General features: G+C 44.2%; 2 protein-coding genes across 2 annotated transcripts; both read right to left on the bottom strand.

Moving 5' to 3' along the window:
* Window positions 1-3,772: 3,772 nt before the first annotated feature.
* On the bottom strand, window positions 3,773-26,548 carry LOC124622744. Its single transcript, XM_047148534.1, has 2 exons — window positions 26,412-26,548; window positions 3,773-4,115 (listed from the first exon to the last, which is right to left on the bottom strand). The coding sequence occupies exons 1-2, from the start codon at window positions 26,546-26,548 to the stop codon at window positions 3,773-3,775; spliced, it is 480 nt and encodes a 159-aa protein (XP_047004490.1).
* A 1-nt stretch (window position 26,549) lies between these two features.
* On the bottom strand, window positions 26,550-121,072 carry LOC124622514. The gene is made up of 3 exons (XM_047148237.1): window positions 119,390-121,072; window positions 44,329-44,536; window positions 26,550-26,644 (listed from the first exon to the last, which is right to left on the bottom strand). The coding sequence occupies exons 1-3, from the start codon at window positions 119,708-119,710 to the stop codon at window positions 26,586-26,588; spliced, it is 588 nt and encodes a 195-aa protein (XP_047004193.1). The 5' UTR covers window positions 119,711-121,072; the 3' UTR covers window positions 26,550-26,585.
* Window positions 121,073-144,179: the final 23,107 nt, after the last annotated feature.

Consider the following 144,179-nt stretch of genomic DNA (forward strand, 5'->3'; position numbering starts at 1 on the left):
AATTCCATTCTGTACGTTTGAAGTCCCGGCTTACCTTCACAGAGCCGGTACATACATGTATGAGCAAAGTTAATTATTTTAGAGAAAATGTCCAAAGTAACTATCTTTCATTTGCAAACACTTCGCCTCTCGCTGGATCATGCTTTGCTGGACCCTACGCATCGCACCTGCATCCACCATCGTTGAAGAGTCATACACGCGAGCTGTTAGATCGTGTACATTCGTTGGTGGAATTTTATAAAACTAGTCCTTTAAGTGTCCCCACAAATAAAAATATAGTCCTAAGGCCCGGAGGGGGAGGGGGCCACAACATTGGACTTCCGCGACCAACCCCTTTTCCCTGGAAGCGCTACATATAAATAGTTACGCATATTTATTCCGAAGTGTGGCGGTGCACCATCAAGTTGACACGATAGCTGTCGCCGAACACCAAGTGGAGCGTTTGTAATGTATGAGGCAATGTATTGCAAAGAAACATACGATACGGGGCGCAATAAACTTTTCTGGCAAAAGATAAGGCCCCAAAAGCACTCCTCCCATAGGTTTATGCCAAAGCCTGCCTGAAAGCCACGTTCACGGGTCACATATGGTTTGTTCCGAACAACAATGGCTGCTGTGGAGATTGAAAATACCTTCACGTGTGAAGCTAGGTTCGTCATCCATATCACGTTATTTATAAAATGTTCGTTATCTTCCACTTGGTGCCAAAGTCGCTCACAAAACTGTACTCGTCGAATGTGTGTATGGTTAACGTATAATGATATGGATGCCGTTCTTCATCATGCATACTTCAAGAACCAGTCTCTGATATATCTGGAACTGCCTAGAAACATCACAGATACTTCGCCGAGGTGACTGGCGAATGGTTTCAAGAATCGCGTCCTCTGTTTGTGGAGTACGTCTAGTCCTTGGACGACCTCTGTCCGTTACTTGTGAACGAAGACTGCCAGTCTAGCGAAGGCTTTGCTCCAGGCGACGAAAAGCATTCTTATCAGGATGGCGTCTGAGGGTAGAGTCCGCGCAGGGTAAGGTGGCCGATGGGCAGTGAGCAGTTTCCGTCGAAAGCACTGGGCGAGTTCATTCGTTTGTTTAGAAGGGGGGGGGCCGACACAGTCTGACAGCTTCCGGCCGTTCCACGATGACCAAATCGAGGCGCACGCCCTGCAGTCTTTCTCAAACGATTTTAGGGAGATTATTGGGCAAAAAATCTCATTTTTGCTTTGCTTTCAACTTTATATGTCAGGTTCATTAAGATAATATTTTCGTTAATAGTCGTAGTTATTACGATATTTACGTGCAAGTATGACGCGAAATTGGAAAAAGTTTGCAACGAAAAATAGTGGCCGCTGTAATTTTGCGTTTGATGCATGTTACATAATATGTTGCAGTGTATGAAATTTAGCTAACATATTGAATTTATCTTTAGATTTGGGTCTCTACCTGTCACCAATCTCGAGAAAACTGATCTGATGTAGCACAATCATTTGAGATCTCGCCACGCCAGCGATAAGGCCAGAGTAAACAACATTTCTCATATGTCATAAACGGTTTTAGATATCTAAATGAAATTCCGGAAAATTATAGCATAGGAGAGTACTTTTCTGTAGGGCTATTATACAAAACTTCATTATCTATCGTGTTATTCCAATAACTATAGACTTTTTTGATGAGAAAATATAATTTCTAGAAACGAGTATTGCTTTGGGTTTTGGAACAACGTAAGTGAAGACATTACACGCTTATTTTCTGTTGAGGATGTGCTCTTTTCATAAGATGCTGAACTTACTTTTCCTCAGTTCCTCTCTTAATAAACTTAATAAACGTAATAAACTAGTGTCTGAGAATTTCCTCGCAACTGCATCTGCACAACATATTAGTGAAATGAGTCTTTGTTAACTCCGCTGTGTTTTGGCAAAAGAAGCAAATTTTCACATGGCAACAAGAGAAATATGTAGGTCTTACTCAAAATTCGCCACTCGTGACACTTCTCTGAAAGTTACAAATGATTAACAAGCCATCCGAAAATAAATCGATGCATTTTCGGCGGAATTCTTTTTAGAGACTAACCAAAGCAGAGGTCTTTTTGAATGGTCACCATGCAAGTGTGCGGGAGTGGAGGGGCCCCGCTTAATCTTTCTTCTTCTTCTTCTTCTTCTTCTTCTTCTTTATCGTCGCCTTGTCCCACGTCACGTCACGAGAAGGCGCTGCTCTTCTGGATCCTTCTCCTCCATAGTACTCTATCCATTGCCTCTTCCTTCTTCCGTCCTTTCTCCCTTAGGTCCCTGGATATCTTATCCTTCCACCTCATCTTCGGCCTTCCTCTCCTTCTCGCTCCTTCAATCTTTATATCTTCAACTCTGTTTCCGATATACTCTTCCCCTTTTCTCTGTAAGTGTCTGTACCACCTTAGTCTGCTCTCTTGTATCTTTTTCCCCATGGGTCCCACTTTCACAGCTCCTCTAACAAATTAATTTCTAATCTTGTCCTTCTTTGTTATCCCACACATCACCCTCAGCATCCTCATTTCCGCCACTTCCATCTTCCTTTCCTGGGCTACTGTGATTGGCCATGTCCCTGCCCCGTATATCACAGCAGGCTTTATCACCGACTTGTACACTTTCGCTTTCAACCCAACGCTCACCTTCTTGTCACACAACACTCTACTCATCTTCCTTCAGTTGTTCCAACCGCAATTTATTCGGTGTTGTATCTTGCTCTCCAGTCCTCCGTCCCTCTGTATGTACGACCCCAGGTATTTAAATTTGCAGACCGATTTCAGCTCATCATCCCGGATCTTGCAAGACCTCTTCTGCGCATCCTTCAGTGCTAAATATTCTAACTTTGTCCTGCTAATTTTCATCCCTATTTCTTCTAGTGCCTTCCTCCAATCCTCCAGCTTTTCCTCAAGTCAGTCGATGCTCTGCTCACAAAGAATCACATCATCCGCAAACATCATATTCCAAGGCGCTTCCTTCTTCACATCTTTCACCAGCACATCCATAATCAGGTCAAAGAGGTAGGGACTAATCGCAGACCCTTGATGTAACCCTACTTTTACCGGAAACTCCTTTGTCATGCCCACACCACTTCTCACCTGTGTCATTGCTTTTCTGTACATTTCCTTCACTAACCTCACATACTTCTCTGACACGCACTGCTCTCTCATGCTTCTCCATATTTCGTCCCTTGGGACTCTATCATATGCTTTCTCCAAATCAATGAGAGCCATATGTAGATCGGCTTGTAGCTCCCCGTGTCTCTCCACTATCCGCCTTAAAGCATGTATTGCATCAATCGTTCCTCTTCCAGGCCTGAACCCAAATTGTTCTTCACACACCACAGTCTCCTTGCGTAATCTTGCTTCTATAACTCTTTCCCAAATTTTCATTGTGTGTGCCATCTGTTTAATACCTCTATTGTTACTGCGGTCCTGCACATCACCTTTCCCCTCAAATACTGGGATCAGTACACTAGTTCTCCACTCGTCTGGCATCTTCTGCTGTCGCCAAATCTTCTTCATTAAATCCCAAAGGACCTCAATTCTCTTTTTACCGAGACACTTCCAGACCTCAACGGGGATCTGGTCTGGGCCAACTGCCTTCCCATTTTTCATCTTTTCAACTGCCCATTCGACTTCATCTCCACTTATATCCATCGTTAATCCTTCGTTTGCCCCTCCTTCCTCAGTTTTCACTCTTACATTTTTTTTCATTCAGCAATTTCTCAAAATAATTCAACCACCTTTGGATTATTTTTCTATGGTCATGCAGAATTATTCCTGTTTCATCTTTCGTTTTATTGCTGTTAGATTCTTAGAAGCTTTATCTCTTGATTTGCCTATCCGTATCAGTTGTCTCATATCCTGACTTTTCTGTGGTTGTTCGTATGCCTCTCTAACTGATTCAGCTTTAGCTTTAGCCACGGCTCGTTTTGCCTCCTTCTTTGCACTTTTGTATGCTTGCCCATCCTCAGCACTTCCAGACATATCCCACTTCCTCTTAGCATCTTTCTTTTCTTTCACAAACTTCTGCACCTCTTCGTTCCACCACCATGTTTCCTTATCTTTTGGCACCCCTATCCCAGATGTTAACCGAAACACTTCCTCCCCTGTCTTCCTTATAACAGCACTATTTATTTTCCACCACACCTGCACACTCTCTGCCAATTTTACCTTTCCCAGTACTTTTTCACTAAAATCCTCCCTCAAATTTTTATCCTGTAATCTCCAGAACTTAATTTTCCTTTCACGTTGATTTATGTGCCCCTGTCTTTTTCATACTTTCAGCTCACAATCCGCTACAATCAACTTATGTTGTGTTGCTATTCCATCACCGTATATGACCTTAGTATTTCGCACCTCCCTACTATTTTTCCTTCTACATAATATGTAATCGATTTGGCTTTTATTTTCGCCACTCCTGTATGTTATTAGTTTTTCTCTTTTTCTTTGGAAGTAGGTATTTGTAATCACTACATCAAAAGCCACTGCAAACTCCACTATCTTTTTTCCTTCCTCATTTCTCTCGCCATACCCCCATCCTCCATGCCACCTCTCTTCCCCACCTTTCCTTCCGCCAACATGACCACTGCTCCGCCAAACATTATCTTAACATACATGATCCTATCATTTACTCTGCTGACTTCACATACCTCTTCTTGTAGCTCTCTGTGCAAAATAACTCCATTTCTTGATTCCGTGCTTGCACTACTAGAAAGAGCTTATAGCCTTCAGCTAAGATCTTTGCCTTATTGCCCTTCCACCTTGTCTCTTGCACACACAAAGCCTTTATCTTCCTCCTCTGCATCATGTCTACTATCTCTCTTCCCTTTCCCGTCATCGTTCCCACGTTTAGAGTTCCCTCTCTGATCTTGAACACCTTTGGATCCTTCGCAAAACGCCTCCCCCGGAGATCCGAATGGGAGGCTATTAATCCGGAACATTTATCTTGAGAAGCATCCATCACTGTTATTGTTTCTAAGAAAGGGAAAACACTCACAGATGAGCTATAAAAACCAAAGAGTATATATCACAGCCTTATACATGTATTCCGTGCAAGTTTGCTTCAAAGTAATCCACGGAATCTTTGTTCACAGAGCTAGTATTGAAGCGGTGCCGGCTATTGTGGGAGTCAGCACCGATTTATCATGAACTAGTTCTTGTTTTGCGTTGAGCTAATGACGGAGATTTACGCAAGTGTACTATGCCAAGGCTGTCAGACAGAACATACCCAGTGTGACCTCAAAAGTGTAGTATGGGGTACATATTTCAACCTGATATCAACAGGTGATTCCATTCATCATCTCACCGTATTAAACGGTATAAATATCTACAGTCTCGGATTGATAATAACCCCTACATTCACAAGGAGAGGCTTACAAATTGTATGCTGGATGTTTTCAGGCCCTCTGACATGTTTCTGGTGAATCCTGAACTTATAAAAAAGCGTGTTCATGGCAAAATGCAGAATAAAAATGAGTCTCTAAATACACTCACATGGAAACGATGTCCAAAACTACAGTCGTCAGAAGCGCAGCTTACGATGGAGTTCTTGTGTTTAATGATGGGAATGAGGGCTGATCAACGGCCTTGCCGCAGTGGTAACACCGATGTTAAGCGCTGTCGGGCTGGGCTAGCACTTGGATGGGTGACCATGCGGTCTGCCGAGCGCTGTTGGCTAGCGGGGTGCACTCAGCCCTCGTGAGGCAAACTGAGGAGCTACTCGATTGAGAAGTAGCGGCTCCGGTCTCGTAAACTGACATACGGCCGGGAGAGCGGTGTGCTGACCACATGCCCCTCCGTATCCGCATCCAGTGACGCCTGTGGGCTAAGGGTGACACGGAGGCCGGTCGGTACCGTTGGGCATTCCAAGGCCTGTTCGTATGGAGATTAGTTTAGTTTTGATGTAGGGAGGATGAAAGTATCAGAGATAATCAGGTTTAAGATAGGAAATTTCACTCAAGACATCTTGCGAAGCCGGCCGCGGTGGTCTCGCGGTTCTAGGCGCGCAGTCCGGAACCGCGCGACTGCTACGGTCGCAGGTTCGAATCCGCCCTCGGGCATGGATGAGTGTGATGTCCTTAGGTTAGTTAGGTTTAAGTAGTTCTAAGTTCTAGGGGACTGATGACCACAGCTGTTAAGTCCCATAGTGCTCAGAGCCATTTGAACCATTTGAACCATCTTGAGAAAAATAGATTTACAGCGGCTGTCGGAACTTGAAAAGTCAGCTGAAGATCTGGTAACGGAAAAAAAGGCAGAAAACAAGAAACCAGATGCCTTGAAGGGAAAGAGAACCATGACTATAAATGTGGGGCCTTCTGAATATATGACACATGAGAAATCGTTAAATTGAACTTTGAAACGTCTCTGTGGAATCGTATCATAAGACGCTTGTCTCACTCGATTCTGTGCATCCTATTCTGTCCAACGCCTGTTGCGCTTTAATTTATTAACTCTCCCAGAAAGACTGAGCAATCAATCTAAAGCTTATTACATGATATTATGTTTGATTATTTTATGTTCCATAGGAAATCATGACCTGTACTTATTACGTTTTCCATTCACCATACCCTATGTGTGTGTGTGAATGTGACTGAATGAGTGTTTTTCGTGTGATTTCGGGTTTCTTTTGTGGGGGACGCTGAGTTAGTTGTCGTCTGCTAGGAACAGATGAGGTTTGCTTCTTGTTTGGAAGGTAGCACAGGATGACCAGCTTAGGATCCCAGTACCTGGACAGAGAGGTTTATCCCTTTTAGTCTGAGGTTGGTTGTCTGTCAGGTTGGTGGCGGAAGCCTACCCCTCTGGAAGCTGCCGTTATACCGGTAGTTAGGAGAAGTCCGGTGGAGAAAGGACACTCTGCAGCTAGCGGTTGGTCAGTACAGTTCCGCTGATAAGAAGTGGGTCGAATTAGAACTTCCCTATGTTAAACTCATGGAATATTTAAGTACTTCAGCTTAACTGAAGCGTGTGTAGTTAAGTATTTTCGGAATGTGGCATAATTATTTTGTTAAAAAATTGGTGAAGGTGGTGGCTGAAATTAAAAGTGCGGAAGTTGCTTTGTTCCTTTCGGACATCATGATGTGGAATTTCTAGCAGTGAATCTGTTTAGGAAAAGCTGGTCAGTATAACTTCCAAACAGTATAAAAATCTGAACGTGAGAATAATAATGTTTTCGAGCGAGTGTGATTTATGATGTTCTTATTTTCTATGTTTTCGTAGAGGATGCTATTGTCTCTTTGTGCTCCTCTAGTAAGTCGTGTTTGGTAACCGATGATCCTTCTGGTATACTACTGCACTGCAATAGGTTTTCATATTACCAGTTTCATGTGTTATAATTTCAGTATAATATCAGTTTTTCGTGCGCATAGAGGAAATGTTTGTAACGGTTTGTTTCTGAACGGACCACGTGTAAGTTGAAACGGTAAGGGGGGGGGGGAGGGGTTGTGCCTTGCGAGTTAATTTTATTTCGCGGTCATCCTGGTATTGCACCATTAACATTTCTTGCATTTGTGCTTGGTTTAATGTCTAATTTCTGAACAGTTAACTCGTAATCAAGTTTACCACTTGCTGAAGTTCGACCATTCGTAAGCGGCAGGCGCGGTTTCCATGTCGTATATCTGATCTACAAAATCTTGCGTAATCGGATAGGCCTCTTTCCAAGCCAGTGCATGAGCATAATGGTGATAGGTATCTCTCTGAACTATTTCTGTCGTGGGTGTGTAGATGTAATGATTGAATTATTGTGTTCCACTTTCCTTTTGTGTGTTTTTCCCCTTTTAATTGCGCTATCCTACCATTTTTTGGCGAATTATTTGGTTAATTTTTTTCGTCAGGCACCAGTCGTGTGTATTCATAGCATGTGAATCAGATTCGGTCATGAAATAAATGTCCTACGAGAAAGATAAATTCTGCTTTCTTTACCTTTCTCATTGATGCCACTTTTCAAAGTAGTATTCTATTCCCTGATTTTTTTTAAAGTTAATCTGCTTGCTTGTGATGAAGCAAAACGGTAGGAAAAATCAAAGTGAGCGGGTGTACTGTCTAAAATTAAGGAATTCACATTTAATTAAACAAGCTGACAGATGTACGACATACAATGCTTTTCATCTTGTTAGTTTCTTTGAAAAATTTGCAATCTTATAATTAAATTCTTAATTTAATTAAACTGACAATTTCCAGTTCGGTCTCTTCTTCATTGTTAGGAAGGGCTTGGGCTGGTGGCGACCCTGTAATTTTTAAATTTATAACTGTCCTTGTGAGGTGGCTAAACCAGAAATTGCGCACAAGGGTTACATCTCCATTATTCTTCGTATGTAATGTATGTCGAGCCTTGGCTGGGACCCGTTTACAGTTCTAGATGCACACATTACAACTTAAAATCGCATTTCCTGGGGCTAGGCTTATGAAATTTTGTACATTTCTTTCTATAAAACCAATAAATGTCAAGAGCAAATTTTTAAATTCTGAGTGTAAGCCGAGATATAGGTCAAATTGCTTGGAATTTTGCGTGAATTTTATATTGTACTTAGATAGCTTCAGTAAAAAAATTATTGAAATTCTCCTACTCTAATTATTCATAAAACCTCATGAAAGAAGCTTAGTATATATTGTAACAACTATAACGGCTTCTGACATCAAATGTAACAGTTGTGTTACTAAATGTGACACTTCTGTCACTCAATGTAACTGGGATTTCTCTTTGGATGCTGTCAATTGTCAGGATGAGCATTCTACAGCATTCTGTCAGGGTGAAAATATTAAATAAATTAACTTTTCTCTCTTAATAACATGTGGGCAGGGTGGGTTCTTCCTTGGCTCGGGTATGAGGTCGAATGAAACATCATTTTTACATAAGATAACTTTTATTGAAGATTTATACAACTGTATCTTACTGGATGTTCTGGTTCGGAGAGCGGCAGCTGTGTCGTTGTGAAGTCTTCTGCTGCGGCAGCGGCGGCGGCGGCGGCGTCTGATTACGCGTAGCGGTGTGTATCTCGTGTCGCCGTCTCGCCCAGTTGACTGAAGACGCGCAGCGCGAGGTGGCCCGTTTAATTATTGCGAGCGAAATCGTGCATCGGATGATACCTTGGGTGCGGCGTCCCAGTGTTTCTCTTCCCTAAGCGGCCGCGTGTGTTCTGCGTCGGCCAGCGGAGCGGTGCGGCGGGAGAAGGCCAGTGTGGCGGACTCGAACCACGGACTCCCGCTTGCCAGTCTTCGGCTGTCAGCTCTTCATCCCAGCTCACAGGTGACTACTGATGTGAGGCCGTCTCCTTCCCGTCCTCACGAGTCACCCGGGTATGTAAAAATCAGACTTCAAATACCTTTTAACTTCTGTCTTCTGGCGCCGCGGCTGCTGCTTGCTATTCCATTACAGCGGCGGACTTGGTGCGTCTGTGCATGATGCAGTCTCTTCTTGCATGACGGTCTTCAGCACTGAAACTGACTGAAAACTGCTGCTACTCTTCTTTTCTTCCTTCGTCTCTCGTCTTCGTCTCCGTCTGTCTTCATCTGTCTTCATCTGTCTTCATCTGTCTTCATCTCCCGGGCCCACCGCGTCTCGCGTATTTATTCACTTCAGTTCACTGGAGGTGAACGACTTCACGGCCATTGCCTCTTCTGTCACGTTGAAAAGCTTCTCGAAGAATCTTCTTGACCTGGGTCATTGGCTCTTGGAATGTAAGCGGGGGCCTCTGATCGCATGTGACGACTGAGAAACACGTGAGCCGGTCATTGCCTCTTCCGTCACGTTGGAAAGCTTCTCGAAGAATCTTCTTAACGTCGGTCATTGGCTCTTGGAATGTAGGCGAGGGCCTTTGCTCACATGCGACAACTGAGAAACACGTGAGCCGGTCGGGCGATGCCCTGACGGCTGAATCGACAGCGCCCGCTTATGTGGAACTGCTGACTTCACGGTCATTGTCTCTTCTGTTCTGCTGTTCTGCACGCTGAATGCCAGTATGTAACTCTCTAAACTAAACCAAGTTTTCCATTTATATTCTAATTTCTAGTTCACTTTGATTTCACTAAATTATTTACTTAAGTACCACTCAACATTCCTCCACCCTTCGGAGAAATTCGCCCTCGAATTTACCACTCAACATTCCTCCACTCTTCACACGGAAAAAGCACAAGCACTGAAAACTCTCGACTTAGAAGATTACACACGCTTCACATTAAGTATGTGGAAAATACTTTATCACTTTACAAAAGCACTGCACGGTCATGAATCACATAGTTCTTACATAAATGGTTGTAGTAAGTGGAACAAATCTTGATGACAATGAATACACAAAAAATAGATTTTGCACTTAGAAAATTACAGGGCAACAGCTGTTTAATCTACCCTATACTAATGCAAGAATATCTATTCTACAGTATTGTTTATTTTAACAAGAGACTGTTTAATAAAGAATGAAGTACAATAAAAAAAATTAATACACTAATGCTCAAAAGTAACTACTGAAGTACACCAGTTAGGAGTGTGGTATCCAATTAACAGGGATTTGATGAAGTGGTATATTATTATTTGGCTTATTTTTTCGTCTTAAATAAAAGGAAACTGTACAAAGCAGAAACACCAACACAAAGGTTCCAGATATACCCGTTCCTAGCATTATAATTTTAGTTTTGTGTTCACCTTTTAATTTTAAGACGTGTTGCATCATAACATTGGCATCAATTTTGCCTTGCTGTGAGTTTATGAACATATCTAATGACTTCAGAAGGGAACTGTCAAGGGAGTCATTGAGGTAGGATAGGTTTTTTTTTGTAGGAAATGCTTGAATGGCGTTTTCTGAAAAAAGCAAACATTGTTATAGACCTACAAACCTAGTAAAAACAAAAACAAAGAACAGAAGGAATACATTGTTAACTACAAGATCTACATGTTTCTACGTTCAAGACCATTATCATGTATTAATTATTCACATTTGTATATTATCCACAGTCTACTAGGACATTCGCACTCTTGGTCGAAGATTGTATGGTGCCATGTCTGTATGTTGTGCCGGCGTGGCCACTCTTCTTCCTCTTGGGGAACTTCCTCCACCCTTCGGAAAAGCAGACACTATTGTTGATGGAATTACATCTGGAGCGCCCTTAAAAGGTTTTAAACGACTTGCATGGACAATGGTAGTTCGGGTGGGCAGTTGCAATTTAACGTTGACTGGTGACGTGATCTCAATAATTTGATAAGGACCTCTGTAGTTTGTTACAAATTTCTTCGTTTTTCCTTTCGCTATATAAGGAGTCGAAAGCATAACCCACTGACCGATTTTGTAATTTGGATATTTAGCTTGGGTATTTCCTAACCTTTCCTGTCGTTCCAAAGCCTTTGTATTAGATTTTTGAACCTTTTTCCATACCTCCTTCATCATTCGACTGAAATCTCTTGCTGTTTCTCCGACTTTTCCGTTTTTCTGTCTGATTACATCAAAAGGGGACGGCATTTTTTTTCCATAGACCACTTCATAAGGTGACATGCCAGTTGCTTCATGCGTTTTGGCGTTGTATACCGACACGATTATTGGTAAATACGTATCCCAATTAGAACGTTGTTCGTTAATATAATAACTAAGCATCTTGCCAATTGTCCGATGAACTCTTTCTGTGCGCCCGTTGCACTGAGGGTGTAACGGAGTTGTGCGTAATTTGTGTATTTTTAATAAATGGCATAGCTGTTTCATTAATTCAGACATAAAATTAGATCCCTGATCTGTGATAATAGCTTCAGGTACTCCAAATTTAAGTATCCAGTTGTTAACTAAAGCTTGGGCAACTGTATTTGCTTGCTGATCTGGGAGACTCACCATAGCTAGATAGCGTGAAAAGTGATCGATAATTGTAAGGACATACTTATTACCAGCAGGTGTTTTATGATATGGCCCGTAGAGATCCAGTCCGCAGATTTGAAATGGACGTGAAGCCTCGGGGAGCCTCTGTAAGGGTATTTTTGAACGAGAAAGTTCAGCTCGTTGTGCGCACGCAATGCAATTACGAACGTACTGCGCAACATCCTGTTTTCTGGTTTGCCACCAAAATCGCTCTGCTACTCGTCTTTCGGTTGTCCGCTGTCCACCGTGTCCTGCAAGGATATGATCGTGGGCCTCTACCATTATTTCTTGTCTAAGGTGTTGGGGAACAACAATTCGCGGTCCAAGTTTTGTTTTACGGCATAATACACCATCTTCAAAGCAAAATTGTTTTTGAGTTGCGTATTTTTTACATTCTGTATCCTCATCTTGTGCCTTTCTCCAGTCCTCAGTATCTCGGCCTGTTGCTTCCAAAAGTGCTATTTTCCGACTTAGGCAATCTGCATTCGTGTGTTTTTTGCCTGGTTTACGGATAACTTCGAAATCCATTTCGGAAAGACATAGGGCCCAACGGGTAAGACGACTAGATGGATCCTTTAATCCAAGCAACCATTTTAAAGCTGCGTGGTCTGTAATAACCTTGAATTTTCTACCATACAAGTAGCATTTAAAGTATTTGATACCATAAATAACACTTAACAATTCTTTCTCCGTTGTGGAATAATTTCTTTCTGCCGTTGTTAGTTGTCTCGAAGCATAGGCTATGGGGTGTTCCGCGCCATTAATATTCTGACTCAAAATAACTCCTACTGAATGACCACTTGCGTCACAGGATAAAATAAATTCTTTATTATAATCTGGGTACGCTAATATAGGACTGTGTGTTAACTTATCTTTAAGGGTTTGAAATGCAGATTCACAATCTTCAGACCAATGAAATTTTGCACCCTTTTTCAATAATTGGGTTAAGGGTCGGGCAATTTCAGCAAAATTTTGAACATATTTTCGGTAATACGATGCGAGACCAATGAAACTTTGTACTTCCTTAACGCGTTGTGGTGTTGGGAAGTCCTTAACTGCCGAAATTAATCGAGGATCTGTTTTAATTCCTTTTTCACTAATGACATGCCCTAGGTATGTAACCTCTGTCAATGCAAAACTACATTTTTCCATATTTAATGTTAATTTAGCTTTTCTAAGTCTCTGAAAAACATTACACAGACGCACAGCATGTTCATTAATGTCTCTGGAGAATACAATAATATCGTCTAGATATACACAACATTGCTGAGTTTTGAGTCCTCGCAATACTCCATCGAGTAGTCTTTGAAAAGTTGCTGGTGCATTTTTCAAACCGAAAGGCATTCTTTTAAATTGCCAGTGGCCTCCAGGGGTAGAAAATGCTGTTTTATGCCTATCTTCAGGAGCAACTTCCAATTGATGATATCCACTACGTAGATCGATTGTTCAAAAGTATTTACTGTTACCCAAACTGTCAATGATATCTGTAATGTTTGGAAGAGGATAAACATCTGAGATAGTTTGTTTGTTAAGGTATCTGTACTCACAACAAAATCTATATCGTTTCGTACCGTCGGGAGACTTCTTTGGAATAATTACAATATTTGAATGATAAGGCGAATCAGAATATTCTATAATTCCATAATTTAGATGCTGTTCTATAAATTCATCCAGTACTGGCTGTAAGTGATGCGGAACTCTATAAGGCTTCCTATAAACTGGGGGGCTATTTCCTGTTGGGATCCTATGCTGTGTGATGTCTGTTGCTGGCAATGGACCTTCTGCATTAAATAAATCTTGGAACTCAACTAAAACTGCTTCTATCGTGTCTCTATCCTTTCCTTTCAAATGCTCAATCTTCTGGCGCAATGCGGTTTTATAGGCGTCTGGTTTCTGACCATCATTAATATCTGACCAAATGAAATCTTCTTCTTCAAAAGTACTGACTGTAGCTACTAATATTCCCTTATGCAACTCTTTGTCCTCCACTCCGAAATTGTCAATATGTACCGGTACTTTTCTTTCTCCCTCAACGTCTTGAACCCGTACAACACTCCTACGTACAAAACAATGTGATACATCTAATTCCTCATTTTCCTCTAAAGGCTCTATTAGACACACTGTATCTGTAGGTACTTCGTGGTCAACGGTCATCCAGAAAAGTTTTCCTGAGCCAGATGGTATCTGATCCCGCGAATCAACCTTCAAGGACGTTGCACGCAGTATAGTTGATTTCGCCTTCCGGTTAGGGAAATCTTGCGGCAGAGGGCCCTTTGCAGCGGTGTCACCTAGCTGAAACACTATTCCGATAAGTTCTGCAGATTGCTGTCTGAGGTCGATTTTAGCGTGATGTTTATTCAGGAAATCCAACCCTAGGATCGCGTCGTACCCGTCAGTTACCTTTGTTACCGCTTCTACATCTTCCTGAAATTGTACACCGTGAATATAGAAAATCAATGATGTACATCCTAATGACTTAACTGTACCTCCTCCTACTCCATTCAATCTATACCTTGGTGGGTCATATTTCTTTTCTCCAATACATTCATTACTTACTATTGATACGTTTGCGCCTGTATCCACCAGTATCCTTGCCTGTTTATCCTGTATGGTAGCAGATAACCAGCATTCCGCCTTCACATTCGCCTTAATGGCATGAAATTTTATTGGGAACGCCTGGCGGCGGTTCCGACATTCCCGTTTGAGTTTAACTGATTTCTATTTCCAAAAACTTTCTTAGACCTGCATTCCTTGAATGTGTGACCTATTCTTTGACAATTAGTGCATTGAGGTTGTCTGCAGTATTTTGCTGTATGTCCCTGTCGATCGCACCGAAAACATCGTACTCCTGCTGAAAATATATTTCGCTTCTCCTTGCATCTGGTGGCAATGTCTATTTCTTCAAAAGCTGTCGCCACAGATACAGCTTCTGCTAAATTTTTAGGAAACTCTACCCTGACACGACGGGACGTTTCAGGAGGTAACCCACGTAAAAATGTATCCAGAGCTCTATCTTCTGCCTCTTGTAAAATAACCTTATTTGCTTCATCACTAGTTGTCAACTGATAGGTGTTAATATTAACTTTTCTAATCCTATCTACAAAGCTTTCTAACGACTCGTTTTGCCTCTGAGTGATAGTGTTTAACTGTTTCCTATAAAATCTACAGCTGTTCTGTTTTTGAAAACGTTTAAGTAATCCTTTCTTCAATTCCTCAAATGTTGGAGCATTCCGTAATTCTTCATGGTATAAGACGTGTGCTTTAGCCTCTCCTGTCAATCTTAACTTTGTCATTTGTAAGAGCTGTTCATCTGACCATGATCCTAACTTTGCAGCTGCTACTAAATCATCAAAAAAGGCTGTTATGTCCTCGCCAGGTTTACCTGAAAAAGGAGTTACTAAGGCTGCTGCTGAGGAATCGAGGGTGGGAGGGATTGAACTGGTTTGCCTAACCTCACACAACTGCTTAAATAATGCATTATTATCATTTTTAAGCTGTGCTATCTGATTAACTAAGCTCTGAATAGCTTCATCAGTAGAAACCGCTTGTGGTGCTGACTCTGACTTTGTACGATTTCGTGTCATCATTTTACAAACGGTTAGTTACACAATCTTACCACACTGAATGAAAAGGATGTTTCAATATTTTCGACAAACTCTTAAAATCATGAGAGAAAATACACTTCTAAATAAAGAAAATATTACGACTGCTATGCAAACCTCTATCCTTTCACACATTAAACAATACTGTCGGCCTTTAGTGACTGTCATTCACACCTCATATTGAGCCAAGGGTTTTTTCTCTGACACCAAATGTAACAGCTAAACCGACTTCTGACATCAAATGTAACAGTTGTGTTACTAAATGTGACACTTCTGTCACTCAATGTAACTGGGTTTTCTCTTTGGATGCTGTCAATTGTCAGGATGAGCATTCTAAAGCATTCTGTCAGGGTGAAAATATTAAATAAATTAACTTTTCTCTCTTAATAACATGTGGGCAGGGTGGGTTCTTCCTTGGCTCGGGTATGAGGTCGAATGAAACATCATTTTTACATAAGATAACTTTTATTGAAGATTTATACAACTGTATCTTACTGGATGTTCTGGTTCGGAGAGCGGCAGCTGTGTCGTTGTGAAGTCTTCTGCTGCGGCAGCGGCGGCGGCGGCGGCGTCTGATTACGCGTAGCGGTGTGTATCTCGTGTCGCCGTCTCGCCCAGTTGACTGAAGACGCGCAGCGCGAGGTGGCCCGTTTAATTATTGCGAGCGAAATCGTGCATCGGATGATACCTTGGGTGCGGCGTCCCAGTGTTTCTCTTCCCTAAGCGGCCGCGTGTGTTCTGCGTCGGCCAGCGGAGCGGTGCGGCGGGAGAAGGCCAGTGTGGCGGACTCGAACCACGGACTCCCGCTTGCCAGTCTTCGGCTGTCAGCTCTTCATCCCAGCTCACAGGTGACTACTGATGTGAGGCCGTCTCCTTCCCGTCCTCACGAGTCACCCGGGTATGTAAAAATCAGACTTCAAATACCTTTTAACTTCTGTCTTCTGGCGCCGCGGCTGCTGCTTGCTATTCCATTACAGCGGCGGACTTGGTGCGTCTGTGCATGATGCAGTCTCTTCTTGCATGACGGTCTTCAGCACCGAAACTGACTGAAAACTACTGCTACTCTTCTTTTCTTCCTTCGTCTCTCGTCTTCGTCTCCGTCTGTCTTCATCTGTCTTCATCTGTCTTCATCCGTCTTCATCTCCCGGGCCCACCGCGTCTCGCGTATTTATTCACTTCAGTTCACTGGAGGTGAACGACTTCACGGCCATTGCCTCTTCTGTCACGTTGAAAAGCTTCTCGAAGAATCTTCTTGACCTGGGTCATTGGCTCTTGGAATGTAGGCGGGGGCCTCTGATCGCATGTGACGACTGAGAAACACGTGAGCCGGTCATTGCCTCTTCCGTCACGTTGGAAAGCTTCTCGAAGAATCTTCTTAACGTCGGTCATTGGCTCTTGGAATGTAGGCGAGGGCCTTTGCTCACATGCGACAACTAAGAAACACGTGAGCCGGTCGGGCGATGCCCTGACGGCTGAATCGACAGCGCCCGCTTATGTGGAACTGCTGACTTCACGGTCATTGTCTCTTCTGTTCTGCTGTTCTGCACGCTGAATGCCAGTATGTAACTCTCTAAACTAAACCAAGTTTTCCATTTATATTCTAATTTCTAGTTCACTTTGATTTCACTAAATTATTTACTTAAGTACCACTCAACAATATTCAAAGAGATTAAATGGACAAAATTTTGTGGAATCTCGTGAATAGTTTCTGAAAAGTAGATACGTATATTGCTTTTTGAAAATAAAATTTTTAAATTTCATGAAAAGGTTAAATATATAAAGGGAGTGTCAGAAGTGATGATAAATAATTCGCACATGGAAAGTACAGGCCAAAAGTAGCTAAAAAGCTCCAATAATCATGGGTACACATGTCAACCGTTGTAGAGATACGACATATTTTCTGTTACGTTCATCAGTGCGCCTGAATGCAACAATGAACTCATCTCTGAAATGAGTAGCGAATCCTCTCATGCAGTCCTGAGACATTCTCTAAACGCTGGAAGGCTACTTCGATCTGTAAGGTTGATTCCTCAAGAGAGTTGACCTCGGTAGCATAGACCAGGCTTTTGACTGGACCCCACACACAGAAATCCATGGGATTTAAATTTGGCAACGTTAGGCACCATGGTACAGGCCCTCCTCTGCCCATCCAAAGTTGGCCATACGCCCGAGTTAGAAGCCATCTCGCTCGAAAATGAAAATGTGCTGGAGCATCGTCATCCATGGTTCAAATGGCTCTGAGCACTATGGGACTTAACTGCTGAGGTCATCAGTCACCTAGAACGTAGAACTACTGAAACCTAACTAACCTAAGGACATCACACACATCCATGCCCGAGGCAGGATTCGAACCTGCGACCGTAGCGGTTTCGCGGTTCCAGAATGTAGCGCCTAGAAACGCTCGGCCACTCCGGCCGACCGTCATGCATGAACCACATGTTCAGGCGTTGGTTTAGTGGGACATCATCGTGTACATCTGGAGGTACATTCCTTGGAAACAGCATGTACTGTTGTCCGGTTGGTCTCTGTGGTAGGAAGTGTGGTTCAATTACGCGGTCTCCGAGCGGTCCTGCCCAGACGTTCAACGAATAACGCTGCTGATATCGTGAAACGTGTGTTGGATTAGGATAGACATCGGCCCATATGTGACAGTTGTGGTACTGAAAATACCGCCACTGATAAATCCAGCCTCATCCATGAACAGAATACTGCTTACAAAGAGGGGATTCAGGGTTCACTGTTATTGCACCCATCGGCAGAAATTCTTTCTAGTAGGGAAGTGTACATTGTTGAGGGCTTGCACTCGCTGGAGATGATATGGATGGAGGACTTGCCGATATAAAATCTGCCACATACTGCTATGAGTCAGCACATACTCTTGGGTAGCAATCCTCCTTGTTGAAATACTCGGACGTTCATGTACAAAGTATAACGCCCTTTCCTCAACATCGGGTCTTATGAATCTGGGTTGGCCTTCTCGTACATGGTGTGCGAAACTCCCGATTTATCTAAGGAGCTGATGTAACCGGCTAGATGTATGTCTGTCTGGCTGATTGTGGAGAGGAAAAAATTCTTCATACAATCGTGCAGTCTCAAGGGCACTGCCATTCGCTTTGCCATACACGAAGTGCATGTCAGCGTACTCTTCATTGGTATGACCTCTGTCCATGGTGCCCTCACGCTCGTAACTGATTTTGAGGCCGGTACGGCACAGAACACGGAGGAGGAATGGGAAGTAGTTACGCATGCGTAAAAAAACAGATAGTCGATCCCAAACCTTGAGATACCAACGTAAATACGCCGTACCCAGGGACATTTAAATTGGTTTCCATCTCGAATTAATGCGATACCTCGGCAGCGGTTGGTTTGGGGATCCATGTTTGTCGGAGCTTTTTAGCTACTTTTGGCTTTCCATTGTGTGCATTATTGACCATCTACATCTACATCTACATACATACTCCGCAATCCACCATACGGTGCGTGGCGGAGGGTATCTCGTACCACAGCTAGTATCTTCTCTCCCTGTTCCACTCCCAAACAGTACGAGGGAAAAATGACTGCCTATATGCCCCTGTACGAGCCCTAATCTCCCTTATCTTATCTTTGTGGTCTTTCCGCGAAATGTAAGTTGGCGGCAGTAAAATCGTACTGCAGTCAGCCTCAAATGCTGGTTCTCTAAATTTCCTCAGTAGCGATTCATGAAATGAACGCCTCCTTTCCTCCAGACACTCCCACCCGAGTTCCTGAAGCATTTCCGTAACACTCGTGTGATGATCAAACATACCAGTAACAAATCTAGCAGCCCGCCTCTGAATTGCTTCTATGTCCTCCCTCAATCCGACCTGATAGATATCACAAACGCTCGAACAGTACTCAAGAATAGGACGTATTTGTGTTTTATAAGCGGTCTCCTTTACAGATGAACCACATCTTCCCAAAATTCTACCAATGAACCGAAGACGACTATCCGCCTTCCCCACAACTGCCATTACATGCCTGTCCCACTTCATATCGCTCTGCAATGTGACGCCCAAATATTTAATCGACGTGAGGCCGAGGCCACACGAGCGGAATAGCTGCGGAACGTCAGACGCGCGGTAAATGACCTCACCGCTATGGCGCATGGGGCAGATGCAGCAGTCCACACGGGGCGAAACGTCTGCGGCTGCGGAATTTTGCCGCTTGCCAGCCGCATCGTCCATAACGAGGCGGGAAATCCGCTGCGGAACACGCAGCGCTATGGGTCATGAGAATCAATTGGGCATTTCACACGGGCGGTCCGATAGGTGTGCGGAGAAGGGCTAGCTGACAGCAGTCAGTGCTGGGAGCGGAGTAGAGTGGCCATTTGCAGCAGGCAGTCGTGTGCCCCGTTCCGTGTGACTACAAAGTGACTTCCACGATGTACCCACTAGACAGTGAGAAAATAGATATGGAGATTCTAATAATGGAAGTGGATAATGGAAGTGATGTAAGGACCGAGGAATACAAGGACAGAAATAAGAAGGATGCAGCACGGCATGAAATCTGCTGTGCATTATTCGATGATTTAGCAAATCGTTCAAGCACAGAGAAAAAATCCGTTGGTAAGTTTTTCGCCCACTATTAGAATAATACAATTGGTTAAAAGATCACTCTGAATTGCAACATAGTTAGAGGATTAGTTTTCTGGAACTCGTTAAGTATTTTTGTTTAGAGATTGCTGAACAATGATAAGTGTTGAGAAAGTCCTGCATTTCTATTATTGCTGACATGTTACACATTGATAATGTAACAACAATGCACAAATATAACAATAGAGAAGAACAGCATATTTGGACAATAATATGTAAGAATTGGCAATAATGGTATCGATTCTTTTGCATCGCGTGAACTAAGCCACATGATCGCCTTGGACAATTACAATATTGGATAGAGTGATAAATCACTAAAAATAGAACATTAAACAAACCAGGTTCAGTAAGCACTGCTCTCAAACGAATTTCTGGATAGTGTATTAAAGAGTCAACAATAGCTGATTAGTTAGTTTTATTAAGTCTCAGGTGAAATTACAGGTGTAATTACCGATAATAACAAGCTAGAACAATAAAATTAATAAAACTGTAAATATTAAGGAAAATGCATAAAAAAGTTCATTTTCTGCTCTTCACCTCAGATTCTGCTGTCCTGCCAAGGCACTTTACCAGCCTCACTTACAAAATAATTTGCCATTACATCTCTGTTTCTTATTGCTGACACACTTCTTCTTCTTTCATCCAAGTTTGTTGCAGTCTCAAATCCATTCACAATAAATGTGTCTTCAATTTGGTGCCCATCTCTCTCGCGCACATAATTATGCAGAACACAACATGCTTTTGTTATGTCAACAGTAAAATCCAATTTCACATTCATGGCTCGCTGGAACACGCGCCATTTGTTCGACAATATGCCGAAGGAACATTCAACGTACCTACGAGCCCGTGACAAACGGTAGTTGAAAATTCTCTTCTCGCGTGTCAACATTTTACCACCATATGGTCGTAGTACGTGTTCTGAGAGTCCAAATGCTTCGTCACCAACAAACACATACGGTGTAACTATCCCAGTGGCATTTGGTAAGCCAGAGGGCTCTGTTATACACGATGTATTTCTGTTCAGACGTTTCCACAGGGTAGATTTTTTAAAAATTGTGCTGTCTGAATCTTTTCCAAACGAGCCAATGTCAACAAAACCGAATCTATAATCTGAGCCTGCCACTGCTAAAAGAACAACAGTGAACCACTCGTCTTAGGTTTGACCAACCGAATGTGTTTACCATCGATTGCCCCTATGCAATTTGGGAAATTTGCACGGATTTGGAATCCATTGGCAATACTCTTCCACTCCTCCTCTGTCGGCTGAGACAGACACTTGTCACGCAGGTAGCCCCAAATCGCACAGCACACTTTTCTCACTATGTCACTGGCTGTTGACTTGCCTATTCTGTATGTATAGTGCAGATCAACTAAGTGACAACCAGTAGCCAAATACCTAAAACCAAAGATATAAATGTATAAAAATTACGTTCAATATTTAGTCATTATTTAATGATGTTAAAGATTTTAAAGTTACGTTAAATTTTCGTTTCTTTTTTTCTCCTTTGTAGGCCAGAAGGCACAACAAAAGTGGCGTAACATTAGGGACTATTAACGAAAATATGTAAGGAAAGTGAAGAAATCTGGTTCAGAAGCATTAAGAATATTAAAATACGTGTACGCTGACCAGCTGGGGTTCTTGGCACCTGTTTTAGAAACAAGAGATACAGTTTCAAGTATACAGGAAGACGAAATTCAGCACTTGGAACATCCTTTGGAATCCAGTAACATCAGGTGAAGCCTCAAGACCTGAGCAGATTTTAGTAGACTCATCAGTTCCACAAAAGAAAACGAAAGTGAGAAGCGTGAAAACAGATCTTGAAGCTAAATTATGCGCATTTCTGGATAGTCCTCCAATTCGTTCTCCGTCCGCTGAGGACGAAGACAAATCGTTTTTTGATTCCTTGTTGCCCACGCTGCGGAAGTTTGATTTAGATCAAAAACTAGAATTCCGTATGGAAGTTTTACGCCTACTTCAGCACATCCGAAACGCAAAATCGCAACCATTTCATGGCTGTTATGCAGCGTGTCAGCAACCTATGCAACATGCACCAACGCATGCAGTAAGCCCAGGACATTTCCAAACATTACATACACAAGGAAATATGTACAACCAGCGTGCAGCTCCTCAATTAGTGCAGATGCAGTCTCAATAGTATCGAGCTGAAAGAATTCTGACGTCGCCTTCTATTTCACCAGAGTTTATTGATCCTGACTCTTGAGTAGAGGGTTTTTGCAGAAAAGTTAATTAAAAGGAGTTACTTTCCCTTTTTGCATGTCCATTCTGTTAATTTCATTTACAGTTAATTGATGTTTCTTATCCTCAAAAGACAGATTTACATGTAACATTTCATTCAATATCAATAAAGAAAAGAGAATGAAACTTGTTCGTTTATTGACCTAATCATTATCTTTTTTTTTTAATTGAAATGAAAGTGTTGTTAAAACTAGTGCAAGACATTACTGGGTTTGTTTAATTTTAGCTGAGATAATTTTTGGCTGAGACAGGATACTTACACATTAGAATTCACTTACCTTAAAGTTATAGCCAGCATTTGCATTGAAGGTATAGCGAGTCTCATGTTCGTGTCTTGCTTCTGTAAAGCGTTTCGAAGCGTGTGATGTAATTCATCGAAGCTTGAGAAAGACATTCGGAAATAGCTGAAAAATTTCATTTCATCATCTCGTAGCTCGTTAAATATAACGTAAAACGCTCCTTGCAACAACCGACTACTCACTACTGGATGCACCCAGTACTTTCGGTGTATTTTTCTCTTTTTCAGTATTTTTAACCCGACGTATGCCACTACTGCACAGTGTCGAGCATCCATCGCGACTACCAGCTTAAAAAAAAGAAGGAGAGAACAATTCAATCTATTTGCTTGGTCTCCTCGCGGCTACGAAGCGAACTATCTTCATTCTAAGAACATTTCGCGCTGTACTAGAACGAAAAGTGTATTTTTTTTCTCGTCTCTATTGTCATTTAATCGCAAGGTAAACAGTTACCAGGTCGACTTTATTTACTTTCTTAAAAATTGTGTTGATAATAGTTATTTAATGTTTCGTGAATGAAACAGTGTAGACAAGAAAAAATGACACATACAGCAAATAGCTAACTCTGCACCTGAATCTGCAAATGTCTTTTTCTACTTTTAAAATGATGAACCTCTTAAAGATGTAACGTTAACATAAAGTGTGACTGTATATGCCTTCATAGACGACATGCGGAAAATAAACACGGCACAACTCTGCATTGTGAGCGAGAATAGCCTCGAGCGTGGCGCACTGTAGGCAGCTGCGACCAAGCGCCAATATATACCAATCGATTACTCGAGACTGGAAAGAGATATGGCTCTCCACCCAGTGTTAAAAACAATTTCGATATCTTAGCTACAATTCGTACGCAGCATTGTACGACCTCAAATGCACCAAACGCAAAGTAGCCAGCGACGACATTTTTTACTGCAAACTTTTCAAAATATGCGCTGTATTTTACTTAATTGTGAAGTATCACGATAACCATGGGCAGCAGCGAAAAGAAAACCACTTCATTGTCAAGGTGTGATATCAGGCTATAACAAGCGTAAAAATAAATTTTTTTCGTCGAATAGTTTCCTCACAATCGAATGAGAGAGATTGCGTAGCGCAGAACACAGACTAATTCCAAAACAGTGGTTTTTAATTTTTTACACGAAAAGTATAAGTTGTAATGAGAAACTAACTACATGGACGGATGTAGCTTTCCTTCGTTTACATGAAACAATTTTTTTCGAGACAGAATAGATGACTAGATATTTTGCTCTCCGCACGAAGATTCCGCAGCTAGCCGCATGGCTACAGGACTCTGCGTCTAGCCGCAGGCCGTCGACCGTTGCGGAAACAACCCGCTCGTGTGGCCCCGGCCTGACTGTGTCAGGCGCTACGCTACTAATGGAGTATTCAAACATTACGGGATTCATTTTCCTATTCATCTGCATTAATTTACATTTATCTATATTTAGAGTTAGCTGTCATTCTTTACACCAATTACAAATCCTGTCCAAGTCATCTTGTATCCTCCTACAGTCACTCAACGACGACACCTTCCCGTACACCACAGCATCATCAGCAAACAGCCGCACATTGCTATCCACCCTATCCAAAAGATCATTTATGTAGATAGGAAACAACAGTGGACCTACCACACTTCCCTGGGGCACTCCAGATGATACCCTCACCTCCGATGAACACTCACCATCGAGGACAACGTACTGGGTTCTATTACTTAAGAAGTCTTCGAGCCAGTCACACATTTGGGAACCAATCCCATATGCTCGTACCTTAGTTAGGTTCTGTACTGGGACACCGAGTCAAACGCTTTCCGGAAGTCAACGAATATGGCATCCGTCTGATACCCTTCATCCATGGTTCGCTTGATATCATGTGAACAAAGGGCGAGTTGCGTTTCGCAGGAGCCATGCTTTCTAAAGCCGTGCTGATGCATGGACAGCAACTTCTCTGTCTCAAGGAAATTCATTATATTCGAACTGAGAATATGTTCGAGAATCCTGCAACAAACCGATGTTAAGGATATTGGTCTGTAATTTTGAGAATCCGTACTTCTACCCGTCTTATATACAGGCGTCACCTGCGCTTATTTCCAGTCGCTTGGGACTTTACGTTGGGCAAGAGATTCGCGATACATGCAGGCTAAGAAAGAAGCCAATGCAGTGGAGTACTGTCTGTAAAACCGAATTGGAATCCCATCAGGACCTGGCGATTTATTTATTTTCAAGCCATTCAGCTGCTTCACAAACCCAGGGATGTCTATCACTATGTCCTCCATACGGGAAACTGTACGAGACTCAAACGGCGGTATGTTTGTACGATCCTCCTGCGTGAAAGATTTCTTAAATGCTAAATTTAAAATTTCAGCTTTCGTTTTGTTGTCTTCCGTTGCCAGACCAGACTGATCAGTAAATGACTGGATGGAAGCCTTCGACCCGCTTACCGATTTTACGTAAGATCAGAGTTTCGTTGGGTTTTCAGCAAGGTCTTTTCCTAAGTTATGACGGTGGTAGTGGTTGTATGCTTCGCGCATAGCTCTTTTTACAGCAGCACGGATCTCTACTAACTTTTGCCTGTCCTCATTCTCCCGATCATTCTTGTACCGCGAGTGCTCTGCCTTTGCTTCCTAAGCATTCTTCGAATTGCGCTGTTAAACCACGGTGGGTCTTTTCCGTCCGTAACCCACTTTTTCGGCACATACTTGTCCAATGCTTGATTTACAATGTGTTTAATATTTGCCCATAATTCTTCCGCGTCCATTGTACAGGAAGCAAATGAAGTCGATTCATTTACTAAGTGGGATGTTAACAACTGCTTATCTGCTCTTTCTAGTAAGAATACTCTCCCAGCCTTCTTGACCGACTTTTTAACTTTCGTAATCATAGTCGTAATGCCAACATCATGATCACTAATCCCTGTCTCAACACTGGCACAGTCGATGATGTCTGGTCTGTTCGTGGCTACCAGATCTAAAATATTTACATTACGCGTTGGCTGTCGATTTAGCTGCTCATGACAGTTTTCGGATAATGTGTTCAAAAGTAATTCACACGACGGCTTGTCTGTACCACCTGTAATGAATCCATAGACATCCCAGTCTATACCAGGTAGGTTGAAGTCGCCTCCGACTAATAAAGCACGTCCCGGGTACTTCTGCGATACAGAATGTAGACTGCCTTTGAATGATTCTAGAACTGTCACGGTGGGACCTGGTGGCCGGTAATAACAACTCACAATTAACTTTATTTCCCCTAGCCCTGTTAAACGTGTCCAGATAACTTCACAATCACACTCTAGTTCTGACCATGGTGGCCGAGCGGTTCTAGCCGCTACAGTCTGGAACCGCGAGACCGCTACGGTCGCAGGTTCGAACCCTACCTCGGGCATGGATGTGTGTGATGTCCTTAGGTTAGTTAGGTTTAAGTAGTTCTAAGTTCTAGGGGACTGATGACCACAGATGTTAAGTCCCATAGTGCTCAGAGTCATTTTTGAACACTCTACTTCGACCTCAGTAGACACAATATTTTTCTCAACTGCAACGAAGACACCACCTGCTACAGTGTCTAATCTGTCTTTCCGATACACGTTCCAACCCTCACTCAATATTTCAGAACTTCCTATCTCAGGGTTCAGCCAGGTCTCAGTTCCGAGAATAATTTGCGCGCCACACGCTTCCTGGAGGGCAGTAAATTGTGGTTTAGGTGCACCTCTGAAATGGAGTGTGTTTCAGAAAGGAACCCCGCCCCCCTCCCCTGCCTTACGCTGCCACAGAAGGTCGCGAGCGCGGCACTGCCCGCTGTCCGGGCGCGGCTGCTCCACTCACCCGCCGCGGACGGGCCGGTCCTCCTCGGCCAGGTTGGCGGCGAAGCGCGCCCCGTGCCGCAGCAGCAGCAGCGCCACGTCCGGCTTGCAGACCTGCAGCGCCGCAGCCAGCGCCGTGGAGCGCCGGTACTCCGCCATCGGGACGTCGGCCGCTCGTCGCCCGCCGCCGCACCCTTCAGTCACCCAAAAGGCAGTCAGGAGAGGCGTCCCAAATTTCAGAAAGATATCTGTAAGCTGCAGGCAAGGACGGATAATATGCAGGGTTATTACAAATGATTGAAGCGATTTCACAGCTGTACAATAACTTTATTATTTGAGATATTTTCACAACGCTTTGAACACACATACAAAAACTCAAAAAGTTTTTTTAGGCATTCACAAATGTTCGATATGTGTCCCTTTAGTGATTCGGCAGACATCGAGCCGATAATCAAGTTCCTCCCACACTGGGCGCAGCATGTCCCCATCAATGAGTTCGAAAGCATCGTTGATGCGAGCTCGCAGTTCCGGCACGTTTCTTGGTAGAGGAGGTTTAAACACTGAATCTTTCACATAACCCCACAGATAGAAATCGCATGGGGTTAAGTCGGGAGAGCGTGGAGGCCGTGACATGAATTGCTGATCATGATCTCTACCACGAACGATCCATCGGTTTTCCAATCTCCTGTTTAAGAAATGCCGAACATCGTGATGGAAGTGCGGTGGAGCACCATCCAGTTGAAACATGAAGTCGGCGCTGTCGGTCTCCAGTTGTGGCATGAGCCAATTTTCCAGCATGTCCAGATACACGTGTCTTGTAAGGTTTTTTTCGCAGAAGAAAAAGGGGCCGTAAACTTTAAACCGTGAGATTGCACAAAACACGTTAACTTTTGGTGAATTGTGAATTTGCTGCACGAATGCGTGAGGATTCTCTACCGCCCAGATTCGCACATTGTGTCTGTTCACTTCACCATTAAGAAAAAATGTTGCTTCATCACTGAAAACAAGTTTCGCACTGAACGCATTCTCTTCCATGAGCTGTTGCAACCGCGCCAAAAATTCAAAGCGTTTGACTCTGCCAGCGGGTGTCAGGGCTTGTAGCAATTGTAAACGGTAAGGCTTCTGCTTTAGCCTTTTCCGTAAGATTTTCCAAACCGTCGGCTGTGGTATGTTTAGCTCCCTGCTTGCTTTATTCGTCGACTTCCGCGGGCTACGCGTGAAACTTGCCCGCACGCGTTCAACCGTTTCTTCGCTCACTGCAGGCCGACCCGTTGATTTCCCCTTACAGAGGCATCCAGAAGCTTTAAACTGCGCATACCATCGCCGAATGGAGTTAGGAGTTGATGGATCTTTGTTGAACTTCGTCCTGAAGTGTCGTTGCACTGTTATGACTGACTGACGTGAGTGCATTTCAAGCACGACATACGCTTTCTCGGCTCCTGTCGCCATTTTGTCTCACTGCGCTCTCGAGCGCTCTGGCGGCAGAAGCCTGAAGTGCGGCTTCAGCCGAACAAAACTTTATGAGTTTTTCTACGTATCTGTAGTGTGTCGTGTCAATGAATGGAGCTACAGCTTCAATCATTTGTAATAGCCCGGTACTGTAGTGTCGCGGAATAGTAAAGAGTTGGAAACGCAGAATATTGTCAAAGTTTCGTTGCCTATGCCGAGAGCCAGAGGTAGTAAGTTAGCCAAGAGGTAAGAGGATTGCACATATATCGGAATGTGTCGTCACGCAGAGGCAATGGCCTGGTTACACACAACAGGCCAGAGAGAATTGCTTAGCACGCGGGTTTGTGTTAGACGGAGACTTTCGTAGAGTGCAAGACAGAGGTATAGCGTCAGCTGTACTGCGTTTCACAACTTCGCGTAAGTCTGCCGTAACAACAGGTAACTCTGTCGCAAGAACACCTAAGGGGCGAGTACGACAGATGAATCAGCAGTATAAGTGGAACGAATGCGGTCATTACAAACGAGCATGACGTCAGGACGTCGCTCGTGCTTCCTTTAAATACGCCAGCTTTGATAGCAACAAGGCAGTCGCAGTTAGACTTGCAGTTAGATGTGTACTGGGTCGCTGCGTAGCGCTGAGCTCGGTGATCGACATGTTAATCTTTATTAAGGAGATGTTGCTGTAAGGGCGGCCCATCCAGCAGCAGACGTGAGGGGACAGTACCAGCTCTGGTCCTCTCTGCTGCCGCTGTCAATCATCAGCCCAGGATTAGCAGACATGGCGGCAGACTCGCTCGCCGCCAATGCTGACCACATCAGTGAGCCGTCGTCGAGATCGTGCGGGGTCTAGGCCCTGTGCATCTGCTGTCACAACCGGGTGAGCCGACGACGTTGGGGGACTGCAGCCCGTTCCGCCCGTCCACTGCGGACGAGCCATCAGGAGGAGCAGGGAAGAAGACGGGGTGGGATAGAGTACACTCCGCATTAAGAGAACGCCTCTCGTGCCGACAGCACCGGGACCCCAACCCGGAGCCATCTACGCGCAACGGCCTGCTGTCCGCCGCCGAGCCGGCCGGGCAGCCGAGCGCCGCCAGCCACGCGCGGCCGAAGTAAGGGCACTCCTCCGCTACGTCACAGCTCGCGGCGCTGCGCTAGCAAGACTGCGCGGCCCGGATCTGGTGTCATCGCTACGAGTCAGCGAGGACTCGGGGAAGGTCGTTGATATCACCAAGCCACATTGTACTCGGCAGGAATAAAGTTGTTGTGAATGAATAATGTTTATTTGGCGTTTCTGACACTTCTACAGCCATTTCCTAGCATCCTGACAACTGGAGAGGCCACCGCTCGGCCATCGAGTCCACCGTAGGCGACCGAGACCACCATGGCGCCTACAATACACTGAAGAGCCAAAGAAACTCTTACATCTACTAGAGATGGGTAGTTCGCGAACGAACGGGTGCAAAGGAACGGTTCAACAAGATGAACGAAAGGACCAAGGAACGAATTCCAAGGAACGATCGGTTCATAGTTCACTTCGGTCGCGGCGGTCTACTTATAGTTCCCGGGAACGAGGAACGATCGGTTCATGGTTCACTAGTTCACTTCTGTCGCGGCGGTCACGTCGGCAATTCTCGTTCCAGCCTCGGTCTCCTTCGACTGCACTCGTCGTTCTTCGCATGACCACCTGTCTCAGTTCCACTGCCGACTGCTCCTAGTTAGTTCAGTATCCAGTTGTTCGTTTCGTTCACTGCGCTTGCCCATTTTACATGTCTTCCAAACTGTTTTTGCAGTTGGTTCTGGCTATTCAGCGTACACGTCCGGTAATCAAAAAGTATTTTATAGTTACGTAAATTACATAAAAATTACGTTGTATGTAATAGGTACGTCTTTTCAGGTAACAAAAAGGCATATCAGGTCACTTCATTATATCGATGAACAGCAGAAGACATACAAAACAAGTTTTGTTTTGTTATTCATATATTTTTTGGTTTCATCGACTTGATTTAGCTACTAACTTTCAATAATTTGCTTAATTTTTAGCTTAAGAAAATTCATATAAAACGATTTTCGTGTATCTTTCATATACAAAACATTACATTTAGATTTAGGAAGGCTCTAATTAATTTTAATCTTGGTTGTTTCCAATTTGCATTACCTGCTAGTTTAGTTTCTTTGAAAAAAAAAAAAAAAGAGTGGGTTGTGGGTCATTTTGGCTCAGTAGGAAAAGCGGTGCCTCCCCATTTGAAAAGATATAGATTGCCATAAAACCGTATTTACTTATTTTCTCAAAAACATTTGTTCAGAAGGAGCTTTCAAAACAAAAACTTTATTACTGCGAACTTAATTATTATTATTATTGCTGCATTAACTTTAATAATGCAACATAAAAACCTAATTTTTACTAAGCGTGTGACGCAAGTATGATGACAAAACCACATTTTATTTTATGCCTCCATAAAATCTCTACTTCGTCTACGAACTCAGAGACAACGTGAAGTATATGCGGTATAGGGTGTAAACGATTATTGTTTACAACATAGCATAGCTATGTAGTGGAAGTCGAAACGAAGAATTTTATACAAGACACTTGTGGTCTATTAAGTTGGGATCAGCCACCAACAGGTTTACAAGACTACATGAGCTATAGCCCATGCGCGTCTCTTCTCCAGCTCTCTACTCATCGTCATGGATTGTATCGCAATTATTGCTTGCATTAGCTTGTTATTTCTTCACTGCCTAATTATTACATGTTTGTCTGTTCGTTGTATCTGCTCGTAACGGGCAACATATCGTCCGTGATTGGCCACCCGTCTGTACTCGGGACCGGTTTTCCGTGCACCACCCTATATTACTTCCCTGCGATCAGCCACACAACGCTACAGTTGGCTAAACGAGAGATTCTGCAGAATCACAGAAAATAATACTAAAAGTGTGTAAGAATTCTGCAATGAATAAAAACGCTATACTCCAGGGGGGAGGCAAGTGCCCCCTCTCGGTGCCCTCCATCCTTCAGTCACCTGCACTACTAGTTTTCAGTTTTTCATAAGAATCATATACCAAACACAAATGAACGGTGAACGAGTAAAAATGAACGGTTCCCTAAAAAGAACGATCAGCAGTGAACTAGTTCCCAAGGATGAACGAGTTTGCCCATCTCTAACACTTACCTAATATCGTGTAGGGTCCCCGCGAGCTCGCAGAAGTGGCATGGAAGCGACTAATGTCTGAAGTAGTGCTCGAGGGAACTGACACCATGAATCTGCAGGGCTCTCTATAAATCCGCAATAGTACGAGGGGATGGAGATCTCTTCTGGACAGTACATTGCAAGGCGTCCCAAAATTGCTCAATAATGTTCATGTCGGGGGAGCTTGGTTACCGGCAGAAGTACACTAGTGGCCATTAAAATTGCTACACCGAGAAGAAATGCAGATGATAAACGGCTATCCATTGGACAAATATATTATACTAGAGCTGACATGTGATTACACTTTCACGCAGTTTGGGTGCATAGATCCTGACAAATAAGTGCCCAGAACAACCACCTCTGGCTGTAATAACTTCCGTGATACGCCTGGGCATTGAGTCAAACAGAGCTTGAATGGTGTGAACACGTACAGCTGCCCATGCACCTTCAACACGATAGCACAGTTTAACAAGAGCAGTGACTGGCGTATTGTGACGAGCCACTTGCTCGGCCACTATTGACCAGGCGTTTTGAATTGGTGAGAGATCTGGAGAATGTGCTGGCCAGTGCAGCAGTAGAACATTTTCTGTACCCAGAAAGGCCCGTACAGGACCTGTAACATGCGGTCGTGCATTATCCTGCTGAAATGTAGGGTTTTGCAGGGATCGAATGAAGGGTAGAGCCATCTGAAATGTAACGTCCACTGTTCAAAGTGCCGTAAATGCGAACAAGAGGAGACCGAGACGTATGGCACCCCATACCATCACGCCGGGAGATACGCCAGTATGGCGATGACGAATACACGCTTCCAATGTGCGTTCACCGCGATGTCGCCAAACGCGGATGCGACCATCATGGTGCTGTTAGCAGAACCTGGATTCATGCGAAAAAATAACATTTGCCATTCGTGCACCCAGGTTCGTCGTTGAGTACACCATCGCAGGCGCTCCTGTCTGTGATGCAGCGTCAAGGTTAACGGCAGCCATTGTCTCCGAGCTTATACTCCATACTGCTGCAAACGTCGTCGAACTGTTGGTGCAGATGGTTGTTGTCTTGCAAACGTCCCCGTCTGTTGACTCAGGGATCGAGACGTGGCTGCACGATCCGTTACAGCCATGCGGATAAGATGCCTGTCATCTCGACTGCTAGTGATACGAGCCCGTTGGGATGCAGCACGGCGTTCCGTATTACCCTCCTGAACCCACCGATTCCGTATTCTGCTAACAGTCATTGGATCTCGACCAACGAGAGCAGCAATGTCGCGATACGATAAGCCGCAATCGTGATAGGCTACAATCCGACCTTTATCAAAGTCGGAAACGTGATGGTACTCATTTCTCCTCCTTACACGAGGCATCACAAAAACGTTTCACCAGGCAACGCCTGTCAACTGCTGTTTGTGTATGAGAAATCGGTTGGAAACTTCCCTCATGTCAGCACGTTGTAGATGTCGCCACCGGCGCCAACCTTGTGTGAATGCTCTGAAAAGCTAATCATTTGCATATCACAGCATCTTCTTCCTGACGGCTAAATTTCGCGTATGTAGCACGTCATCTTCGTGGTGTAGCAATTTTAATGGCCAGTAGTGTATTTAAACTCAAAAGAATGTTCCTGGAGTCACTCTGTAGCAATTCTGCAAGTGTGGGGTATCGCATTGTCCTGTTGGAATTGCCCAAGTCCATCGGAATGCACAATCAACATGAATGGATGCAGGTGATCAGACAGGGTGCTTACGAACGTATCACCTCTCAGAGTCGTATCTAGAAGCATCAGGGGTCCCATATCACTCCAACAGCATACGCCCCACACCATTACAGAGTCTCTACCAGCTTGAGCAGTCCCCTGCTGTCATGCAGGGTCCATGCATTCATGAGGTTGTCTCCATACCCGTACACGTCCATCCGCTCGATACAATCGGAAACGAGACTCGTCCAACCCCTGCAAAATGTTTCCAGTCAGAAACAGTCCAATATCGGTGTTGAAGGGCCCAGGCGAGGGGTAAAGCTTTGTGTCGTGCAGCCATGAAGGTTGTACCAGTGGGCTTTCCACTCCGAAAGCTCATATCGATAATGTTTCGTCGAATGGTTCGTACACTTGTTGATGGACCAGCATTGAAAGCTGCAGCAGATTGCGGAAGGGTTGCACTTCCGACACGTTGACCGATTCTTTTCAGTCGTCGTTGGTTCCGTTCTTGCAGTATCTTTTTCCGGCCGCAGCGATGTCGGCGATTGGATGTTTTACCGGATTCACGGTACACTCGTGAAATGGTTGTACGGGAAAATCCCCACTTCATCGCTACCTCGGAAATGCTGTGTCCCATCGCTCGTGCGCCGATTATAACACCACGTTCAAACTCGCTTAAATCTTGATAACCTGCCATTGTAGCAGCAGTAACCGATCTAACAACTGCGACAGGCACTTGTTGTCTTGTACAGGTGTTGCCGATCGCAGCGCCGTGTTCTGCCTATTTACGTATCTCTGTATTTGAATACGCATGTCAATACCAGTTTCTTTGGCTCTTCAGTGTATATATGGGAAAAACTATTTGCGTAATGGTTTAAATGACTACCTATCGTACTCTGACTGTCAAAGATAAAAATAAAACAAAACCGAACTGTTTCACGGCAGAGAATTGCTCAGAAATTTTCTTTCTCGCGGTCCGTTTTAACAGAAGATGTGTACATTTTTGTTTAAAAAAATTGGTGACTAACTTTAATTTCCCTGTACTGTATTAAATTATATTTATGTATGATATACACTTAAAGCATGTTGTGTATGTCCTTCTGAATGTTCATTAGAATATTTCCGAAAAATTTGAAGTAAATTAGTCGACAACTTTTATAGATTCTTGGTGACATCGCATCCACTTTATATATTACACATATATTTCTATAGTACATATATTTAAAAAGTGTATACCCCATGTGCATCCAAATATTCATCAGAGTATCGTGTAAAAATTTCAAGTAAATTGCTCAAGAACAGTTTGAGATATTTGGTTACAAGTTTAACGACAACTTGTCTCTATATATCAGTACAGAAGTACATACAAAAGACAAAAATGTTCAATAAGAATGGAAGACGAAGAACAAAGTCCTCGGATTGAAAAGGGCATAAGAAAACGTGCGGCTTTTCTCCTCACTGTTCAGTCTGTACATTAAGAAGCAATCACGGGAAGAAAGGATAGGTTTGGGATTGGAATTAAAATCTAAGGTGAAATAATACCAGCAATAAGAATTGTTGATGACACTGCTATCATCACTGTTAACTGATCGGTTTTGTGAAACATGCCATATGCCACAAACAAAGTCCATTAAAGTGATAAAGCCATGTAATAGAAATTAATTCCCGAGCGGGAAGCAGCGCGGCGGATTAGTGTCGAGGTCCGGAGTGCCGGCCAGCCGGTTGATGGTTTTTAAGGCGGTTTTCCATGTGCCTCGGCGAATGCGGGCTGGTCCCCCTTATTCCGTCTCAGTTACACTATGTCGGCGATTGCTGCGCAGTGTCTCCACGTACGCGTACACCATCATTACTCTACAGCGCAAACATGTGGGGTTACACTCGTCTGGTATGAGGCGTTCCCGCAAGGGTCCACTGGGGGCCGGACCGCACAATAACCCTGGGTTCGGTGTGGAGAGGTGGTGAGGTGGGTGGACTGCTGTGGCCTGTTGTGGTGTTGTGAACCACGGAGGGCAACGGCGGGACGAAGCCTCTGAGTCGTTTCTAGGTCCCCGGTTTAATGCACAATACACAACGGGTGAAGTTAACTAAAATTCCACATTAAGGGGGATAGGACGTCAAACGGGCCGACTTGGAGCAGGAGAGGCATCACAGGACATTTTAATTTTCAGTGTCTATACTTTTACAGATAAATTCATAAAACTTTGTCAGCATCTCCAGGAAGGATTCAGCATTCACACTCATTGCAGTGGAAGTTCGAAAATATAACAAAATAATTTTCTTTTTACGTCTGGAATTTCATCATTCTTTCACTTACTAATGGCTGCATTTGTTGCTATAGGTATACTTTTCTTCACAAGTTAGAGAGATTCTTCGATCAATTTTGCACAGCATACATACCATACTTACAGGTGTATGAAACTCTAGAATTTATTTAATTTATGAAAAAACGAATGATCTGTTGTATTTAAACTTCATGTTTAGAAAAAACAGAAATTTTGTAGTTAATTACCTCAACTTTTATCACAGTTTTTAATAGATTTGGAAAATTCAAGAGTTTCATACACCTTTAAGTATGGTTTGTACGCTGTGCAAAATTCATCGAACCATCTCTCTTACTTATGAAGAAAAATGTACCTATAGCAACAAATGCTGCCATTAGTAAGTGAAAAAAATGATGAGATTTCACATGTAAAAAAAGATCACTTCGTTATGTTCTCGAACTTCCACTGCTATGAGTGTGAATTCTGAATACTTACTGGTCATACTGACAACGTTTTATGAATTTATTTGTAAAAGTATAGACAGTGGAAATTAAAATGTACTGTGATGCCTCTCCTGCTCCAAGTCGGCACGTTTGACGTCCTACCCCCCTTAATTCCTTATTTTGGAGGATTGTTTAAATTATTACTTGGGAGTCCTGTTGAATACGTATTGAGAAGAGACTAGCAGAACAGGGGAGAGAGAGAGCTGGTGACGGGTCATTAGGGGAAAAGTTCTTTTCTAAAGACACACACTGTCACTGTGTGGGGTTGGTGGAAAGCGAGGTAGAAGCCACTGTCCTCGACAGATTGTATGTGTGCCAAGGTCAAGCGGGGTGTCACCAATTGAGTTTGCCTCCTAAGTGGCGGGAAACTGCTGAGTAGTGATAGACTGTTTTTAACGTAGTGTGTCCACCGGTACCAGGGAGGCGCAATATCGTAATGCAATGTGCCCTGGAGTAAGCCTGTATCTGAAAACTGCTGGGAATGGGACACTATAGAGGTTAGATCTGTGTTGTGTACATAGTCCCGCGTAGTCAGCGCGTACACAACTTTCCCACTAGAGCGCGCCCTGCTAAACACAACAGCGCAGGCGCAGCGCTCGCCCATCTCCGCACTACGAGATGGCGCTGCCTTAGAGATGGACCAAATTCTGCTTCCGCCGATCCGCATATTAATATGTAACGCAGCCAATGAGATTGCTGCTAACGTAGAACCTTTTCTTCTAGCGGATCACACTTGCGCCGTGATACCTGTATGCGTGAGGTATTATAACGAGTGTACAGACCTCCGATTAGTCAGTCTGAATTAGTCTGTACCAGTCTGCATTAGTCTGTACCAGTCTATAGTCAAGTTTCAGTCTGCACCTAATAAGATTACCATATTCCTGTACATAGCCATGAAGATAAATGTATAGACACTTTGTCAAGTATCAGAGATGTGAGAATAAGATTAACGGACCAAGACCAAAGGAACTTCAGATTGTCAATTTTGGTCACCGTCAATCTGCTACTCTAAGCGTGCAAGTGGCATTTCTATCGTCTGACCAAACGGTAGAAGATAAACACGCCAAGATAAGACCACGAGACGTATTGCTGACATTCGCCTACTTCGTTAGAGCGACGAGTCAAATAATCTGATGGTATGTGTACCGAGGGTCTTACAGTACGCACACCACAAACTGTAAGGCGGAGTGAGATCAGAGCATATGGCCCTTTTGCGCTAGGAGCAAGGCACTCGCAGCCGTCAGCTTGGCGCCAAGCTAAATAAACTGGCGTTGATTCTGGTAAGAAATGGTACGAGCAGTTACCACAGCATAATGTAAATTCATACTGTAGAGAAAGAACAGAACGCACTTGAGTGCACGTGGACAAGGCCTCATTAGCTGAGACACGAAATATGACAGGTAGTGGGAACCATTGGTTGCCTGTTACAAAAAATCCTCAAAATGGCTCTGAGCACTATGGGACTTAACATCTGAGGTCATCAGTTCCCTAGAACCACTTAAACCTAACTAACCTAAGGACATCACACACATCCATGCCCGAGGCAGAATTCGAACCTGCGAATGTAGCGGTCGCACGGTTCCAGACTGAAGCGCCTAGAACCGCTCGGACACACTGGCCGGCTTAAAAATCCTCACTATGAGTTAATTACGAAGGGCGTTCAATAAGTAATGCAACACATTTTTTTCTGCGAGTAGATGGGTTTTATACAGGATTCCAATGCACCACATTATTCCTTACTGTTTGGTTACAAAATCCTGTTTTTCAACATAATCTCCGTTCAATGCGACGGCCTTCAGCTACCTTACTGGGAGAACCAGTACGCCCGCATGGTACCACTCTACTGGTCGACGTCGGGGCAAACGCCCTGCTGCATCACTGACCTCACTCACAGGTCTCTGCGGGCCTTCTGCAAAGGCCTGTGCATATCTGCGATGCTCTGGTTTCCCGCCAAAAGAAACTCAGTGAGAGCTCCTTGCTTGGATCACATCTCCGTTACAGACCCATTTTTAAGACTACGCTGTCTACCGGAACTTCACGAAGTATATGAGCTGAAGTGATGATGGCCCACGGCAAATTGGCCGAGGAAAAGTATGTGCTGCATTAGTTATTGAACGACCCTCTTATATTGAAGATGAGTATGGAAGGAACACGGCTGCCTTACTAGGACAGATCTGACCGGCCAGCACTAGGAAGAATCACTGTTATTGGCCATCAAAGCCATGCACAAGTCACTCTCTCAAAGAGACAGAAAAAAACTCTTGGTTTTTTTCTTCACCTTGTGAGAATCCTCTGGACGGAACGCCTTTGATGCTTGGATGTGAGAGAGGAACTTTGATTCCAAGCTCCGATACAGACAAAAAACTTAATTTTGCAGCCGACATCGTGGCTGTTCACTGCCACTGGTAACTCCAAATAGGTGCTCAGCGACAGCATTCGTAAACCGTGTTATAGGATGTACGCGTGAATTTCTGATTGACGTTAGGGCTTCCGTATTTTTTTTATTGAAGTGCGTTTATTAACAATCTTGAGCTCAGTTTGCACTCAGTCAAGATTGTACATGCATGTGTGATTTTTCTGTAGTTCTACCTTTCCGCCGCGCAGGATTAGCCGAGCGGTCTGTGGCGCTGCAGTCATGGACTGTGCGGCTGCTCCCGGCGGAGTTTCGAGTCCTCCCTCGGGCATGGGTTTGTGTGTTTGTCTTTAGAATAATTTAGGTTAAGTAGTGTGTAAGCTTAGGGACTGATGACCTTAGCAATTAAGTCCCATAAGATTTCACACACTGTGAGGTTCTGTAAAGTTACTTGTTCCCCCAAATGCTGTGTCTTCTCTAACGTACTGATCTCATACTCATTATCCGAAATTTGCCAAGGTGTTGATATTTTAATTCTATTGAAACATGCGTTAATATTCAGTGAACATAGCGGTTCCTCGTCTTTGTGCTAAATTTCAAGCCTGCATGGAGTCTTAATGAACAGTGTTTTATAGACACCAGTGCTTCATTCAGAAGTTTCAGTTACTCCCTATTTTTATCATTTTTCGGTTACATCACCCATGTTTCACGTATGCTGGGGCCATTCCTGTTTAATAAATACAATTCATTAAGGGCTGTAGGGCGTCAAACGGGCCGACTTGGACCAGGAGAGGCATAATATGACATTTTAATTTCCACTGTCTACAGTTTTACAAATAAATTCGTAAAACATTGTCAACATGACCAAAAAGGATTCAGGATTCACACTCAGAGCAGGGGAAGTTCAAAAACATAACAAAATAAATTTGTTTTACATGTGAAATTTCATCATTTTTCACTTATTATTGGCTGCATTTGCTGTTATAGGTACATTTTTCTTCATAAGTATGAGAGATTCTTCGATGAATTTTGCACAGCATAGAAACCATATTTACAGGTGTATGAAACTAGAATTTTCCAAATCTATTAAAAACTGAGGTAAAATTGAGCTAATTAACTATAAAATTTGACTTTTATCTGAACATGAAGTTTAACATGTAACACCTGTTTCACTTTTTCACAAATTAATTAAATTCTAGAGTTGCTTAATTCACATGATGCTATAGGGAGTGATCTATTTATTGGAAAGGTTATCCGGTGCAGGTCTTTCTGAAATCACTGGCGTATGCGAAGTTTCAGCCATAATTTCAGAAAGCTAGAAAGAATCAGAGCACTTACTGAACGAAATGGACAGTTTACTGAGCACAGAATATGGACAGAGAGTACACCAAAGGAAGACGAAACGGATAAAGAGTAGCAGAAATGTGAGTAATGATAAAAGTAACATCATAATTGGGGACCACGAAGCAGACGAAGTGATGGAATTCTACTATCTTGGCAGCAAATGAATATATGAAGGACGAAGTAAGGAGGACAAAAAAAACAGACTATCGCAGGCAAAGAGGGCATTCCTGACCAAAAGAGGTCTGCTAGTACCAAAAATCGGCTTTGAGGAAGAAGTTACTATGATTGTATGTCTAGAGCACAGCATTGTACGGGAGTGAATCATGGTGTAGGGGAACGGAGAAGAAGAAACTCGATGCGTTTGAGATGTGGTGCTATAGAAGGATGCTGAAACTTAGAGGGATTGATAGGGTCTGAAATGAGGAGGTTCACTGAAGAATCGGGGGGGGGGGGGGGGGGGGGAAGGGGGCGATAGGAATTTAGGGAAACATTGATAAAACAAAGGGGACACTGTGATAGAAGATGCGTTAAGACGTCAGAGAATAACTTCCATTGTCTAGAGGGAGACATAGGGGATGAAAATTGTAGGGGAAGAACGAGACTGAGATATATCCAACAAATAATTGAAGACTTTGTGTGTAACTGATACTCTGAGATGAAGAAGTTGACACAGACGAGGAAGTCAACCAGTCAAAACAAAACAAAACAAAAGGACTGTAGCACCCAAGGGAAACCGCCAAGTTTTGTGAGTTCGAAACATAACGAAGGGAATATTATGAGACAACAAATACTGGCCGCTGGGCGCGACAACAGCCAGATCTTGGAGGGGTTTACATAAAATGCCAGAGGCTCCTAAACGCATCGGGAGTGGCTACAGTTGTGTATAGCGATATCACTCTAAGCTGTAAAACCAAGAGTGGTTTACTTGCAGGCAAGAAGCAAGTGTAAGAGAGGATAAAGGGGGAGAGTCCTTGGAAAGGGGCACCTACAGGCCATGGAGAGCCTACAACAGGTCCACTCATTCAACCTTCGAAGAATAGTGCACAATTAGAGCCAATGAGATGGTGAGGGCCTTTCAACAACACGCCTAGTTAGGGACTGGCGGAAGCGAAGGGGAAAGCTGATTGAAACTCTGAAGCCGGACGCTCTGAGAAGTCCACTGCAGTCAAAAGACAAAACTCAAGCTGTTATAAACATATATATATATATATATATATATATATATATATATATATATATATATATATAATTGTTTTGAAGGCACAAAAATAAATAATACATAAAATAAATAAATAAATAAATAGTAATTAGTGGCACATAATGAAAGTTAAACTTAGGATCTGTTAGATGAGGATTATTTTGACTTTCGAAAGAGCTGCAATTCTAGGGGTTGGGCCTTATAATGAAAGGAAAACTTGATGAAAATCGTGACGCGTTCATAGGATCTGTCGCCTTAGATAAAGCGTCCGACAAGTTGGTGCAAGATGTTGTATATATGAAGGTTGCATCGCCTGAAGTCTGTAGACAAATGCTAGAAGTCGTGCGAGAAATCGATGATTGTTGCAGTGACTAGCGGTTGATCCTAAACGTAAATAAATGCAACATATCGGTCGTAAATACGCGAAGGAATCCACTACGCTATTCGTGAAAATCGCTGAAAACAGTAACAACCTAACATACCTAGGAGCAACCATCCAGAACTCCATAAAGTGATATAACCGCTAATTACAGGAGAGACGGATGCGAGCCTGAAATGCGTTGGAAGAATCCAAGGAAATGTAATCCATCTGCGAAAGGAGTGGTTCACAAAACACTTGCTCGACCTACTCTCGAGTACTGTTCATCAGTCTGGAATCATTACCAAGCAGAATGAACAGAAAATTTAGAGAAAATCCAATGAAGAGGGCGTGTGTCGTCAAGGGATCACTTACTAAGAGCGAGAGCACTACGGAGATGACCAACGAACTCCGGTGGCAATCGCTACAAGAGCGGCCATTTTCAGATTCCGATAGCATAACTTCGAAGAATAATCGGTAAACATATTACTTTCTTCCACACAAATCTCGCGAAATGACTAATATAAGAAAATTAGCTCATAGAGAAATTTATCGACAGTCGCTCTTCCATTGCCAGTCGCGAATGGAGGAGGGAAGGGGGGAAAGTGACAAAGGTACCAGAAGTACCTCAGCCATATACCGTGAAGTGGGTTTTACAATATACAGGAGGTTTAAAAAAAAAGTGTCACGTAATCCTGCAGGGGGTAGTATTTGTCAAAACTAGAAGGAAAGTTCTTATAACCGCACAAGTCATTCCGTGACGAGGTTACAAACTTTCAGGGACGATAGGGAAGGATAAATATATTAATTTGACGTAAGAGGCCTTGGTCCGGAAATGACCTATTCGAAATGCGTAAGCGAAAATCAACTCAAGTTTCACGTTAGCCTCAGGTGGCGCTCAAACTATGATCTCCAACTTACGTACCGAGAACATGACAAACAGAGTTCCCGCTGAATACTCTCCAATACCCGCAGATAATTTCACTTGCCGATGGACTAGTAACGCCACACGTGACTTGCTGTCAAGGAGACTGAAAATCTTGTCTCCAGTATACTCGTAATGAATTCCATTTACCAGCACAAGTTTCACAACATGGTACATGGCATTTCTAAGTGTCAAAGCAGCCAAGACGTCCTCGGACAAAGTTCTGTCGTGTCTGTTCTAATATCCCGAGTGTCGTTTGAACAGTGTCGCAGGCAGCGAGATTTCTTGCTAGATCTTCTTAATTCTCGACAGGAATCTCGTACACAAGACTTTTCGCACGGCCACACAAGAAGAAATCAAGTGGGCTGAGATGAGGTGAACGTGCTAACCACGAAACTGGACCTCCTCTGACTGCCAGCTTTCCAGGGATGTCTGATTCAGGTGTTCACGAACCCTCAGTTCAAAGTGATGTTCGACTCCATCATGTTGGAACCACACCCGCCGACGGATAACATGTAGGGTACGTTCCAGCAATTTGGCTTCTACGTTCTAATAAACACTATGTACGCTGGTACATGTATGATTTTCGCTTATAGCTTTCGACTGGGTCGTTTCTGGACCAGGGTCCCTTACCTCAAAGTGACCCATTTACTCTTCTCCATCATCCCTGACAGTTTGCGTAACACCATCACGGAATCACCCCGTATGCTGGGAAAGGAATACCTGATGAGATATGGCCTATTTTACTTTTGACGATTAATATGTAGTATTCAGAATTTACAAGAGATGACACGGTTAATTACCGTAATACGCACACATGGGCAGATGGAAATCATCGAGCAATCATGGAGGTGAGGCATCAGGGTCGCTTCAGTACTAATGTACGAGCAGCAGTTGTCGAGGACAGATTCAGACCGAACAGTTGACGGGTGCTCCGTGTCATCGATCTCTGCTCGATGAATTACCTGCGCTACTGGAGGTCGTTACACTTGCAGGAAGACAACGGCTGTAGCTTACTCACGACGGGGCATCAGCCCATTTTCTACTGATCGTGCGACGGTACCTCGCTGTTACGCTCCGTGGGAGCTGGATGGGTCGAGGAGCTCTGATAGAGTATCCTCGCTCACTGGGCCTCAAACCGTTGGGATTCTGATTGTGTGGCCAATTAAAGGATTTGATGCGTGCCCGACCCCTCTGACAATGTCGAGGTGTTACAGGAGCGCGTGACCGATGCGTGTGACGCAATCCGGATGGAGGCAGATGTTTTGAAAGAGTTCGCGAGTCACCGCAGAGATGCGCTGAAGGATGTGTCACGATACGTGGTACCCCGTACAGCTCTGGCTATAGTGTATACTTGTGCATAGCAGACAGATGGGAGTGTCAGAACGGATTGGCACATGTCCCATCAGGTTTCCAGACACATCATTACGTAGACTTTTGGTCTAATTTTGACGATCATTATCTCCTGTAGGAATATATCACACGTTTTTGAAATACCTTACAGATGTAGATGTACGAGGGCTTGTTGGAGAGTAATGCCTAATTGTTTGTGTGAAAACTCTTAAAGTTTATTAAGTAAAACAAACGTTATGTTAATAAACATGTCTACATATTTATTTCTTAGAATACTCACCCTTTTCTCCCAACGAGAGATCACTTTAATGAACCCGTCACCTCTGCTTACACAGCTTGATTACTGTCAAAGTGAAGTCCTCGTAGGTGTTCTTTGAATGTTGGGAACAGGCGAAAATCAGATGCTGCCCAGTCAGTACAGTGTGAAGGATGATCGATGACACTGAACTCAAGATGTCGGAGTGTTGCAGATGTCGCATAGCTCGTGTGTGGTCAGGCAGTCATGTCGAAGGAGAGGGCCTTCCGTGTGAGAACGACCGCTTCGAATTCGAAACTCGATTATAGCACGCTGTTTCTCAGGCACCGACATAGTTACGTCACACACCACCATATTACGTGCTACAGTTCGAATCACTCTAGCGGCAGAGGGCTGTAACTATGTGGACATGAAGAACAAAAGAATAGAATGATAATAACGCTCGTTTTCAGAATGAGATTTTCACTCTGCAGCGGAGTGTGCGCTGATATGAAACTTCCTGGCAGATTAAAACTGTGTGCCCGACCGAGACTCGAACTCGGGACCTTTGCCTTTCTCGGGCAAGTGCTCTACCAACTTTTTTTTTTTTTTTTTTAAATCTCATTTTGTTCGTTTTTGTTCGTTGTATCTGCTCTGGGCGGACGTCGAAAGACACCCGTTTCAGTTCGTTGTTGATCCATTAACTCAGTTTTTTTATTACAGAAGGCACCTAGCCCTCTGACCGAACACGCTGAGCTACCGTGCCGGCAACCAACTGAGCTACCGAAGCACGACTCACGTCCGATACTCACAGCTTTGGAAGGTAGGAGACGAGGTACTGGCAGAAGTAAAGCTGTGAGTATCGGGCGTGAGTCGTGCTTCGGTAGCTCAGTTGGTAGAGCACTTGCCCGCGAAAGGCAAAGGTCCCGAGTTCGAGTCTCGGTCGGGCACACAGTTTTAATCTGCCAGGAAGTTTCTTACCGCTTGTTTTATTTAAAAAGCTTTAAGAGTTTTCACATAAAATATTCGGAGTCATTACTTTCCAACATCTCCACGCAGATGCTATAGGAAGTATATGCCGCGATTGCTTACCGTCCGGGAACTGCATTCGGGCGGCGGCGGCGTGTTGCAGGAAGTACTGCGTGCACGCCAGACCCTCAGCTCCGTCGCCGAAGTCGCTCTTCCAGCCGGCGATGAAGTGCGTCGCCCGGGGGCCGAACACCGCTCCCGCGAACAGCCGCTCCAGGGTGCGCTCGCAGGCGTAGATCTCCGCCAGCAGCTCCGACACCGCCTCCGTGTCCTGCCGGACGCCACACAAAGCAACGTGTTGCCCGGTGTTGGGGGCCGTTCCTTGTCAAACATTATATGTCAAATATTTATGTTAAAGAAATTTGATGGCGTAATAGGGAGTTTGGTCAAATCTCGCTTGTCATCAGATAAATATCGTCAATTGTAGGGCTTTGCTGTAGATTTCATCATAAAAGTCGATTGTCTTCTGTCCACTGCAGTGTGAAACGTTACCACTTGGAGCGCTAGCATCGCTGCAGCGTTCTGTCACCAGTACTTAGAGATGGGCAAACTGAAACACATAACTGTTTCGAAACAAATGAAACAGTACAATGTAATGTTTCGATACGCTGTTTCGAAACAGTGAAACAGTTTGTGGTTTGTAATTTAATAAACCTACACATTTTATCATCTTGAATGTCTACTGTATAAGTATGTCCATATAAACACGAATGAGGTGCGAGAGCGCTAATCATATCGCAGAAAGTATGAAACTATCACTTAGGCGTCTTGGCAGTTTCGTATTTCATGCAGCAAATGCGCTGCTTTCGTATCGTGTGACTTTCATACTTTTCAATTGGCTGAGGACAGCCATAGCTAAAGACAGAAGAACCACCACGAACGGAACTGGAGGTGGGAGCAAACTGCAGAAACAACGGATATGCTACTGGGATTCCCACATTCCGTTAGTATGCTAATTTCCATGCACACAAAGGGAATCATTGTGGATAATAGGCACAGTGACTATAGCCTTACAAATAATACCAAATAATTCGAATAAATAACAAAATATAACAGAAAAAAATTTTTTCTTTCAAAGTGTTTCGAACCGTTACTATAAATTCACCATGCTTCCCAGCCCTTCCCGTTCACCATTACACTATCAGTGATATGTCAAACAGATTGCTTGCAATTATACCTACATCAAATTTGTGTATATGTCTAATAACTGTCACTCTACGCTTTTTTTTTATTCACAATGTTGTAGGCTTACTTGCGTTTCTTAATATGATTACTGTACATGAACAGAGAAGCGTATCTTATAAAAAAAGTGTAATTTAACTGAATGATTTTCACATATTTATTATTTTGAATGTGAATAGTATGCGTTGTTTTATTGTTTGGTTAGTGTTTGTAAAGCAGATGTTACGCCATTTCGGGATAGGACAGTCAGCTAGAAACGAAGCTTTATTTTCGGATATCTTAAGGTTCAAATGGCTCTGAGCACTATGGGACTCAACTGCTGAGGTCATTAGTCCCCTAGAGCTTAGAACTAGTTAAACCTAACTAACCTAAGGACATCACAAACATCCATGCCCGAGGCAGGATTCGAACCTGCGACCGTTGCGGTCTTGCGGTTCCAGACTGCAGCGCCTTTAACCGCACGGCCACTTCGGCCGGCTCGGATATCTTAAGCTTCATGCTATTGGTTGTCAAAAAGATTTCGACACTCTTGAAAGTGTTTCACGAAGTGGTATATTGTGTTTCAGTACCTGTGCCGAGCCCTAATCTCGTCCGACACAGAGCGGAATGAAACATCACTGTTTCGATACAATTAGTCCGTTCCCAGCACAGGTGGACTGAAGCAGCCTTATTTTGAAACAACGATACAGTTTCTGTGTCTGGCTCGAGATCGAATCTGGTCCGGTTATCCGAGGCAGGGGCGGAATGAAACACCACTGTTTCGAAACAGTGAACCACAGCCGTTCCGAAACACTGAAACAGTTCCACGTATCGATACACTGTATCGAAACATAGAAACAGTGGCCAAGTCTAGTTACCACTTGGAGCGCTAGCATCGCTGCAGCGTTCTGTCACCAGTACTGTGTTTATAAACATGGCTGCGAAGTTTAATTCGTGTGTGCCGTCAACTACAAAATTAATAGAAAAGTATGAAGCTGATTAGGCGCCTTACAACAGGAGGCACCCTGAGTACAAAAATAGATTATTAAGACTTGAGAGAGCCGTGAAATAGGGCCTGGGTGCTGACGACATGAAAAGAAAATTAATGGCCACCACTCAAGCTAATCTCACGAGAAAGCGTAAGTTCGTATTGACATACGTATTATATACATAAATTTTCTGAGCTCTCCAGTCTTCTTAATCTATTTTTGTACTCAGGATACCTCACATTGTAAAGCGCCATCTCAGCTTCATACATTTCTATTAATTTTGTAGTTGTGGGGTGGCACAGAAAATGTAGGCCCTAATTATTGCTTTGATCTACAGAATAGTTCTTAGTTCACATAAAGTGTTCTGAACATTTATTTGCTTTCAGATATTGGTCCTTTAGTGCTTTATAAATTGCTTCACACGTTTCAGGTATTATTTTAGTTGATGTGCACTGTGGTATTCGAGTGCTGCACTGTAAGCTAGAGTAAACTCTCTCCTGTAGCGAGAAATCGGAGTGTTACTGTGAACCTGTCTTCTGCAGATATAGCAATTCTTAAGTGAGTATTGTGCTTTGTGATATGACGATACACTGCACTGAGCAAATACTGAAATGTGATCCATTCTTAAGTGATTTATGTATGACTTGACGCCCTCTACTAGAAGCTCACGTAACAAATTTTGTTGAATGCTGCTATCGTCTCATCGTAAAACCCACAGGTTCACCCAGATACGTTTTTTTTTTGTCCCGCTTCTCTTCCAAATGAGCACACAGTGCAATTGTGGTACATGCAACTGCTGTGCATAATAACAAGTTGTTGTTGTCAGCCGTCTTGAACTCTGACCAAAATTTTAATGACAGTGCAATACCCTATTTTAGGGCCACGTCAAATATCTTTGTCAAACAAGTTTGACGAATATTTGACCACATCTTTGATCAAATCTTTGTCAAAGAAATACCGGCCTTAAGAGTGCGGGCTATAAATGTTTCTGGTTCTTTCGCTTCCAGTTGAAATAGAAAACTTAATTTGGTACCATATGAAAGCGTGATATATTATTATGTAGCAGCGCAAATATCACGTTTCCCACTCCTACAGGGAGTGTTCATAACGTAATATAAGTGTTGTTATACACTAAAATATTGAAGATGTACAGCGAAAGCAAAATAAAAATAGTACACAAAATATCTCATGCACCTCGAGACAGGAAACTCACCACTGTAGCTGAGACAAATGATTAGAGTATCAGAAAAATTGTTTGATTTGTGCAAGAGATAGAGGTTCACGAATTGAGCAAGTCAATAATGCGCTGGACCACCTCTGACGCTTATGAAAACAATTATTAGGCTTGTCATTGAGTGACAGAGTTGTTGGATGTCCTCCTGAGGAACATCGTGCAAATTCTATCCAATTGACGCTTTAGATCGTCAGCTTCTCACCTGGGTGGACGAGACTGACCATAATGCTCCAAACGTTCTCAATTCAGGAGGGTTCCCCACGACCTTGCTGGCCACGACAGGGTTCGCCCAGCAGGAAGACAAGCGACAGGAACTGTTTCTGTGTGTGGGCGGGCAATATCTTGATGAAATGCAAGCCGAGGATGATGTACCATCCGCAGTAGAAATATTACAAAAACTTGAAAGAGGTATTTGAAAAAAACATTTCATATTGGATTATACGTGGACATTAACTGCTTAGGCGATATGTAATTTTCTCTCGTGTGTATTATTATTATTAACATATAAAAATATGTGCGTCATTTTCGAGTGCAAAGAATAAAAAAAGATATACTCTGACAATAATGCACCACCTAAACCGAAAACCAACCAGCTTTTGTCATTTTTTATCCGTTATCACTGTCGTTCTTGTCTTCGATACGAGTAGTCGGACATCCTGGCGAGTGCTGTTCAATATAAGCATTATCGTACTTGTAATGAGATAATATATTAGTTTCATGCTATTATTCACTTTTAATGGTAAGAGGTGAGCCCTATCTCATGTCCGCTTCCTTTGAATATCAGTAATTCAAGTTGAAACTTCCTGGCAGATTAAAACTGTGTGCCGGACCGAGACTCGAACTCGGGACCTTTGCCTTTCGCGGGCAAGTGCTCTACCCACTGGAGACGAGGTACTGGCAGAAGTGAAGTTGGGGCGTGAGTCGTGCTTGGGTAGCTCAGTTGGTAGAGCACTTGTCCGCGAAAGGCAAAGGTCCCGAGTTCGAGTCTCGGTCCGGCACACAGTTTTAATCTGCCAGGAAGTTTCGTATCAGCGCACGCTCCGCCGCAGAGTGAAAATCTCATTCATAATTCAAGTTATTTTCAGCGCAACGATTGCAGCCGACGTCGCAGCTAGAGCCACCATTACATGGCAGTTTTAATTTATGAAATTAGCGGAAGCGAATTAGTCGCCCGCTTCAGTTATAATACACATTTTTTTCGCAGCAGCTAGCCGCTGCAACGGAAGACATAGGTTTAAAATTTCTATTTTCAGTTTAACAGCCGAGATCCAGAGCCACGACTCAGACTATAACGCATTTATAAAGAAAATGGTAAGAAATTATTCTGCCGCGCGTGTGTAGGCAAATGCAAATAATAATCAGAGATCTCATGTTTGAGCAGAACCGTTTAGTCGAGGCAAGAACCCAAAAAAGTTTATTTCATGTTTCAACTTAAATGTAACGTGTTACAAGACGTGTGTGTCTTACAATTATTAACGTGATTAATGATTTTACTAAGGATTAGCTTTCATGGAATGGAAAAACTGGTAGAAGCGGACCTCGGAGAAGATCAGTTTGGATTCCGTAGAAATGTTGGAACACGTGAGGCAATACTAACCTTACGACTTATCTTAGAAGAAAGATTAAGAAAAGGCAAACCAACGCTTCTAGCATTTGTAGACTTAGAGAAAGCTTTTGACAACGTTAACTGGAATACTCTCTTTCAAATTCTGAAGGTGGCAGGGGTAAAATACAGGGAGCGAAAGGCTATTTGCAATTTGTACAGAAACCAGATGGCAGTTATAAGAGTCGAGGGCCATGAAAGGGAAGCAGTGGTTGGGAAGGGAGTGAGACAGGGTTGTAGCCTCTCCCCGATGTTATTCAATCTGTATATTGAGCAAGCAGTAAAGGAAACAAAAGAAAAATTCGGAGTAGGTATTAAAATTCATGGAGAAGAAGTAAAATCTTTGAGGTTCGCCGATGACATTGTAATTCCGTCAGAGACAGCAAAGGACTTGGAAGAGCAGTTGAACGGAATGGACAGTGTCTTGAAAGGAGGATATAAGATGAACATCAACAAAAGCAAAACGAGGATAATGGAATGTAGTCAAATTAAATCGGGTGATGCTGAGGGGATTAGATTAGGAAATGAGACACTTAAAGTAGTAAAGGAGTTTTGCTATTTAGGGAGTAAAATAACTGATGATGGTCGAAGTAGAGAGGATATAAAATGTAGACTGGCAATGGCAAGGAAATCGTTTCTGAAGAAGAGAAATTTGTTAACATCGAGTGTAGATTTAAGTGTCAGGAAGTCGTTTCTGAAAGTATTTGTATGGACTGTAGCCATGTATGGAAGTGAAACATGGACGATAACCAGTTTGGACAAGAAGAGAATAGAAGCTTTCGAAATGTGGTGCTACAGAAGAATGCTGAAGATAAGGTGGGTAGATCACGTAACTAATGAGGAGGTATTGAATAGGATTGGGGAGAAGAGAAATTTGTGGCACAACTTGACTAGAAGAAGGGATCGGTTGGTAGGACATGTTTTGAGGCATCAAGGGATCACAAATTTAGCATTGGAGGGCAGCGTGGAGGGTAAAAATCGTAGAGGGAGACCAAGAGATCAATACACTAAGCAGATTCAGAAGCATGTAGGTTGCAGTAGGTACTGGGAGATGAAGAAGCTTGCATAGGATAGAGTAGCATGGAGAGCTGCATCAAACCAGTCTCAGGACTGAAGACCACAACAACAACAACATAGCTTTCATTGAACAAACCGTCTTACAAAAAACAATTTAATTCAAATCAAGAAAAAATAAAAATTAAACTAATAATCAAATTAGCAATTAATTTTGAGTAAAGCCCACCACGTAATAACGACATTCATACAAGAAGAAAGAGAAAAATGTTTTATATCATAAATCGCGCGAGAATGACTTGCCATGAAGGACAACGGAACGAGACATAGAAAATCGTCGACATACCGCTGTGTTTTAAAGGTGCCGCAGATGACAACCTAAGGGGTGCTGCTGTGGAAATAAATGGCGCATCACACCATCTCCCCTAGTTGCTGGACGCTGTGGCGGGCGGCTTGAGGCTGCTATCCAATTGCTGCCCAGTGCGTCTCCACACACGTCTTCGGTCTGGAATCTCCTTCACTGGAGTAGATCAGACTTCACTGACGAGTGCTGCAGCGAACTGATCCCGGACGACAAACGAAGACGTGTTACAGACGCTCCAGACAGTGGCGGTACACCAATCTGACTATCGCCCGCCATACAGCCCGACAACCAGGTGTTGTGGTCTTGGGTGCTCTTTCTTTTCAAGGCAGGACCCCTTAGGTTGTCATCCGTCGCAGCCTTGCAGCACAAAAGTACGTCGACGATACTCTGCGCCCCGTCTTGTTGCCCTTTATGGTAAGCCCTCCTGGGGTTGCATTTCATCAATATAACGCCCCCTTGCACACTGCAAGAGTTCCTGCTGCTGGTCTTCGTGCTTGCCAAACCCTGCCTTGGCCAGCAAAGTCGCAGGATCTCTCCACAGTTGAGAACAGTTGGAGCATTACGGCCAGGCCCCTCCATCCAGCTCGTGACCCAAACCCCCCAGTTGGACAGAATTTGGCAGGATATCCGTCAGGGGTACAATGAAAAACTGTATCAATTACTACCAACCCGAGCCGCTGCTTACATAAGAGTCAGAGGTGGACCAACGCACTGCTGATGTATTCAATATGTGAAACTCTTTCACTTGAATCAGCCATCCAGATTTTCTGAAATTGTAATCATTTGTTCCTCTGTACATGTACAAAACGTCCTTGTTCCCTGGTTCGGATCCCGGCACTGCTTAACTTTTGAACAAATATCATCAGCATTGGCGGCCGAAGACTTCTGACATAAGAAGTCACCCTCATTCTGCCAACAGCCTTGTCAAATAGGATGGTGGAGCAGGCAGAGGTTCAGTACAATTTCTTGCCCTTGGAGCAGGGGACAGCGCTTAAAAGGCGGAAATATCAGCAATGATCAACGGCATGAGAATGCCGAAGGTAGTGGAAACCGCTGCATTGAAGATAAGTAACTTGTGTCCACAGGACATGTGACCTGTAACAGAAAAAGTGTCTTGATGATCTCTCTATTGGCAGAAGATTCCAGATTAATCCCCCATTCGGATCTCTGGAAAGGGACCGCCAAGTGAGACGTGACGATGAGAAAAATATTGAATAACTAACGAAAAGGTAACGTTCTGCGAAGAGAAATGCTACAGCTCGATCTAGGCACAGTGGGCGTCAATGAAGTGCAACGGACACAAGAGAAGGATTTCTGATGAGACGAGTACAGGGTAGAATCAGTGAGCAGCAGAAAATGGTATAACTGGAGCAAGATTCATTATGAATGGGAAGGTAGGGCAGAGAGTGAGTTACTGCGGACAGTTCAGTGTTAGGACTGTTCTCATCAGAATCGGGAAAAGGCAACATCAATAACAATAATTCTGGTCTACAAGCCTACGTCACAAGCAGAACATGAAGAGATAGAGAATGTATATGAGGATACTGAACGGGTAATTCAATACGTAAAGAAAGATGTGTTGTGACTTGGCAAGACAGCCAAGCCACTATGAGATAGCCGAAAGGCACGCGTTTAAGCTCACGCAGGCTGGCGTGAGATCTGGAACAGTTAAAGGAGTTGAGACTAGTAAAAAAAGGTACGTGGCTTCTGGAATACTTAACTTTAATCCATAATTGGTGAACATCGGTCTGACGGTACATGCATCACGAGATAAATAGCAAATGATAATGGCGCCTTGCTAGGTCGTAGCAAATGACGTAGCTGAAGGCTATGCTAACTATCGTCTCGGCAAATGAGAACGTAATTTGTCAGTGAAACATCGCTAGCAAAGTCGGCTGTACAACTGGGGCGAGTGCTAGGAAGTCTCTCTAGACCTGCCGTGTGGCGGCGCTCGGTCTGCAATCACTGATAGTGGCGACACGCGGGTCCGACGTATACTAACGGACCGCGTCCGATTTAAAGGCTACCACCTAGCAAGTGTGGTGTCTGGCGGTGACACCACAAGATGAAAATCTAATAGTTACAGGCGATTGGAACGCGGTTACGGAGAAGGAGTAGAAGAAAGGGTTGCCAGAGAACATGGGCTTGATAGTAGGAATGAGAGAGGAGAAAGCCTGACTGAGTTCCGCAATAAATTTCAGATGGTAATAGCGAATACTCTGTTGTAGAATGACAACAGCACGAGGTATACTAGGAAAAGGCCGGGAAATACAGGAAGATTTCAGTTAGATTACATCATGGTCAGGCTGAGATTCCGAAATCAGATTCTGGATTGTAAGGTGTACCTAGGGGGCAGATATATTCTCAGATCACAATTTTTAATGATGAAAGCTAAGCTGAACTTTAAGAGACTAAACAGGAAGGTTCAGTGCACAAAGAAGTACGGAAGTACTAAGGAATGAAGAGATACACTTGAAGTTCTCTGAGGCTATAGATACTGCGGTAATGAAAGCTCAGCAGGCAGTTCAGCTGAAGAGGAATGGTCATCTCTAAAAAGGCCAATCAGAGAAGTTAGAGAGGACAAAGGTAGGTACGAGGAAGGTAAGTGGAAGGGAACCATGGGTAACAGAAAAAGTGCTTCACTCGATCGACGAAAGAAAAAAGTACAAAAATGTTCAGGGAAATTCAGGAGCACAGAAATACTGGTCACTTAGGAATGAAATAAATAGGAAGTGCAGGGAAGCTAAGGTGAAATGACTACATGAAAAATATGAAGAAATCGAGAAAGAGATGAATGTCGGAGGGCTGACTCGGCATACTGTTACGCCCCAGAATAGTACCCCTGGCGGACGCTAAAAATTCGTCCAATATCTACCTTGGCAGCTCGCGGAATGAGGACCGCCTGTGTCAGTGACCAGAAGACTGTCTGTTAGGGAAAAATGCTGAGCATGTTGTGGCAAACACGGAAGCTGTCGAAGCAGGAGGAACGACCGAGCACCCAAGTCTGCAAGTGAGGCATAATGAGAGGTATCGTCATACTGGCGACAAAGCCGAGTTTCGTAACGAAGGCTAGGTACAACGCAACTTTAGGTATTCAGGCACTGAGATAGCAGGAAGGAGCCTCTCAAAGGTGAAGTTCTGAAAGGCGAAGTTCCGAAAGTTGAAATCGTTAGGCGAGCTGACTACGAAGTAAAATTAGGACACATGATATCATTGCCACCCCCATCGCCGCAGAGCGTGGTCTCAGCCCTTGTGTCAGTTGCACCTCTCCAATGAGAGGAGCGGTCATGGAGGTAGATCCTCGGCATGCCTAGCTGTCTCTGATCGTTCGTGGAACCACGAGTCCGGCTGGAAGGACGCTGCTGCTCCCGGCTGCTTTGCCAGCAGAGGCCACACTGATAGGGTGATTGAACCGTAAATTTACTTTCAATATCTTTTCTTAAACCATTTATTTTATTTGCTAGCGATTCACCAAGAACATTAACACATTTAATCACACTAGGTGAGCGTGGAAGTAAATGCCAGGAAGTAACTGATGGAAAATAAAATTAGCTTTAACAAATGTGAATTTTAATCCAAAAGCCATTTTAAAACAGATTTAAAATTACAATCAGAAAGCAACCTCTAAATATCAAGTTACAATTATTCAGAGGCAGAATAATTTTTTTTTTTTTTTTTTTTTTTTTTTTTTTTTTTTTTTTTTTTTTTTTTTACAATAGGAGCCTTCGGGCTAAGAAGCTTCCGCCCCCTTTCAACACGGCCGTAGTCACGAGCGCTCAGAACGTCCTCTGAAAAACTAACTACACTGGTGCAAACACACCAGATTGCTTTAAACAAAAAGAAACAATTAAGACCTCACACAAACACATTAACTATGCACCCCGTAAGAGGGATGGAAATAGTACAAACACTCACACTAAGAAATTATTTGCCACCAAAGTCGCAATTTGTTTTTAAAAGGGCTCTTACGGTGGAGGGGTGGCAACTTTATAAAAATGACTATTTAAATAAAACCCATGAAATTCAGACTTACATAAAGTTTACAACATGCTCTACATTACACATAACCGCGCTTCGCAAGATGATAGGCAAGATAAAAACATGTTTCAGGAATTAGGCCTTTACCTTAATTCTATAAATTCGTTAACACCGAATCCGACAAATATGACAGAGGCAGCTATTAACGTACGGCAGACCGACAGACAGACACTGCCTAACAAATGTGGACGAGAGACAAACGAGCAAGCTGGGGACGAGAGGCTGACGAAGAAACAAGTAGAATTTAATAAGTAAATAAACAGCATATCTCTCGTCACTTAACTTCTAATAAACTGTGATTTCTGGCGCAGCACCCCCCCCCCCCCCACCAAAAAAAAAAAACGCTCACCCGAACCGTCCGCTGCCAGCCGCTTCAACGGATGCAGGAAGGCACGCCGATCTCCCGTCTCACTGCGTCGCAGCTCGCACCAGCCAGACCGATGTCGTGGGTTGACTCCTGTTGCTCTCGTGTCGGCCGCGAAGCCACTACCCCTCGCTATACGCCGCGGCCCACTGGACTCACGTGGCGACCTCACATGCGCCGACCATCCGATCGACCCAACCGCCAATGCCCATTGCCTGAGCAAATTTGAGCAGACTGGCGGCCTAACACATGCTAGCACTCCGGACGACAGACAGACATTAACCGCCTCACCAATGCGGACGAGAGACAGACCTAGACTAACCTGGCTGACCAACTGACCAGACTCGCCCAGACTGACAGATTGCCCTGGCTGACCAACTGCCTCCGACTGACTGACTCAGACTGACTGCCCGACTGCAGAGCAGGGAGACACCAAAGTTGCTATTGCCACAGCAGCGCCACCGCCAGAAACGGAAAGCGAGTGCGTTACACTACGCCCTGCGGCGCGCTCTTCAAAACAATTTTCACCACGGCTCAGTGATGAAGCACGGAGACCACTGTCACACTGTAGGTCCGCTGGAGGCTTTACTGCGTGACCTGGACGCAGTCCATCATCCACCTTCGCGTGGGTGAGCACCGCTGCAGCTCATCCTGCCCCTGTGGCAGACACCGATGCAGCTGGCACCTGTTTCCTAAACGGGGGCTGTGAGCGACACCCCCGGGATAACAAGGCCGCCCAGCAGTGTTAGTGACGTCACACTAAGCGGCCCATAGCCGACGCAGCAGTCCACGGACACCTCCGTACAGACGCGCCTGATGCTAGCGATCTTCTGTCCGTCATACAGAAAGGAGCGAACTATAATTCGAACCAAAGACCAAATTATATACACTCCTGGAAATGGAAAAAAGAACACATTGACACCGGTGTGTCAGACCCACCATACTTGCTCCTGACACTGCGAGAGGGCTGTACAAGCAATGATCACACGCACGGCACAGCGGACACACCAGGAACCGCGGTGTTGGCCGTCGAATGGCGCTAGCTGCGCAGCATTTGTGCACCGCCGCCGTCAGTGTCAGCCAGTTTACCGTGGCATACGGAGCTCCATCGCAGTCTTTAACACTGGTAGCATGCCGCGACAGCGTGGACGTGAACCGTATTTGCAGTTGACGGACTTTGAGCGAGGGCGTATAGTGGGCATGCGGGAGGCCGGGTGGACGTACCGCCGAATTGCTCAACACGTGGGGCGTGAGGTCTCCACAGTACATCGATGTTGTCGCCAGTGGTCGGCGGAAGGTGCACGTGCCCGTCGACCTGGGACCGGACCGCAGCGACGCACGGATGCACGCCAAGACCGTAGGATCCTACGCAGTGCCGTAGGGGACCGCACCGCCACTTCCCAGCAAATTAGGGACACTGTTGCTCCTGGGGTATCGGCGAGGACCATTCGCAACCGTCTCCATGAAGCTGGGCTACGGTCCCGCACACCGTTAGGCCGTCTTCCGCTCACGCCCCAACATCGTGCAGCCCGCCTCCAGTGGTGTCGCGACAGGCGTGAATGGAGGGACGAATGGAGACGTGTCGTCTTCAGCGATGAGAGTCGCTTCTGCCTTGGTGCCAATGATGGTCGTATGCGTGTTTGGCGCCGTGCAGGTGAGCGCCACAATCAGGACTGCATACGTCCGAGGCACACAGGGCCAACACCCGGCATCATGGTGTAGGGAGCGATCTCCTACACTGGCCGTACACAACTGGTGATCGTCGAGGGGACACTGAATAGTGCACGGTACATCCAAACCGTCATCGAACCCATCGTTCTACCATTCCTAGACCGGCAAGGGAACTTGCTGTTCCAACAGGACAATGCACGTCCACATGTATCCCGTGCCACCCAACGTGCTCTAGAAGGTGTAAGTCAACTACCCTGGCCAGAAGATCTCCGGATCTGTCCCCCATTGAGCATGTTTGGGACTGGATGAAGCGTCGTCTCACGCGGTCTGCACGTCCAGCACGAACGCTGGTCCAACTGAGGCGCCAGGTGGAAATGGCATGGCAAGCCGTTCCACAGGACTACATCCAGCATCTCTGCGATCGTCTCCATGGGAGAATAGCAGCCTGCATTGCTGCGAAAGGTGGATATACACTGTACTAGTGCCGACATTGTGCATGCTCTGTTGCCTGTGTCTATGTGCCTGTGGTTCTGTCAGTGTGATCATGTGATGTATCTGACCCCAGGAATGTGTCAATAAAGTTTCCCCTTCCTGGGACAATGCATTCACGGTGTTCTTATTTCAATTTCCAGGAGTGTATATTCTTGTAAACAGCATAAAGGTTCATAACGAAATACCGATTACATATACGGGCAGGAATAAGTTTCATCGATTGAGGAACTTTGCCACTATTTTATAATTGTCAGAATATTATGTAGCTTTAAAACTCGCATACAGGTGGTGACAAATGCCAACTGACAGCAGGACTTAACATTTTCAAGCTATTACACTGAAAGTAAATTATCTTAAACACTGTCATACATAGCAAAACCCTCACAACTTTCGTTTACAATAAGGCAACAAGAGTTCGCTTTATCTCAGAAAACACATGACTATTGTGAATTTACTCACATGTTCATGGTGACAGCTCTTTTCAAGAATTTTTACAAGTGTATCCCCAGTAATAAAGAATGGAAACAAAAGATAGATATCAAATATTCTCCTTTTAACATAGACATCACTGAACACAAGATTCTGTCTTGCACTGTGATACTAAGGGACTGCTCTTTCCTCTAAGAGCCGGCCGAAGTGGCCGTGCGGTTAAAGGCGCTGCAGTCTGGAACCGCAAGCCCGCTACGGTCGCAGGTTCGAATCCTCCTTCGGGCATGGATGTTTGTGATGTCCTTAGGTTAGTTAGGTTTAACTAGTTCTAAGTTCTAGGGGACTAATGACCTCAGCAGTTGAGTCCCATAGTGCTCAGAGCCATTTGAACCATTTTTTCCTTTAAGAAAAGCCTGACAATTTGAAGTTCACTCTGCTATTGAAGATACACTTCTTGAAACAATATTTAAAATGTTATGAAAGGTAAGCAAATGAAAAACAACCAAATGCATTACATGTAAGAATGTGAGCAAAAGGCTGAGACTCTCTTTACTTACCATTTTCAATCTCTCTACAGCTTTTCCACGTAGAAATCACCAACTGCAAGTCTCATTATTGCTGTCTGTTACTAACAAAGTGCTTTTCTATTTAGAAAACCTGACAATTTGATGTTCATTCTGGTACTGAAGATAAACACTTTTCAGAGGACTTCTAGAACCTGTTCCTGCCCTTATATGTAATCGGTTCAAATGGTTCAAATGGCTCTGAGCACTATGGGACTCAACTGCTGAGGTCATTAGTCCCCTAGAACTTAGAACTAGTTAAGCCTAACTATCCTAAGGACATCACACACATCCATGCCCGAGGCAGGATTCGAGCCTGCGACCGTAGCGGCCTCGCGGTTCCAGACTGCAGCGCCAGAACCGCGCGGCCACATCGGCCGGCTATGTAATCGGTATTTCGTTATGAACCTTTATGCTGTTTACAAGAATATATATAATTTGGTCTTTGGTTCGAATTATAGTTCGCTCCTTTCTGTATGACGGACAGAAGATCGTTAGCATCAGGCGCGTCTGTACGGAGGTGTCCGTGGACTGCTGCGTCGGCTATGGGTCGCTTAGTGTGACGTCACTAACACTGCTGGGCGGCCTTGTTTTCCCGGGGGTGTCGCTGTGAGCCAGCGAGTGCTTCACGTGCACTTGAGGCATAACTCCTGAGTCGAAATCTTCGACGTCAAAGAGTGCACTTTGGAGAATGATATATAGAGTTGAAGGGCTGCTGGACTTCGCGGGCCGACGTCACCCCATGACGAACCCCCCCTCCCCATGACGAAACAGCCGCCACTTGACTATTCCCTGTGCTAGGCGTACTGCAAGTCGGTCACACGCCGATATTCCGCTGCTGACGAGGCACAGTGCTCTGGAAGACAATCCTATATTAGCGGCATGGAGGTCACCATTAAAAAATATGAGCAGCCCTCAGAGGCTCGCCTTCACACATTAATTTTAAATATTTTATGACTAAAGCCCTTCTGGCCTTTTATTTATTTTATACGTGACATGTAAGTACTGTCTCTGTCTTGTATCGTTAGTCAGTACTTACACTTTTTCATATAAAAATGTTTTTTCTTCTCACAAATTTGTAATTATGTTATAGACCACTTTAAATGTCTAAATTCTGATTAAGGCACTCTTAGAAGTGTTGAAACCTGGTTAATAAGACTAAAAAATTGTGACCGAGGGCTCATTTGTTTCAATTTTAAGGAAATAGAAGATTGAGGATCTGTTAGATAATGATCCGTTTGGCTTTAGGAAAGGAAAGGCACCAGACAAGCAGTTCTCATGTTGAGCTTCATGATGGAAGCAAAGCTGAAAAAAAAAGACATGCTCAAAGCGTTCATAAATCCTGAAAAAGTGTTCAGTAGTATAAACTGGTGTAGGATGTTCGAAATACTGAGAAGAATAGGGGGTAAGCTATAGAGAAAGGTTGCTATTATACGATTTGTACAGGAACCAAGAGGGAGCAATGACCCTGGAAGACAAAGAATGAAGTGCTCGGATTAAGACGCGTGTAGGGCAGGGGTACAGGATTTTATCCTTGCTGTTCAGTCTATACATCGGAAAAGCAGCGACACCGGTAAAAGAAAGTTTCATGAGATGAAAATTCAAGGAGAAAATTCGCTGAGGATATTGCTATTCTCGGTGAAAGTGAAGAAGAATTACAGGTCCTGGTGAATGCAATGAACAGTGTATTGAGTGCAGAATATGGACTCAGAGTAAATCGAAGAAACACGGAAGTAACGAGAAATCGCAGAAATGGGAACGCGTGAAACTTAACATCGCAGTTGGTGATCACGAAGTAGATGAAGTAAAGGAATACTGCTACTTAGGCAGCAAAATAGCCCATGACGGATGGAGCAAGGAGGACACAAAAAGCGGGCTAGCATTGGAGAAAAGGGCATTCCTTGGTGATATAAATCTACTAGTATGAAACATGGGTCTTAATTTGAGGACGAAATTTCTGAGAATGCACGTTTGGAGCACAACATTTTGGCAGTGGGACATGGGCTGTGGAAAAACTGGAACAGAAGCATTTGAAACGTGGTGCTATAGAAGACTGTTCAAAATTTGGTGGGCTGTTAAGGTAAAGACTGAGGAGGTCTCTGTAGAATCGGCGAGGGAAGGAATATATGGAAAACACTTACATGAAGAAGGTACAAGATGATAGGACATCCATTAAGACATCAGGAAATAACTTACGTGATACTAGAGATAGCTGTAGAGGGTAAAAACTGCAGAGGAGGACAGGGATTGAGAGATTCAAGCAAATAATTGAGGACATAGGTTGCAAGTGCTACTCTGAGATGAAAATGTTGGCTCAGGATACACCACATCTACCGATTTCTGTCCCATTCAGATAATTCGCTCATGGTGCGTCGTTTTTTCTGCCTTAGAGTGTATTTTTTGGATCAGTTTTATTTTGATTACCCTTTAGTTACAAATATTTAGAAATCTTCGAAGTAGTCTCCTCGTGCATTTGAGGCGGCATGTCACGAATTACGTGGCCCCTCCCGCCGGAGGTTCGAGTCATCCCTCGGGCATGGGTATACGTATTGCTCTTAGCATAAGTTAGTTTAAGCAGTGTGTAAGTCTAGGGACCGGCGACCTCAGCAGTTTGGTCCCTTAGGAATTCATACACATTTGAACATTTTTTGTGCATTCACACATTTTTTCCAGTAATTTTCGCATGCATTATACTCATCCCCGTGGACATCGATGAGAGCCTTGTTCAGAGAGGCTTGGATCACCTTAATGCCATAAAAACGGTGTCCTTTGAGGGCGATCCTCGTAAACGAAAAGATAACTGCGGGAGCCAAGTTGTACTTCGGAAGGAACTCGCAGATGTGCAGAACTGTGTGCCTGGGGGCAATGTGATGATAGAGCACTCAGGAAGCGTCGATCTCCTTTCGTATGCGTAGGACCCTTTTTTCTCAATTCTTCGAAAATATCCACGTAGAAGGAGTGTTGAAAGACTGTCCTGGAGGTGCATGCTTTTTGTCGACCAGTACATACTTCTTGTGGACCACACCCTTAGCGACGAAAACGACAACGACAACGTATTTTTCACTTTTCACTTATCCAGTCCTGCCTTCTGTTGTTTGGAAGCCAGTGGGGCATGCCATTTGTCACTCTTGACTTTTATCTCTGAGTTGTACTCAAATGTCCATGTTCTCTCCAGAGTACAAACACTGTGTAAAAATTAGGGTGAACGTGAACACATTCCAGAAGTTCGTTCACTGTTCTACTCGACTGACCTTTTGATCGTTCGTCGTCATTTTGGGGACCAACTTGGCGCAGGCCTTTCGCACAGTGAGATCGCCTGTCATGTGATGTTTACAGTAACTGTTTGGCGGTTCAGTGTCTGTGCAATCATCCTAACACTCGCTGGACTCATTTAACACTCATTTGAGTACCAAAAATCACAGTCATTAGTCACATCTTCGTCGGCCATCTCTTCCTGGTCCCACTTAAACATTCTCAACCACCTTGAAACCTTCAAGACGATAGAATTGGGTCCACGTAAGATTGCTAGATCAAATGATTGGTATGGGTATAACTTTTGCTGAGTTTGGGCTAAAATTTGAGTACTGTTCGATCGCTTGCTCCATTGCGAGTCGTGACAGCACAAACAATCAGAACGCACAACGACGTACAGTCACTCTGCAGTAAAATGACTTGCATTCTTCCTATGACATGCCCTGTGTAACTATTTTTCCTTTTCAGTAGAGCGCATACCACTCCTTAAGGAAAGTTCTACAAAAGACATTCACAGTGCGAAGTTTGTTCTTAATACAGCACTGTCGTAAACTGGGTGCCTTGTTTCAAGAATGGACATTTCACCAATGAAAATGAATCCCTAAGTATTTCTGTATCACCCTTGTTTGCTCATTGACTCTTCCTGACTAGTCTCATAAACTTCAACCTACTCTTCATCATGACTAAATTGTGATCTGAGTCTATATCTGCTGCGAGTATGTCTTACAATCTAATGTGAACACCCTTGGCAACAAGGGTCGCTGCCCCACAAACTGATCCTTGAGTACAGCGAATACCTAACACAGAGACAGCCGAGAGAGTGGACATTTCCTAGGAGCGTGCTTGTTTTGTTATTAACAATGTCCTAAATTGGAGAAAGCTTTCAACGATGTGAGAACCGAAATGTCTGAACAGAAAACAAAATGTGAGACGAGTTGACACTCACAGAACAGTTTCGGTATATTTTGTAGCTACAAAGGATACGCTGGCTGAGCGAGTGGCCGAGGATGGAACCTGGCTCCACTTTTATGGTTCTGGAACCGAGGAACAGCCAAAGGAGTCGCGAAACGGAGGGTCTCCGCGAATGAAAAAGTTCTGCACCAAGTAATCATCCAAAAAGTAAAAGCGTCCGTCCCCTGGAACAAATACGGTATTCTGCTGGTGGATTACGTGGCTGTAGAACAATTAGGTAGTATTACAAAATACTCTTTTATCACCCAAAAGACCAGTTTAGACGAAATCCCGGATAAGTTAACCAAAGGGATCCTTTTGCTGTAGCACTATGTACTTTTGCACACCCCAAAGTTGTGACTTTCAAGCTGAATGTCTTGCGTTTACAATTAGTCGATCATATTCCTATTCATCTGACCTGACCCCTGTGGAGAATCGGGTGTTCCATAACCTGATGAAAAACCCGGAGCGTCATCATTTCGATGACGTTGAAGATGTCAGACATGCTGCTGAGAACTGATTTGATTACTTATTCCACGATTTCTCACTGAATGATATAGGTAAACATAAAAAAGATGCAACAAGTGGCTCAGGGGATGAGGGGGATGGGATGTGTTGGAACGTTGAATAAATTTGTACTTCACAACTATGATTACAGTTTTTCTGTGGAAAGCCAGGAACGTTTCAGTCAACCCTGAACAATGAATCATATCAGACCCAATTCCTCCATGATGCCCATATCCAAAAGAAAGGACATGACAGTATTTGACAACAGCAAAAAGATAAACATTTCGTGACCTGCCATTGTACGGCTAGGCGCGGTTTTGTCAAAAGTGTACTTACTTTTAAATGTAGTCTTCGTTTAGGGCTATGCATTCTATCTATTCTTTTTTGGAGGTATAGTTTACATCATGCAATTTTGATTGTGGAAAGTGCGAAAAATAATCCGTCTATATCTTCATGATCTCTTTGTTGGACACAAAACTCTTGTAATTCCACAAAATCTTTAGATATTAGAATAAGTAGAAGTTAATATGAAGGACGTTAGGGATGCAAGTGCCAAGTGGTGACTGAGGACAGTGTAATGAGGATCATTATGCAGTATTTGCTTCATATTTTTATGTTGGTTAGTACCTCCAAGTATGTGTGGCAAGAGTAAGCCATTAATGCTTATTTTCCGCTGAGTAGTAGGTCAGGTGTTGAAGTGTTCCTGCGTGAACGCAAGGCGGTTAGTCTACACTGACAAGTGTAGTTCGCTTAATGGTGCAGTTACAGTCGTGCAGAAAATATCAGGTAGTAAAGTGCGTGACATGTTTCTGGGAAGACACAGAGAAAAGCAACTAACACGCTAAAATGGGTACATATTAAGGTACCAACAATCACAATATCTGAAGTTATACCCCTAACACCGAGTAGGTAAAACCTCGTGAATAGAGTCGATGTCCGGACATTGTTTTCTCAAAGCCCTCAGTTTACACATCGCGAAAGCACCTTTCTGGGTAGAAACACTTATGAGGCAAAACCTTATGAGCACTGCCCACAGAGAGATTGAATGACGCCTGGTAGCAATGCGGGAAAGTGATGTGGCAAGGGAAGCACAGAATCAATGTAGAAACGATACGCGCTGAAATGGGAGAAATCCACTGACATTAGTGACTTTGACTAAGGACAGATTGTTATTGCCCTGCGCTTGCGAACGAACATCTCGGAAATGGTGAAACTGATCACCTGTTCTCGTGCTACTGTCTTGAGCATCGATAGTAAGTCGCTGGAGGATGATGAAACCAAGAGTTGGCGAGTAGGTGTTGGACGTCCATGCCATTTGCCAGACCGAGGCGGTCGCAAGACTTGCCTGCTCTATAAACTAGGAGAGATGGTCATCTGTTGCTGATCTGACTACAAAGTACAGCGTGATTATGATTAAAATTTCGCTGATTGAGAGGGACCCTATGAAAAATGAGTGATCGTAGGACGTTGAAACCTCGTGGAAACAATTGCAATGGCATACGGAAGAGAAATAACGAATAAACCACTGAAAAAAAATTTAATTTCAACATGAGAAGATAACATTTCTTAATTGCATACTATTTTTACGTCCCAGGTTACAAACGTTGCTGAATGCGACGACCGTCTCCATCCACAACAGTTCGGAATCGATATTGCTCTACTACTGTCAAGTGGAACGTTGACTGCCTCCCTCACTACGCTTATCTTCAAAATGGTTCAAATGGCTCTGAGCACTATGGGACCTAACATCTGAGGTCATCAGTCCCCTAGAACTTAGAACTACTTAAACCTAACTAACCTAAGGACATCACACACATCCATGCCCGAGGCAGGATTCGAACCTGCGACCGTAGCGGTCGCGCGGTTACAGACTGAAGCGCCTTTAACCGCGTGGCCACACTGGCCGGCCGCTTATCTTCAACCTCCAAACTGTGTTATTGTCCAAGTGTACAGGTGGCATGCAGCTTTACTGTATGGTTAAATGATGATGCCGTCCTCTTGGGTAAAATATTCCAGTGGTAAAACAGTCCTCCATTCGGATCTCCAGGCGGGGACTACTCGAGAGGACGTCGTTATCAGGAGAAAGAAAACTGGCGTTCTACGGATCGGAATGTGGAATGTCAGATCCCTTAATTGGGCAGGTAGGTTAGAAAATTTAAAAAGGGAAATGGATAGGTTAAAGTTAGATATAGTGGGAATTAGTGAAGTTCGGTGGCAGGAGGAACAAGACTTCTGGTGAGGTGAATACAGGGTTATAAATACAAAATCAATTAGCAGTAATGCAGGAGTAGGTTTAATAATGAATAAAAAATAGGAGTGCGGGTAAGCTACTACAAACAGCATAGTGAACGCATTATTGTGGCTAAGATAGACACGAAGCCCACGTCTACTACAGTAGTAGAAGTTTATATGCTAACTAGCTCTGCAGATGATGAAGAAATCGATGAAATGTATGATGAGATAGAGGAAGTTATTCAGGTAGTGAAGGGAGACGAAAATGTAATAGTCATGGGTGACTGGAATTCGAGAGTAGGAAAAGGGAGAGAAGGAAACATAGTAGGTGAATATGGATTGGGGTTAGGATGTTGCACAGAGCATAACTTAATCATAGCTATCACTTGGTTCAAGAATCATAAAAGAAGGAAGAATCATGGAGATACTAGAAGGTATCAGATAGATTATATAATGGTAAGACAGAGATTTAGGAACCAGGTTTTAAATTGTAAGACATTTCCAGGGGAAGATGTGGACTCTGAGTACAATCTGTTGGTTATGAACTGTAGATTAAAACTGAAGAAGCTGCAAAAATTGGGGAATTTAAGGAGACAGGACCTAGATAAGCTGACTAAACCAGAGGATGCAGAGAGTTTCAGGAAGAGCGTAAGGGAACAATTGACAGGAATGGGGGAAAGAAATACAGTAGAAGAAGAATGGGTAGCTCTGAGGGATGAAGTAGTGAAGGCAGCAGAGGATCAAGTAGGTAAAAAGACGAGGGCTAGTAGAAATCCTTGGGTAACAGAAGAAATGTTGAATCTAATTGATGAAAGGAGAAAATATAAAAATGCGGTAAATGAAGTGAGCAAAAAGGAATACAAACGTCTCAAAAATGAGATCGACAGGAAGTGCAAAATGGCTAAGCAGGGATGGCTAGAGGACAAATGTAAGGATTTAGAGGCTTATCTCACTAGGGGTAAGATAGATACTGCCTACAGGAAAATTAAAGAGACCTTTGGAGAAAAGAGAACCACTTGTATGAATATCAAGAGCTCAGATGGAAATCCAGTTCTAAGCAAAGAAGGGAAAGAAAGGTGGAAGGCGTATATAGAGGATCTATACAGGGGCGATGTACTTGAGGACAATATCATGGAAATGGAAGAAGAGGTAGATGAAGATGAAATGGGAGATGCGATACAGCGTGAAGAGTTTGACAGAGCACTGAAAGACCTGAGTCGAAACAAGGCCCCGGGAGTAGACAACATTCCATTAGAATTACTGACGGCCTTGGGAGAGCCAGTCCTGACAAAACTCTACCATTTGGTGAGCAAGATGTATGAAACAGGCGAAATACTCTCAGAGTTCAAGAAGAATATAATAATTCCAATTCCAAAGAAAGCAGGTGTTGACAGGTGTGAAAATTACCGAACTATCAGTTTAATAAGTCACAGCTGCAAAATATTAACACGAATTCTTTACAGACGAATGGAAAAACTGGTGGAAGCCGACCTCGTGGAGGATCAGTTTGGATTCCGTAGAAATGTTGGAACACGTGAGGCAATACTGACCTTACGACTTATCTTACAAGAAAGATTAAGGAAAGGCAAACCTACGTTTCTGGCATTTGTAGACTAGGAAAAGGCTTTTCACAATGTTGACTGGAATACTCTCTTTCAAATTCTGAAGGTGGTAGGGGTAAAATTCAGGGAGCGAAAGGCTATTTACAATTTGTACAGAAACCAGATGGCAGTTATAAGAGTCTAGGGGCATGAAAGGGAAGCAGTGGTTGGGAAGGGAATGAGACAGGGTTGTAGCCTCTCCCCAATGTTATTCAATCTGTATATTGAGCAAGCAGTGAAGGAAACAAAAGAAAAATTCGGAGTAGGTATTAAAATCAATGGAGAAGAAATAAAAACTTTGAGGTTCGCCGATGACATTGTAATTCTGTCAGAGACAACAAAGGACTTGGAAGAGCAGTTGAATGGAATGGACAGTGTCTTGAAAGGAGGATATAAGATGAACATCAACAAAAGCGAAACGAGAATAATGGAATGTAGTCGAATTAATTCGGGTGATGCTGACGGAATTAGATTAGGAAATGAGACACTTAAAGTAGTAAAGGAGTTTTGCTATTTGGGGAGCAAAATAACTGATGATGGTCGAAGTAGAGAAGATATAAAATGTAGACTGGCAATGGCAAGGAAAGCGTTTCTGAAGAAGAGAAATTTGTTAACATCGAGTATAAATTTAAGTGTCAGGAAGTCGTTTCTGAAAGTATTTGTATGGAGTGTAGCCTTGTATGGAAGTGAAACATGGACGATAAATAGTTTGGACAAGAAGAGAATAAAAGCTTTCGAAATGTGGTGCTTCAGAAGTATGCTGAAGATTAGACGGGCAGATCACATAACCAATGAGGAGGTATTGAATAGAATTGGGGAGAAGAGGAGTTTGTGGCACAACTTGACAAGAAGAAGGGACCAGTTGGTAGGACATGTTCTGAGGCATCAAGGGATCACAAATTTAGAATTGGAGGCAGCGTGGAGGGTAAAAATCGTAGAGGGAGACCAAGAGATGAATATACTGAGCGGATTCGGAAGGATGTAGGTTGTAGTAAGTACAGGGAGATGAAGAAACTTGCGCAGGGTAGGGTAGAATGGGGAGCTGCATCAAACCAGGCTCAGGACTGAAGACCACAACAGCAACAACATCCATAGAAACTTCACATTACTCACTAACTTCTGCCCTCTGACGCAGACATCCGAGTAGACTTCGCTTTTACGTTTCTTGCAGGGGTTGAAGTTGACAACATGTGACCTTAGAATATTTTGTGGAGTGATGAAGCATGCTTTGCACTCACTGGGACAGTGAACACTCACAGTCGTCGCATCTGGGGATCGTCACCGCCACTGGACTTTCATGAAGTTCCCCTACATAGAAGATGCTTCATTTAGTGGTGTGGCTCCACGGCACATTTTATAATTGGTCCATTTTTCTTTGAAGAGATCTGACCCCAAGGAGCAAGGACCAAGGACTTCGTGAATGGCGCACTTTGTTGATATCTGCCTCGCCAACATGGCATCCCTGCTCTACGGGAGAGAGTAGCTTTGGACTCAATTGTTTTGATGCACGTTAAAGCTCCACCTGACACTGCTCGTGAGGTTGCTCAGTTACACCGTAAAATAGGATAATTGGTCGATAGACCAATAGGGAGGGGTAGTGGCTTCGCGGCCGAAACGAGAGCAACAGGAGTCAACCCACGACATCAGTCTGGCCGGTGCGAGCTGCGACGCCGTGAGGAGGGAGATCGGCGCGCCTTCCTGCGTCCATTGATGTGGCTGGCAGCGGACGGTTCGGGAGAGCGTTTTGGGGGTCCTGCGCCAGGTCTTCGTCAGGCATCGCAGTTTATAGAAGTTAAGTGATTTGTGATATGTTGTTTCATTTACTTGTTAAATAATACTTGTTTTCTTGGTCAGTCTCTCGTCCCCAGATTGCTCGTCTGTCTCCCGTCCACATTTGTCAGGCAGTTAATGTCTGTCTGTCTGTCGGTCTGCCATACGTGAATAGCTGCCTCTGTCATGTTTGTCGGATTCGGTGTTAACGAATTTATTGCTTAAAGATCGAATTCTTGAAATATGTTTTTATCTTGCCTGTGATCTTGCGAGGGGTGTATGTGTAATGTAGAGCATGTTGTATATTCTATGCATGCATTTTATGGGTTTTATTTAAATAGTCTTTTTAGGGTATAAGGTTGCCACCCTTCCACCGTAAGAGTCCTTTTAAAAACAAATTGCACTTTCGGTGGCAAATAATTTCTTAATGTGAGTGTTTGTACCATTTCCATCCCTCTTACAGGGTGCATAGTTTATGTATTTGTGTGAGTTGTTCAAATTTTTAGTTTTAAGTAATCTGGTGTGTTGCATATTTGCACCAGTGTAGTCTTTCAGAGGTTGTTGTGAGCGGTCGTGACTACGGCCATGTTGAAAGGGAGCGGCAAGCTTCTCAGCGCGAAGGCTCATACTGTCAATTTTGTTCTTGAGAGGTGGCAGAAGCCCCCTCTCACATTTCTATCTTACTCTGAGTAATTCGATTTTCCTCTCTAATTGCATGCGGTGAAAAGTTGCTATTCCTTCACACGCGGACTTCCCACGCAGCGTCTCTCGTCACCCGGGTGGTCCGGTGACAGGTGGGCTCTGCTGATCTTGAAAAGCTTAAGCCGACGGGTGTGAGGGAGTCGAGTGGATGCTTTCCAGACGCCGACATTGTCAGAATAGCGGCGGAGACACGCCCGCAGGGTCCTGAAGGAGCGGCTGGGCTAGAGATTCCGTTACTTCGCAGAAACTTAGCGAAATCACTTTCTGGCGGGCTACCAGCGAGGCGTGGGAATGACTTGTGTTCCCAGGCAGTCTTGGCGGCCAAATTCCCGCGTTTTCGGCCAAATCGTAACTGTGATTGGCTTTCTCTGGGCATAGCTCCGTGACGTAGCAAAATCGGTGCAGAAATTGGCGCCAAGAATCTCCATTGGTGGAATGGTAGTGCTTCAGTAATAGAGTGGAATTTTCCGCCGGTTTCCGAGCTGCTGATTGGAATGTTTAACCACGACCACTGTCGTGGGGGGCGGGAATGTTCTGTGTTCGGTTTCTACAGGTGCTCTGGTGGGAGTCGGCTCTCGCCTTTTGGTCGGAGTAGGTTACAAGACTGAGCTGTCGCTGCTCTGGACAGCCTGCCTTTCGTTGGCTGTCTAATATACTTTTATTTGATTGTAACTGTTTAACGAAGTTGCTGAAGTTTCAACTTCAACGTAACATTCCGAGTACAGTTGGCAAATGAGCGTTCTGCATACAAGCGGCCTATGTTGTCTGTCTTGGGCAGTTTTGGCTAAAGTTGACTGTATCGGAGTTACTGTGTGACTTCACTTGTTAAAATCAATCACTGTGCCGTCAGTGATTGTGTGGCGAGCCTTCTTCGTCTCCCTCAGAGGCGCATTTGTACAGGACTATTACAAATGATTGAAGCGATTTCATAAATTCACTGTAGCTCCATTCATTGACATATGGTCACGACACACTACAGATACGTCGAAAAACTCATAAAGTTTTGTTCGGCTGAAGCCGCACTTCAGGTTTCTGCCGCCAGAGCGCTCGAGAGCGCAGTGAGACAAAATGGCGACAGGAGCCGAGAAAGCGCATGTCGTGCTTGAAATGCACTCACATCAGTCAGTCATAACAGTGCAACGACACTTCAGGACGAAGTTCAACAACTGCTCACTGCATTCGGCGGTGGTATGCGCAGTTTGAAGCTTCTGGATGCCTCTGTAAGGGGAAATCAACGGGTCGGCCTGCAGTGAGCGAAGAAACGGTTGAACGCGTGCGGGCAAGTTTCACGCGTAGCCCGCGGAAGTCGACGAATAAAGCAAGCAGGGAGCTAAACGTACCACAGCCGACGGTTTGGAAAATCTTACGGAAAAGGCTAAAGCAGAAGCCTTACCGTTTACAATTGCTACAAGCCCTGACACCCGATGACAAAGTCAAACGCTTTGAATTTTCGGCGCGGTTGCAACAGCTCATGGAAGAGCATGCGTTCAGTGTGAAACTTGTTTTCAGTGATGAAGCAACATTTTTTCTTAATGGTGAAGTGAACAGACACAATGTGCGAATCTGGGCGGTAGAGAATCCTCACGCATTCGTGCAGCAAATTCGCAATTCACCAGAAGTTAACGTGTTTTGTGCAATCTCACGGTTTAAAGTTTACGGCCCCTTTTTCTTCTGCGAAAAAAACGTTACAGGACACGTGTATCTGGACATGCTGGAAAATCGGCTCATGCCACAACTGGAGATCGACAGCGCCGACTTTATCTTTCAACAGGATGATGCTCCACCGCACTTCCATCATGATGTTCGGCATTTCTTAAACAGGAGATTAGAAAACCGATGGATCGGTCGTAATGGAGATCATGATCAGCAATTCATGTCATGGCCTCCACGCTCTCCCGACTTAACCCCATGCGATTTCTTTCTGTGGGGTTATGTGAAAGATTCAGTGTTTAAACCTCCTCTACCAAGAAACGTGCCAGAACTGCGAGCTCGCATCAACGATGCTTTCGAACTTATTGATGGGGACATGCTGCGGCGAGTGTGGGAGGAACTTGATTATCGGCTTGATGTCTGCCGAATCACTAAAGGGGCACATATCGAACATTTGTGAATGCCTAAAAAACTTTTTGAGTTTTTGTATGTGTGTGCAAAGTATTGTGAAAATATCTCAAATAATAAAGTTATTGTAGAGCTGTGAAATCGCTTCAATCATTTGTAATAACTCTGTATTGATAGGAAGTCTTTAATCTGGAACAACCAGACCAGGACAATTTGTTTCGGGCTATACTCGCGACATTATCATCACCATGACGGGACGTCGAAGCAACCAGCCATCGCTTCCGGTACGCCAGATCGTGTCCTTGCAGTTAAGAAGATAGCTTGGTATTGTATGTCTGCAGCACCAGCAGATTAGGGAATTTGCACTGTGATAATCAGAGCTCAGCAGGGCGTGCCTGTTCGTCTTTTTCTTTGTTCTGTCTTGGGTGTTCATTGTCTGAGTTCTCACTACTGTAGCAGCAATTAATGTTGGGTTGTTTGTGTGTTTTCTCTTAAGATTTGAGTTGCAAGGGATTGGCTCCACATACCACTTCGTCATAAATGTCACAATCGATTTTATGGACGACTTCACCTTCACAGCATTCATTTGAGTATCCAATTTGATCCATTTTGATGTATTGTAAATGTTTCATGTGTTTTGTTTATGATTTTGAGTTTAGTCATAATAAATGAAATTGTTATTTTGGACAGAACTTTCATTCTGTTAATCGGTAGAGCAACCCTTTCATTTCTCACTACGTTACTGAAACTTTCCTTTATTTAATTAATGTCTATCAAATTAAATTATTGCAGGTGCCAAACTCTTTTCTACCCCACTTGCAGGGTCGATTACAGTCAGTTCGCGTTTCTTTTTAATCCATGCGCAACAGCAAAAGTCTGAGTCAGAATAGGGAGGGCTTAGAGCATCATTTATATATGAAGATTCTCGAAGAATTTAGTGTTAAATACACTACTAGCCCCGGCACCTCGCATAAAATGTCTACCCTTATCCTCTGATCTCTCCTGTGAATCACTGATAAGCAAGCAGTATTCTTAGGACGAATATTCAATTATTTTCTCTACTTTTTTTTTGATGATTAATACCCTAGTTCTTTTTCTTGTAGTTCCGCGATTAGTTTTTAAGTAGCGGCGCATGATACAGTTTTTGTTTCTAGTGTATATAATTTCGTTTGTTCATTGTTTTTTTGTGTTTCTTTTATGTCGTGTTCATACCACATCACACTTTGTCGGGTTTGTGTGCGGTTTGGTACCACAAAAAACGTGCATGTAATTACAGCGTTGGAACGACGTTGTTAAAATTTTATGTCTATGTGGAAAAATATATGGAGTACATTATTTTTATTGTGCATTTTAGATAAATTTGTTTATCATGAATGATCACGAGAAGTAAGGCACGACTATTATCGAGCGAAGCTAAAACAAGACAGGATAGTATAATGGATAAGGGGCAGTTTACTGACGGGGATAGGTTCGGAGTTGAGATGGGCACATTTTTAGCAGGACAGGACGACTGGTTCACTGATGAGGAAGGTGATTTGCACGCGATCTTAGAGCAACTTCGCGGCCGTGATTATGATAGTGAGCTAGAGGATGAAACAGAGACAGGCACACAGGTCGAGACGGTAGCAGAAGTTTATAGTCAAACGAACGAGAGCAGACAGAGGCCAACTCGATCACGTCAGAGCTCTAGCGCCCAGGTGTCCAGAGTTACATCGCCCATGTGTGATGAGGATCAGAAAGATGACATTAACCCAATACTGAGCTTCCTACGATCAATGAAAGAAGAAGCCGACGAACGGCGTAAGAAGGAGACGGAAGAAGATAAGAAACAACGTAAGAAGGAGAAGGAAGAAGATGAGAAACAACGTAAGAAGGAGAAGGAAGAAGATGAGAAACAACGTAAAAAGGAGAAGGAAGAAGATGGGAAACAGCGTAAGAAGGAGGAGGAAGAAGCTGAGAAACAACGTAAGAAGGAGAAGGAAGAAGCTGACGAACAGCGTAAGGAGGACACTGAGGAAATAATTTCGCATATAGGGGAAATTCGTGGGGAATTACTAACAATAAAGAAAGAATGTGGAGACGCAAAACAAATGTCAATGGTAGCACAAAAAGTAGCAGGCCTAGCCAAAACGGCAGCAACAGGGGCAATGAAAATCGCAGGGCGCTTCCGACGTGCGACACAAGCCCACTCAAAATCCCTAGCGGTCTTAAAGACTCAAGGTAATATTGCGGTTACGGACATCACGAAACGAATGAAAGAAGTAGAGAGTCAGATAGCAAAACTAGAGCGAAACGGGCACACGAGCACTGCGCGTTCGGATACCAATGATGGAGTACACAGAATTGTGTCTCCGAGGAAAATCCCGCCGTGCTCTAGCCCGGCGGAACTAACAAGGCACAGGCAGAAACAGCGAGTTATAGCTCCAATAATTGCAGCCCACTTAGAAGAGTGAATTCGGAGTGCCACTTCCACTGTGATACAGCGGTAGCACATCACAGTTATCAGCAAGATAGAACAGGACACTCAGCAGACGTGCAAGTATCGGAAACGAGTGACAACACCAGTGCGAGGATCGGACAGGATTTTGATCAGAATCACTTCCTGTCGATACTAAAATTCCATAAATTCAAAGATAATGGAGGGTTGATGCATCCGAAGAGCTGGGTAATGCAGTTTACAAATTCATTACCGTCGTCATGGCCAACCCAGGCAAAATTAGAATTCATGTGTGGACACATCGAAGGCCAAGCCGCGGAAAAGGTGCGGGGTGTGGCAACGACTTGTCGGACTTATCAGGAATTTGTTGGTGCATTCCTGCGGACCTACTGGTCAAAGGAAACGCAAGACAGGATTACAGAGGAAATAATATTTTGTCTTGAACTGGAAGTGTCCGGGCATAGGAGCGCAACCAAATTTTTTGATGATTTACTCAAGAAGAATCAGTTTTTAGATAGTCCATATAGCAACGGAGAAATTATTAAATCTTGCTTTTCCAAATTGCCAGTTAGGTATCAACAGACACTTGTTGGGAAGTGTGGATCTGACATAGAAGCATTCAAGAGTCTATTGCGCGAACTCGAAGCAGTCTTCGATAAACAAGACGCAAAGGACAGGAAGAAGGCGCAAAATAACAAATACCACGGGCCAGCAAGGGAAGACGACAACAGATCGCATAATCGCACTGGTCAGTTAGGAAACCAGGGTTACGGAAGTCAAGGTTGCGCTCTTCAAGGTTATGGAAACCAGAGACACGGAAACCAGAACGTCAGGGAACAGGGTCAATCTAGACAAGGAATCTGGGATAGGAGGAATAACGAACGGCTAAGCGACCGTAATTGGAGAGAGTGAAACCGAGGACAACAGGAGAACCAGGAGATTGAAATTAGAACTGCAAATCCTAATGCACGTCAGAGGAGGGGGAGTCTAACAAGGGATCGGCGCTAGTCCGTAGGACTCCACCACATCTCTCACACAAAGAAGTTCGTGGAATAATAGTAGTTTAAGTGGTGTACATAGTAGAATAGGCAAATATATGAACCTTTCTTCGGGGAACAATAATCGTTGCATTAACAGATTAAGATTGTTAAACTATTAACACGCTGCGTTCTCTCACATAAGAATTTACTGCTGCTTTCCTTTTTGGTTTATGTTCGCGACTTACAATGTTGACGGAGGCACTACCATTCCACGAGCAATGTTTTTGTCCTTTCCTGCCTGGTGTCCATGTTGAGGGATAATGATGAGTGAGGAGATGTCGCACAAACGGGCGCATACAAGAACGTGCTCCTAGAAGCGTTCTGGGAAGTCGTGATATGCTCCATAGCGGCCACAACCAGTTCGCGAGACGTTCATAACAGTGCTTGCAAGCACACGTCAGTGCACTGCAAGATTGTGGTATATTGCGTGATTTCGAGGATGAATACGGGCAGTATTGTTTTTACAGTGGTGCGCCAGCATCGTTGTCTTGCAAGTCGGGGTGAACCTGTGAGAGTTTTACTCCAATGGTGCCCTAGGCGGTAGAAATGCGGGGATAAAGCCTAGCGTGCTGCTCGTGACTGTCTCAGATGAATAACCAAGGAATTATACTTGGAGATTCGTGACATGCTGTGTAGCTGGTGTGTGGTGGGCGACGGAATCCTCAACAGGAACCAGTCCTGGCTTGGTCATATTACATTGTCTCTGGATAGGTGTGCTTTGATCGCGAAAACCGCATCACATAGAAAAAGAAGTTGCAACTATAAATTTATTGTCTTGTATAGCCATGGCTAACCCAGTCTCTGGAGTTTCAGTGAGGCGTAGTGAGAACTCGGAGGCCTTGTCGTACGGCGCGCACATCACTGTCGTCAATAGCGGCGAGCAGCGAGACATCTCAGCGTAACAGGAATTATGTAAGAGTGTTGCATAAAAAGAGAGAGAGAGAGAGAGAGAGTACCATATACTAGGATAAGTTAAACTTTAGGATTTAACAATAACTAGATCTTTTATATTGTGGGGTTTTTTTACCACAAGTGTTTGGCGCGCGCCTGTTGGGATGCTATTTTTTCAGCTCACCAAACCACAGACCCGAGATGGAGGGACGAAAGTAGAATAGTTGCATGTTCTTTATAGCACAGTAAAACTTTGACCTGCATAATAACACAATTTATTCAAAAGACATAGAATGTAGATCGTTGGCAAATGGTAGTTAATTCTTGAGCATGTCTACTGTCGATCTATATAATTAATAGTAATATTAATGCGGGCCCGCACATTTAGTCGTTCATCCAATATAGCGTCACACACCATGTACAGTAGTGAGATCGGTCTCTACACAGATATCAAGATAAATTATTTCCATGTCTAGAGTAGATATACCAAGATTTTGTTATAATGATAGCCATAGATTGATAACTATAAAATTAAAATAAGAGTGTCTGAAATGACAGACCATCAATGTATCGTTATGTAAATTTATTATAACATAGAAGGCCATGGCAAAAAGTTAGGCATAAGATTTTTGTCAGAACTGTGCAGATGACGGAAATTGCGGCAATGCAGAGGCCGGCCGGAGCAAAAACCAAGAAGTCATAGGCTATCTGCAAGAAGGGGAGCGTCAGCGCGCCACCTGACGAGAAGGGCGCGGGAGCGTCCGGTCCTACAAGCTGACAGTCACCGGGCCGTATGCCTGAGGTATTAGGCTGCAGACAGCCCTCGCCGGACCACAAGCGAAAGTGTGGCTGGCCGTTGACACTGACACGCGACCAGCACGCAACAGCCTGCTAGCTCTCCGTACGCAGCAGCCGTTTGGAGGGATTCCCTGCGGCAGACCACCTTGTCGTGAGTACACGAAGATCACATAAGGTGTCAGAACCTGCGCCTCATGTGCCTCAGGACTGAAAGGGACGCTATATAATCACCTATTTGAGTTTTTGCAACTCACTAGCATTGGCCGATCTGCATACACAAAGCAGTATGGTGCTACACTAACAAATGAATGGTCTCATTTCTAACTTCTCCTCTCTATTTGAGAGCAGTTGTAGCAATCGTCGCTCCTAGTTCGATCCTGTATGGATGACCTCACACACTTGTGGAGTCACTCCACTTGCCATCATCCCTCGTCGAACTGCAATATTGGGAAACGTAAAGTACTGTCCACCGAGAGAAGAGACCTGGACTAGTGATGTATCCCAACTAGTAGACCTCAGAGACAATTAATCGACGTGAGGAGAGCCTATCACTATGTCTTCCTACCGTACTACCTTGATCATATGCGTGAGTCTTGCTGCAATCTCAACAGAGTACTGCAGATGCTCCAGCACACCCTATTGCTGTTGCAACAACGTAGCAACAACAGCCGATGTTTAGCCCTATGTGATGTCAGTACTGTGGCCCCATCCCAAAAGGCCCCCTCCGATGCTCAAGACATGGAACCACGTGCATCAATGCATATGACTCAACATACCAACCCCCTCAGAGAAACTAACGAATTTGTGAAGTGCTTCGAATATTTCCAACAATGTGATTTAGTGCCTCATTCTCAGCACAGTCGTGAACATTGTGCAATGTGCAAGCGCAACTTGACCCCCCATTAACCTTGTTTTTTTTCTTAAATTTCTTTCTCTAGTGTTGTTTTTGTAATGTATGTTATACCTTGTATGTGTTTGTGAATTTGCACTGTAATTCTTTTGTAAGTGATAGAGTAGAGCGCACAAATTACAAATTACTGTTGTGTTCTCTACACAATGTTTTTATTGTATTCTGAATTTTTTTGTTGTGTGTATGCAAACAGTGTGCCTGAAGTCCCCATAAACTGAAGAAGATACCACCACTGTCATTGTGAATGGACCATCAGTTCAGGGAACATTTTGTAAAGGTTATTCTTGCTGCAGGGAGACAGAATGAATCGGAGGTTGTAATTAGATTCTGAAAGCTCACGAAGAGATTGTTAACTGAAATATTATCATGTGTGATTGAGTTCAGGTTAGTTTAATGATTAAAATTGTTGTAACATCTTGGGCATTTAATTGCAGAACACTTCAACTCTGATTGTAAAGAATAAACTGCTCCATATTTGGCTCACGTGCCTGGGCCATATTTAGAGCTTGAAATGTCTGTGTAAATCGGTGTTTGGAAGGGGCTCCCTGGGTATGGATGTGTGATGTGAGTGTTAGAGTTCCATATTAATAAGGTGAAGTTGGCTACATCATAAGTAATCCTCCCTCTACTAGCTGCATTTTTCAGTTGCAGTGTCTTTTTTATAGAGTGCGGCATGTGGAGTCAGTTTGCAAGATTGTTCTTGGGCGATTGACTCACTACCTTGCTCCAATGTGAGTCAACTGCTCACCAATTACAATCTAAAATGGCATAGGGGCTATGAGAGGTGGCAGAAGGCCCCTCTCATATTTCTATCTTACTCTGAGTAATTTGATTTTCCTCTCTAATTGCATGCGGTGAAAAGCTGCTATTCCTTCACACGTGGACTTCCCACGCAGCGTCTCTCGTCACCCGGGTGGTCCAGTGACAGGCGGGATCTACTGATCTTGAAAAGGTTAAGCCGACGGGTGTGAGGGAGTCAAGTGGATGCTTTCCAGACGCCGACATTGTCAGAATAGCGGCGGAGACACGCCTGCAGGGTCCTGAAGGAGCGGCTGGGCTAGAGATTCCGTTACTTCACAGAAACTTAGTGAAAACACTTTCTGGTGGGCTACCAGCGAGGCGTGGGAATGACTTTTGTCCCCAGGCAGTCTTGGTGGGGTAATTCCCGCGTTTTCTACCAAATCGTTATCTCCATTGGTGGAATGGTAGTGCTTTGGCAATAGAGTGGAATTTTCCGCCGATTTCCGAGTTGCTGATTGGAATGTTTAACCACGGCCACTGTCGTGGGGGCGGGAATGTTCTGTGTTTGGTTTGTACGGGTGCTCTGATGATAATCAGAGCTCAGCAGGGCGCGCCTGTTCGTCTTTTTCTAACTTTGTTCTGCCTTGGGTGTTCATTGTCTGAGTCGGCTGTCGCCTTTCGGTCAGAGTAGGTTACAAGACTGAGCTCTCGCTGCTCTGGACAGCCTGCCTTCCGTTGGCTGTCTAACATACTTTTATTTGATTGTAACTGTTTAACGAAGTTGCTGAAGTTTCGACTTCAACGTAACATTCCGAGTACAGTTGGCAAATGAGCGTTCTGCATACAAGCGGCCTATGTTGTCTGTCTTGGGCAGTTTTGGCTAAAGTTGACAGTATCACAGTTATTGTGTGACTTTGCTTGTTAAAATCAATCACTGTACCGTCAGTGATTGTGTAGCGAGCCTTCTTCGTCTCCCTCAGAGGCGCATTTGTATTGATAGGAAGTCTTTAGTCTGGAACAACCAGACCAGGACAATTTGTTTCGGGCTATACTCGCGACATTATTATCACCATGACGGGACGTCGAAGCAACCAGCCATCGCGTCCGGTACGCCAGATCGTGTCCTTGCAGTTAAGAAGACAGCTTGGTAATGTATGTCCACAGCACCGGCAGATTAGGGAATTTGCACTGTGATAATCAGAGCTCAGCAGAGCATGCCTGTTCGTCTTTTTCTAACTTTGTTCTGTCTTGGGTGTTCATTGTCTGAGTTCTCACTACTGCAGCAGCAATTAATGTTGGGTTGTTTGTGTGTTTTCTCTTAAGATTTGAGTTGCAAGGGATTGGCTCCACATACCGCTTCGTCATAAATGTCACAATCGAGTTTATGGACGACTTCACCTTCACAGCATTTATTTGAGTATCCAGTTTGATCCATTTCGATGTATTGTAAATGTTTCATGTGTTTTGTTTATGATTTTGAGTTTAGTCATAATAAATGAAATTGTTATTTTGGACAGAACTTTCATTCTGTTAATCGGTAGAGCAACCCTTTCATTTCTCACTACGTTACTGAAACTTTCCTTTATTTAATTAATGTCTATCAAATTAAATTATTGCAGGTGCCAAACTCTTTTCTACCCCACTTGCAGGGTCGATTACAGCCAGTTCGTGTTTCTTTTTAATCCATGCGCAACAGCAAAAGTCGGAGTTAGAATAGGGGGGGCTTAGAGCATCATTTATATATGAAGATTCTCGAAGAATTTAGTGTTAAATACACTGCTAGCCCCGGCACCTCACATTCTTTCTGCCTCTAAATAAAATTGTAAGTTGATATTTCGAGGGTGATTTTCTGGTTATAAATTTTATATCTGGTTTTGAAAAGGCTTTTATGAATAACTTTCTCATGTGTTAAAGGTAATTTCATTTTCATCAGTTACTCCCTGGCAACTACTTCCACGCTCACCTAGTGTGATTAAATGTGTTAATGGTCTTGATGAATCGCTAGTAAATAAAGTGAAATCTTTAAGAAAAAAATTTTTCGAAGTAAATTCATCGTTCCATTACCGTACTGTTTGATGACATTATCAAGACAGCTGACTGCGAATGTCGAAAGAATTCAGAGAATTCACAGTTAGGATCGTAACAGATCGATAAAGCCGATACGATAGTCTGACAGCGATGCTCAGGAAATTTAAACGGGAATCTTTGGGCATAAGGTGAGATTATTCTCGGTTACCCTACTGGATAAAATTATAGAGAATTTTTTAAACTGCGTAGTAACGCTGCTGCCTCAATGACATATTTTGCGTATCAATCGTAAGAAATAGATATGAGTGAGTATAGAGCTTGGGGAGTCACACAGACAGCCAAATTTCCCTCATCGTGGTTGATGTTGCTTCCACATAACATCCACTGGACACTGTAGAAGTGTTTGTGGAGTGTATGACCCCTACACCGTAGAAGACATTGCAGTGTTGGAAAGGTTAGTGATGTCAGGATTTGGAGTGAGCCAGATAGAAAACCTATGGTCCCAGGAAGGCTGCTACCTGAGAACCAGAAGGAATGAGGTGTGGATGATCGGACACGGTGAAGCAGGGAATGTACAAAAAATGTCCTTTAGTTGGAAGCTTAATTATGCGATTAGAAATGTACAGACTGCAAGAACATCAAGGCTGCATATATTTAAAGCAATAGTACCGCTCAAGTTTTCTATTTAAAGTATGTTATTGTAATGATAAATAAGTAACAATGGAAAGAAGATTATACTACCTTGGGATATCCCAAGCATAAGGCACCCACATTCTTCTGGCTTGTAGATGACATCAACACATACGGTAAAAGTGGATGTACATATACAGGCTGTTCATTTTAACTGAAGACATTGAAATTTCTCGGAGACTACGCATCGGATAAAAAAAATTATAATTCCAATTTGTTTGTCTCGGACTGGGACAACCAATGATACCACGCTCGACCCCCCACTCCACTCCGTGCGTGGGTGGCAGGAGCAACTTTGAAATCTTCGATGGGAACCCATAATTTTTTATTTCGGATTACTATTGTAGGCAAAATCTGCGTACGTTTTGGGTGAAGCATTTTATTCATTTAGCCACAGATGCCACTGTAATCGGAGGAGTAGAAATGTGTAGACAATCGTAATTTACGACGTGCTACTAAAATGATCCTTGAATGTGCAGTGGCACATCGGAACTCACTTATCATGCTGCGAGATCAGAACAGGCCAACATTTCATAACTTCTAATTGGACACCCCATTAGCAACATTGTACTCCTCCAACATATCGAACAGGAGACTACTGAAAGCGCCACTGTGGCCGTTGCTCGAGACGATAGCTACTCTACTTTTCCAATTAGAGTAAAGTGTTCAAACGCAGTACCGCCAACTTCAATACACGAAGTGATCCGCTTTTGAAATGACCGTGCACAGGCCAGAAACTTATCTGCGGGAATATCAGCACAGGTGTTTCTGGCATGGTTGACCATATCTTTACAGCCTTTGACACCTGCTGGATCACCTTATCTCTCAAATATCCCCAAGAAAGAAATCCGGTGACGTCAAATCCGATGACCTAGAGGACCAATTAATAGGACCATCCCTGCCGATCCTCCGACCACTGATAACACGGTCTAATACCTCCCATGCTTCATCAGCGTAATGCGCTGGCCAACCATCATGCTTAAACCACATACGTTGTCGAATGTCCAGTGGAACATCCTGCAGTAGTGCCGGTAGTTCCTGTTCCAGAAACGTTTTGTATTTCCGTCCATTCAACGGGCAGTCGATAAAATACGGACCTATAACTTCGTTCCCTATGATGTTACACCCTACATTAATCGACCAAGGACGTAGATGGTCAACTCGCCGTAACCTGTGGGCATTGTCTACACTCCAGTAATACATGTTATGCCGGTTAACTACGCTACCATGGTTTGTGAAAATAGACGCATATAAAAATAGTACCCTGGCAAAGAACGTCGGGGACGCTCGCATTAGTTGGCGTACCTATTCACAATACACTACCTGGATGTAGAAATCGGCGCCATGAAGTTCTTGTTGCAGTGACACGTGGTGTGGATGATACCTTTGATGAGGCAGTATAGTGACAATACTACCTACGGACATACCGGTATCGCGGTGTAGGCTAATTTCCGTGCGCTTATCCGTGGGTTGTGGTGCACTGCCGCTAGTACAGCCATTTCACATTAACTTCTCCTGTAACACGTTTTCCACATTTCCTTTTGCCCATACGTAAGGTGTCTTAAGACACAAAGGTGCTCACAACCTTGTAAAAGAACGGACGAGAGCTAGCTTTCTCCGGCAAACGCTCGGCATACAAGGCTCAACATTTCTCCTACGTTGTCAGTAAATCAAGATCATTTCAATTTTTTCTTCTGTAGTTGCAACATTCATCGTCCACTTGCACGTCTGTACTCCAAATTATAGGTAGGTGTGCAAGCAATAAAGACTGCGCAAGTACTGTAATGTTTAGAGCCGCTGTCTGTTCTACGTCTGCACGATACACGGGCTCTGGTCGCAGTGTACCGCGTACGTCGTAGTTCTCTACACAGCCACGGCGGCACATCGAGTAGTTCTCGTTCGATACATCGGAGGAACACAACGTTGAGAGTAGGGTTTCCAGTTAGAAGCTTTTGTGGCGGTGTTCGTAGCGACAAGCAATTCGCTGTAGAAACGGCTTACGAAGTCACCGCCACACTTTTAATAGCGGGCCGACCGGTCCGCTGGAACAGTGAACAGAAAGAGGAAAACCCACCCACTCTGATTAAATAAAAGTCGGTACTTATCTTTATTAACGAAGATACAGCAACACAGTAGTGAACGCCGTGTCTACAGAAATCTGTCTAGTTCGAGTCGGAGCGGCTAGGTCAGCGTCGGCTGACGACAAACAACAACTCTGCTGCGATGAACACACAACTGACTAGCAAGTACACAATTCGGTGACGAGTATACAACTGAGCGGCGAATACAGAACTGTCCTAGCGCTCGCGACTCCAGCGCTTAAGAAGCCAGAAGCCAGCGGTGGCGCGCGCAGACTTGCGGCGATTTCCTGTCTCGCTGGCGCTGCTTATCCGGACGGCGTCCGGACTTTGATGCTGCCAACCTTTTGGCAGCGGGCTCGGGTGGCATTACTGGCTAGGATATAACAGAAGCTATGAAATACTGGCCAGTCCTATCCTCGCAGTATGGAGGAGGAGTCCCACGTGCCATTGGATATCCAAGGGCAATTGAATAGCAGGTCGTAAATTACGATTGTGTACGCAATTCTATTCCTCCGATTGCAGCGCCATCTGTGGCGAAACGAAGAAAGTTCGTTTGCAGATTTTTCCGCAGAATCGTGATCTCGGTAAGAAACGGGGGTTACTATTGAAGATTTCAAAGTTGCCGCCCACTTCCACGCACCGGGTGGGATAGCGGGTCGAGTATGGATGTCCCCCTCCGAGATAAACAATTTGGAATTATAGCTTTTTTTGATACAATACGTAGTCTTCGAGATATTCAGTGCCTTCAGTTAAGTATAAGTATATATATGTGTATGTTCCCCATCTCCTCTTAAACCACTGGACCAATAGCAATGAAACTTGGTACACATATCAGTTACTGTCTGGCAATAATCGCTGTGGGGTAACAACCACCTACTTATCAAGCGGGTGGGGATGAAAAAGTAGTGTAGCCTACGATGAGTGAACATGCATACGTCAGGAGTCTACTGTTTGAGAATTAGAGCTCTTAGTGACTTCCAACAAGCTTTACCAAACTTTTTCTCGCTGTTTATCCCAACAGATTCATGAAAGGAAAAAGCTTATTGCTTGTCACATTCTCGCTGTCCATACAGTAAATTTTCCAAATGAAACATGGCGTTTTAATTATTACTTCCTTACTACTAATTGCACTCGTGGCAAATTTGCAGACAGTATTCACACATACCACTGAATGTACCAGCAAAATACATTGTTCAGAAGCTACGACCTCATAAACATTGAGATGCGAGGAAAGCTGCCGCATCATACAAAAGGTTTAAATTTCTTACCTCATTGCTACTAATACTATTCGCAATACTTTTCGCATACAGTATCCACATATGGCACTAAATGTATCTACGAAAACATATCATTGTACCGTACATATAATTCGGCCGGACGGAGTGGCCGAGCGGTTCTAGACGCTACAGTCTGGAACCGCGTGACCGCTACGGTCGCAGGTTCGAATCCTGCCTCGGGCATGGATGTGTGTGATGTCCTTAGGTTAGTTAGGTTTAAGTAGTTCTAAGTTCTAGGGGACTGATGACCGCAGCAGTTAAGTCCCATAGTGCTCAGAGCCATTTGAACACACGACTTTAAATACGGAAATGCGTGAAAAACTGCCGCATGGTGCATGACGTTTTTTTAATTTATAAGTTCTTTGCTGCTAACTCTATTCGCGACACATTTCGCAGACAGTATCCACGTTGATTTCTGACTGTGCCTACAAAAATATACCATTTTACAGCTCCTAGTTCAGGAAGTATGACGCCAAATTCTGAGATACTGCTGCATCTCGTATGGCGTTTTGACGTATTACATCTTAACTACTAACTCTGTGCGCAACACATTTCACTGACCGTACCTACATGTGCCACTGAATTTACAATAAATAAATAAAATTACAATGAAATGAACACCCTTAGCTGCCTGCATGTGTTAATATACGTCAACGGGGACAGATGAAAATGTGTACCCCGACCGGAACCCGTGATCTCCAGCGTACGTGGCAGATGCTCTGTCCATCTGAGCCACCGAGGACACAGATGATAGCGCGACTGCAGGGATTTATCTCTGGCACGCCTCCCCGCGAAGCCCACATTTCTCAACGTATTGTCCCGCACTACATTCGTAGTGCCCCCGCCCATTATACTCTTTACTCGCGGCGCGTTGCCGATTCCCGTAAGAGTTCGGGCACTGTTTGTTAACGCCTGTAGGCAGCCAAGGGTGTTCATTTCATTGTAATTTCATTCTAACAAGCTGCATAGTCACCGATGGTATCTGTTCTTTCGGACATGTCCGAAAGAACAGATACCATCTTAGTATATATATATATATATATATATATATATATATATATATATATATAAGGATCACCGGCCACTTGACCATCTTCTTCTTCTTCTGTGCGAATGCACAAACAGTGCCCGAAAGAACAGATACCATCTTAGTATATAAATAAATAAAGTCACTGTACAGCCCATGGTTCAGGAGGTATGACGTCATAAGCTTTGAGATGGCTGAAAAACTGTGGCGGCATGCAAGACATTTTAATCTATTACTCCTTTACTGCTAACTCTATTCACAACTCATCTCGCAGACAGTAGTCTTGTACACCACTGAATGTAGACGCAACATTACATCATTGTACAGCGCATAGTTAAGGAGATACGACGTCATAAACATAGAATTATGTGTAAACGGGACTGCAGGGCGAAATTCGCTAGATACAGGTGAAATATATGTACAAATACCTACGAAACACGTTAAACGTATGTGAAAAATATTCAGCAATTGCGCACTCGGGTCAAATCACGGGTAAAAGGACCATCCTGAACCCTTGGAACGATTTCAACCCAATTTGGCATACTTTTAGCTACAATCTGGAAAGAAATAGCGTGGGAGGAAAAACCACAAGCCTCCTATCGCGGTGGTGGCGATAACATGAAGAGAGAGAAAAGAGCGGGGGGGGGGGGGGGGGAACATGGACAGACAGTGAGTAGGAGGGTGGAGATGGACACAGACAAGGGGATGGACAGAGAGAAGGGGGGTGGAAAGGGACAGAGAAGGGGGAGAGGAGGAGGACAGAGACAGCAGAGAGGAGGGAGATGGATAGAGGCAGTAGGAGGAAGAGGGGGAGGAGGAGATAAACAGAGGGAGGGGAAGAGGACATGGGGAAAGAAAGGGACAAAGGCAGTAGGAGGAAGGGAAGAGGAATGCTGAGAGAGGGAGAGGAGGAGATGAACAGGGAGAGGGGAAGAGGAAATGGGAAAAGAAAGGGGAGGAGATCGACAGACAAAGGAGGAGGAGGAAGTGGGAAGTGAAAGAGAAGAGGCAGAGATGAGTGGAGAGAGTGGAGAGGACGAGATGGACAGAGAAAGGAAATGGGAGAGGATGAACATGGGAGGGGAGGAGGAGATGTTCAGAGGGGAAGGAGGAGATGGGAAATGAGAGGGGAGGAGGAGATGAATAGAGGGGAAAGTTATTATTTAGCGTATGGCTAATACAGACATATCATGAAATAAAATTACATATGCATATTTACATATTGACACACAAGAAACTTAAGTTTTGTCTTTACAACTGAATATCCAGTCCTTCAATCCAGCGCACTGCATCTGGAGTTGCTATTAGGAAGTCCTCTTTGGCGCCGTGATAGGCTCGAATCCTGCATTCACTGACAATGTGGTGAACGGTCTGGTATGGAGCCTCGCAGTCACAGGCTGCATTAGGCAGCTTCTCCCACTTAAAGAGAGCATCCATGCATCGGCCATGGCCGGTACGGATTCTGTTGAGAGTAGTCCAGGTCTTGAGTGGTGGGTCGAATCCACTTGGAAGTTTATCACCTGACAAGACGTTATGCAGGCGCACATCTGTCACTGCTCCCCACCGACCTTTCCATTCTTCAAGAGTTTTGAAATCCTTAGCAACCATGTCAGCAGCATCGCACAGAGTTGCATGGCGTGATTTCAGTCTCTTACGATTTAAAAAGGTAGTAGTTACCCGTGGTTTCAGTCGTGTTCCGGCACTCGGCCAGTGCACATCGCGCGGTGACGGGCGGTAGCGCGGACCGGTGTTTACGTCGCGAGCAGTGCTGAGGTGGAGAGCTGCGCAGCGTGTGCGAGCGCTGTTAACGTTTGTTTCTGTACCACTGTTGTAAGTAAGATGTCGACAATTAACAGAGCGAACAGCGTTCAGTGTGTTTTCGATCGTGCTGCCTTGCGACCGACGGCTTTTGAAATTCATGAGTGGATCTTTGAGGATCTGAAATTGCCTGAAGATATAGCCGACACGTTCCAGTTGGACTTTGTGCAGTATTCGTTATTCATCAAATTTATTTCGAGTGACACTTATGAGAAATTCGTTGAGGAGCATGCTGGTGTGAGACCATTTCGTCATACTGATGGCAGTATTAGTAATGTCCAAATCGTGCCTTCGGGATACGGAGTGAGAACCGTCAGGGTATTTAATGTGCCACCTGAGTGCCCTAATGACCTGATAGCACGTTCTCTGTCACTGTACGGCGTTGTTTTGTCAGTTACCAATGAAAAATGGTCGAGTGCATATCGCTACCAAGTTAACAGCGGGGTGCGAAGTGTACGTGTGGACTTAAAAAAGCATATACCTTCGTATGTTGCCATTGGCGGCTGTCGTGCACAGGTAACTTACATTGGACAACCCCCTACCTGTTCGATCTGCCATTCCACAGAACATCTGCGGATGAACTGTACACGTCGACGTCCATTTCAACTTCCACGCGAACGTACGGCAGACGGTAGTGAAAAGCTTGTTCCGCTATTGAGTGAGGTAGTCGCGGGGACTCTACCACCACCCCGGCAGCCGGAACGTGTTAGCGGGGCGGAGATGCCAGTTCAGGTGGAATGCAGTGCCAAAGACATTCGCGGTAGGACGGACGTCGATCCGGCACCGTCATCCTCACCGGGGCAGTTATCGCTGGATAGCAACGATGCGCCAGCCACCTCTGAAACTAAGCCGTGTGAGATACAGGAGAGGGTGCAGATCAGTTTGCCTGAACCATCCCTATCGGTAGAGACTGCAGCAGAAACGAAGAAAGGCCGCCGAAGGAGAAGCAAAGGGAATAGTAGCAAAGAGGAAAAGTCGGATGATTTGAGACCCGTACACGTGTCAGAAAGTGGCAGTGAGACTGAACCTCAATCTTCTTGCTCCGTGCGCTGCGAGGACACCGCGAGGCAAGAACGCATTCGTGAACAAACCAAACACCTGAAGCCACTACTGAGGGCTGAGAGGGAACAGAGCACCGTAACGGCTAAGAGGAAGAGCGAGCAGAGCAGCGAGCGGCTGCAGCAGCGCTCCCGCAGGAACTCGCTGACGTCAGTCGCAGCCCCGCGTGGTGGCCAGGCGGACGCGACCACGCTGACAGACTCAGCCGGCGGTGGCGGGCAGGGCGGCGCGCGCACCGCGAAGCACCCCGACAGCAGTGAGCCGTGGTGGCGGCAGGACGAGGAGATGCAGCAGTAGCTGCTCCCGCGCATGACCATCGCGCTGCGACATTTCCACTCCCTGACCCGTTATTGGTTTTGACATTTCGTTTCGTACTCCAGACGTTCCCAACGTGTTTGGTTCAAAGCCGTCGAGAAGGACGATCCAACAATCAGAGCTCATTGTCCTCTGAACCATCATGTGCGATAGCCAAACCTACAACGATACCACACTTAACGTCAATAGAATTCAAAGTGCGGTGAAACTCCGTTCGCTAACTGATTTCTTGTATGGTACCAGCGTTGACATTGCCCTCCTACAGGAGGTTGTCACCGTCTTAGAAGTGCCCGGTTACGTTCTCATTGATAACATCAACTTCCAGGATGCTGTAGGCACTGCCATACTTCTGCGCGACGGTATACCATTTACGGATGTGCAGCGGCTGCCTAGTGGTCGTGGCATTTCTCTTCGAGTGAATGGTGTGCAGATTGTTAACGTGTACGCTCCCTCAGGTAGCACTCATAAGAGAGATCGCTCAACATTTTATAAAAACGAGGTTCCCATTCTTCTTAGCGCTTATCGTGCACATCTCATCCTCGGTGGTGACTTCAATTGTGTGCTTAACGACAGAGACCAAACTCCGAACACGAACAGATGTATCGAATTTGAACATTTAATTCATGGCATGCGTCTTCACGATACATGGCAACAACTGCACGGTGAACGGGTAGCGTACACCTTCGTAACCAGCCATTCTGCCAGTCGGCTGGGTAGGATCTATGTGTCCGATGCCATCCAGCGACACACTGTGAACTGTGACATAGCTCCTGTCAACATCTCCGACCATTGTGTTACCTTAACCTACACCGCCAGTAAATATACCGCGGGAAAGGCTACTGGAAATTGAATGTCAGCCTTTTGCAGGATGCCCAACTTGAAGAGGAGGTGAACATAACGTGGCAACAGCTCCAGCGGCAACGATAGCGCTCTCCAGTGGTGGACTCAGTGTGCTAAGCCTAAATTACGCCTCACCCTCATGAGTTACGCCCGACAAAAAAGCTTTTGGCAGAAACAGACTATTGAGTTTTATTATCGCTGTTTGAGAGAACTGTACAGTCGCACTAACAATCCTTCTCGCGATATCGACGTAAAGATCAAACGATATAAAGCGAAAATCACGGCGATACAACGCCAACGAATGCAAGGCCTCATCGTGCGAGCCCACCCCAAGGACGTTGCCGCCGAAGAACGGGCCTCTCTGTACCACATCCTGAGAACGACGAAACGGTGTAAAGCCATGTTGATTGAAGCCGTCGTTGATGACGCTGAGAATGCCATCACGAAGCAACGTGACACCATCTCGCACGTCTACGACTATTATAGTCAACTTTACAAGAAGCAATTCGTTGATGAACACTCGTGCTACGATTTTCTTAGGACCTTGAGCTGTCGCTTGTCACAACAGGATAATGCAAATCTGGAATCTCTTTTCACAGAGGACGAAATCCGACTGGCGGTCCACAGTGCAAAGAAAGGGAAGTCACCGGGACCCGACGGTCTCAGCGCTGAGTTTTACCAGCGTTACTGGAACCTCCTCGGTCCGACACTCCTCGAGATAGCGAATGAACTCTGGCACCTGGAAGTTACACCCAAGGCATTTACGGAAGGTATCATCCTGCCATTACCGAAAAAAGGGAACAGCAGGAAGGTCGAAAACATGCGACCCATCACACTCCTGAATGCCGATTTCAAAATCATCACCAGGTCGATTAAGCTAAGGATGCAAACCGTTATGTACAAGGTTTTAGGCAGTTACCAGTACAGTGCAGTGCAAGGCCGAAGTGCAATCTCAGCTGCCTGCGATTTGAGGGACATCATCTGTTCATATGCTGAAACCAAAGGACAGGACGCTCTGATCTTACTAGATTTTGAGAAGGCTTATGACCGTGTACGTCATGACTTACTCTTTAAAAGCATGAAGAAACTAGGTTTTGGACTTCATCTCATAGAATTAATTCGCAAACTTACTACAAACGCCTCTTCACGGATTCTCATTAATGGCCATTTTACAAAAGAAGTTTCCATTGAGCAATCCATCCGCCAAGGATGTCCTCTGTCAATGATTTTGTACGCCATTGCAGTAGAGCCGCTACTGAACAACTTAGCGCATAGCGGGATCGGGATTGGCGTCGAGTCTGTCACTATCCCATGCATTGCGTATGCTGACGATATATGCGTAACTGTGTCATCATCGCAACAACTTCTGTCAGCGGAAACTCTTTTACAAACATTCACATTTCTTTCGGGAGCAATACTAAATAGAACTAAAACCACAGCTTTGCAGATCGGTGGCGGTACCGGAGACATATCCCATGGTGCAAGGTCAAGGATTATCACACAACCCTCGGTGTTACCTTTGAGGCCAAACCAGACAAATTCCTGACGAAGAACTGGTCACACATGCTTAATAAATTACGTGCTGCTTTGATACTTCACTCCGACCGTGACTTGAACATACTACAGAAAGTTAAGATCATCGAGATCGCCATTACGAGCAAGATGAATTATTTGGCGCAAATTCTTCCAATCTCCGACCATCTAGCCAAGAGTATACAACAAGCGTTATGTTGGTTTCTTTTTAGGGGGCACATTTTAAAAGTTCAGTTCGATGCCTTACCCTTACCTTCGTTCAAAGGTGGCCTTAACCTCATTAAAGTACACAAAAAAATGTGTCACCCTGCTCCTAAATCGCATCAGGAAGGAGTTTCGTACCCGGAGGACCAGTATCATCTCAAACCTCATTCAGCGGTGGAAGCCTCATAGCCTTGACCCACCAGTTAATATCGCCGGCATTCCACTTTCTTACCGACATGTGCGACTGTACTACATGGAAATGAGTTACATTCGACACAACATCGTCGATAACGGAAGCCTGACGAACAGGAAGCTTTATGGCCTTCTCATGACAACAAACCACAGGAATCGTCTCGAAGAAAAACATCCACATACACATTGGAGTATAGTATGGCGGAATGTGCACAGCGACGTGTTACCGTCACGCGTCATAGCCGACTGGTATCTAACAGTCAACGATAAAGTCGCAACGAATGAAAAGCTACATAAAATAGGCCTTCATCCAACGCCCAACTGTGACGCATGCGGAAGAGTCGATACGCTTATTCATAGGTTCACGTGCGGACATGCAGAAGAAATTACTACATTTCTTCGTCAACGATTGTCGGTAATAGACCGCACGACGCCCTGTGGTATAGACCTTTTAGAGATCATTCAGCCACAAAAACTGAGATATCCACGAGCAAAAAACAACGCTGCAACGTGGATCATGGGCCACACAGCATCGTTTATTATGCAGAATAGGCATGCTACTTTCCTCGACTATTATTCTTACATAGAAATTGAACACTTTAAAATGAGCCAACATTGCGACTACAGGAGGATATTTGGAAATATGCTGAAAATCATAATTAACGGTTAAATGCTTCAAATACAATATTTCGGATAGCAGAGGTTGCCAGTGACCTGTATGTATGAATCCTATTTGCTTCCTGGGACTTAAGTTCTTGTCGGAATTTTACGATACTATTCAGATGCTCACCAATGCAGAAGGCATCTTTTCTTTCCCATTTTCGTTTTCACATTTCCCTTCTCTCGCAGAGCAGCGGGGCAACTTTCCTTCAACTATGAAGTGATAGTCTTTTGTGCACCATAAAAATTTCTGTTTACTACTTGCCCAAAAAAAGAAAAAAAGTTGGTAGAGCACTTGCCCGCGAAAGGCAAAGGTCCCGAGTTCGAGTCTCGGTCGGGCACACCGTTTTAATCTGCCAGGAAGTTTCATATCAGCGCACAAAAAAAAAAAAAAAAAAAAAAAAAAAATGGTCTATGGGTAGCGTCTTTGATTCATAATCAAAACGCCTTCGGTCCCGGGTTCGATACCCGCCACCGCCTAAATTTTGATTAATAATCAGCATTGGCGGCCGAATACTTCCGGCATAAGAAGTCAGCCTTATTCTGCCAACGGCCTTGTCAAAGAGGGCGGAGGAGCGGATAGAGGTTCAGGGCACTCTCTTGTCCTAGGGGTGGGAAATTGCCCCTAAAGGCTGAAGAATCAGCAACGATCAACGACATGAGGATGCAGAAGGCAATGGAAACCACTGCATTTAAGACACGTAACGTGTACCCACAGGACATGTGGCCTGTAATTGAAGAAGTGTCATGATGATCTCTCCATTGGCAAAAGATTCCGGAATAGTCCCCCATTCGGATCTCCGGGAGGGGACTGCCAAGGGGGAGGTTACCATCAGAAAAAGATTGAATAACCAGCGAAAGGATAACGTTCTACAAGTCGGGGTGTGGAATGTCAGAAGCTTGAAATTGCTAGGGAAACTAGAAAATCTGAAAAGGGAAATGCAAAGGCTCAATATAGATATAGTAGGGGTCAGTGAAGTGAAGTGGAAGGAAGACAAGGACTTCTGGTCAGATGAGTATCGGGTAACATCAACAGCAGCAGAAAATGGTATAACAGGTGTAGGATTCGTTATGAACAGGAAGGTAGGGCAGAGGGTGTGTTACTGTGAACAGTTCAGTGACCGGGTTGTTCTAATCAGAATCGACAGCAGACCAACACCGACAACGATAGTTCAGGTGTACATGCCGACGTCGCAAGCTGAAGATGAACAGATAGAGAAAGTGTATGAGGATATTGAAAGGGTAATGCAGTATGTGAAGGGGGACGAAAATCTAATAGTCATGGGGGACTGGAATGCAGTTGTAGGGGAAGGAGTAGAAGAAAAGGTTACAGGAGAATATGGGCTTGGGACAAGGAATGAAAGAGGAGAAAGACTAATTGAGTTCTGTAACAAGTTTCAGCTAGTAATAGCGAATACCCTGTTCAAGAACCACAAGAGGAGGAGGTATACTTGGAAATGGCCGGGAGATACGGGAAGATTTCAATTAGATTACATCATGGTCAGACAGAGATTCCGAAATCAGATACTGGACTGCAAGGCGTACCCGGGAGCAGATATAGACTCAGATCACAATATAGTAGTGATGAAGAGTAGGCTGAAGTTCAATTCGCAAAGAAGTGGGATACGGAAGTACTAAGGAATGACGAGATACGTTTGAAGTTCTCTAACGCTGTAGATACAGCAATAAGGAATAGCGCAGTAGGCAGTACAGTTGAAGAGGAATGGACATCTCTAAAAAGGACCATCACAGAAGTTGGGAAGGAAAACATAGGTACAAATAAGGTAGCTGCGAAGAAACCATGGGTGACAGACGGTATACTTCAGTTGATTGATGAAAGGAGGAAGTACAAATATGTTCCGGGAAAATCAGGAATACAGAAATACAAGTCGCTGAGGAATGAAATGAATAGGAAGTGCAGGGAAGCTAAGACGAAATGGCTGCAGTAAGAATGTGAAGACATCGAAAAAGATATGATTGTCGGAAGGACAGACTCAGCATACAGGAAAGTCAAAACAACCTTTGGTGACATTAAAAGCAACGGTGGTAACATTAAGAGTGCAACGAGAATTCCACTGTTAAATGCAGAGGAGAGAGCAGATAGGTGGAAAGAATACATTGTAAGCCTCTATGAGGGTGAAGATTTGGCGGATGCTATAGAAGAAGAAACAGGAGTCAATTTAGAAGAGATAGGGGATCCAGTATTAGAATCGGAATTTAAAAGAGCTTTGGAGGACTTACGGTCAAATAAGGCAGAAGTGACAGATAACATTCCATCAGAATTTCTAAAATCATTGGGGGAAGTGGCAACAAAACGACTATTCACGTTGGTGTGTAGAATATATGAGTCTGGCGACGTACCATCTGACTTTCGGAAAAGCATCATCCACACAATTCCGAAGACGGCAAGAGCTGACAAGTGCGAGAATTATCGCACAATCAGCTTAACAGCTCATTCATCGAAGCTGCTTACAAGAATAATATACAGAAGAATGGAAAGAAAATTGAGAATGCGCTAGGTGACGATCAGTTTGGCTTTAGGAAAAGTAAAGGGACGAGAGAGGCAATTGTGACGTTACGGCTAATAATGGAAGCAAGGCTAAAGAAAAATCACTTTCATAGGATTTGTCGACCTGGAAAAAGCGTTCGACAATATAAAATGGTGCAAGCTGTTCGAGATTCTGAAAAAAGTAGGGGTAAGCTATAGGGAGAGACGCGTCATATACAATATGTACAACAACCAAGAGGGAATAGTAAGAGTGGACGATCAAGAACGAAGTGCTCGTATTAAGAAGGGTGTAAGACAAGGCTGTAGCCTTTTGCCCCTACTCTTCAATTTGTACATCGAGGAAGCAATGATGGAAAGAAAAGAAAGGTTCAGGAGTGGAATTAAAATACAAGGTGAAAGGATATCAATGATACGATTCGCTGATGACATTGCTATCCTGAGTGAAAGTGAAGAAGAATTAAATGATCTGCTGAACGGAATGAACAGTCTAATGAGTACACAGTATGGTTTGAGAGTAAATCGGAGAAAGACGAAGGTAATGAGAAGTAGTAGAAATGAGAACAGCGAGAAACTTAACATCAGGATTGATGGTCACGAAGTCAATGAAGTTAAGGAATTCTTCTACCTAAGCAGTAAAATAACCAATGACGGACGGAGCAAGGAGGACACCAAAAGCAGACTCGCTATGGCTAAAACTGCATTTCTGGCCAATAGAAGTCTACTAATATCAAATACCGGCCTTAATTTGAGGAAGGAATTTATGAGGATGTACGTCTGGAGTACAGCATTGTATGGTAGTGAAACATGGACTGTGGGAAAACCGGAACAGAAGAGAATCGAAGCATTTGAGATGTGGTGCTATAGACGAATGTTGAAAGTTAGGTGGACTGATAAGGTAAGGAATGAGGAGGTTCTATGCAGAATCGGAGAGGAAAGGAATATGTGGAAGCCGGCCGGTGTGGCCGTGCGGTTAAAGGCGCTTCAGTCTGGAACCTCGTGACCGCTACGGTCGCAGGTTCGAATCCTGCCTCGGGCATGGATGTGTGTGATGTCCCTAGGTTAGTTAGGTTTAATTAGTTCTAAGTTCTAGGCGACTGATGACCTCAGAAGTTAAGTCGCATAGTGCTCAGAGCCATTTTGAATATGTGGAAAACACTGATAAAGAGAAGGGACAGGATGATAGGACATCTGCTAAGACATGAGGGAATAACTTCCATGGTACTAGAGGGAGCTGTAGAGGGCAAAAACTGTAGAGGAAGACAAAGATTGGAATACGTCAAGCAAATAATTGGGGACGTAGGTTGCAAGTGCTACTCTGAGATGAAGAGGTTAGCACAGGAAAGGAATTCGTGGCGGGCTGCATCAAACCAGTCAGTAGACTGATGACCAAAAAAAAAAAAACAAAAAAAAAAAATTCCAAAGTAGCAGGTCGCTACGCGCGGGTAGGTTAGAATTCCTGGAGATCTTGTGGAATTCTCTCATAAGGGCAGTGCATTTGCGTAGATCAGGAGGCATTATACCGGTTAACAGTGGAAGCCAATAAACTGGAGTATATCTGAGTACTCCAGGTATTAATGGGCATTGTCGTATTCAGCTGGGTATCAACAAGCCTTGTATGATGACTGTTCGTCCAAACAGATGCACAATACTCAGTACTTGAGTACACCAAGTCCAGAGTTGAAGATCGAAGGATGGTTGCTGAAGATCCCCAGGTAGTTCCGCATAGACGGAAAAGGAACAGAAGGACAGAGGGAGGGAGGAACACATGGACAGAGAGAGGCGCAGGAGAATGTTGAGTGGGGAGGGGGGTCGAGAGGGAGGACAGAGGGATGGAGGAGATGTAGAGAGAGGCTGAAGGAGGACTTTGCCAGAGAGAAGGGGAAGGACGAGATAAAGTAATAGAAGACTGGAATAAAGACAAACCTGGGCAACGGTGGGTACTCAGCTAGTCACATTATAAAATACTGAATCAATGTTTCTGATATTACTGGAAGTGACTTTCTCCGAGATGTGAACACAACTGGGGCAATGTAACATAACTCTTATATACTGTCTTCACTCCTGCGCGATATTCTTTAAAAAGAGTGTACCTAAAATTCGGCGTAAGGTACGATGTTAGGAGTGAAGTGATGTTAGAAGTGAAATCTATGGGGTCTGATGTTCATTAATGATAATAATAATATTAATAATAATAAGACTGCATTTTACTCATGCAAATTGGCGTATCTGGAGGGAGCTGCTTTCGTGACGTAATCCTACTCTCGCGATATCCGATGGCAGTTAGCACAGATGTGAGGAAAATTCATTGTCAAGTGGGCATTGAACCAATTTGTAGGGTCAGCAGCAAAATTAGAGAGCTGTTGTAACCTGCGAAGGTTCTCGTCAACACGCTGCACTCGCCGACAGTTTACGGGATGAGTTGTTCAAAATGGCTCTGAGCACTATGGGACTTAACTTCTGAGGTCATCAGTCCCCTAGAACTTAGAACTACTTAAACCTAACTAACCTAAGGACATGTCACACATCCATGCCCGAGGCAGGATTCAAACCTGCGACCGTAACGGTCGCGCGGTTCCAGACTGTAGCGCCTAGAACCGCTCGGCCACCGCGGCCGGCAGGGATGAGTTGCGAGTGTCGGGTAGGTTACATCGGAGAGGCGAGGCGACCCAACAGAACACGGCAAAAAGAGCACGAGCGTCAAGTATATCTCAGATGTCGTCATAGATTCGCCCTGGAAGAACACTAAAGTAAGGGAGTAAACTTGTTGTCACAATAGTCTGAGGACTGGTTTGATGCAGCTCCCGTCGCTAGTCTTTAATGTGCAAGTCTCTTCATTTCTGCATCCGAATTACAGTGCACATCCACCTGAACCTGCCTACTACACTTAAGCCTTGATCTACCTCTTCAATTTCTGTCCCATACTTCCCTCCACTGCGTAAATGACGATTCCTTTACGCTTCAAGATTTGTCACATCACCCATTAATTAGTCAGGTTGTACCGCAAAATCCTTTTTGTCACAGTTCTTTTTTCCCTGATGAGATTCAATACCTCTTCATTAGTTACTAGAGCTACCCGTCTGAGTATTCCTCTGTAGCAGTACATTTCAAAAACTTTTATCCAATTCTTGGCTGAAGTGCTTATCGTCCACGTTTCAGTATTAGATGTTAATAAATTTAATTTTTTCGGAAGTGGTTTTCCTGCTATTGGCAGTCAGCATTTTGTATTATCTCTGCTTCAGACATCATCAGTTACTTTGCTTCCAAATATCAAAATTTATCGACTACATTTACTGTCTCGTTTCCTTATCCAAGTCCTTCAGCATCACCTGATTTAATTAATTAATTATCCTTGTTTTACTTTCGTTAATATTCGTCATATAATCTATTTTCAAGACACTATGTATTCAGTTCAACTGATCTTCCAAGTACTTTGTCTGAAGCCTATAAACTTTCTCCTTGGTGTCCTTCGGAGCTTGCTCAATGTACATTCATGTGAATTAACTGTTGTATCTGCAGTCTAGTCTTTGTGCAAGTTAAATTAACCTTTTTCGCTCTGCATTTTATCCTTGGTATCTTCAGAATTTCGAAGAATGTCTTCCAGTCATAAATGCAAAAAGTTTGCTCTAAACGTAGAAATGTTTTAATTGCAAGTTTGTCTTTGGTCATTCTACCTTAGCTCAGCAGGCTGACTCACATATTCCTACACTTCACCGGAATCCAAACTGATTTTCCCTGAGGTCGCCTTCTACTAGTCTTTCCGTTGTTCTCTAAATACTTTGTGTCAGTATTTTGCAACAATGTCTCACTAAATTGGTGCTTCGCCAATATTTACACTTGTCAATAACAGCTTGCTCTGAAATTCCAATTATTGCATTCTTTTTGAAGTCTGAGTGTATTTCGCTTGTCCCACATACCCTGCACGCCAGATGAAATAATTTTGTTATGGTTGGCTCTTCAAGAGTCTCATTAATTCGAAGGGAATGTCATTTACTCCAGGGACTACAGTTTAGAAGATGCTTTAGAATGACGTTTTACAAAAAAAAAGTCTTTCAGGGCTTTGACAAATTCTTCTCGTCTTGATCAACTCATCTTCCATTTCGATCCTATTATCTTAAAGTTTCATTCCTTTATGTAACCCTTCTGTATATTCCACTTTCCAGCTTCTCTTCCTCTGTTTAGCACTTGCCTACCATCTGAACTCTTGGTATTCGTACAGCTGCTTCCCTTTTCTCCAAAAGCTCTTCAATTTTCCAATAGCTGACATCTACCTTTCCCATAGTCATACTCGATTTGCATGTCATCTCTATCTATTTCTACCTGGCCATTGAGGACTTCCTGTTACTCTTATTTGTTGAACGTCTGTATTCCCTTTTACCTGCTTCAAGTCGATTAAATTCAAGGATTTCTACCGAGCCTTATGTTTTGTTTATCGACGCCCTGCTACCTTCATTATTACATCTCTCGAAGCTATCGGTTCGTCCTCTTTTGTACTCACATTCTATGTTTCTATCAGTCGTTACGTAATGAGACTCTCAATAAGCCATGATTCTTCTTTCAGTTTATCCAGGTCCCAACTCCTTAATTTCCTACCTTTCTTCAATTTCTTCAGATATATATCGGCAGTTTATAACCAATAAATTACAGCCAGGGTCTCTACTCCCCTGCGTTGTTTTGCAATTCAAAATCTCTGCCTTGACATTATAGAAGGTGTTTTAGAATGAAGTTTAAAAATTTTGCGGATAGTTTCCTTGCACTAAAACAAGGAAAAAAGTACATGGACTCTAAAACCCATACCTTAAGAGTTGCTAGCACTTTTTCATCTTCGCTACAGTAAACACATCTCCTCCACTGAACAAGTGCAAATAGCTTTTCAAGTTATGCATTTTAGAGCCCATATTTACTGGATATTTTTTCCTTGTTTCTGTCCATAATACCTACTTTATATATATGGAAAGCAAAGAGCTTTCAGTAGAAGAAATGTGGTTCACATTATCGAGTATGAAAAAGTGCTCATAACTCTTGGTGAAGGTAAGCGTTTTAGAGACTATGTTCGCTGGACTTCTTATTTTAGTGTAATGAATATGTCCCCAAATTTTTAAAACGTCTTTCTGAAGCACTCTAACCTAAATGGGCGGTATCATGATTCCATTTCGGTTGTTGCTTAACTGATAAGTATTTACTTTATTACTTTTCGCACTTTTGGCCAATATCGGCCTTACAATCGTGCGAAACGTAATAAAGTAAGTACTTGTTAGTTAACCAACAGCCGAGGTGGAACCATGACACTGACCTACAAAAAATTCACGGCTGAGGTACCCTATATGAAGAAAATGATTGTATGTTCTATTTGAATCCTTCCTGTCTACGCACAGCTCTTCCATCTATTCATTCTTCTTGCTTGATTCTTAAAACAAGCGTTTTCAGTAACTTATTTGTGCTCAGTGTAAATTTCTACTTGGTGATTTCCCCTTTCATCCCTTTCCTCCAGTCCACATGGAATTTTATCCTCACGCGAAAATTAGATTTTCGTCTCCGTTAATGAACTGAATAATTACTTTTATCTCATCACACAACCCTTCAGACACCTCATCATAAGCGGAACTTGTAAACGTATACACTTGTACTACTGCGTTGGGTCTTGCATTTGTGTCTACCTTAACGACGGTGATGCGTTCACCGTGCTGTTCATAGTAGCTTGGCTGCATTCCTATTTTCTTATACATTATTAGACACATGGTTTACCTCAATTTGATTGTTTGGTAACTCTGTACTCACATGATCAGAAATCATGTTCTTCCCACCACTGTATTTTACTAGTTCGCACTAACCCGTTCCCTTTGCAAGGTCTCTAACATACCTTCCCGATTAAGGTAGCTAACATTCTACTCTCTGAGCTGTAGAACATGAGCTGTACGTTTCCTGACGATCGAGATGAGTGGGGGACTGTATTACCTCCGTAATATTTTACCAAAGAGGATGTCGTCATCATGAGACGCTACAGTAGAGTAGCTTCCCCTCGTGAAATTTAACAGCTGAAGTTTTCCCTTGCTTTCAGTCCTTTGGTTTAACAACATAGCAAGGACATCTTAGATACTTTTAGAAGGCCAGGTCAGTCAACCATTGAGACCCTTGCCCCTGCGGATACTGTGAAGTCTGCTGTCCCTCTTCAGTAATAATTTGTTGATCTGGCGTCTCCACAGACACCCCTTCGATGTCGTTGCACCTACGGTGCGGCTGTCTGGATCGTACAGACATGCAGCATCAACCATAGTGTGTTTTGGGGGGGGGGACGAGGGAGATTTTAATAACATTGCTTTCAAGTAATTGTACGGGCAGAAGAGAAGACAGTGTACAAGAGATAATTTGCATTGTCTCGTTAGTATTTATATACTCTGATAAAGGCTATTACGTACTAGTGTCGTGAATGTTGGCCCAATCCATTACAATACGGCGCTGTATATAACCCAGAAAAATTTTGTGGAATTTAATGGCCCGCAGTTAGAGCTGCTGCCTGGCGAAGAAATAAGACACTTTGTCTACTGATCGGTGGACGACCTTCGAGTGAGTCAACCGGGATCCACGTGCCGCGGTTTTGGCCGTTTTGTTGGGACACCGAGGCCTTGACATGCAAAGTAGGTTTCTACATCTGCACGGCATACGTAACCCGCAAATCGCCGTATGGTGCATGGCGGTGGATACCTTGTACCACTGCTAGCCATTTCGTATCCTGTCCCACTCGCTTCCATACGAGCTCTACTTTGTCTTACCTTCTTTGTCCTTACGCGAAATGTATTTTTCCGACAGTAGAATCGTCCTGCAGTTAGTTTCAAATGCTGCTTCTCTAAATTTTCTCAATAGTGTTCCGCGAAAAGGACGTCGCTTCCGTCCAGGAATCCCCATTCGATTTCACGAAGAATTTTGGCAATACTTGCGTGTTAATCGAATCTGCCAGTAAGAAGTATAGCATCCCGCCTCTGAATTGCATCGATATCGTCCTTTAATATGATCTGGTATGCATTCCAAACACTCTAACAGTACTCAACAATCAGTCACTCCAGCGACCTATATATGTAGTATCTTTTATGTACAGGGTGATTCACGAAGATACGCAAATATTTTAATATGTTATTCCACAAGTAAAATTAAAGAAAAATGTTCCTATAAACGGAGGTCCGCAAATCTTTAGTTAGAGATTTAGTAACTTCGCTAATATGAAGCCATCGCAAAACTGTACGAGGTTAAAGTAAAGCACGATTTCCATTTATTTTGTTATTATAGGACTGGTGATTCTAATAAAACGTGTCCCAGACGTGTATCTGAAGTAGTTTTCCAGAACGTCCAGAGAAGCAAGAATTATTATACAAGTAAATTTGTTTACTTTCCTTTAAGAATGTAGAAACAATTATGTGATTGTTGGCAACCGTTAGTGAATTGATTCAGTCGCTTCCTAACCTTGAAACAAATTAGTTTTCTGTATTGTTCAGTGAAAGAATATAGTAACAACAGAATATTTAAGTGAAGCCACATAGTAACTGTTGTAGTTTGTAGATTATTTATTATATAGGGATGTCTTTCAAATTTACGGAGGAGAAATACTTGAAAGCTTTGTGCAATTGTCTGGAATATAAAAAGCAAATTGGGCCAAGTAGTTAATAAATTAAAAATTTTGCGAAATTACTTCTTTGCTTCTCTGGATGTTTTGGAAAACTACTGTAGATACACGTCTTGGACATATTTTATTAGAATCAGCAGATCAATAACAATTAAATAAGTGGAAATCGTGTTTTAATTTAAGCTCGTACAGTTTGTGACGGCTTCATATTAGCGAAGTTGCTAAATTTCAGGCAAAGTCTTTTATTAGCCGTAACTCCGTAACTAAACATTTACGGACCTATGTTTATATGAACTTTTTCTTTAGTTTTACTTGTAGAATAACATACCGGTATTAAAATGTGTCATATCTTTGTGAATCACCCTGTATATGCTAACTTCCCTAAAGTTCTGCCAATCATTACACCATTCGCCTTCCCCATTACCGTCCTTAGCGGCTCGTTGCCCTTCATATCGTTTTTCAACGTTACATCTAGACATTTAACCGACATGGCTGTCAAGCAGCAGAGTACTGTGTCAAGGGTTGATACCCCATTTCATTTGCATTAATTTACATTTTTCTACATTTTGAAACACTATCATTTATCACACCAGTTAGAAATTTTGTGTAAGAAATGATGTACCCTCCTACAGTCACTCAACGACGTCATCTTCACGTACTCTATAGCGTCATCAGCAGACACAGACTGCTGCCTGTCACGCAATTTGTGAGTGTAGATAATAAGAGCTATTCTTTAACACTTCCCTCGGATATTCTTGACGATAACTTTGTCTTTGATGAACTCTCGCCATCGAGGAAAACGTACTGGTCTCTAATACTTCTTGTTTTCGAGCCACTCACATATCTGAGAACCTTCTCCGTATGCTCGGAACTTTGTTAACAGTCTGCGTGGGACACTGTGTCAAACTTACCTTGTAGATAGTGCAGTTCATTGTCAAGAACGGAGACTCCACAAAAGCAATAATGTGCGAAAGTAAAATCATTTTAAAAATCTTCCATTGGCGAGTGTGATAGCAATGAAAGGCGAACAGTGGCAAGAGGAATATTAGGTGGTAAAAGGAATATTAGGGAGATGAGACGTTTAATGATATAATTATATAGAGTTATAATATCCAAGGAGAGAAGAGAAATTGATTAACAATTAGGGATGGAATGAAGTAGGTATAAGTTTGAAAGTATTGTAAGGAGTGAATGAATATCTGAAACCGGCTTTATTCTTTTGAGAGTCTTGTTTGGACCACAGAAAATGTGCATGAAGGAATGCGAAAAAGTGATACAAAATATTTCTTGAGATATTAGACGCAGATTTCTATCTACATTGCATAGTATGTTTTGTGATAGTTAAAAAGAAGGACTCTCGTTTGCTACAGTGACTTACAAGATTTCATTAGACAGTATGTGTGTTGACACAAACAGATTTTCAGAATGAGATTTTCACTCTTCAGCGGAGTGTGCGCTGATATGAAACTTCCTGGCAGATTAAAACTGTGTGCCCGACCGAGAGCTTCTGTAAAGTTTGGAAGGTAGGAGACGAGATACTGGCAGAAGTAAAGCTGTGATGACCCGGCGTGAGTCGTGCTTCGGTAGCTCAGATGGTAGAGCACTTGCCCGCGAAAGGCAAAGGTCTCGAGTTCGAGTCTCGGTCGGGCACACAGTTTTAATCTGCCAGGAAGTTTCATATCAGCGCACACTCCGCTGCAGAGTGAAAATCTCATTCTGGAAACGTCCCCCAGGCTGTGGCTAAGCCATGTCTCCACAGTATCCTTTCTTTCAGGAGTGCTAAATCTGCAGGATCGCAGGAGAGCTTCTGTAAAGTATGGAAAGTAGGAGACGAGATACTGGCAGAAGTAAAGCTGTGATGACCCGGCGTGAGTAGTGCTTCGGTAGCTCAGATGGTAGAGCACTTGCCCGCGAACGACAAAGGTCTCGAGTTCGAGTCTCGGTCGGGCACACAGTTTTAATCTGCCAGGAAGTTTCACAAGCAGATTTTGTTAAAAATGAAAGAATGAGTGAGGTTCAAATGGCTCTGAGCACTATGGGACTTAACATCTGAGGTCATCAGTCCCCTAGAACTTACAACTACTTAAACCAAACTAACCTAAGGACATCACACACATCCATGCCCGAGGCAGGATTCGAACCTGCGACCGTAGTGGTCACGCGGTTCCAGACTGAAGCGCCGAGAACCGCTCGGCCACACCGGCCGGCAGAATGAGTAAGGGATCATACAGGATCTTTCAAAAAGAGTGACTTGATTCTGGACGGTAATAATTATGAAACATGTTACATGCCGGCAAGGAAATGTATATGGTTTGAATGGGCGTGGCCTAGAGTTTCAGAAAATCCCCTTTAGATGTCACTGCGTGTACTAAGTTTGCAGTCAATCAGAAGTAAGACGAAATCTGCTCAACAGAAGGAGTTTCGTGTGATGCAGTTTGCAAAGAGTTAGTCAACGATTTCGGTCCAGCGTACTTTAGTCAGCGTTTTAGCATTGATCCACCTGCACCCAAAAACATTCGTCGTTCATATCGCCAATTTGAAGAGACACGATGCTTGTGGAAAGGTAAGAGAGTCCAGTTCGACCTCGCATTTCTGATGACATGGTGGGAAGAACTCGGCAAAAATTTGAACGGAGTACGCGAAAGTCTACTGGGCGCGCAATCAGAGAAATTGGCGATTGTTAAGTCGTCGAAACACTCAGGGATGCTGACAAATGGCATTATTCTGTTGTATGATAATGCCCACCCTTATGTTGCCAAAGTTGCCTCGACTACGCCGCATATGTATCGCTGGGAAGCCCTTACACACCCTCCATACCGCCCCGATCCCTCGCCAAGCGAACTGCATATTTTTGGCGTCCCGAAGCAACACAGTCGTGGTCGGCGATTTGCTTCGGACGAAGAGGTGGGGTACAGTCATAGTTCCGTAGTCAACCGTAAACATTTTTCCATCGAGGCATTGACCACCTTGTCTCACAGTAGGATAAATGTATTAACAGATATTTCGATTACTTTTGAAGTAGCGAACATTTTACCTACATTTTTTAGTCTGTCTCGTTTCCATTTGACTGCCTCTTATAAATGTGGAAGTAATTAGAATGTTGTGCCGATTGTCTTTGGTAGAAGCTACAACTCAACAATAAAATTAAGTATGTAGTTAACTTTTTAGAGTGTTCTGAAGGGAAACGACGGCAACGGCCTTGCCGCAGTGGATACACCGGTTCCCGTGAGATCACCGAAGTTAAGTGCTGTCGGGTGTGGTCGGCACTTGGATGGGTGACCACCCAGGCCGGCATGCGCTGTTGTCATTTTTCGGGGTGCACTCAGCCTCGTGATGCCAATTGAGGAGCTACTCGACCGAATAGTAGCGGCTTCGGTCAAGAATACCATCACAACGACCGGGAGAGCGGTGTGCAGACCCCACGCCCCTCCTATCCACATCCTCCACTGAGGATGACACGGCGGTCGGATGGTCCCGGTAGGCTACTCGTGGCCTGAAGACGGAGTGCTTTTGTGATGGGAAACGATAATTACCCATAAGATATACAGTACTTCATAAAAATCAAACTGAAGGTTTCGTCTGGTTTTAGAGAACTTATCTATGGGTAAACCTTCCAAATGTGGAGAATATGTTGATATAGTTTTGTAGCAGACGCTGAATTTTACAGACAATTTTGCAGAATCTACTTGGAAAACTACTGTGAACATGTTTCTTGCTTTGTCTCGTAGTTAGTAAAAGGACTACTTAGAGCTTCTGTAATACTTCTGTATCTAACTTACGAACGTCGACAAAAACTATTCTCTTTTCGCTGTACAGACAACACCACTTGTTTAATACTAGCTGACAAATCTGGCATTGCGCAGGTATTCGTTTTGCCAATTTTCTACTGGAAACCGAAACAAAAAGTGAACTGTGTCTGTACTGTGATAGCGAAAAAATTTCATTTCCATGTTTTTTTTGAATACACCTTACAAATTAGTAAACAGTCATATAAAGATATATGCATAATGTGCAAATGTATAAGCACAGCTGCTTCATTTTCCCGCAGCGCGATTTTGTAAAGCTATCTGTGGCAACGCCTCCTCATAACTCGGCTACGCGTTTCGCCTACAGGTGTCAGGGATTTCCTTAAGTTGACTCGACTGCAAAACTGTCTTAGTAGTAAAGAATAAATGTATTAAAAGTTGAAACTTCCTGGCAGATTAAAACTGTGTGCCGGACCGAGACTCGAACTCGGGACCTTTGCCTTTCGCGAGCAAGTGCTCTTCTACCAACTGAGCAACACAGTTTTAATCTGCCAGGAAGTTTCAATTCAGCGCACACTCCGCTGTAGAGTGAAAATTTCATTCTGGAGACATCCCCTGGGCTGTGGCTGAGCCATGTCTCCGCAATATCCTTTCTTCCAGGAGTGCTAGTTCTGCAAGGTTCGCAGGAGAGCTTTCCGTGAAGTTTGGAAGGTAGGAGACGAGGTACTGGCGGAATTAAAGTTGTGAGGCCGGGGCGTGAGTCGTGCTTGGGTAGCTCAGTTGGTAGAGCACTTGCCCGCGAGAGGCAAAGTTCCCGAGTTCGAGTCTCGGTGCGGCACACAGTTTTAATCTGCCAGGAAGTTTCATATCAGCGGACACTCCGCTGTAGAGTGAAGTTTCATTCTGGTATTAAACGTTCATGCACAACGCGGCAGTTTTTCACGGATCTCAGTGTTATGACGTCACATCGCCTGAACTTAGTTTGGTAACACGATATAATGTTGTAGGTGCATTTAGCGGTGTATGTGGGCGCTGTCTACGAAATTTATTGTTCACAGAGTTACCGAGCGAAGTGACGCAGTAGCTAGAGCACTGAACTCGAGTTCGGGAGGACGACGGTTCAATCCCCCGTGCGGCTATCCAGATTTAAATTTTCCGAGATTTCCCTAAATCGCTTCGGGCAAACATCGGAATGGTTCCTTTGAAAGGGCACGGCCGATTTTCGTCCCCATCCTTCCCTATTTTTACCTTGCGCTCCATCTCTAATGGGGGCGTTGTCGACGGGATGTTGAACACTACTCTCCTCCTGCAAATAGAGTTAGTAGCACAGAAGTGAAAAGTTTGAATGTCAAGCATAATACGGCAGTTTTTTATGCGTCTCGGTGTTTGCGACATCAGCTCCTGACCTGTGGTAGGTAGGTTGTTCTGACCTCACAGCGATTGTTGCCCGATAGTAAGGGATATGTGTACCAAGTTTGGTTGAAATCGGTTAAGTGGCTTAGAAAGAGATGCTGAATACCCCCTCCCCCTCCCCCCCCCCCCACCACACACACACACACACACACACACACACACACACACACACACACACACACACACACACACATACATTCATAGTCCATTTTTATAACGTGCATGAATTTTCTCTTCGCCATTAATGTCACCAGCCTTAACTGCCCAAAACGAAAATAATTAATTTTCAATGACGTCTTTTACAACCGCTCCTTGAATTACAGATTCGCAAATTTAGATCAGATCACTGTGGACGGTGTGATAAGTATATTTAGAATCTCCTGAGTGTGCCCTTTGGTGATATTAAAGAATTTTGTCTTCTCTGTGAGTGAGCGAACGACCCACCTTCAGAGTATGTTGAGTGAATTAAAATATCACTAATATCACAAAATATGATTGTTTTCATCTCAGTTAGTTCACCTGTGTTCAGAGGGCGATTAAAATCTCCAAGGAATAGCAGAAAGAGATCACCAGAACCATATCTCAATTAACTTTTGGGCAGGCGTTCTTGGCGGATAGATTAATTTCACACATGATACCTCAGACATTTGTTGTCTGCCTTGTTGAAGAACGTGCCATGTCAGCAGAGGCACAGACGGGACATCAGCACATTTTCAATGCAGTGTGCATGAACGTTTGACGCCGATAATACAGGATGATAGAGGAGGCCCCACACCTTGGACCTCTCGCTTCGAGACCTCAGCCATATAGACTTTTGGTTATCGGGACACTGGGAGGAACTGAATTACGCCACTCCAGTCAACGCTGAGCAGACATTACAACATAGCATCTCCAGTATATTCCAACTCATACAACAACAACTGGGTCAGCTTCGAAGAGTGTACTACACTCCTGGAAATTGAAATAAGAACACCGTGAATTCATTGTCCCAGGAAGGGGAAACTTTATTGACACATTCCTGGGGTCAGATACATCACATGATCACACTGACAGAACCACAGGCACATAGACACAGGCAACAGAGCATGCACAATGTCGGCACTAGTACAGTGTATATCCACCTCTCGCAGCAATGCAGGCTGCTATTCTCCCATGGAGACGATCGTAGAGATGCTGGATGTAGTCCTGTGGAACGGCTTGCCATGCCATTTCCACCTGGCGCCTCAGTTGGACCAGCATTCGTGCTGGACGTGCAGACCGCGTGAGACGACGCTTCATCCAGTCCCAAACATGCTCAATGGGGGACAGATCCGGAGATCTTGCTGGCCAGGGTAGTTGACTTACACCTTCTAGAGCACGTTGGGTGGCACGGGATACATGCGGACGTGCATTGACCTGTTGGAACAGCAAGTTCCCTTGCCGGTCTAGGAATGGTAGAACGATGGGTTCGATGACGGTTTGGATGTACCGTGCACTATTCAGTGTCCCCTCGACGATCACCAGTAGTGTACGGCCAGTGTAGGAGATCGCTCCCCACACCATGATGCCGGGTGTTGGCCCTGTGTGCCTCGGTCGTATGCAGTCCTGATTGTGGCGCTCACCTGCACGGCGCAAAACACGCATACGACCATCATTGGCACCAAGGCAGAAGCGACTCTCATCGCTGAAGACGACACGTCTCCATTCGTCCCTCCATTCACGCCTGTCGCGACACCACTGGAGGCGGGCTGCACGATGTTGGGGCGTGAGCGGAAGACGGCCTAACGGTGTGCGGGACCGTAGCCCAGCTTCATGGAGACGGTTGCGAATGGTCCTCGCCGATACCCCAGGAGCAACAGTGTCCCTAATTTGCTGGGAAGTGGCGGTGCGGTCCCCTACGGCACTGCGTAGGATCCTACGGTCTTGGCGTGCATCCGTGCGTCGCTGCGGTCCGGTCCCAGGTCGACGGGCACGTGCACCTTCCGCCGACCACTGGCGACAACATCGATGTACTGTGGAGACCTCACGCCCCATGTGTTGAGCAATTCGGCGGTACGTCCACCCGGTCTCCCGTATGCCCACTATATGCCCTCGCTCAAAGTCCGTCAACTGCACATACGGTTCACGCCCACGCTGTCGCGGCATGCTACCAGTGTTAAAGACTGCGATGGAGCTACGTATGCCACGGCAAACTGGCTGACACTGACGGCGGCGGTGCACAAATGCTGCGCAGCTAGCGCCATTCGACGGCCAACACCGCGGTTCCTGGTGTGTCCGCTGTGCCGTGCGTGTGATCATTGCTTGTACAGCCCTCTTGCAGTGTCCGGAGCAAGTATGGTGCGTCTGACTCACCGGTGTCAATGTGTTCTTTTTTCCATTTCCAGGAGTGTATTTCCGAAGCCGAAGGGTCCAGGGATGTATTACCATAATGGATGTCATGTTGAACGTCTCCTATAAACAAATGTCATGACGGACGTAAAACCGAGCTTCTCCTAAGGACAGGCGATCAGGACCCAGAAAGTATGAGTCTCCACTTTTATCTTTATTTTATTTTATTTCCTTTTTTTGTTGAGCACTACTACATCTCAAAATATTTGAGACTTCTTTAACATCCTGTCTGTGTCCTCCAACAAAATTCGTAGTATGTATAGCAAAATTAGACAAGTGCAAAATAGGAAGGTAACTGCTTATTATTTCAAAAGTAAATGCCGTAACTTTTAAAACTTTTATTCCACTGTGAGACAAGACACCGAGTGTCTTCATGGAGCAGTGTAGCGGTTACCTACGGAAACACGACTTTGCCTCTTTGTCTGAAGCAAATTGATGGCCACGAATGTCTTTCTCAGGGCTCCAAAAATACGCAAATCGCATGGGTCGGGGAGGTATGCAGGATGTGTTAGAGCTTCCCAGCGAAACTTACAGCGTAGCCGAGACAATCTTGGCAACGTGCTGGCGGGCATTATCCTGCAGCAGAATGATGCTATCCTTCAACGTTCATGGGCGTTTGGACATGATGGCGCATTACAATTTTTGCAGAGTATCCACGTGCCGTTGAGCTTTAACTGTGACTGTACGTTCCAAAAAGTCAGAGAAAAATGCGATAATGACTTTCGGAGATGGCGGGCCTGCAGTTTAGACTACGCTGCAGAAGTTTGCCTGGGAAGCCCTCACAGCCGGCCGCTGCGGCCGAGCGGTTCTAGGCGCTTCAGTCCGGAACCGCGCTGCTGCTACGGTCGCAGGTTCGAATGCCGCCTCGGGGGTGGTTGTGTGTGTTGTGCTTAGGTTAGTTAGGTTTAAGTAGTTCTAAGTCTAGGGGACTGATGACCTCAGATGCTAAGGCCCATAGTGCTTAGAGCCATTTCAACCATTTGAAGCCCTCACACATTCTCCATACAGTCCAGTCCCTCCTCATGCGATTAAGTTTATGGGGCCCTGAAGAAAGACACTCGTGGCCGACTATTCAGTTCGCACTAAGAGGTGCATGCCCTGCCACAATCATGTTTTCGTAGGCAACTGCTAACATCTTTCCAAGAAGACACTGACTGCCTAGTCTCACAGTGCGATAAAGGTATTAACAGTTACGGTGATTACATTTGAGACAGTAAAACGTTTACTTACTTTTTTCCATCTGTCTCGTTCCCATTCCACTGCCACTTATAAAATAATGTCCTTGGGCTACTTTCTCCACGTTGTCTGTTTGCAAGTGGATGCCGCCTGACGTGACGAATAAGATCTCAGACAAGATCTATAGGCAAGAAGTGAAATGTGTTCCAGTGTGACGACTAACGCTGGCACAAAGATGAAGAACGCAAGAGCAGAGAAGGCTGTGTGAGAGGGCGTAGGCCAATAGCCCGCTGACTGGGACGGCGCCACGACAGGAGTGGCCTCTACAAGAAGAGACTGAAGCGCCGCTCCTGCCAGCCTTGACCGGACAGTAGAAGACGGGCACTAGCAGAGCAGACCCAGACTGGAAAAGCCGTCATCCTAACTGTTATGTCGAGACTTGTGCCTTATATCAGTTGCTTACATGAACATTGTGTATAGTGAAGGACACTGACTGTTAGCATGTCACCTATCGCTTGCGACGCGTTCTTGTAAACCTAAGTATTGTCAACCTACTTGGTTGTAATAAAAACCATTAATGTCATTTACTTGAGCTGTTGTATAGCGATCCGAGACAGAAGCATCCTTAAGGCACTCTATAAAAGACGAGTGGGAAGGGCCCCACAAAATGAACGTGCGTACAAGGAGGGGAGCAGCGGTACCAGTCGTTCTTCGAAAAGGGATTCCGTATTCTTTTCCTGGCCTGCCGTTGCTAACCTGATCCGCGGCATGTGGAAATGCCTGACAGGCGGCAGTTTCTCAGGCCTAAGGCTTCTCTAGTTAGCGATTACTGTTTACACTGTTCTCACAAGGGAACCTCCCCATCGCACCCCCCTCAGATTTAGTTATAAGTTGGCACAGTGGATAGGCCTTGATAAACTGAACACAGATCAACTGAGAAAACAGGAAGAAGTTGTGTGGAACTGCGAAAAAATAAGCAAAATAAACAAACTGAGTAGTCCATGGGCCACATAGGCAACATCATGGACAATATGAGCCCAGGAGCGCCGTGGTCCCGTGGTAGCGTGAGCAGCTGCAGAATGAGAGGTCCTTGGTTCAAGTCTTCCCTCGATTGAAAATTTTACTTTCTTTATTTCTGCATAGTTATTATCTGTCCGCTCGTTCATTGACGCCTCTGTTCACTGTAATAAGTTTAGTGTTTGTGTTTTGCGACCGCATCGCAATACCGTGCGATTAGTAAACGAAAGGACGTGCCTCTCCAATGGGAACCGAAAACATTTGATCGCAAGATCATAGGTCAACCGATTTCTCCACAGGAAAACACATCTGATATATTCTACACGACACTGGTGACGGCATGTGCGTCACATGACAGGAATATGTTGTCGACCCACCTAACTTGTACACTTGGCGAATGGGTAAAAAGATTCTTCTACCTTGCCCGATTTAGGTTTACTTGTGGATGTGATAATCACTCCCAAAAAAGTGATGAAAACATAAGAGTTTGTCACATAAACTGAAAATAAAAAATTGAACTTTTCACTCGAGGGTAGACTTGAACCAAGGACCTCTCATTGCGCAGTTGCTCACGCTAACCACGGGACCACTGCGCTCCTAGGCTCACATTGTCCTTGATGTGGCCTATCTTGCGCATGGACTACTCAGTTTGTATATTTTGCTTTTTTTTTTTTTCATAGTTCCACACAACTTCTTCCTGTTTTCTCGATTGATCTGTGTCCGCTTTTTCAAGGGCTATCCACTGTGCCAACTTATAACTAAATCTGAGGGGGGTGCGATGGGGAGGTTCCCTTGTCAGTGTGCAGGATCATTGTGTGTAGTATCAGTAACACCCGAAGCCATAACTTGCCAGTGGTCCACTGTGACTCTTAACAGTACACAGGATGCCTGATTGCGAGTACCACGGTAGCGTATAACACAGTGATTCTCGACCTTGCTGAGGCAATTACTGCTGAGAGATCAGGTGTCACCCAAGACATTAGAGAACCAAATTCATTATGTAACATAAACATAAGTACTTCATAAAGTCATCTGGAGAGTGACCATGAGTTCAGTGTAAAGAAAGCTTCAGATATGAAATGTTTATTACCTTGATCACATGTAGGTACCCTGCGTACTAGTTTCAGCAGGGATAAGGTGCCATCTGCTAGGTTACAAAAATTACAAAAATATTACAGTGTTGTAGGTGTAATAGTAAATTAACGATTTTACATAACTTCTTTTTGACATATTCGCATCGGACTGGTTACCAAATGATGTGAGAAACCGCGCTTTTTCTTTTGTACCGTCGTAATGGACTGTGAATTTGAAATAAAAAATAAAAGTCCCTTTATGTAAGTTATTGTGTATAGTTATTATCCATTTTATGCCTAAGATAACATTACCTCATGGTGAAAAGAGAGAAAAACGTTACGAAATAGAAGTCTATTCGCATGGCGACACAGTCATATAGGCGTGGCACATGAAGTGTCGCATGTGTCCAAGTTGACTGTCGATTACATACTGCCGGATACCAGCTTGGCTAATAGAGTAATACAGAGGAGTACCAGAAGACGCCAATAGTTTCATCAATAACAATAGATATTTTCTACGTTTTTTAACATTATATACGTACATATAACAGCATGTTATATCATTTAAAACGGAAAGTAGTGCAACGTCAGTCATACAAAATGGAAAATACAATATATTTCGTCAATTTTTAAGATCGGAAAAATTATTTGTAATAAGGCAGTTAACATTAAACATTTGTTAAAGGTTGAATGTACCACGTCAAGGCCTATAAAGTGGACGATTCTCATACTGTTATCTATATTGCCATCCAGTGTTAGCTTTCTTTTCATCCTGAGGCAGTGTTATCTTAGGCATATATTGGAATCTGCACAGTTTCTGTAATAACTTATGTTAACGTAATTTTATTTTTATTTCAGATCCACAGTCCGTTGCAACGGTACAAAAACAAACGTGTTGTTTGTCGCACAGCATGGTCCAATGGCTCTGAGCACTATGGGACCCAACATCTGAGGTCATCAGTCCCCTAGAACTTAGAACTACTTAAACCTAACTAACCTAAGCACATCGCACACATCCATGTCCGAGGCAGGATTCGAACCTGCGACCGTAGCGGTCGCGCGGTTCCAGGCTGTAGCGCCTAAAACCGCTTGACCACACCGGCCGGCCGCACAGCAGGATTTCATAATCTATCCACTGTGGATATGTCAAAAAGAAGTACGTAAAATTGTTAAATTACGGTTACAGCTAAAGCAGTGCAATATTTTTGTAATTTTTGTTACCTTGTAGATCTGAAAATGGCAGGTTTGCTAATAATACAGTGCATCTACATGTCATCAAGTCAATGAAAATAGGTGTCATTAGCCGAGAGGCTTCTTGCGGGGCAGGTCCGGCCGCCTTGGTGCAGGTCTTATTACATTCGACACCACATTGGGCGACCTGCGCGCCGGATGGGGATGAAATGATGATGAAGAGAACACAACACCCAGTCCCCCAGCGGAGAAAATCCCAGACCCTGCCGGGAATCGCACCCGGGCCCGTAGGCCGGCAATCCGTCACGCTGACCACTCAGCTATCGGAGCGGGCATCAAGCCAATGAAAGATTCGTATCTGAAGCTTTCTTTACGTCTAGATTAACATCTGCTATGATAATGACAGATAACTAATGTTTAGTTAATGACAAACAAATATAAACATGAAACTTCCTGGCAGATTAAAACTGTGTGCCCGACCGAGACTCGAACTCGGGACCTTTGCCTTTCGCGGGCAAGTGCTCTACTGGCAGAAGTAAAGCTGTGAGTACCGGGCGTGAGCCGTGCTTCGGTAGCTCAGATGGTAGAGCACTTGCCCGCGAAAGGGGAAGGTCCCGAGTTCGAGTCTCGGTCTGGCACACAGTTTTAATCTGCCAGGAAGTTTCATATCAGCGCACACTCCGCTGCAGAGTGAAAATCTCATTCTGAAAATATAAACATGTGTTTTTGTACGATCTATGTTGAACCGCATACTGAGTCATTGAGACGTTCGGTGCTGCTTTCATCTATCGTTTTCTATATTCTGTCTTCTCTCAGCCATAGTACGTTATAAGACGTCCTGTAAACTGATTCGCTTCCTTGCTTTTGTTTCGATTGTTACCACACCTGAGAATCTATAAAAATTGTCTTAGAAATTTATGTGTCGATTTTATAAGGGATGATCAAAACGTTTCCATTCGTAGGTGCAGTCCAGAATCGGTATGCCAATCAGGCAAAATCGCCTTGAGCACTGAGGCAGACATCTCACAGACGCAGTAGCTTGAAGATACCCGTTTGGTAAAACGGAGTGTCCTGCTGTGCGAAGACGTCCGTATCTTCCTGCTGAACATCCTCGTCCGACAGAAACCGCCGACCATTCAAGGCCTTTTCAACTGACCGGAGGAGTGATAATCGCATGGGGTGAGATCGCCAATATAGGGCGGGTGGTCGACTGCCCCCCACTTGAGTTGGCGTAATTTCTACATTATGACATTTGCGGTATGGGGAGGTGCGTTATCACGAAACAGCGACAACCGTTGTCGTAACAATTTTCGTCGCCTGCAACAATGCGCTTAACAATAAAACACATCAGGTGCTTCAGGTAAACAGCGATGAGTCAGCCTGGTCTTTCAGATCGACCGGCGTACTGTGGCGAATCGCGACCGGCACAGAACTTGGCGCACCGTTCCACAACGGCGGAGGACATGCAACATCTATTATCAATTAATCCCACGCCAAATTTCCATTAGGTCCACAGGTGGATCAATGTGTTATTCAAGTGCTCAATTTTTGAATCTGTTTCCCTGGAATAAATCATCAAATTTTTGTAAAATTGTAATCATGTCATATTTTGGACTGAAGTAGGAACGGTGATCTTCACTGTTTTTGTAGCACACAGGGAGTAGGTCCGAGTGTCTATATCACACAAGGTCTCTATTTATGAAGCACAGTAACATACGGCAGTAGTAATTAGCAAGAAAAAAGTAGGTAGTGGAGTGTCCTTGTCAGAAACGATCAAACTTTCGTTGGATCGTTGCAATAATGTCACTGTTGCGGGAAGTTGTCTGGAAGCAGACTCAGTGAGACCAAACACAGTGCCAAGATGACAGCCCCGCACACGCACAAACGGTAAAATATCGTAGTATCTGCTTGAAGCAGACTGTAGGTCCATTGATAACTCAAAAGCCGTCTTGTGGTATCGAAGACTTCCTTATGAAAATTAGTTGCAGCTTGTATCAGTGTTCCACACAAGCGGCGTGTAGTGAAATTGCTTGCTTATTGAATATCGTCTCAGCTATGTGACTGAATTCGTAATTTCCTGTCAGAGAGGTCACAGTTCATAGTAACTGACAGAAAGTCATCGATATCTGGCGTTCCCCAAGGTAGTGTTATAGGCCCTTCGCTGTTTCTTACCTATATAAACGATTTGGGAGAGAATTTGAGCAGCCTCTGAGGTTGTTTGCACATGATGCTGTCGTTTATCGCATAATAAAGTCATCAGAAGATCATAACAAACTGCAAAACGATTTAGAAACAAATATCTGAATGGTGGGAAAAGTGGCAGTTGATCCCAAATAACGAAAAGTGTGTGGTCATCCACATGAGAGCTAAAAGGAACTCGTTAAACTTCGGTTACACGATAAATCAGTCAAATCTAAAGGGCATCAATTCAACTAAATACCTAGGAATTACAATTAGAACAACTGAAATTGGAAGGAACACATAGAAAACGTTGTCGGGAAGGCTAACCAAAGACTGCGTTTTATTGGCAGGACACTTAGAAAATGTAACATACCTACTAAGGAGATTGCCTAAACTAAGCTTGTCCGTCCTCTTTTAGAATACTGCTGCCTGGTGTGTGATCCTCACCAGATAGGATTGACGGAGTACATCGAAAAAGTTCAAAGAAGGGCAGCACGTTTTGTGTTATCGCGAAATAGGGGGGAGAGTGTCACTGAAATGATAATGGGTTTGGGATGGACAACACTAAAAGGAAGGCGTTTTTCGTTGCGGAGGAATCTTCTCACGACATTCCAGTCACCAAGTTTCTCCTCTGAACACGAAAATATTTTGTTGACGCCGAGCTACATAGGAAGAAACGACCTCCATGATAAAACAAGGGAAATCAGAGCTCGCTTGGAAAGGTATAGGTTCAAATTGTTCAAATGCCTCTGAGCACTATGGGACTTAACTTCTGAGGTCATCAGTCGCCTAGAACTTACAACTACTTAAACCTAACTAACCTAAGGACATCACACACATCCATGCCCGAGGCAAGATTCGAACCTGCGACCGTAGCGGTCGCGCGGTTCCGGACTGTAGAGACTAGAACCGCTCGGCCACACCGTCCGGCTAAAAGGTATAGGTGTTCGTTGTTTCCGCGCGCTATACGAGATTGGAATAACAGAGAACTGTGAAGGTGGTTCGATGAACCCTCTACCAGACACTTAAATGTAATTTACAGAGTATCCATGTACCCGGTGATCAAGAAGTCAGTATAAATTTGAAAACTGAATAAATCACGGAATAATGTAGATAGAGAGGTACAAATTGGCACACATGCTTGGAATGACATGGGGTTTTATTAGAACCAAAATAATACAAAAGTTAAAAAAAGTCCGACAAATGGTGTTTCATCTGATCAGAATAGCGATAATTACCATAACAAAGTAAGACAAAGCCAAGATGATGTTCTTTACAGGAAATGCTCAATATGTCCAGCATCATTCCTCAACAATAGCTGCAGTTGAGGAATAATGTTGTGAACAGCACTGTAAAGCATGCCCGGAGTTATGGTGAGGCATTGGCGTCTGATGTTGTCTTTCAGCATCCCTAGGGATATCGGTAGATCACGACACACTTGCGACTTCAGGTAACCCCAAAGCCAATAACAGCACGGCGTGAGGTCTGGGGACCTGGGAGGCCAAGCATGACGAAAGTGGCGGCTGAACACACGATCATCATCAAAAGACGCGCGCAAGAGATCTTTCACGCGTCTAGCAATATGGGGGGGAGCGCCATCCTGCATTGCCATCGTACGTTCCAGCAGGTGTTTATCAGCCAGGCTGGGGATGATGCGATTCTGTAACATATCGGCGTACCTCTCACCCGTCACGGTAGCAGTTACTGACGTTTTGATATCCAGCGCCATCTGTCGGACATTTTGTAAACTTTGATTTTTTTTGGTTCTAATAAAACCCATGTCATTCCAAGCATGTGTATCAATTTTTACCTATCTATCTACATTATTCCGTGTTTTATTAAGTTTTCAAATTTATACTGACTTTTTGATCACCCGGTAGATGTAGATGTAAATGTAGATACACGTATATCGGTTCTACCGGTTTCCGTCCTATTCGGGTAATTCCTTCGTGGTGTGTCGATTTTGGCCGGCCGAAGTGGACGAGCGATTCTAGGCGCTACAGTCTGGAACCGCGCGACCGCTGCGGTCGCAGGTTCGAATCCTGCCTCGGGCATGGATGTGTGTGATGTCCTTAGTTAGGTTTAAGTAGCTCTAAGTTCTAGGGGACTGATGACCTCAGAAGTTAAGTCCCATAGTGCTCATAGCCATTTGAACCATTTTTGAACACTTAGAAAATGTAACTGGACTACTAAGGAGACTGCCTACACTACGCTTGTCCGTCCTGTTTTAGAATACTGCTGCGTGGTGTGGGATCCTCACCAGATAGGTGTGACGGAGTACATCGAAAAAGTTCAAAGAAGGGAAGTAGCTCTAAGTTCTAGGGGACTGATGACCTCAGAAGTTAAGTCCCATAGTGCTCATAGCCATTTGAACCATTTTTGAACACTTAGAAAATGTAACTGGACTACTAAGGAGACTGCCTACACTACGCTTGTCCGTCCTGTTTTAGAATACTGCTGCGTGGTGTGGGATCCTCACCAGATAGGTGTGACGGAGTACATCGAAAAAGTTCAAAGAAGGGAAGCACGTTTTGTATTATCGCGAAGTAGGGGAGAGAGTGTCACTGAAATGATACAGGTTCAAATGGCTCTGAGCACTATGGGACCTAACTTCTGAGGTCATCAGTCCCCTAGATCTTAGAACTACTTAAACTTAACTAACCTAAGGACATCACACACACACCCATGCCCGAGGCAGGATTCGAACCTGCGACCGTAGTGGTCGCGCGGTTCCGGACTGTAGCGCCTAGAACCGCTCGGCAACATCGGCCGCAAATGATACAGGATGGACATCACTAAAAGAAAGGTGTTTTTCGTTGCGGAGGAATCTTCTCACTACATTCCATTCACCAAGTTTCTCTTCTGAACACGAAAATATTTTGTTGACGCCGAGCTACATAGGAAGAAACGACCTCCACGATAAAATAAGGGAAATCAGAGATATACGAGATTGGAATAACAGTGAATTGTGAAGGTGGTTCGATGAACCCTTTGCCAGGCACTTAAAGGTGATTTACAGAATATCCATGTAGATGTAGATGTAAATGTAGATTCGTGTGTCTGTACACGTACATCGGATCTACCGATTACCGTCCCATTCGGGTAATTCCTTCGTGGTGCGTCAATTTTTCGTCTTACAGTGCCCTCAAAATTTAAGGAAATAGCTTTCTGTTATATCGTACCCTACTTTCGCCGACATGTGTTGGCAATTTGACGTTTCCTGCATGTAGCCCTCGTGGTGCTACAATTTGACTGCCAGCAGTGTGAAGAAAGCCAGAGGGCGGTTCGCGGTGCCGGACTCACCTGCACGCGCCAGTCGACGCACATGCGGGCCGCCACGTAGAGGATGTTGTGGAACTTGCCCATGCGGCAGACGGAGCCGCCGTTGTCGGCCTTGGTGCGGCGGTGGAAGCGCACGGCCGCCCGCACGGCGCGCGCCGCCCCCAGCTGCGGCGACACGGGCCCGGCGCCGCCCTCGCCGTCGCCGACGCCGGCGCGGCACCAGCCGGCCACCACGTGACCGAAGTAGTCCGCCAGCTGCTTGCGCCGGTGGCGCGCCAGCAGGTAGTCGCGCGCCACGCGCGGAAACACCTCGTCGAAGTACGCGTCCAGCACCGCCTCCATGCCTCGCCTCGAGCCCTCGGTCTCCCTGTTTTGGTGAACTGCACCTGAACGCTGCCAAGCGAGGAAAACAGTTCTCCCGTCCTCTCCAGCCACACACTACTTCCCACAGGCTTAGAAACCTTCTCGACAAACGTTATACCCAGTTCACGTTCTCTGTTCTGTTCGTGGATCTCTTGAAAATGGACGGGAGCCTAAGTCGCGAAGTGCCAAAAGAAGTTCTCCTGCCCTCTGCAGCAGCACACTCTGCCTTAGTAACCCATTGACAAACGTGATTTTCAACTCACAGATTCTCTTTTTCCCAGTCCATTTTGACGAGCTGTCGGAAGTCAACAGTAACCTTAGCATCCAATGCGAAAGGAGTTCTCCTGACCTCTTTAACAATACACACTACCCGTGGAGTCTTAGAAGCCTTATCGATAAACTCGATTTCAAGTACACATTCTCTCTTCCTTTGTCTCTTGAACTCTAGGAAGCGAGCGGACACGTAAACTGCTAAAAAGAGTTCACCTGTGCTCTTAAGGAACACCCAATGTTTCCAGAGACTTAGAAACCTTTCCGATAACCCTGCTACACAGCACACAACTCCTCACTCACTGTGATTACAAATTTTCAGAACTGAACGCAAACATATTGTTTGAAACACTGCTCTCTTTAGTAACAAACACGTCTTCCATGAGGCGTAAAAATCCTTTCGACAAACGTCGTTTCCAGCGCACAGCTTCCTACCCTCTGTTTTTACGAGTTGTCGGAGGTCAACACAAACCTAAGCTGCTAAGTACGAAATAAAATTCATCTCCACTCTCCCACAGCACACACAGCTTGCTAGAGGCTCAGCAACCACTTCGAGAAACTTGTTTTTCACTACACAGCTGCTTTCTGTCTCTGTTTTGACGAATTGTCGGAAGTAAACTGGATCCTAAGCTAGTTAATTACGAAAACAAAACTTCATCTCTCCTCTTGTATTAGGTGTATCTGTCCTCCAGTGGAGGAGAGTACGTTTCGATAGAATTTTTAGCATTTACATGGCAGCCAGCACAGACGACAGACAATTTCAAATGGAGAGTGTTGTTTCATTATAGATGAAAACAGAAAGGGCAAACAATATTCTATTATGTATCTCACACGATAGCTGACCTGGAAGAAGTATGTATAGATTCAAGAAACTTTGAATCAGTCAGCACAAACAAGACACAGAATTTCCTGAAAGAACTGCGAAAAACGGGAAATCAATGGAAAGAAGAGTAATATGGTGTTATTTATCTAACAGTGTGGGTCATCCAGAAATATGGGTAGATCTACGAAAACTTTGACTGTGGAAAAGGAAAGTCATTTCCAATGAAACTGTAAAATCATAATACAGAATTTTGCAAATTTTTTCGGAGTGTGTGTGTGTGTAGGGGGGGGGGGGGGAGGCGACGTGATAGAATGATGGAAAATAGAAGAATACCTGTTATCTTTCTTTGTCTAATATGCTAGTCTAATATGAAAAACTACAGCTGTCAGAAAATTTCAGTCACTTATTGTTGAAGAGAGAATTCTGAAAAACTTTTTAGGACACTGGAAGGTTTAAAGAAACGAGAAATAATGTTATATTAACTATCAAAAACGTTCACGACAATACTGTATGCACCACAAACTTTGAATAGATGTGGTCAAACTAGCTAGAAAGAGACAATAAAAACTTTTCAGAAATAATTTGAGTAACAGAGAAATTCACAGAAAGATGGAAGAATGTTGTCCTATTTGTCTGGAGTGTTAGTAATATCATAAGGACGCAATACGTCAGACACTTTGATTCTGACTAGACCAAGCGAAATCAGTGAATAAACAGAAAAGACACTAATTTCGGGAAGCTTATGGTGAGCGATAACTCTACCAAAAAAAAAAACCTACCAGTGATCTATTATTTGTCTTGAATCCTACTCAGACAAGAAATCGGTTGTCACTTATTAATTTAGTAAACAGAGAGTATAAAATTCTGAAAAAGATTTTGGAAAACAGGTATGTTGATGGGAAGATATATCTGACATCTATTCGATATATAAACAGAGCATAGACAATCAGAAAGAAATAGATACGGTTCTACGGATACATTTTCATAATAAAGGGTAACTGACTGACCTATGGAAAGCTGGGATTTCACAAGACAAAAGAAAAAAATGTGAATATGTTTTTGAAGGTATCAAAAATATCTATGACCCTTATATCGGAGAAAACCGAATCAACAATACGACTGAATTTAAACGAATGTTACTTAATCCTGAAACAGGAAGGCGTCGCTATGTGAACAGAAGAAGGTTTCAAAAAGAACTGATGGGATGACAGAGCTAGAAGACATATTTTTAATTAATACAATGTCGATGATAAATTCGCAAAAAGGTAAGAAACTGGCATCAAATATGAACTGTCTTTACAAACCAAGTGGTAGCACAAATTCAACTAAAATTTTTGATCTGTAAGCAAGTAAAGAGTGCAATACTGTATACTTGTAAACCAGTATCTCATCTTCAAATAACATTCGCGCTGTCTCATTTGCATGGGAAAGTACTGTCAGATTCTCGGAGTAAGCTTTGTACAATTCTTTTCTACCGAGCCTTGTCTTTTACAAAAAGTATCTGCATGTCACTGAAGTTTCGCTTTGAAGCTACTACGTTGAAGTTCGTGTCGCAGTTAATTCAGAGACCAGCCAGATACCGCGGGTGAATGCAACAGCCGGAGTAAGTCAGCTGCTTCCGCCTCTGCGCTGGCCGCTATCAACAGTTACCGCCCCACAGAATTCGCTGCCGGGAACCATGGAACCACGCATCCATGGGGCGTCACGAGTAACGAGCAGCGTGCGTGTTGGCTGCAGCTTGAAGACTGCCACAGGAATAAAAATCGCCGAGCGATGGCTTCCCCTCAAAATAGGATTAGTCGCTCGTAAGGCTTCTCCAGAGCACCTTCCCCACGGACGTCATCACTGTTATGCGCGTTTATCGACGAGTTTCCCGCATCCGAATCTATTCTTAATATACAGGGTGATTTCGAAAAAAAAGGAACAGATTTCAGTTGTTTATTACAAACAACATTGAAGAGCCAAAGAAACCGGTACACCTGCCTAATATCGTGAATGGCCCCCGCGAACACGCAGAAGTGCCGCAACACGACGTGGCATGGGCTCGACTAATGTCTGAAATAGTGCTGGAGGGAACTGACACCATGAATCCTGCAGGGCTGTCCATAAATCCGTAAGAGTACGAGGGGTGGAGATCTCTTCTGAACAGCACGTTGCAAGGCATCCGAGACATGCTGAATAATGTTCATGTCTCGGGAGTTTGATGGCCAGAGGAAGAGTTTAAACTCAGAAGAGTGTTCCTCGAGTCACTCTGTAGCACTTCTGGACGTGTGGGGTGTCGCATTGTCCTGCTGGAATTACCGAAGTCTGTCGGAATGCACAATGGATATGAATGGGAACAGGCGATCAGATAAGATGCTTACGTACGTGTCACATGCCAGAGTCGTATCTAGATGTACCAGGGGACCCATATCACTCCACCTGCACATGCCCCACACCATTACAGAGCCTCCACCAGCTTCAACAGTCCCCTGCTGACATGCATGGCCCACGGATTTATGAGGTTGACTCCATTCCCGTACACACCCATCCGCTCGATACAATTTGAAACGAGAAAAAAATGGTTCAAATGGCTCTGGGCACTATGGGACTTAACATCTCAGGGCATCAGTCCCCTAGAACTTAGAACTACCTAACTAACCTAAGGACATCACACACATCCATGCCCGAGGCAGGATTCGAACCTGCGACCGTATCGGTCGCGAGGTTCCAGACTGAAGCGCCTAGAACCGCTCGGCCACCAGAGGCCGGCTTGAAACGAGACTCGTCCGACCAGGCAACATGTTTCCAGTCATCAACCGACCAATGTCGGTGTTGACGGGCACAGGCGAGGCGTAAAGCTTTGTGTAATGCAGTCATCAAGGGTACACGAGTGGGTCTTCGGCTCCGAAAGCCCATATCGATGATGTTTCCGTTGAACGGTTCGCACGCTGACACTTGTTGATAGTCCAGCATTAAAAGCTGCAGCAATTTGCGGAAGGGTTGCACTTCTGTCACGTTGAACGATTTCTTCAGTCGTCGCTGGTCCCGTTCTTGCAGGATCTTTTTCCGGCCGCGGTGATGTTGGAGATTTGATGTTTTACCGGATTCCTGATATTCACGGTACACTCGTGAAATAGTCGTACCGGAAAATCCCCATTTCATTGCTATCTCGGAGATACTGTGTTACATCGCTCGTGCGCCGACTATAACACCACGTTCAAACTGACTTAAATCTTGGTAACTAGCCGCGCGGGATTAGCCGAGCGGTCTCGGACGCTGCAGTGATGGACTGCGTGGCTCGTCCCGGCGGAGGTTCGAGTCCTCCCTCGGGCATGGGTGTTTATCTTTGTCCTTAGGATAATATAGGTTAAGTAGTGTGTAAGCTTAGGGACTGATGACCTTAGCAGTTAAGTCCCATAAGATTTCACACACATTTGAACATTTTTTTCCTGGTAACTTGCCACTGTAGCAGCAGTAGCCGATCTAACAACTACGCCAGAGATTTGTTATCTGATATGGGCGTTGCCGACCGCAGCGCCGTGTTCTGCCAATTTCCATATGTCTGTATTTGAATATACATGCCTATACCAGTTTCTTAGGCACTTCAGTGTATGAAAGATAGGAACACATTGCGCATGGCACTGGGCAGAGGAAGATTCAAAGTTTTACGTTTGTACAGACACTACACAAGACACTCAGCATGAGCACTATGCGTTGCTCGGGAAACATTGTAACAGTAACTCCTTATTCCACGCAAGAATCAACACATCCCTCCTAACTGAATCGACAGTTTGAATAATTCGCATTCTCAGCTCTTGAAGAGTACCTGCCACATGTGGAACAAAGAGTTTGTCTTTTATGTAAGTTGTGACCTGGGAGACGAAAAGATATGAACCAGATCATTTTTTTTCCTCTTCCGACCCAACGCTGTGAAGCGCTGTTGATAGGACAAAGGCGCACTTCAAGATCAAAGTGAAACGGGGCGCCGTCGCACATAAAACTGAAATCATAGGAATCTTCGCGAAGTTGAGGAAACAACAAATTTTGCAGCATGTTCAGATATGACATTTCTGTCACAGTTTCCTTCGCAAGAAAGAAAGGTCCAGAAATTTTGTGGACAGCACTAAACACATTCAGTTTCGATGAGTTTCGTGTTCGACGACGACGACAGGGTTTTCCGACCCCCAAATTTTTACGTTGTGGCGGTTTATTTAACCCAATAGTTGAAACGTCTATTCGTCCGAAAAGACGAGTCGTTCGGAAAAAAAGTGTCCTCTGATATACACTACTGGCCATTAAAATTGCTACACCACGAAGATAACTTGCCACAGACGCGAAATTTAACCGACAGGAAGAAGATGCTGTGATATGCAAATGATTAGCTTTTTAGAACATTCGCACAAGGTTGGCGTCGGTGGCGACACCTACAACGTGCTGACATGAGGAAAGTTTCAAACCGATTTCTCACACACAAACAGCAGTTGACTGGCGTTGCCTGCTGAAACGTTGTTGTGATGCCTCGTGTAAGGAGGAGAAATGCGTACCATCACGTTTCCGCCTTTGATAAAGGTCGGATTGTAACCTATCGCTATTGCCGTTTATCGTATCGCGACATTGCTGCTTGCGTTGGTCGAGATCCAATGACTGTTAGCAGAATATGGATTCGGTGGGTTCAGGAGGGTAATACGGAACGCCGTGCTGGATCCCAAAGGCCTCGTATCACTAGCAGTCGAGATGACAGGCATCTTATCCGCATGGCTGTAACGGATCGTGCAGCCACGTCTCGATCCCCGAGTCAACAGATGGGGACGTTTACAAGACATCAACCATCTGCACGAACAGTTCGACGAGGTTTGCAGCAGCACGGACTATCAGCTCGGAGACCATGGCTGCGGTTACCGTTGACGCTGCATCACAGACAGGAGCGCCTCCGATGGTGTACTCAACGACGAACCTGGGTGCACGAATGACAAAACGTCATTTTATTGAATTAATCCAGGTTCTGTTTACAGCATCATGATGGTCTTATCCGTGTGTGGCGACATCGCGGTGAACGCACATTGGAAGCGTGTATTCGTCATCGCCATACTGGCGTAACACAAGGACTGATGCTATGGTGTGCCATTGGTTACACGTCTCGGTCACCTCTTGTTCGCATTGACGGCACTTTGAACAGTGGACGTTACATTTCAGATGTGTTACGATCCGTGGCTCTAAGTCTTGTAACAAGGCCAGTCCCATTCCAAAATACCGTTATCCATGATGGCAGCCATGACGTCAGAGTCATTAAGAACTGTTTTCATAACACCGTCACCATTCCAAAGCATCGTTAGTCGACAACAACAAGGTCGCACGCAGTGTATCTGGCACGTGTTGCCTCTCTAGTCTTTATTATCGTAGCGGGTTGTGACATAGAGAGAGTCCATTCTAAAGCATCGTTAGTCGACAACAACAAGGTCGCACGCAGTGTACCCGGCACGTGTTGACTCTCTAGTCTTTATTACCGGCGCGGGGTTGTGACATAGAGAGAGACGGCGTAGGCCGTGTTCCTAGAGCGGTGGTTGCGGGGGCGGGACTCGGGCGCACCGAACCGCAAAGACACGCCGCGTCTTGCGTAGCCCCTATAAGGGCTTCGCGGGAGACGGATGCAGAACACGCGCCAGCTCCTCCCCCAGCGCTGTCGCAACCGTTTGGCTGCGCAGCCCGTCCGCCGTCGCCACAGCCTGGCCCTTCAAACAGGCTGTCACCCCCTCCTCCTCTAGAAGCAGCAGCTCGCCGCCGCCGCCCACGCAAGGTATGCGTTCCGAGACGTATACCTCTCCCCGCAAATGATGATGATTACGATCACCCATCAGCAGCCCATTCATCTATCGGGTGGACTCCTAGTTGTAGCAACAGTGATAATAGTAATTTCCTTATGGCTAGCGGTAGTTCTCTCCCCCGTCCTATCGATAACGAATTCGATCAGAATAACGGCGTAATGACTCCCTTAGAATACTCAGCAGTTGCTAGAGCGTTTGAGGGGCGAATCTCTTTCACCAGAATTGAGAATCCAGGCGGGAGGTATCGCGATCCTGTAAGGTTTTTGGAGGCGTGCCTCCCCGTCTTGGAGACCGAGCTCCTCAAACTCTTAGAAGATCCGGAATTTAACGCCTTTAAATGCAGTGCTGTGTTATGCTGTGAACTGAGTCACCCCCCTAAACATCAAGGTGACGCGGAGACGGCTACTCTGCATTATATATGGGGTGACAATGGCGTTATTTCTCGGAGCACATCGATTGCTGAGTGGTATCGAGAATCCACCTTGAGCGCTATTATGGCCCGATTTTCCGAGATGGAAGTACGTGGATCCGCTAAAGCGCTCAGCAGTATACCACACCTCGACATCCATATACATGTCTATGATCCAATGAATGGAGGGTCCAGTTATATTAAACTCCCTATAGATATTGAGAAAAAGCAAGCATGCATTAATGTTCAAAATAAGTATGATAATGCGTGTTTTGCATGGTCAGTCCTGGCTTGCGAGAGAAATTACAATTACAAACATCATCCCGAGCGTCCCAGCAGTTACAAAGTCAAAGATATTAAGAGACAGTATAACTTTGACGGAATAGAGTTCCCTTTAAGAATCCAGGACATACCTAAGTTTGAGGCTCAGAATACCGCAATATCGGTCCACGTTTATGGCCTGGAGAAGAAAAGCAAGTCAGATGAGCAGAACAAGCATACAGTAGTAGGCCCCCTCCATTTCTCAAAATTTGCAGGTGAGCGAGAGTTGCATGTCAACATGCTGCTCTTCTCCGAACGTGATAATTATCACTACGTCTGGATCAAAGACATGTCCCGACTCATTTCCTCCCAGTTAAGTAAAAATGATCATAAACAACATATTTGTATAAGGTGTTTGAATTATTTTTCATCTCAAGAGTTATTAGCAACACATCTATTAGATTGTGCATGCAAGGACCCGGTACGTGTTGTTATGCCCACTGAGGAAAATAACTTCATTAAATTTAAAAATGCTCACCACCAGCAGCGTTGTCCTTTTGTTGTGTACACCGCTTTTGAATGCTTGCTGGCTCCTATTACTCGTTGTGAAGGGAACCCCTTAGCCTCACACACAACCTTCACACAAAAACACGTACCTTATGCGGCTGCGTTCCAAGTTGTATGCGCATATGATTGTAAACTTAATAGCTATCAGTCTTATGTAGAGCACGACCCGGCGGTTTGGCTTCTCACAGAGCTTGAAAAACTTTCTTGGCAAGTTCACAAGCTCTACAGCATCAATATTCCCATGACCAAATCAAAGGAAAATGATGACTTGTATGAAAAGGCTGTTAATTGTCATATTTGCGGGCTGGTCTTAGATAGAAAAGCGGAGACTCCTCGTAGAGACCATTGTCATCTTACGGGTAAGTTCCGCGGTGCAGCCCACAATGCATGCAACTTGAAGTATCAGTTACCTACACACATACCCGTCTTTTTTCATAATCTGAGCGGGTATGACGCTCATTTTCTCGTTGAGCACTTGGCTAAGTTCGGTATGAAGAATGATCAGGTCAATATCCTGCCTGAAAGTGTTGAAAAGTACATTTCTTTTTCAAAACGAATGACGCCGAAAATTACGCTCCGCTTCCTTGACTCTCTACGATTTATGCAAACTTCGCTTCAGAAACTGGTTGAGACTTTACCTCGGAATGATATGCATATCACTCGATCTGCATTTACCGATGAGGAAAAGTTTCAACTTGCGACGGGGAAAGAAGTTTTCCCGTACGAGTATCTTGATAGTATGGCAAAACTCAATGAAACCAGGCTTCCCGACATAACTTCTTTTACCAGTACTCTCACTGGCGATACCATAACTATCACAGATTATGAGCATGCCGTTAATGTCTGGCAGGAATTCAACATCCCCAATTTGGGAGAATATGCAAGGTTATACATGGACACGGACGTTCGTTTGCTTGCAGATGTTTTCGAAAAGTTCCGGAGTGTATGTATGACCACGTACTCTCTGGACCCTGCCTTTTATTACACGGCACCTGGGTTGTCCTGGGACGCTGTGCTCAAAAAAACGGATTGCAACATTGAACTTTTGACTGATGCTTCAATGCTTCTATTTTTTGAGCGAGGGATCCGCGGTGGACTTTGTCAATGTGTTCACAGACACGCCAGGGCAAATAATCCGCGGATGGGTGTCGAGTACAACGCATCCCTTGATTCTAGTTACATTTTGTACTTAGATGTTAACAATTTATATGGGCATGCTATGAAGCAACCGCTGCCGGTTGCCGGGTTCCAATGGGTGCCTGAAGACGAATTGAAGGGATTAGGTGGACAGATAATGGGTCTTGCGGCCGATTCTGATGTAGGGTATGTGCTTGAGGCAGACATCGCGTACCCTAATAATTTGCATGGAGAGACAAGCGACTTGCCGTTATGTCCAGAGCAACAAATTCCACGAGGAAGCACCATCCCTAAACTGATGGCCACTGTTGGGGATAAGCAGAGGTATATTATTCATTATCGTAACCTCCAGCAGTGTCTCAGATTAGGAATGGAGCTCATTAAAATCACCCGGGCAATCTCCTTCAAGCAATCCCCCTGGTTGAAGGGGTATATTGAACTAAATACCGAAAAGAGGGCGGTCGCGAGTAATGATTTTGAGAAATACTTTTATAAATTAATGAATAATTCCATTTTCGGGAAAACTATGCAAAATGTAAGAAATGAACGCGATATTGTTATTAGAACCGCATGGGAAGGGCGTTGCGGCGTGAGAAAATGTATAGCCAGGCCAAATTTTAAGCGTGCCACCATCTTCAATGAAAACTTTGTTGCTGTGGAGATGTCGAAGACTGCAGTAGAGTTTATGAAACCCATCTATTTGGGGATGTGTATACTCGATATCTCCAAATTCTGCATGTACCGATTCCACTATGAGTTTTCGAGACCTCATTTCGTAGATCCAAAATTACTTTATATGGATACAGACAGCTTTATCTACTGGATCAAGAACTGTGATCCATATGAAGTAATTAGGTGCAATGGTAAAGAATTCGACACCTCTTCTTATGAGGTCAATAATCCTTATGGTATTGTTCCACAGAACAAGAAGGTTATCGGTCTCATGAAAGACGAGTCGAATGGTTTACCAATTGTAGAGTTTGTGGGACTGAGTCGAAAATGTATGCATATCGCACAGTAGACGGGAGCACTCTGAGACGGGCAAAGGGTGTTAGACGGATCGCGTCTCGTGCGCTTACGGTCGAGGACTACTTGCAGTGCCTGTACGGTCGTAGCGTTGAAGGCGCTCATCCACACATGGTTCAACAAACTAGCATTCGATCACGAGCTCACGAGGTGTACACTGTGCTGCAGTCTAAAGTCGGACTGTCTCCTCATGACGATAAAAGAGTCATTTGTGAGGATGGGGTGGGAACCCTCCCATACTCACACTATTTACTTGAAACGAAAGTAGGGGTGGGGTACTCTGGTTGAGTGATAGAGAGGGAATGAGCGTGTGAATGTTACGAATGTGGGCTATGCGTGGAAATAGTATGGCTCTTTTATCATAGTGTAAATAGTTGATGAGAGTGTTTTGTTGCGTGTATCAGTTTCCGTGCTTCCATGCATGTCTGAGTGTGCGAATGAGCGCGAACTTGTGTTAAGTGTGTGTGTATGTAAATATAATCATTATTTTTTCAAAGAAAATCATAATAAATAAAATAGTCTTTATATCTACATGTTGCTGACCATTATTAATATATATATATATATATATAAATATATATGAAAAGGCTATAAATTTAGCCAATTAACTTCTGTATGAACAAAAAAAATAATAAAATTTTCTCACGTAATATATGCATCACTTCTAGTCATTATAGAGCTTAGATTTTAGTTTGTAAGTTTCACCTACCGCTAGCCACCCAGTCAGAACTAGTTTTTAAGTGTATGAGTTCCACTAATTAAATTCTTTCTATATGTTCAATTGCTTGTTCTAGCGGAAAATGTTTCTAGACGTCCACTTTAAAGAAAAATATATATGTTCACCTTGTTCTTGTAGTTGAAAATCTTTAAATCGACTTACTTGGAATAAATATATGTATTCAATTTGTTGTTGTTCTTTTCGAAAATGTTTAGAGCCATTGACTTGAAACAAATAGGTTTGGTATTAATTAAAAGTGCTTTGTTTTTCTGGTGGAACTTCATTAGCGATATTAGTTACTTTGTAAGATAGGGTAGTACCTCTGCATTAGCTTTAAAATTATATATATAATTTATCTGAAGAGAATGCTTATATATGTTTCTTAATTATCTAAAATTGTTAAAAAAAAATTATCTAAAAAGATGTGGAATTTCAGATTTTTGGTTAAAAACCAATCTTATATCTGTAAACTCATATTTATATATAATGTGAAAAATGTTAAATTCTGAATTCAATAATAAACTCAGTTATTTCCTTCTAAAAAAATGTTGTTATTATTTGATACCCTAATAATGATTATTCTTTTTATTAAAAATATTATAAATTTACTTATGTGTGTATGCAGAATACGTACATACAGCCACATCGCACTGCATAAAGTTATAAGGTTTCCTGCTTTTAATCACAAGTGCCGGACTTCTGCTAGTTGTCACGAACACACACAGCCCACTGCAGCGCTATCTCTTACAGTCCTACGTCAACAGATACTTTAGAGATCGTAATCTGACGCATCGTTTTCCACAGCGGCCGCGAGGCCGGCAACTGGTGCAACCCCCTACCAAACGTCAGCGGCTGCGCGTGTCTGTCGATTTCGACGGAGGCCGCGAGATCGGCATCTGACGCATCCGCGCCTAACTATGACAGTAGGCTCATTCCACGTCAAAGGCCGGGGTATGTGTCTCTCTCGGACAGTTCCCTTCATATACAATATAAAAAGAATAAACTTACAATACTAGGGACGTTGGATGTCATAGAAAGAAAAAACACTCAATCTTATAAATTATTATTTATTTCTAATAAAAGTGAAAAGTAATTTTACATTCTCATATGCAGATACAAAAGCACTTTTTTGGTAATCGTTCTTCAGTCGATGGATGGATGGACATCCGTACCATTCAAGGTCTTGAATAGATGCAAATTTAAATATTTGACGCATCCAGGAGGTTTTGTCCTTTCCCTTCACGTAAACGATGCTGTCCTTGTGATCGAATAATTTAAGTGCGATCACCACATCTTTATAGGGTATGCCGGGATCATCCCAGTGAATTCCATGATAAAAATTAGTTAACCACAATGCACTGGTCCGTGTTTTACAAGATTTCACTTGCGTGAACGGTCTTGGTGATCGAATATTTGCGGAGAAGGTTTCAATTATTCCTGCGTCTTGTGTGTAGGCCACAAAAGCAACTTGTTTAAATACGAACTATCTTCGCTCTCCATCATGGAATCCTTGAACATCTGCAATGATCTTCACAGGCTGAGTTGCCATCGTCAAATGATCAATGCACAGGACAGCATATTTTCATTTATACAGCTCGTTGCACAACACCTGTGAGACGAGAGTAATTGATTATTCTGTCGTGTAGGACTAATGCATATGCAGCGGTATGTTCTGGGAAATTTGTCGATGATTCAAATTCAATTCGAACGTCTATAGGTCCAGACTTAATTATCTCATTCTGTTTAGAGCAGTCTATTACAATGATCGGTGAAAGCTCTTTGATCTTACGGGGACTCAGTAGACACCTCCCTCCCTCTCCTTCAGCAATTTCATAGTAAGAAGGACGAAACCTTGCATACATGTCATACGCGAGGCTGTATACATTTTCATTCCATTGCAGATGTAGATTGTCATATGGGTAGAATTCTGAATTGAGGTAGACTTTGGCGTTAGTTAACTTGCAGTTATCGAACACGGTGGAATCGTTTGATGTATTTGCTCTTCTATCAGTCTGAAATGCAAGTATAATGAATCTGGGTGTCTCGATATGACTGGAGGTCTTAATAGCCCATGTTTGTCTGCTCGCGGTCGGTAACACTGGATACTCAAAGATCTCCCATGAGCGGAAGGTCAGTGACAGAAATGTACCTGAATTCAACACTTTCAAAAGCTTCAATCGTTCCTCGTCGGATACACTGACGTGAGGTATTTTCCATATTAATTTGTTGATTGTGATCCTATTCTCTTCTTGAGCTCCTTGAATGTACGAGTTATTGTCTGTCGCACTCCGCACGAGAATAAGTTCCTGTTTAGCGTTCATAATAATCTGTCTCATATCCTCAAAATATCCCATACGTATTTTTAGAGGTATGCATGCAGTAAATCGCTTGTACTCCTGGGGTGTTCTACCCTCCGCATCGTCTATGAACCATCCAGCATTTTCTAAACTGTGCAGATCTGCTGGTGATGCCGAGACGTATGTTTTAAGGGTCGATGTTAGACCAACATTGCGTGTACGATCAATCTCAGAACCATTCAGTTCATAGCGAATCTCTTGGAAGAGGAATGCCAATGCGTTGCGTGTCAGCTTGGACCCCACTGTATCGGTGCCATCAGTTTTCTTGAATGACCCTTCGAGATATATGAAACTCTTGCACTGTAGAGTGAGTGTGTCCTGGTGCTGTATGACAATCCTGATCTCATCATCATTCTTGTTAAACGTGGTTGAAGCGTAAGATTTATGAGAGAAGTATTCTTGACGTATAATTCTGTCATCATACTCTGCTGGATTGGTTATATTGAGTGATGACGTCATTGCATGGTTTGAGACCAACTGATTTAAGAAATTCGTAGTTCACAGGTGTTATCAGTTTGCTGTTCAGTAGCGAAGTGGCGCGCTGTGTATTGCGTGCACTTGTTTTATACCGCAAGCCCATCTTGTTTTAGATGTAATCGTATAATGATTTCCTCACCGCGAAAGTCGACAAGTTTATTATTCTGATCCACAATACGCAGCTCCAAATAGCCCAATGTCTGAGCAGTCACTGGAAGGTATATTGCATTGGCAGGTGTCTTAACAATCTTATACCCCGCTGCAACTGAGGGGAAGAATCCGTAAATAGTGTGAATGAGAGTATCGTTGAGATAGGAATTCGTAGCAATGTTACACTCGACACGTATTGTGCTGACTGGGAGTATATCCACAGACTGATTGGACTTGTAAAATTTAGTTGGATCTTTCTTCAAAATCTGCCCTATTGTGAATCCAAGCAGGGGTCCTATTGAATGTTTCTGGCTAAAGTCAATCGTTGCATTTAGAGTCCTTATTTCAGATTTAAGTGTATTGATGTTTGCACGTAGTTCAATACCTATTCCAGACTGTTTTAAGAGTTCGTTTAAATCGTCAATATCGTATGCACCAGATTCTATTTCAAGAATATCTTTTTCACCATTAATATCGAGATGCAGTTTATTGTTAGTGTTGGTGATATTCGGGATGCTGTTGTACGTCTCCAGTCCAATCAATGCAACACTCCATTGACCTGCACTCAAATCAATTGGTGGGAAGTAATTTGCACGCAATACGGATGACCGTCCTTTCAACGTCAAAGTGTACGACATTGCATCTGAACGTCAACTGATGAATGAAGGTTTAAACATCCTGCTTATATACGTTAGTTCTTCTTCTTCTTTGGGAACGTCAAGAGAAAGATGATGCAAAGATGCCCGCAGAGGTATGTATTAAAGTCCTGATACCGTTGATAATTGTATAGCACATGTCTTCTGTGAGTGAAGTATTGCTGTAATTCTTCGGGTGGTTGCAGGTCACCAAAGGAGTCGAAATGGTAGACTACCCCAGCGTCTTTCATAACGTACGCCACCCAGTGGGTGCCAGGACCTCCGACAACATCTAAATTCACAATACCGCATTCATCAGTTTTCCACATAGTCTTAGGTAATGTATCCCTCATAAACACACCACGGAATCTTGGTATCTTGAATTTATGTCTAACAAACTTAAGAAGGTCTGTATTTGTGAGTGGTCGATCTGGTAGGACCGCTATTGGGCTTTTTTTTAATTTATGAATAGACCAAGACCCTTCTTGTACGGTTTCAAGTATAGGCCTTTTCCAATGACTGCTGCTTCCATCATGCGGTTATGTCTTCTCGCCTCTTCTAACTGGGTTTGCGAGTTTTGCGCATTCTTGACTGTTCGAGCGATAGCTGCAGCCCCACCGGCGAGCGAACCTACCGGTGAGAGCGCGGAGAGGGCTGGGATGAGGAAAGGAATAAAACCGCCGGATGTCTTGGGTATTGGTAGAATGCGAGGTGCTTTAACGGATCTTCTCGTCGGTGATTCTTTGTCCTTCATTGCGTTTTTAGCTGCATACATCGCTGTCAGGATACATTTCTTCAAACAACCCTTCTTGTTCTTCATGTTTAGTGCGCGACGGGCAGCGTTCATAACGCGCTTGAAATTCATCACTCCTAAGCCTAACTTGATTTTTCCGCGCATGGTTTTATCAACTGCGAATGCCGCGATGCGTTGACCTATACCAATATCTTTTCTTTTCCGTATCGCCTTAGCTTTATCAGCTAAGATCCTATCTGCAATGTGACGACTTGGTAGATCTTTATTTGCTTCGTATGCAATGTCGTGTTCCATGCACACTTCGTCAAGCAGATTCACCTCGCGCCAAGCGTTTCTGAAGCTTTGTCCCAGGTCCGCAGTAGTTATACCCCGGGATGTGTAATTCCAAAGGTAGTTTGTCCAGAACACCACCGCCTCCTCTAATGTGCCCTCGATCGCGCATGTCAGGCTACTGTGGTGGTTGTGGACGACGAATGTTCATTATATAGCAAATCCCTGGCATCAATCCAATTGTTTTGTGTAGCAGGAAAACCAAGCCATTTGACTAGGGCTTTATTTCCAAGTCGTCTTATGACTCTCTCCACGAGAAAAAGATCTGGTTGTGAGCTCTTGTGCATCTCCTCAGTGTAGAAGGAGCCTGCAATTTCTTCACCTTTACTGTCTTTCAATAAATAAGTTCTAGGATTCGTTCGCTGCACATTTGAAACTGTAAATATCTCAGTTGACCAGTTCGGTCTTGTGTTTTGAGATACGCACCAAATCACCTACATTAAATTTCTGTTTGCGTGGATCCAGTATCTTAATGTGAAAGTATACCGTATCCATGAGTGTGTTATCACGAACATCAATTGGTCGCATTTTTATTGTGCTATGTTTGGTTCTATTATATTGAGCAATTATTTCTGGGAGGATATCTGTCCATTTGTATGAGCCACGAAGGTTAAACCGCATCCACATTCTGCCTTTTATTGTTCTGTTCAAGCGCTCTACGATACTTGCCTTCAGGTGAGTGAATGTCGAGTAGTGATGTATTCCATACCGCTGCATCACTGTCTTGAAGTACCTATTGTAGAACCCACCACCATGATCGGTTTGGAGATTGTCCGGGCATCGATTGGTTCCTATCTGTAGCAAGCGTTCAAAAGCATCAGCGACATTTGGTCCGGTTTTTGTCTTGACTGGTACTGCCCATGCAAATTTGGAGTATGTATCAATAACAATTAAAAAGTATTTGAAGCCATTATTCTCATGTGAATATTGTCGCATATCTACAAGATCAGCTTGCCACAAGTCATCCATCCCTTTAATCATGACATGCCTGCGCGGGTATGTTTTGCGTGCTGGTTTGTGTAGTTCTCGAACTACAGTCTCCATACTTATTCGATGATACCTCTTTGTCGAAGCTCAGAGATTATGGAGATAACTTCATTGGAATGAGCTGTATTACCTGCAGCAGCTGATGCCATGAGCAGACGTAGTCGATCTATTAGTTCGTTGGGGTCGTCAAAATATATATACTGAGGGACTCGATTGTTCACTGTCTTAAGACCAATGTCAATACCATCTCCGCTGCTGGCACCGTTGTTGTTGTTTTGGTCTTCAAGTATTGGTTTTATAATGGTTTTATACTTCCTGTTGGTTAGGCTTTTGGTGATCTTGTGTACACCAGTCATGTGTAGTATTTGACGGTACGTGTCCTTATCACTAACTGAATAATTTATAGGTTTTTTAGTTGGTCTTAGGAAAATAAGATTCATTAAGCCTGGTGTTCGGTCAAACTGTCTATCAGCTATTTGCATTTTGTCTTCTGTTACAGTTATGGGATGCGCGCCCAACATGTATGGTCTTCCCGGGCTAACGCCGAATGTTCTATCTATCTGGCCTGGTGCGTGAGTAATAATGAATTCATCAATGGCTTGACTGTCGTTTTGGGTCGTTTTTGTTTTTGGTGAGAGCTGTCGGAGAGACTCAGTAACGGGCTTAAAGGTCTCTCTTAGTGTTTGCTGACGATCAATATACCCTAACCTAAGCAACCGTAATTTCTCTCGGACTGCTTTACGGGCTTGAATGACTTTCTGTTTGGTCGTCGACATCTCAACGTATACTAATCAGACGTCTCTGCGACATGAGGCTTTATATATGCATTCATTTTCTTCAGCTTCTTAGTATGATCGCGATCGCCCTTATCGACAACAATCAGGTCTACATCTATTTTTCCCTGAATATGATCGACCTTTTCAGTTAAGTCGGTTACTTTCTTACTGACTTGATCAACTAGCTCATTTAACTCATTCACCATTCTCAGAAGGGTTTGGTAATAGGTCTCTAGTTCCCTGCGCATACTTGCAACTTTAAGAGCCATAGCTTGAATTTTCGCATCCATGTACAAGCGAATGTTCTGTCTGTGTACACCAATCATCTCAGGTTGAGAGGTGGACATACGAGCGAATTTGTCCATGGTATGACGTATACTGATGTGCTAACGTCTATTACCTTGTTATATATGCAAAAATTCTTGAAAGTTTCGTCTGTATCTACCATCATACAGTTTTCTTGTTTTATCAATAACGAGAAACCCATACTGTGAATGGTTCCAACAGTCTGCACATATCTTTAAGAAATCATTGAACGACACATCCGTCCCCACATGTGCTTGGTAAATGTGTCTTAAATTAAGATTGTCTTGCTTGAAGGCTATAATGAGATTTGCGTTATCCCTAACAAGTTGTTTGGGGATTCTGGAATATGTTTGACTTAGATAAAATACGTCAGCACCCATATGGCGACCGAAAGAGAAATATTTGTGAATTTGGTCTTGGTTTTCTACTGCAACATCGTCAAATATGAATACTGTGTTTGGTTTTGTTTCTTCAGGTGGGGGGATATCAGAGCTTTCACTGAATGTTGTGTATGTAACGCCATATACACCTCGAAATATCTCATGCAATAGCTGATACTTGGGTTGAAAGAGTGTTTTTGAGAATAGACAGACATGTTCAAATCGGACACCTTGCACATGAGTTAGCAGAGTCATGAGGGCATTAGTCTTGCCGCAGTTGGATGGGCCTACAATAATTGCTCTTATATTATCGGGAAGGAGAATTTCGTTTTTCTTGTTCTTCTTCTTCTTCTGCTCTTCACTTGAATCTTCACATGACCAGTCACTGACAACAAAGCCCTTGTGGTGAGGGTGCTTCACCCAGCCAGCCATGATAGTAAATGAGCCATGTACAAACAAGTACTTGACATATATAGAAAATATAACTGAGAGGATAATAACAATATTTGTGTGTAGCCAGTATAGTTCGATCAATTAACCGATTGAGCTATACTGCCTACACGAGGAACACATGTATGAAGAGTAAGATGGTCATAATTTGAGTAGAATTAAAAAATTATTGGATCAATTTGATTATAATAGGAGTGGTGGTCTGAAATAAAAGAGAAACAGGAGATAAGATTAAATATAAATTATTTATTTAAAAATCATACATTGGATGTACTATTTCTGAGGTGTTATCATAATCTGCACGTTTCTTCTTAGAACCTGTACAATATATACCAAATAATTCTCTTTGGTTGGCAATAAATTCTGCACATATCTCACGCAATCCGATAGGTGACTCTGAGTACTCTGGCTTTTGACACACGCATTTCAATTGGGTGCTGTAGTTTTAATGGCTATATGCGAACGAAGATGCTGCTCAAAACCGTCAATATGTATATTATTAACACGTAGAGAGTTTTTAACATCACTATATGCTGCCTCTATGCTAGGAACCCAACGATTGAGTCTCTCGAGAGCAAACCGTATAGAGGAGTCTAGGTTGAATAATTTGATAACTGACGGATGCCTTAGATAGACGCTGTCGACACCTGATTTAATGCATAAGGTGCAGTCATCATATACAGTAGTAATGGAAAGTGTGACATCGGCAAGACGAATTTCTGGTGGGGGTTGCGTTGGATCATATTCGGTGGTCATTTGTTGATTGATGTAGCGCCCTGCATGACAGATCCCGGCCCAGTCGAACTCGGAAATCGGGACTTTAACACTTTTGGAAATATTTTCAATCTCCATTATAGCTTGGATCCCCCAGACATGATGGACGTCTATAGCAATGTTCACACGTTTGGAACCACTGGAGGTTAAATTATATTTCGTGGTGAATAGCGTAGCCGCACTAGACGTATTCTTTTTATTTACAGTATCTAAACTCGGTGGTTGCACAATCACGGGAGTGTTCGATTGTGATGAGTTATATGTAGGCATCCAGTACTGAACACCATTTAGTTGATCTTTAACACCACCAGTGGTTGAATTCGTTGTGTGGTGAGCAGATCGAGCGTCTTCATCACACAAGTTGCTGAGTGGGACGGAGAGCAGCAACTCCTTGTCCTGCTCCAACATGTGAGTTAGGTGGGCTACAGGATCCCACGTGGTCGCTATTGGATCAAATGAGTCGGCTGTCGCTGGTGTAGGTCCGGATGAGATGGTTAACGAAGCTAATGATGATGCAGGTTCGGACGCGTCTGCGGAGCTAAGCATGGTTGCGTTTGACTCTGTTGAAAAAAGAAGATGAATGATTAGATATTAGCGAATAAGTGAAAACATTGAATAATAAGGATAATGTACGAGATAGAATAATGTGAAATATGATACTTACTTTTCCGTTTGATCCTGTTCTGAGTGACTGCAATGGAGGTCGACTGGTGCTTCATGATTATTCTTCTTAGTCTCCCGCTGACTGAGTGACCAAGACTGAGGTCCCGGAACTTAACCTATATATGTCGTACAATGAGGTCATAGGATAGTTGAATCCTATTGGTAGAAGTCGAACATGTGACTCAATTAAGGGATCGTATTGGATACAGCCATTTCCACCACCCCCACAAAACCATCAGCTGACTCGATGACAGATTACTCTGGTGACGGTAATAAAGACTAGAGAGTCAACACGTGCCGGATACACTGCGTGCGACCTTGTTGTTGTCGACTAACGATGCTTTGGAATGGTGACGGTGTTATGAAAACAGTTCATAATGACTCTGACGTCATGGCCGCCATCATGGATAACGGTATTTTGGAATGGGACCGGCCTTGTTACAATACTGCTCTACCCTTCATTCAATCCCTGCGAAACCCTGTATTTCAGCAGGATAATGCAGGACCGCATGTTGCAGGTCCTGTACGGGCCTTTTTGGATACAGAAAATGTTCGACTGCTGCCCTGGCCAGCACATTCTCCAGATCTCTCACCAATTGGAAACGTCTGGTGTTGAAGCTGCATGGGCAGCTGTACCTGTACACGCCATCCAAGCTCTGTTTGACTCATTGCCCAGGCGTATCAAGACCGTTATTACGGCCACAGGTGGTTGTTCTGGGTACTGATTTCTCAGGATCTATGCCCCCCAAATTGCGTGAAAATGTAATCACATGTCAGTTCTAGTATGATATATTTGTCCAATGACTACCCGTTTACAATCGGCATTTCATCTTGGTGTAGCAATTTTAATGGCCAGTAGTGTATCTTGGAGAACTGAAATGCAAAATTCGTGCCTTCTACACTCCTGGAAATTGAAAAGAACACCGTGAATTCATTGTCCCAGGAAGGGGAAACTTTATTGACACATTCCTGGGGTCAGATACATCACATGATCACACTGACAGAACCACAGGCACATAGACACAGGCAACAGAGCATGCACAATGTCGGCACTAGTACCGTGTATATCCACCTTTCGCAGCAATGCAGGCTGCTATTCTCCCATGGAGACGATCGTAGAGATGCTGGATGTAGTCCTGTGGAACGGCTTGCCATGCCATTTCCACCTGGCGCCTCAGTTGGACCAGCGTTCGTGCTGGACGTGCAGACCGCGTGAGACGACGCTTCATCCAGTCCCAAACATGCTCAATGGGGGACAGATCCGGAGATCTTGCTGGCCAGGGTAGTTGACTTACACCTTCTAGAGCACGTTGGGTGGCACGGGATACATGCGGACGTGCATTGTCCTGTTGGAACAGCAAGTTCCCTTGCCGGTCTAGGAATGGTAGAACGATGGGTTCGATGACGGTTTGGATGTACCGTGCACTATTCAGTGTCCCCTCGACGATCACCAGTGGTGTACGGCCAGTGTAGGAGATCGCTCCCCACACCATGATGCTGGGTGTTGGCCCTGTGTGCCTCGGTCGTATGCAGTCCTGATTGCGGCGCTCACCTGCACGGCGCCAAACACGCATACGACCATCACTGGCACCAAGGCAGAAGCGACTCTCATCGCTGAAGACGACACGTCTCCATTCGTTCCTCCATTCACGCCTGTCGCGACACCACTGGAGGCGGGCTGCACGATGTTGGGGCGTGAGCGGAAGACGGCCTAACGGTGTGCGGGACCGTAGCCCAGCTTCATGGAGACGGTTGCGAATGGTCCTCGCCGATACCCCAGGAGCAACAGTGTCCCTAATTTGCTGGGAAGTGGCGGTGCGGTCCCCTACGGCACTGCGTAGGATCCTACGGTCTTGGCGTGCATCCGTGCGTCGCTGCGGTCCGGTCCCAGGTCGACGGGCACGTGCACCTTCCGCCGACCACTGGCGACAACATCGATGTACTGTGGAGACCTCACGCCCCACGTCTTGAGCAATTCGGCGGTACGTCCACCCGGCCTCCCGCATGCCCACTATACGCCCTCGCTCAAAGTCCGTCAACTGCACATACGGGTCACGTCCACGCTGTCGCGGCATGCTACCAGTGTTAAAGACTGCGATGGAGCTCCGTATGCCACGGCAAACTGGCTGACACTGACGGCGGCGGTGCACAAATGCTGCGCAGCTAGCGCCATTCGACGGCCAACACCGCGGTTCCTGGTGTGTCCGCTGTGCCGTGCGTGTGATCATTGCTTGTACAGCCCTCTCGCAGTGTCCGGAGCAAGTATGGTGGGTCTGACACACCGGTGTCAATGTGTTCTTTTTTCCATTTCCAGGAGTGTATTATGATCGCCAGGTCTCTGTGACTGCAGTAACCGCAAAGCTTCATATGCAGGCGTCGTTTCAGCACACACCACACCGTTGCCCGAGGCAGTAGAAGTTCGTGCACGTCTTGTGGACTTCCGAGGGCTCCACGTGAGCGCGCTCGGACACACTCGATGTTTTCATCAGATGTACGTGGCAACCAGCGCTCTTCCCTTTGCATATGCCTATGGTATTTGCCTGTTGCCCTTCATCCGTAATTCGCAGGCCGCCGCGCGCGAGAAAAGTGAAAGTTGAGCTTCGCACGAGCGATTATTTCTAAATCGGTGTTGAGTTGTGGATACAAGCTTTTCTCTACGAACGAATTTGTTACATTTGAGCTTAGAATGCGCTCAATGACTGTATAGGAAACTGACGCTAAGAACATTGGTCTACGAGTTTGTGGGTCCTTTCTTTTACCCTCATTGTTCCGGCGTAACATCAAGTGCCGGCTCGTCGGCCTGGAACGTTACAGCAGAGAGGCCTGTGAGACGACGTCAGCCGATGGTACGCTGACCAGGACGACACGGAGGCAGGAGCGGCGTCTGTACCAAGAGAATAAAAGCGCTGCGCCGCGCCGCCTAGCCGCAGGGTCGCCGGCACGGAGGCTCAGCGCGTTCGGTCAGACGGATAGCTGCCCTCTGTAATAAAAAAAAAGACTGAGTTAATAGATGAACAACGAACTAAAAAGGGTGTCTTGCGACGTCCGACCTGATCAGATGCAACGTACGAAAACGAACAAAATGAAATTAAAAGAAAAAAGACGAGCCGTGATATAAACGCTATAGCAGTGGCTTGTGAACTGTATTAGTTGCTTGCATGGAAACTGCATACAGGTTGCTCCATTGATCGTGACCGTAGCCAAATATCTCACGAAATGAGCGTCAAACTAAAAAAGTGTAAAGAACGAAACTTGTATAGCCTGAAGGGCGAAACCAGCTGCTGCTGTGGTTCGCACGCTAGATGGCGCTGCCATATGTCGAACGGATATCAACTGCGTTTTTTAAAAATAGGAACCCCCATTTTTTATTACATATTCGTGTAGTACGTAAAGAAATATGAATGTTTTAGTTGGACCACTTTTTTCGCTTTATGATAGATGGCGCTGTAATAGTCACAAACATATGGCTCACAATTTTAGACGAACAGTCGATAACAGCTAGGATTTTTAAATTAAAGTATAGAACGTAGGTACGTTTGAACATTTTGTTTCGGTTGTTCCAATGTGATACATGTGCCTTTGTGAACTTATCATAACTGAGAACGCATGCTGTTACTGCGTGATTACCTGTAAATACCACACTAATGCAATAAATGCACAACCTCGATGAACTTGGCTATACGTGTAACGACATTCCTCTCAATAGGGAGTAGTTCGCCTTCCGTAATGTTAGCACATGCATTGACAACGCGCTGACGCATGTTGTCAGGTGTTGTCGAGGGATCACGACAGCAAATATACTTCAACTTTCCCCACAGAAAGAAATCCGGGGACGTCAGATCCGGTGAACGTGCGGGCCATGGTACGGTGCTTCGACGACCAATCCACCTGTCATGAACTATGCTATTCAATACCGCTTCAACCGTACGCGAGCTATGTGCCCGACATCCATCATGTTGCAAGTATATCGCCATTCTGTCATGCAGTGAAACATCTTGTGGTAACATCGATAGAACATTACGAAGGAAATCAGCATACATTGCACCATTTAGATTGCCATCGATAAAATGGGGGTCAGTTATCCTTCCTCCCATAATGCCGCACCATACATTAACCCGCCAAGGTCGCTCATGTTCCACTTGTCGCAGCCATCGTGTATTTTCCGTTGCCCAAATTGTGCATATTATGCCTGTTTACGTTACTGCTGTTGGTGAATGACGATGTAGCATTCTCAACACCGACGTTTTTGAGATTCCCGATTCTCGCCCAATTTGTCTGCTACTGATGTGCGGATTAGCCGCGACAGCAGCTAAAACACCTACTTGGGCATCATCATTTGTTGCAGGTCGTTGTTGACGTTTCACATGTGGCTGAACACTTCCTGTTTCCTTAAA

Source organism: Schistocerca americana, chromosome 7 (genome assembly GCF_021461395.2).
Source record: "Schistocerca americana isolate TAMUIC-IGC-003095 chromosome 7, iqSchAmer2.1, whole genome shotgun sequence".
Classification (NCBI taxonomy): domain Eukaryota; kingdom Metazoa; phylum Arthropoda; class Insecta; order Orthoptera; family Acrididae; genus Schistocerca; species Schistocerca americana.

Coding starts and splice junctions, on each gene's coding strand:
- LOC124622744 (XM_047148534.1), bottom strand. CDS start 26,548: ATGGCGGAGTACCGGCGCTCCACGGCGCTGGCTGCGGCGCTGCAGGTC. Junction 4,116..26,411: donor GACCGGCCCGTCCGCGGCGG/GTGAGTGGAGCA, acceptor TGCTGTTATAAG/GAAGACAGGGGAGGAAGTGT.
- LOC124622514 (XM_047148237.1), bottom strand. CDS start 119,710: ATGGAGGCGGTGCTGGACGCGTACTTCGACGAGGTGTTTCCGCGCGTG. Junction 44,537..119,389: donor GCGTCGACTGGCGCGTGCAG/GTGAGTCCGGCA, acceptor GGCGTCCGGCAG/GACACGGAGGCGGTGTCGGA. Junction 26,645..44,328: donor CCGAATGCAGTTCCCGGACG/GTAAGCAATCGC, acceptor CCTTGCCTGCAG/CTTACAGATATCTTTCTGAA.